This window comes from Nymphalis io, chromosome 15 (assembly GCF_905147045.1).
Source record: "Nymphalis io chromosome 15, ilAglIoxx1.1, whole genome shotgun sequence".
NCBI lineage: Eukaryota > Metazoa > Arthropoda > Insecta > Lepidoptera > Nymphalidae > Nymphalis > Nymphalis io.
In genome coordinates, this window is record NC_065902.1 from 777,230 (window position 1) to 921,408 (window position 144,179).

The 144,179-nt window shown below is 31.9% G+C and overlaps 2 protein-coding genes and 1 non-coding gene across 3 annotated transcripts in view; 1 reads left to right on the plus strand and 2 right to left on the minus strand.

The window, feature by feature from the left end:
• The window catches only part of LOC126774049 (probable ATP-dependent RNA helicase DDX52), a 6,740-nt gene extending 4,882 nt beyond the window's left edge, over positions 1 to 1,858 (minus strand). Inside the window, exons 1-3 of the mRNA XM_050495370.1 lie at positions 1,659 to 1,858; positions 932 to 1,168; positions 45 to 230 (exon numbers count right to left, since the gene is read on the minus strand). Coding sequence (XP_050351327.1) covers positions 45 to 230; positions 932 to 1,168; positions 1,659 to 1,736 — 501 coding nt within the window. The 5' untranslated portion in view covers positions 1,737 to 1,858. The remainder of the gene's footprint in view (positions 1 to 44; positions 231 to 931; positions 1,169 to 1,658) is intronic.
• Positions 1,859 to 9,339: 7,481 nt separating this feature from the next.
• LOC126774053 (broad-complex core protein) lies at positions 9,340 to 113,983 on the minus strand. Its single transcript, XM_050495379.1, has 9 exons — positions 113,920 to 113,983; positions 55,130 to 55,158; positions 28,354 to 28,400; positions 20,697 to 20,927; positions 19,545 to 19,727; positions 18,425 to 18,916; positions 17,165 to 17,333; positions 16,732 to 16,779; positions 9,340 to 9,683 (listed from the first exon to the last, which is right to left on the minus strand). Exons 4-9 carry the CDS (start codon positions 20,880 to 20,882, stop codon positions 9,340 to 9,342), a joined length of 1,422 nt encoding a protein of 473 aa, XP_050351336.1. The 5' UTR covers positions 20,883 to 20,927; positions 28,354 to 28,400; positions 55,130 to 55,158; positions 113,920 to 113,983.
• Positions 20,311 to 20,394, plus strand: Trnal-uaa (transfer RNA leucine (anticodon UAA)). The gene has a single exon. It is a non-coding gene; the product is annotated as a tRNA-Leu (tRNA).
• Positions 113,984 to 144,179: the final 30,196 nt, after the last annotated feature.

A 144,179-nucleotide genomic window follows, 5' to 3' on the forward strand; every position in this document is an offset into this window, starting at 1 on the left:
CTTAGATTTTTTATTTTAAATATAACAAATATTATGCTACTGACCTCTAATAAGCATGGTATCGCTTGACGCTGCACTGGTGTTGGTTCAGAGTAACCACACTGACTCACTGTGTCCACTAGTGATTGTGCTACTTTGTATTTGGTTACTAGCTCACTGAAGTCTGTCAATGTGTTTGGAATGTGCCGACCGACTGCTTTGATTCCATGTTCATTCCGAAATTGATTTTGCTAAAAAATTATGTGAATCAGTTAATACATTAAACAAAATAAATGTTATACACATATTACAAATAAAACAAATAATGCATGATAGATTTTGTTTTGAATATCAATTTTCATATAATTCACTTAATATATATTATGAGGTACTAAATTAAGAGAAATTTAAAAAAATATTTTTATACATTCATTCAAACATTCAACACTTAAATTTTTTTTTATTAAGGAAATGTAGTTTTTTCAATATAAAATAATAATGTTCTTTAAAATCTATTAAAATGAGTAAACTAACAAAAGACACACTATTTTTATTTCTATTGTGACAGAAAAATCTCTAAAAATATTATGTTTTCTTTTTTCTCTATTATTGAAACATTTTTTTTAATAAAAAGAGAGAAAACAAGGTTTACTTGGCTTTGTAGAAGCCTGTCAAGGTAACTCACTAACATATTCTACTGCCAAACAGAAATATTGTTGTATTGTGCTCAGTATTGTAGTGTATCGATTTGAAGTCTGTGAGCCAGTGTAACTAAAGGCAAAAGGGACGTAACATTGTTGTTTTCAAGCTTGGTGATGCATTCATATGTATGGAATGGTTAATATTTCTTACAGCGCTAATCACTATAATGATAGTGAGCATTTTCATCAGGTGCCCCATTTGCCAGTCTGCCTTCCTATTATAAGTATTAATACTTTAATTTATAACTGACCTGTTCTATTTCAAGTTTCTTTTTCAATTCTTCGGGTGTTAACTTTGATTTCTTTTTTTTGGTTTTTTTTTCTATGGTAACACCATCAATTATTTTAAGATCACCGTTCTCAACATCACCTTCTTCACTATCTATATCTGATGGAGGTTCCATATCTTCATTTTCTTGTTTTATTTCATCTTGTTCTTCATTTTTAATATCTGTTTCCTTTTTTAAAGTAGTTTTTATATTGTGCTCCTATTAAAAGATAAATTAAAGCATTGTAATCTTTTTTCTTTTTTGTTTAAAAATAATTTATTGTTTTAAGTAAAGAACAATACTATTCCATATAAATTGTTATATAACAATCTTTATAGTCCCAAATGTGAATAACATCCCACATATGTTTGTTCAATTTAGTGATTAATTGGAACATATTTATTTTGCTATTTTGAACCGTAAGATTCTTTCTAGCATAGTATTTTAAAGAGTAATTCATTTAGTAGTTAATCTGTAATTATTTTTAATTAAAATGACTTTACTAACATAAATAAACTATAGCAAAAACTTTAAAGACGTAGGTTAAAAAAGAAATCGATTTAAACTGACATAATTTATCAAAATGCTAATATTTTAAGCTTATTCTTTAATTTTTTAGGATATGTTAATATTATTTATTAATACTATTAAAGAAATATATCATTAAACTGAAATAAAAACAATGAAAGAGGTTAGAACGCGTACTCACGGCATTTTTCACACCTAAAACACGACGATTAAAAGTGAGACCCTTTGTCAGTTTTTTGAAAATATCATAGGCATCCATTTTGTTGTTCAATTTAAAAACATTGTATTTTTACATTAAACACTTAAATTACACGCGGTAATGTTGATATAAAACTCGTCTAATAACACAACCTCACAAAATAAACGCAGCTATTGACGCCACGAGCGAGACCCTGACAGTCCTGACATTGACAGTACATTTGACAGTTTGTTGTTATGGTTCGTTCATAAACATATTAATATTGTTTAATTACTTGGCTGAATATTATGTACATAAATATATTTTTAATTTAAAAAACGGTGCTGTTATGTTGTGAGGTTGTAGCATTCTACGAGTTTCATATCAATAAATTGATGGCTTTTGTTGATGTTTTAAAACATATGTCAATTATTTAAAATAAAATAAATTGTTCTCAAATGTATGTCTGTTCTTTTTATTTTTATTTATTTTTGTTTTTAAGTTATCAAACAATTTTTTAAAAACTTTCTATATATGAAAATAGAATACAGTAGCACCTCTTTAAGTCGAAAATCTCCCAAACGCAAAAAAATGTTAGGTTCCCTTCCCTTCAAGCCCCAAATCCTCTCGCTCGAAAACTGACTCCCCTATAAGTCGAAATAATTACTGAGGCCATCGACGGGCGTATTGCTATCACGCGTTGCCTGCGCTGTCAAAATTGAAAAAGGCAAATTACTTGCCATTGCAACATTGCAAACGCATAGGAAACCTGCTACCGATGCACGTGAGCAACACTTTATAGAGTAAAACGCTCGCGAAGGAATCATATCATCAAACGCGGGTGTATCTTTTTTCTTTTTGAATTTTTAACAAAATTACTTAGGCCAACGTAAGAAGTGTTGCCTCAATTGATACCATCGTAATACTGTCAGCGAGTATCCGATTAATATTCGCTGTACGTGTATGTTTGTAGCTAAACAAACACGCTGCTACGGTGCGTGTGCATCGATGTATCTGCGCGTCAGCAGCGCCTGTATATAGGTAAATAGGTTGCGATAACATCGCGTTCGTAATGCGTTCCAGTTGCGTGAAACGCGCGTCGATGGCGCCTGAAAAAGCGTGGTGTGAAAGGGCCCTTATAGTTGTAGACAATTGACTCAGCTAAATAAAAATCGCTAAAAATATAACATCAAACTTCATTAAAAGTGTTTTGTACTTCATGTTCTGTGACTTTTGAACGAGTATAAGTACCAATTGTAGTCACACAGAATACATGCGCTAATTGTAATTAGTTGATGTAAGTATCATCAATAAGTAAACTATTTAGCAAACATACAATGTATTTGATTCCATTCAAAACAATTATGCAATAGGTAATGTATATTTAAATGTACACAATTCTTTGGATAAAGGTTGTCATTTTAGATTGGAATGTTCATTTAATTATTTTTTTCATAACAACTGCTTATTTGTACGAATAAAGTTTATGTGTTTGAGGAAAGAAGGAAAGGAATATGCAGACAAAATAATCTAATTTAATTTTATTAGTAGCAAAGTGGAGAGAAATAAAAATACGCATCATCAATGGAATCACTGCGAGTTTATTAAATTTTATACTTTTATTACATCCAACTGTTATATTTTCCATGATATTTCAAAACGCAGATTTCATACAAAACATTAAGGACCGCTTATTACAACCCAATAAAAGTAATTCTGTATGTCAGATTCAAAGATACTTAGAGTACTAGGTCATCCGACTTTGATATGTCCCTACGCAGCCCGATTGATTCCTTAATCACATTTATCAACAACATCAAAACAAAGACACAACCATTTAAATGACACGAAAATCATAAAAAAAATTACTACTCTGAAAACAATAAAAAAATATTGTTTCGTTCACGTTTCAGAACGAACGTAGTGCTGTCAACAAAAGAGCGCGAAAAGTATTCACACTGTTAATTTTCTAATCAAAATAAGTCAGTGTTTACATTTTTTTAATGAGTAAGTATTTGTTTTAATAATTTATATGTAATTTTGAAGTGTAGATTTTATTACGATTTCAGTGCCAAATAAACATTCAAATTTCATCATAGTCGACTTTCATACTTTCTACAACAATAGTACTTTAAGTGTCTTGACTGAAGATGTTCCAACTTACAACAATTTCCAAGAGGATCCCTAACTTTCTATAGAACCGATTACTCCGGTCCCACACCTATTATCTTATCGAGCAATACACAATACTATGAAACATTTTTGTACATCCCGCTCCTTCCGAACTTTCCAAACATGAAAAGTATAACAAAACTCACTAACTAAATGTATTTAAAAACATATTTTTCCTCTTTGATCAACGATGGCAAACTATAACTTTTACAATAGTAACACAATATCTATTAGTTTAGGCATAGAACGATCCTAAATGTCACACACTCTCGATTGCAGCGTGCGTTTAGTAAAAAATAAAATAAATTAATAAAATGTGTATATTTCCACGATGAATCGAGGGTACGTATCACTTAGACGAGAAATTCTTAAAAAAGTAAAGTCGATACTAATAAAAACGCAGATCGTGCATATATTAAATTACGAAAAAAAAAAGAAAAAAACTCTAAACCTAAACGTGTCAGCAAAAATATAGTGCAGTTAAAATTAGAATTGCCACTTAATTAACATTGACATATAAATTGATTTCCTTAAAAAAATATTTCTGTGTATAAAATGTGTCATCCAAGCAACAAGTACAGCTGCGCAATTCCGCTAAAAAATCGAATGTTTCCTTAATATAATAAAACTTCACCGTAAACGTACGATAGAAAATATCATATTGAATAGATCGGTACGAGTGCGATAAACATTTATCAATAAATACTTGTCCCGTCCGACATGGACTACAGCTCACTAATCGATTTCTTAGCGAAATTCTACTTCTGTTTTACTCTCATCTGTAGATAAAAAGTTACTTCTAGCAATATATTGTATGTCATTAGTGAGTATATTGTAAATACTTTTATATAGTTACTGCAAAGACGGGCTATCAACGATCGTTGCTCGACAGGGGAGGCGTCGAATGAACTACATAGTATAATATACTTACTTTTATATAAAAAGACGTAAGTGCACTTTGAATTATGGAACTATAATTGTAACTATTGGTAGTTAGGGGACCAGCAGATTATATTAGGGGCGCATACGCTGTTTAGCACCTGACTAAAGTATTTCTTATTTAACATTTATAAATCTTTACCATTTTACATATAGTCCTCTATATTTATAAGATCGCTAAATATAGGAACAGTTTGTTAGAGTAGACTCACGTCGGGAATAGAGGACGCGTAAAAAAATACTGAATGGATTGTCTCATTGAGACATGAATTGACGCTTTCTTAATACGTGATTAAAACCTTTTCGGTGAAAAGAGAAATATATAAAAAAATATCTTAATAATCTGCTATCGATCTCACTTCATTACTTATGTTAAGTGTATAATTATTGAGGTACTGTGGCAGAATGGGAACTATTGCTATAACTGTATTATAATAATTATATTAAAGTGGAAGATACTGTATATATTAAAGCTATTGACTTAAGAATATAACGACTTAATTGTATAGACTCACTTTAACCACTCGACTACAGATCGAAAATACATCGACTTATATCGATTAATAAAATAACAACAAACGACCACTCCGCTTTGGAAAATCTGTATAAAAATAACTTGATTATTAAAATATCGTTTAACTGAAACAAGTGTGCGGTCGATAAATTCGAATTGTAAGTCGGTGCGATTGCATCCTAGGCTAAGTTTTAGGTGGAGTCGATCTATTCTCAATAAACGGCTTTCGCGTCCCCCGTCGAGCAAATATAATTATTTTAAATAATTAACTATTGTGATCTGGTGCTTCGACGCCCTGATACGGGAGACTAAACATCCCGGCGATCAGAGCACCGAATAATAAACTATTGCATTTTAAATATGGATATGGATAACAAAAATAATGTATGTATGGAAATAACTATGTAACAACTGTTAAAGTTCGACAATATCTATAATTATTGTATTTATAAATATAAATGATCACGTTTCATTGACTTTTCCTGGTTAAATAACGAAAACCATAGACACCTTGTGAAGCTACTTGCACCGCATGATATATAACCGTTGCCTATTTACTACCGTATACGAAGTTATTATATAATAAGTAATGCTTTGTCTCTTTCTAGCTTAATAAACGACTGTACGTTCGATAGAGACAGTGTCATAGTCATCTTTTAACATTTAAAAAATATTGGCGACGATAGTTTTAAAGAGACCAGTTTGTATAAAAGCATAACTTTTAAAAACTGATGTGGTTCAACTCAAGTAGCTTTACAAGGAATTCCTCTCGCTACATTAACATTAAAAATTAAAAGATTTATCAAAGATAATACTTAATATTATTGGAGGTAATACTTAAGATTTAAAAAGCAAGATTGTTTTTGTGAAACCGATTTGTGAACGTGAAGTTAAACGTACTTTATTTACATTAAGCCAATATGTATTCTATTATTATTAATGCCGTAAATATATTAGAATTTAAGTAAGTTTTGACGTCCAAAGTGTTTGAATACTATTACTATTGGCAGTGTAACTGGACAGGTTTTGCAAAAAAAAAAATGTAATAAACTAAATGACAATATGTATATAAAGTCGTCAGTGGTAGCTAGACCTACCTACTACAATAAATTCGAACAATCTAAAATAAAACGGCGCGTGCGCAGATCGCTACATTCCTTATATTATTTACAGCTGAATGTCGGATTTTATTTACTTATTGTCATTTACCCGTTGTATCTTATATTTACTTAATGTAGGCTATTGTAATAGTTGTACTGTTACGAAGGCATTCTGTTGTTGATTATATTTTGCATTACCTACCTTAGTAACACAGTCGGTTTATTTAAACGAATATCGTTAGTAAACTTAAAATAAATTATCTGGCGACGAAGCAAAATGATTATACATATTAATTAATTGAGACGATGAAATAATTTATAAAAAAAAAATGTTTTCTCACTTATCATCTTACTATTTAAAAATGCAGTATTTTGGTATACATTGCAAAAGAATATGTTTATTTTTATGTTTCGCTGTTTTTGAGCTATTTTTTAAGCTGCGATTTCGTGCTTAAAAGTTTTTGCCGACACATCCAAACTTAACGTATAAGACCTATGCCTAATAACAATCACCAACGGCTGTCTCCGATATATGATGTAGTTCGCAGCTGTCTACTGAGATCAATTTAGAATTACGAAAAAAAATTTTTTCACAAATATTGGTGGGAAAACAATCCAATTTTTTTTTAACAAAGCAGTCAACAACAAGCTTTCAAACGGCCGAACGTATGAAATAAATTGCACAGCGAAAACAATAAACGCAAACACTAAAAAAAAAACATTATAGAAAGACTAAGTCCTAAGTTTTACTATTAATAAATCCATTATTAGAATATATATAAAAATCCTTTCCATTAATGATTTCATCTATTCACTATTTTAGTTAATAATATCACGAGGCTTTATTCCCGAATGATGCCACGATCCTTCAATTACTGTCTAACTTATAACATATTTACAATTCAAACTACCCGCTTGCTTTTTTTTCTAAGCTCTCTAGATGATTCTATGACGATTAAATTCCCGAACCGAAAAACGTTCCTTTCGGAATCTAAGACAGCCAGTTTATTTAACATTCAAATAAAAATTAATATATAAAAAAAAAAAACAAAATATTTGAGGTATTACGAACATGGAGGTACGCGCGTTATTACCGGGGATAACGTATAATCTTCGCATGAAAACGCATCGAAAATCATTAAAAAAAGTAATTTGTCTAACAAATTAATTTAAGCTGAATATAAAAAAACTTATTTTAAAAATATATTTGGAATTATACCAAATAACATTCAATTAAAACTCATATCACAAAGTACGAATATGTAACATTCCGAAAAAGAAAATAAAAACTTACTTGTATATACTTAACCATTTACCTTAAAATTGGAAAATAATAAATGCAAAAAATAATGTAAATTAATTTAAACTATATCTGAAAATTGCATTGATAGCGGACATTGTCTTGCCCTTCTAACGGTGTAGCAGTTAAAATAACGGTTATATTTAAACCATTTTATCAAGTAGATATATCAGTAAATCCAATCAGATATGGCACAGTTCGATTTGATCATTTTTCAGAATGTTTCTGTTTATTCTACTCGAAATAAATGCGTATTGGCAAAAATTATCCCCATTTAATTTGTTTTTTCTTTGGCTTGTGAAATATCACGGCGTAGAAATACTTTTATACCAGCATATATTTATGTTAGATATTTGATTGATATGTAAGGGTTATATACTTATCTGTAAAGATGCAGAATTTATCTATGATATCAAAACGAATTCGTCGATTAAACCCTGAAGAGATATGTAAGTCGCAATTTTAGCCAAATGCGGTACCCAAGCGATTACCTATAATATAAGTAAATAATATATTTTTACATCTGCAGCCATCTTATGGTCGATCCTAAGAATTTTGAGAATATAATTAATAATAATAATAATAATCTAATAAATTTTCAATAACGAGACGTCCGCTACGTTGGTCGACATTTAAATAAGAAACCACTATACACTCATAGAGAGAAATCCGAAAAATGGATACAGATTAAATATAATTACGTTAATGAATACCCTAATTTCTAGGTTATTTATACAGACGAAATATTAATTCGTCGCGTGATTCGAAACCACGAACGTATACGATGGAACAGGTTCCTGCTTTTCGAAGACCCTCGCAGTGTTGGCTCACCGACGCTCCCACGACCCTCACAAGACCCTGTATAGGGCTGCCAGACCGACTGGCAGCAGCCTAGCGGCGTGCCAGTCCCCACAGGTCGACTGGCAGTGACTGGCGCCGTGTCAGTCCCGCTAATCGTAATCGACCGTTACATTTCGTTCGCCAACACCTTTTACATTCTTTGTCACTTCGGTAATTTTATCAAACCATTTTTTTGTATCGCATGAAGACGAACGAAGGCACGGCTACTTATACATCGATCAAAATGTTATTAATGAAGCCAAAACGCACATAGAATACACATATTCGTCGATAAGACGTAACTTTTTTGTACTCTCAAATCAGATTCTAAGTAGTCTTTATTTAATTTTTAATCAACATCAACATTTTTTTTTAAATTTTTTTATACGTTTTAATCTAAAAATTTTGGTTATTAACTCCTAAATAATCTGTATTTAAATTTAGATTTGGCGATCCGAAAAAAGTCTCTTTAAAAAATATTTTCTTTCAATATTTTAATATTTACTGTTTAAAATTTGTACGTTTCGTTTTTGTACAGTTACCGAATCTAATTTGACACTAGACATTTATCGAAAAGTGATATTAAAAATGTAATTTTCCTCTCTAGAATAGAGTTGGCATAATTTTGGCAGTACTAGATACATTAATACTTTAGTATTGCTCTGAATTACATTGTCATATTGAACACCGTCCGAGCCGGTCCTCCGGCGCACGCGCGACAATACTGTTCATGTTTACAAACTAACGTCAATATTTTCCTAGCATAATATTACACATTAACCATTAGCGGCGCGGCCGAGTGAGCTAGCCCGACAGCTGTCATTGCAGGCCGGGCGGCAGCGGCGCGCGCTCGGCGCCCAGCTCGAACAGGTGGTGCGGCGCGGGCGCCAGCGCGCCGTGTAGCGCCGACGTTTTCAGCAGCCGCTTCAGCATGCCGCTGGAGCCGCGGTGCTGCAGGCTCTTGTGCGTCGTCAGCGAGTTCTTGGTCCGGTACCTCCGGTGGCAGAACTCGCACACGTACAGCGTGTCGGACTGCTCGTGCTTGTCTTGGAAGTGTCGTTTCAAGGAATAGTAACAAGAGAATGTCCTGCGGCAGTAGGGACACTCTTGCGGCTCGTTGATGCCGCCGGCCGTCGGCGGGGGCATACGGAGGGGCGGTACGGCTGCGGACCGAAAGATTAGCGTGTGTTCATCGTTATCTGCAGAGGTGTTTTTTATGTTTCGTTCGGTTGGCTATAGTCGAACAGCTCATGAAATATAAAAAGGGTTATAGCGGTTATAGATTTGTGAGTATGTATGAGGTTATTTAAAATTAATAATAATACTAATAGTATGCACTGTACACATTGACTAACTACACAGTAATCACGAGTCTTATATATTTAAAAATTTAAGGAAATTATCTCAACCACAATGACACAGAAACACGTGATAACAAAAATGATAGAAGCATGCTCCAAGCAACACAACAACGTCAAAACTGCGAAACCCGTTGGGAGGGGGTCTTCGGCTGGGTATTAAATCAGAAATAAAAAATAATAATAAAAAATAACAAAAAATTAACGTAACTTAAAAAAAAAGGGGGACCCTTAAACCTATGTCTATCGACGTACATATCGTTAATGAATCAGCGGTCAGTAAACCCTAAGTTGTGGCTGTCTATAAACAGATTCTAACCTTTTTGGGTGATGTTAAGAACGGCGGTTGGGTGATTGGCTTCGTGTAGATTCTCTTTGCTAGATGAATTCTGCCGCACGCCGCGCCAACTCCGTCCAAGTAGTCACTAAAAAAACCGGATTTGATCCGTCTCCCCTGGCCTGGACTTGTGGTAGGTGTATATGTGGGTCATTAGGGAGTTCCTCGAGCAGTATACTCTTTCGCAAATCGTGCATCTGTACTCCTCCTGCCTCTCCGCGTGTTTGTCCGCGATATGTCGTTTCAACGACGCCTTTGAGCACAACACTTTCGAGCATAGCGTGCAGGAGAATAATTTTTTACCTGTAAACAAATCGAAAAACAAAACAAATATGGGGTCGGTCCCCGGAACCGATAAAATAAAATAACACCTTTATAAGCCTAGCTGTTATTCATTTCTATTTTGTGAATTCCTTTTTTTTATTGTGAACTAAAAACATCGGAAAAACAAGGAGTGAAAAAAGTGATTGAAAATATTAATAAAATATAATAAAAAAATAAAAAAAAAATTAAAAAGAAAAATAAATATAAATGATTGCGAAGCTACAGTGGCCGATGAAGTGTTAGAACAAACACATGCATGTGGCGGGAAAAGATACTTTAACGGGAATATGACAAGCGTTCCAAAGTAATAGTGCACTACATCCGTCTACTCTCGGAGGCTCTCATCTTCTAATGTATCGTGTGTGTGAGGATGTGAATAAAACTAGCAGCTATATTTTTTTTGTATATTTGTTTTTATTAAAAACGCCATTATCATCAATATTAGGATTTATGAAGTTCGGTTTAACGATTACAATTACATTTTATGAGTAATTATGTCAAGTTTTAAATTTAAAAGTAAGGAAAAAGAACTATCTGTAAATATAATAAGTGATGTAAAATTAATTCAATAATAAGTAAGTATAGAACTATGGTTTCGTGCAGCCCATTATATCAGGCGGTGTCCCGTGTGTACCGGATGTTCGCCAATTTATCATTTTGTAAATAACAGCGTTTCAATGGAAGACAAACTTAAATCAACAATTTTTGGCACCATTGTAACCTCAAGTAATGTAATGGGCTGCATCACATAGATGCCAATCATCAACACAACATCAAGATCCAAGGACAGTATAATAATTTAAGAAGAAAAAATATAAAATTTTCAATACAACAACCAATAAATTAATTTAGATTCCTTATAAAATAAGTAAAAATGCCAACAAGAAGTATAAGAACACATCGTATAAGGTCGCGACGCCTGCACGTGCGGTAAGAAAATATACCCTTAACACGTTAGGAAGATAAAAAAAAAACTTAAACAGGTCACAGAAACAGTCTTAAACTTGCTAAGATCCTAACTAATGTAGTTTTGACAGGGATGTGTTCTGCTCCTTAGAACACGGTGTAGTATCGCCCTTAAAACCCATAGACCGTATAGATCTCCTGAGATCCCCATAACTTAGCCACTACTAAATTAAAAATATAAAACAAAGATCCTCGAATCACAAATAATTTTGATTTAATACCGAACCGAAACGAATCACGCTTCTGACTTTTTTCTATAAAATTATCAATTTAGTAAATAATTGTACATTTTATTCTAGAAAATACGCCTAATAGTGTACAATTGAAACGCGTACTTACTCTAATCAGTCTATAGCGCTTATTAATTTTGGCATAATATTTTTGAATATTTTTTTTTCTAAATAAAATTCACAAGATCTTTCGTCTAGTGCTACGTGACATAGCCAAATAATTACTGCCACACTCAGCAGCACATCCCTGTAATCGTAAATTAAAAATGTAGATGCTATTACCGCTACGAATTCAGATAAATCTTATATCTAAATAGTCAACTAACTTAATTCCCAAACCCAAATTAACAATAAAAACTATTACTAAATTACTACACAAAAAACAACAATCCTACGACTTACGGTCAAAAATCTTGCAATTGTTTGCAAAAAAAACTTAACATTTTTTTTTTCGTGCACGGAATGTTGCGAATGTTTCGAACAAATTTAGATCCCATTTTTCATTAAACCCTTGTTATTTTCCTAATTTTTTTTCTAACACGAACATCGTTCCAATTTAGCACCAAAACACTAGTCTTCCAATTGTTTAAAAGTATCGTAATAAAGCTTATTAAATAACTAAACAAATTTTAATGGCTAAGCGTTTATGCATTTAGTAATAACAACATAATCTATAACGTATCGTATTTAAAAATTTATTTTAGGAAGCCTCATTTGCTAATAAAAATAGCGATTACCTCACAGGTAATGAGTGTTCCGAACACTACTCTAAATTTTAGTTACGCAAAATATGTCTTTTGTCCGAATAATAATAATAATAATAATAAAAAAAACAATAATGTAAAGCAGGCACTAATAATTACTTAATGTGTATATTGTTACAATAAATTATGTGTTTACATTTACACTTAGATAATATTTTTCTTATTGCTATTATAAAGAAATATAACATTGTTTTAAGCGATGTAGGTCGCTGGAAAATAGTGATGTTTATTGAACTAGATAAAGTAGATATTGAAACAAAAAAATTTATAGCCTGGAAGTCTAGATTCAGAGGGTAATTTTGGTACAACATCGAACACCTACTTACTGAATACCTAAAGGTCAATGAAGCCAGCTCTATTGATATAACTATAAATGAATTGGTGACCGAACTACGTACAATGGGTTGACTAACATACATCGATATTAGTTAGGAATAAAACGACTCGAAATAAGCGTTTCTGAATCTAGACAGCGATACAAAAAATCGTCTAAAAGTGTCTCCTAATAAAAAATATTAATAATCGTTTACGACTATTTATGGCAAGCAGAAAAATTGTAATATTAAAAAATTCACATTGTTGAAATTTAGGAACATTTAACACTGAGAATTATTAAGATTTAATAGTTATTACCTATTAAGTATTTTTAATTTTTTATCAATAACGTGGTGTTTATTTTATTTAGACTCGAACGAAACGATTAAATCGTAATTCAGTGAAAAATAATTTAAATAAAAAAAAAAAACTTTAATAAAAAGTTATTGCCGAAACGAAACGATAGATTCGAAACAACAACAAAATAATAAAACGAACACAAGATGTGATAAAACTAATGTTTCGAAAGTAACTAATATCTGACTAAACTAAGAAAAAATAATATATATTATAGCCATATTGATTTACTTAAAATGGCACCTTGCGATTCACTTCGCTCAGAAATGCTCCTGCATTGACAAAGCTTAAATATTGGAAAATAAACGAAAAGTAAAATAGACAGTAAACGAAAAAATAGTCGACTAGATAGAGTAACAGTTAAAATAAGTAAAGTAATAACATAGTCGACTTGAGTTAATCATATAAAATTTGTCGGTTTGTGATGCCATAAAGTATTTGTGGGTCCTGTTCCGGTGGCTGATTGATATCGAATGAAAGCTGTTACTGTTACCGTTGCGGTGGTGACAGTGGTGACCGTTGCGTCTGCGGGTGGCTGTTTAAAGTAATTTCTCGGTTCTATTGGTGCTATCTGTTCTGTATGTTCAGTCTTACAGTCAATCAACAAAAAACACCTAAATAAAATAATAAATTTGAAAAGCCTCATTAGCCAATTATATATTTGTGTATATAATTTTATTTATTTTTAAATAGATTTTTTAGTAATCTCGTATAAATATCTAAGTGTGAGATCATGAAGGTAAAAAGTACAGAATAAATAAAAAAAATAATAATTGCAAAACGCCGAAAAATGAACACAATGTTGAAAACAATATGCCTCTTTTGTTACTTACAACGAACACTGTTCCTTTTATAAATTTAAGCCTAATATATAATTTTACAGCACCAAGATTTTTCTCTTTTCTCAAAATATTAAATTTTCTCTTCGCCTTATTGTCACACATTAAACATAGTGTAAAATTCAGGAATACTCATACCGCAGTATTGCACTTAGCGGGCGTAAGTTAAATTCTCTAAAAAATTTCGACCCGAAACTCGCCCTCCCTCGTCGATAACATCGGAATGTCAATTTCGTAACATCGAATAACATCAGACCGCGCGAGTCCGCGACGGCCGCACAACGTCGCTACAAGTTCCAAGACACGAGTAAATAAAACGAAACCGCATCGGCACTCATGGCCGAGCGAGAAAATATAAAATCTATACGAAAGAACGAGACAGAGAATCGTAAGGTTCGCGGTCAGTTCTGTCTTAGACGTTGAACTGATCCTTGTACTTGTAGAAGTCGACGTTGTGGGGCGGATGCGGCGGGGCGATCTTGGCGTCGCCGGTGGTGAGGTTTTGCGGCTGCTGCTGCGGCGGCCCGCGCTGGCGCCGGTGGTAGATGCTCTTGTGGTTGTTGAGCGAGTTGAGCGTGCGGAACACCTTGTGGCAGAGGCTGCAGCGCGCCGAGTGTAGTGGCTGCAGGTGCTGCTGTTCCGTGTGCCGCTTGAGCGTCAGCCGCGTGGACAGCAGCTTGCCGCACACCTCGCATCGGTGACCCGCCCCCAATGGGCCCACTGCGCCACACATAACGACCAACATTAGCGCATTAGTCAACAGATACACCCCTTACCCCCAGGGAATAGAGCACACCAACACCACAGCGACCGCTCGCATCCAACGGGTCCCATCCTGATGGAACCAATTGGCACAATTCAGTGCCGCCATTTTTTACGGGTGGCAATTTTGTGAACCTGGGTTGTAGAGGCAATTCAACGTGATTCGATCTTTAAAAATTGACTAATGCGCTTTATGTAAAGGAGCGTTGGTTGTTATGCGTGTACCGATCATAGATGTTCCAATTGGTTCCAGAGAGGCGTGGCGCGTGCGAGCGACGCTCACGCAAGCGTACATTTTATTTTAGTAACGATAATTTATAGATACATAATATAATAGAGTCTGGCGATGCGCATGCAAGTACACGTAAAACTATGCTATGTACAAATGTTAGGAACATATCGCGTTACATTTTTATTAAACTTAACAGAAGTCTAAGGGCAAGACTATGGCTATGTTTTAGGTGGTTGGGATGGCAGCTTTGATTCTTCGAATGGCAACGTGTATGGCAACGGATTCGTCGGGCGTCAATTGACAGGGTAGAAAGGGCCCTGGCCGGTGGAGGGCGGTTGCTGCTTGCGGTGGTAGATCGACTTGTGGTTTCTCAGACTATTCAGGCTGGAGTAAACCCGTCGGCAAATGTTACACACGGGCTCCCTGGACGGTCGCATGTGAACGTTTTGGATATGCCGTTTGAGCCGCGTCAGGGAAGACAAGCTCTTGTTACAGGGCTCGCATCTGTACTCTTCCTGGGGGGTGCGGGCGCCACCTGGTCACAACACAAGCAGTTAGCCCCATCGAAGCTTCCGAACGCACTTTTAATGCACTCACTATCGTAGCCTCTCGTTTAACTTTCAAGCACCGCCACCCCCCTTACAGTTTGATGATAGCCATCCGACGCGTCGATATTATGCCAAGCGGTATTAGTACGCAATAAATTCTTTTCCTAATTCGACCTACGTCTTAGTTAAGCTGACCGATGATTGTGCGATGAGTAAATCAATTGTTTTCATTACGCGCCAGCGGCTGGTGCGGTTTCAAATTTCTCGAACGAAAGCATTAGTTATTCTTCAATGAAATATCTTTTAAATAAACTGACACCACGTAATCGCTACTAAATTTCCATTGTCCAATCTTGTGTGTCCCAACGATATATTTCCCGAGAGAACAACGGCTAATGGTAACCCGAGAATGTTTAGATACACGAATGATTCATGATAACGTTTTTCGATGAAGCTAACTTTCGATCAGATTTTTCCAGATTTTTCTTGAAATTTTGTAAGCTATCGTCTTCTTTTATATATATTTTTCTTCTTAACCGGCACGGTTTTAGCCAATTCAACATTTAGTGCTTTTTTGTATTTCACGATTAGGGGGTAACTGAGTGAGAATCAAAAAATAAAAGGAAGTAATCGTTTAAAAATGTAACGAAAATAAAAAAAATTAACTAAAAGGAGTAAACGGGACGAGGGATTCCTAGCGTAACTTATTAAGACACATCTAGAAAACAAGCTAGCATTTTCTTGGTATAGAATACATTAAACTATAGTAACAATACATTAACATGCACGCCAAGTTGCGTTTTGGTTCAATAATCAATTCTCATTTTGCAGATCATTCAATTCTGATAAATGAAAAGAGATACGAGCTAATACATCGAACCAAAACGCAAAAGCTAACATTAATATTGAGTACAAAACACAGCACATAATGAAGACATATACAGGTTAGGAGTATATATAATAATAATACATATATTAAAAAATATGTCACGTGATAATTGCCTCATACATTTAATTTTTTTAAATATAAAACCTAATAATGATATATATACCTAATAATGACAGAGCAGAGAGGAAGCGGTGATGGTGGCATACGACAGACAGTGCATTAAAAATATCGTTTGTTTCAATATATGTAGGTATGCATAAAATAAACTTGTTGCTAACAAGCCAACTCACCTTGTGATGTGCTCGCCATGCCGTCCGGCGCCAGCGGGCTCGGCAGACCTGGAAATTGCACGGCTCTTATTCACTCCTCCGTACCAATGCAGTTATCTACCTTCTAATACCTATCCTCTACCTCCTAATCAATAAATTAATAAGTACCACCACCGTATATTTATTGACGTAAATATTTCCGTATTTTGGTCGGACCTGAGTTTTTACGTTCCAACGGTTTTTTTTTTTCAAAAACAAAATATATCTTGACACATAACTATGTTTAAACTAAACTATATAGATTTATCACATGAATACATAAGGTAAACAAAATAAAGTATACTAATACTTTCTAGTTTTTATAGAACAATTTAGCTGTTATAATTTATTTCTAGTTTGGACGGTAAAAAAATCAAAATTAGTTACATAAATCACATCACAAAAGCATCATTACCGGCTAAAGCAGAAGGATCAGTGAGAGCCGTCATGCTGTAGTTGTAGTTGTGCTGCGGCGCGAATAGCTTGGTGTCGGCTGGCGATATGAATGGTGAGGGGGGCATCTGCGGGGGCGGGGTGCGGTCGTCCGCCTCGGCCGAGCTCGCGCGGGACGGTGGCCCGCCTCCCTGAGATAGCGGGACGTAGGCATTAAACATGAGTTCAACTTTGCTCTTGTTCTTTGACTGGATTTGGCTTATCTTGACGTACGTAATGAAAATAATGTACATATTATAGACATACCGTCTATTTATCGGGACTAGTTGGTTGTCATTATCAATAATATTCTAAAAAAAAAAATAGGTTTTATCTTTTAGATGGGTGTGTAATTATTTATCCCTTCGTAAAATTGTATTGTAATTGTACTTGTAATTTTGTGCGTAGTTTTAGTAGCTAAGATTTATATTAAATTAGACTACTTTTATATCATTTAGTATCTAATTGGAATCATAGGGTTTTAATTTAAATGGTTTTCTATATTTGTTTGTATTTATTTATCTTGAAAACAACACCATTAATCTTTGTTAAAATGTTTATATCAGCTTAACTTCCACGATATAAAAATTGGATGCATCCTAATTTAAAGAATTTGTTACGTTTTTGGCTTTTACACTGGCTATGTTTTTTTAAATGCGCTTAGATGACGATCATCATCTAATAATTTGTAAATATTTTTTTTATAAATGCGTTGGACTAAATATAATAATAAAAATAAAATAAAGTACAGATAAAAAATTAATGAAAAAGGTACGTTGCTTTTTTTTCTAATCAAACATTTTGTTTTTCGAAGGTCAGGTCGCTAAAATGTCGCGCGTTTCAATCGACGTGTCACACGACTCTCAAACGATTCCGGGTACAGGTTCTAGTTAGTGGATCTAATACTCAGTAAGTCTCAATGCCAGTGAGAACGTGAGGAAGTCACGTGTTTATATTAAAATATTGTATTACCGCTTTCATTAACAATCTTTAATTATATGTTAACTAGTTGTTAAACGTGGTTTTACTCGAGTCTGTTTAAAATTAAATGAAAAGTATTTACAAGACCTATTTTTTTTTTAATTTAAAAACATTATTTTATTTATCTGTGTCAGTGTGATTATTACATAGACGTACAGTTGTGTAGTTGTGTTGTATCGTGTAGGGTAGGGGTCTGTAAATTTTTCGTTTATTTTATATTTATTGTCGATTCTGTTACAACGGGTGATTTTTACCAACTCACAAGTGGTCTGTGATGGGAGTGAGGCGGTGTGTCATCCGTACTCCTATCGATGTCCGGGTTCGAAGGGCAGATCATGTCGAGAGGCTCGTTCTTCACCTCGTCCATCAGCCGCGGGGAGGGGGACGAGCTGGAGTTTGAGATCCCGTTTCCGTTGTTGCCTTGCTCATTGTGGGCGCGAGTGTTGTTCACCATCGAGTGGTTCTTCGTCGAGAAGTCGTGTATCTGCGGTTGGTCGTTGTTGTTGTCGTGGCGAGCGCGCTTGATGACGTCGGGCGAGTTGTCCGCGGAGCGGGACATGCGGCGCGGGGGGAGCGGGATGCGGCGCATGATCGGCGGCGGATGGAGCAGAGCCTCCTCCAGCTTCTCGGTGTAGCTGGGGGTGTGCGGGGTGTGCGGGGTGTGCGGCGCGTGCGGGGTGTGCGCGGGGTGGGGAGGGGTGTGCGGCGACGACGCGGCGGCGGCGGCTGCGCGTGCGATGCTCTGCACGAGGGGCTGTTGACGAATTTGTATCTTAGTACGTTCGATGTATCCAAACAACTTATTGACTATGTCTGTAGAATTTATCACTAATGGCGTATTAGATTGCTCCCATATTACATAAAAAAAAGTCTGTTTTGTAGTTAGAAAGTGTAGGTAACTTCAAATTTGTCGTTTGCATAATGATTTCGATAATTAATTCACGACTATGTTTTATCTAATGCGCAAGTCTAGACTGCCGATATCTATACATTGTAATTGCAGCGTTACCACTGTACAATGATTATACTTTATAATTATTTAGACACTTATATTCACAATTATTGTTTTTTTTTGTTTTTACTTTGTTATGAAAATATAAAGATTTCAAAAGATTCTATCATACGTATCAGCTCCAAAAATTCTTATAAATAATATACGTTTAGTTAACCGATCTCGTAGTAAGAAATAGTTTTCTTAACTTTAATTAATTGTGTGATTTTGATCACACAGAAAAACAACATCTTAAGGTCTTTAATAAATAACAAAATAATATTAAAGTTAGGTATCATCAAACGTTCGACTATCACATCCGGATATCATCTACTGAAACTAAGACTTTTCGTTACGCAATAGTTTAGCTATTTGTTTATATTCCACTCACCCCCTGAGCATCGTCATTTTGTGTCAAGCCGGATACGCGGAGGACCTCAGCTGTCTTGAGAAAGGATGAGAGGCTGCGCTGGTGCACGTTCACCTCGCCGTGGTAGATGAACTCTACGAGTGCGTGTAGGTCCGGGAATGCGACGTCTTGTAGCACAATTACTGGGTGCTTGCAAGGTGTTGACTGCGAGAGAGGAAAATCGTAGAATTTAATAGAGATCGTTTTAAAGATCGAAATATCGACAATTTGGACAAAGTCAGACAAAAATCTTTATTCAATAGAATAACATTTGCTTATTGATTGTCAAAAATGTACTAATTTTTTTTTCTAACAGCGTATATTTATAAATTGGTTTTCTCTAATTACAGATCCTTAAGAATCTATCAAGTTCGATGTTTCACGTCTTTTTACGAAAGAGTAATAAACAATATTAACCAAATGTGGTTATAACTATTGATTTATTAAATATTTTAATTGTTTTGGTCGTTACAGTAAATACATAATAAATGGTTTATATTATGTATAAAATAAATATCGGCAATTATTATTTTTTATTTATAGAGTATTATTATTTTTACGTAAATTTTATTTTCTTTAAGCATACCATTCGAATATATTTACTAAATATTAAGAGAATTGCAAATTATATAACAGTAAAAATAATAAATAACTAAAGTAAAATAATAAATAAATAAATAATAAATAAAAAAAAAAATAAAGATTTTAAGCAATTATACTGTATCGTATTTTAATGCGTAGATAACATGTCAGGTTGGCCGAGTGGTCTAAGGCGCCAGATTTAAGCTCTGGTTCCCGAGAGGGAGCGTGGGTTCGAACCCCACACCTGACATATCTTGCATTATATATGCATATCTTTTTTTGTAGCATTAGTTCTAAATAAATTAATAAATAATTAACAGTATAAGTAAAGTCTGTTCCTTTGTTTTCGACGTATTTTTAATGTTATGAAATTAATCTGAGTTCGATTCACAATTGTTTTGAAATTTAAATGAATATTAAACGAGCGTCTAACATAATCTACATATACAATTATATGTAATATGTATATGTGATTGGCATTTTTTGTATTATATATTAAGCGAAAAGTGTATATATATTTACATATATAGATAATATAAGTTTAATTATTACCTTGAGCAGCTCTCGGAAGTAAGGGCTGCATGCTGATAATACGACTCTGTGTGCCTTTAAACTTTTTCCATCACAGGCGAGGGTCACGTCCACAAAATCTTCATCATCTCGAAGGTTCTCGAAAGCGCTGGTAATGCTACTCTGGTAGTTGTTCCACCGGAGGCAAAAGTGCTGTGTGTCCACCATCTTGAATTTTTTTTACCGCCAATTATGGAGTCATGTGGTTGTTATCTGTGAGCGGAAAATAATATTGCTTAAAGATTTTTACAAATTACATTTTTAATGTATATTATTATTAGAAATGCTTAAAAACAATATTAACAAAAAATATAAATAATAATAGATTTGATCACAATACTTATAAAACAAGAATGATAGTTTTCTTCTTCTTGTACCAAACGTAAGTAATTATTATTTTATAAATTTAATTAAATAAAGACGCCAAGCGCGAGTTGCTTATGTAAACATCATCTCAATATAATAGAGATTTATCTTATTATTTACTGCCATCTTTAAATAGAAATGAATAATGGCATCGATAGTAATAATTGTGTAAAAAATGGGACAAATGTGCAATAATTTAAAAATGTCAACAATAAGTGCTATCTTGTGTCTTATTATCATGCGACCTGTTTTTTTTTAATCACCGCCTATAATATTATTGTATAACTCATTCTTTGATCTAGGCATTGGAGATAGCTGTGTGTGATAGGTCTGTTTTTTTTTTCTATCAAAAGATAACTGCTTATTTGCCGTATTTTAATGACTTATTTATTTAAATGTTGCCATTACGTCAATCGAGTTTTTTATTATTTATCATTTATGTAAACTTTTGAACTTTGCTTTTTAGAGAACCTGAAATGTTTTCACATTTTATTACCTTTGAAATCCTTTTTCGGCGGCAACACGTTACAGCATGTGAATTGTGAATGTCAACTATGAAATAGCTTTAGCAGTTTAGCTTAAAAAATATTTAAGCAAATCGTGAAAACAGGTTTAATTATAGCTACCATTTAAAATACGGTTTCCTTTTGTAGCATCCATGTTTCGAAAATAAAAACGTGTTTTTAGATATTGTTCGTTATAAGGCTTTGTAAAGTTTTCGTAAAACCATGAATTTAGCGCATTTTCAGAACAATAAAAGTTAGAAAGTTCAAGAATACAATTGTTATGTTTCATTGTACTGTATTGTTTCGCAAATAAACGTTTGGTCAATTAGAAAAAAAGATTTATTGGCTTTCTTAAAAAGACTAACTGAGCGTCGTAGGAAGCGAAGTTAAGTTAAAATTAATAAAAATCCTTATTTATGATTATTTAATATCGTATTAAAAATACAATTGAAACATATCCTTTTTTTATATAGAATAGGGAGCGGACGAGCATATGGGCCACCCGATGGTAAGTGGTCACCAACGCCCTTTACACGTACACTCAACAAAATGCCATTCAAATAAAAACTAATACATATACTGTTTCTTATTTCCGTCGATGCATTTTTCATAGAGATTTCTACGAAAAAAACTGTAGAACAGTTGCATTATACAATCACTTTAATCCGTATAACACAGGAATTAAGGTTTGAAATAAAAAAAAGAGATTTCAGTGCAATTTTTTAAACAATCGTAGACAATAACCCAGTGGCCGCCATTGTAACAATGACGATCATGTTACCATCGGTATGCGATACGAATTATCTCTGGTTCTTAAGATCAACAAATAGTACATTTTTTGTTTACTTAAATGATTAAATATCTAATTTCCTTGCTATATTCCTCGTGGGAGCTATTCCGTAAGATAAGAATTGAAATTTAACGTGAATTTCAACATTTAAATGTTATAAAGTAATTTGTTACATTGATTACCATACAATTATAACACTTAAGTGATACAGCTTGACAGTTTAAAAATTTGATGTATTTTTTCCTAATTCTGAAGGAATAATATTGGTTGTATACAAATGAAATATATATATTAAGTCATTAACATTTAAAGAACGCTGTGTATTTTATTTGAATCCTAACTTTACTGGCTGATTGAACAAAGCATAGAAACGAAAAACCAGCTACTTTAAATAAGAAATAAATTTTAACTATTAGTTGAAACAGGCTACAATGGGGACGAATCACACCCTGGGTCTAATATTAGCACAGATGTGCCTCCACGCTATTTGTAAATCTAAAGTAACTACAGCAGCCTCGACACCACTTTGCAAATCTGATCCATTCAACCTTTATGAAAAGGCACACTCCCTTGTTATGTGGCGTAAATTATAAGAAACATGTTAGTCATCTAGATATAATATTTTAATTTTTGTTTATTTCGAGCAACGTTTGTTTTTGTTACGCAGTGAAATGTAACGTTTATTACGCAGATTTAGTCTGTGGAGATTGTCCATTGACTTAATATTCGGTCAGTCTTACGTTACGTTACTAAGATATTCTAAGTTCTTATTTCTGAATTCATACTTTGAAGACCTTGAAGCAATTTGAACTTTGCTTTGGAAATAAATATTACATACATACAATAGAAAAAAGGTGTCGTAAGTCATCCCACTATGATACAAAATCTATTTTATAGATAAATGAATGTATAGTAGTTGTATAACACATTTGATTGATAAAACAATGAAATATAATAAGAAGAGCTCATTTACTTTATAAATGGTATCTATTTTAATGGAAAATTTCAAATCACGTCACTTGGTCCACACACCAAAACTAAAATGTCCGTTTTGTCCCATTTAAAAATATCATCTTTATAAATAAATCAATAGTGGTTTTGTGTATTTCACACCTCTACAAAGGATTTACGCGACACATTACATTATATACAATGGGGGCAGATATAAATAAGATCAGAGACAGAAAAATGCTACTTATATCCATTGAAATAAGACTCAAAATCATTCAGAAATTTATTTTTAAGTATAGTTTTATTTACTTTTCATTGTATGATACGTTTAAATAACTTAAAAATAAAGTAGTTTAGACTTTAAAATTATATTGATTTTTATGTTAAAATTTCTAATAGGTTGCGTTTTTTTATTAAATACGTAGGCGGAAGAGAAATGGCCCATCTGATGGTAAGTGGTCACCACCGCCCATGTTGGCGATATAAGAAATTTTACCATTCTTTAAATTGCCATTGGTAACTAATATGTCTCTCGTGCTTGTAGTTGAACTGGCGCACTCACTCGGAAATGGTTTAGTAATTGAACTTCTTTATTAATAAATAATTTCATAATAATAATAAAAAATACTAAATTAGAGCGAACTTTGTAAGTCCAATCAAAAAATTATTTTAGTTTTATAACCTGTCTACGAATTGATAAACTTGCATTGTACAAAAGTAATCGTAATCCCTTAGAAAATTTCACAAACGAAATTAAACTCAATATCTATTAATATAAGGTATTTGTTTAATGTTCTCATACCATACTATCTTGATAAAATTATATAATAAGTATATGCATTATCGTATGCATTATATTTGTTTCTGTATAGACAGATAACGAATTTGTTAGGGATCCGTATCGTAACTAAATATAGAAAAAATAAGCAACATATTGACCGAGCGACTCTCTATGATATTAATAATGAAATATATTTTATTTGACTTTCTTTTTCCCTCTCTTTTCTGACATGTATCTACGCTATTTGAGCGCAAAATATTCTGCCAATATTTGACAATTATCTATATAAAATATATAAATAGGCAAAGACAAAACAGCTTAGTACGTTTAGTATCATGTATTTGTCAAATTCATATCAATAATAATTAAATTCAAATTATCAATAATAATTAAAAAAATGCTTAGAATATATTAATATGTACAATAATATTGTGTTATAAATATGTCTTAAAATTATCTTTAGATTAGTAAATTAATTATGGATGCTATAATAAGAATAAGCTTAAAAATATAATATAAGATTTAACCTTCATTCTGAATGAATGATAAAGATTAAACTTCACTTCATTATCTTATCATACACCTAAATTTTAGAAACTACACCGATTAATGGCATTAGTTATACTATCACGAATGATTGATCAATCATGACCAAATTAGATTTCTCTGTACATGAAATTGCAATGATAAATCGGTTTGATATTAAATAATATGCATTATTTTGTGTTATATTGTCAATTTATTATATATGAAAACGTAAATTTTTCTCGGTATTTCTATTAAAATATTTCTATAAGTATTGTAGAATGAAAAGAATTAAGTTTATAAAGTTTCGTATAACACGTGGACTCATAGATAGCGGGTTCAAATTCGGAGCACCACGGTGTTTTCACGTGCTCAATTTGTGATATAATTCGTAATGCACACTTCCATACTGATATTATATATGCGAATGTGTATTTTGATTAAAATATTTGATCATTTTTTGTGCAGCTTCATAGAAACCAATGAGTGAATTTTGAAATGAGTAAAGAACTTTAATATTTGATTTTATTTCATGCTATGCTGAATAAGCTCTAAAAACGCTCCTCAAAACGAGAGGAAGCATGAAGCCAACATGTTATTTACATTCATCAGAAAATAATTTAAAATTTTTAATATGACATCATCAAAACATCAAAACGTTCAAAGTTCCACGATCACTAACAGACTCACGATTATATTCATAACGATATGTAATAAATTTTGTTATTAACTGAATTAGAAGTGAGACGGCGCATCACCACGGCGATAGCCGCTCGTTATCACATTTTTTTTTGTAAATTTAGCGTTTTATCAAAGACCTAGGCTACCTGATATCTTATCGGCTGTATAGTTTAGGTTTCTGAATATTTCTAGTGTTATAAAATAAATCATATGTACATTATGAATTATGATTAATATAGATGTACTCAAATATATTTTAAACCGAATTCATATCGAGAATTTAAAAATAAACTCGGAAAGTTCTAGACGACGTTTATTATTTCAGAAAATAATTAAAACACTATTCATCACTATGTCGAAATTAATATCTTATATCATATTTATTTAGCATTCCCATTTCGCTTTATAATATTTATCGAAAAATGCTCGACAAGTTTCGGTAAAACTACGAAATCGTAAGTGCTAATGTATGCGCTCTAGAAACATTACGAGTATTCCTCGACAAAAGACATAAGTGAATCTGGAATACATATTGACGGCACTTAGGGCTCAGTTAGTATTAAAATTGTACAGATAATTTAGCTTTAAATAAATATTTTTATATAAAGTATAATATTGTTTCTTTGCCGCGATTTTCACGTTTCATAAAATGTTTACTATTTAAATCACCCGCGTTGAAGTCTTTCATAGAAATCTATGTTCTAGATTCACGTAAAGCGCTATTGTTCTCCGTCTATATAATAAATATTTTTTATTATTAATTCAAAACCTGTACAAATAAAATTAAACTTGTAATGTTAAACACAAATGTATAAATGGAATGTATAAACATTGTTATAAGTAATGAAATTATAACACAAGCAAAAAAAAAAAAATACTCAGAAGGCGAAAGTGAGTAATGGCAAAATTTATGATTAAAAAAAAATAAGCTTAAGAAATCTATTCCAATTTTAATAGTTTATAAATATATGTTTAAATGTCTGAATTTTTATCAATTTTATCATCACATCCTAGTAGATTAATATTTGCTCATTTGTATAATATATCCATGCCTAAATTATAATTGCATATTCCAAGGTCCGGACAAATTGTACAGATGTTTTTGCAAGTATATTGTTTCATTTGAATATTTGTTTTTGCTATTGGTATGTGCTATTGTAAAACGGTTATGTAAAATTTACTATTATTTTTATATTCATATAGTATATATCAATTAAATTGTCCCTTGCACTAGGGACTAGGTCTAGAATTAAAATATTAAGAAGTTCATCGATTGCTTGCATGCTCATGCGTGTAATATTTAGGATCGAACGAAACGAAACGAAAGTCGAAGTATTTTTTGTGTGTTTTTACTTAATTACAATCAGATCTTTCGTTTTTTTAATATATTTCATATTGTAGTTAAGTTTTTAGGCACTACACTTTATACCCTTAACACATTATTCAATTAAGAAAATTTTAGGTTTTTAAATATATAATAACAATAAAAAATGCATAATTACTATTTACATATATATGTTTCAGACAAAACTAATTGGCATAAATTATATATAATGGTGATATTTGTGGAACAAACATACATAATTTAATATTACGTTCCTAACAAAATATGTGCAAATAAAGAATATCTATTTATCATAGAATACAATAGTTTTTGATGAACAATATGAAATTATTCATACCTATTGATAACTAATCCAGCGAAAAATGAGAAAATTATTATTTTGCTGTATAAATGTTTAGAAATATTTATTTTTTTTTCTATTAATAATCTGTTTATAAATTGATTCTTATTAATTTTGACATTTAGTGTTGGAAATGTTTCAAGGTTTTTTTTGTAAGGCTTTTGATAAGATATATCGTTAATATAATCGGAAAACAATGCAATTAATATTTTAAATAATTTACCCAGATGTATATTAAATACATTTATGCACGGTGTTTTAAATTATAAACTTAATTTTAATACGAAAACTAAAAGGTGTACCGCAGGGTCACTTTTGTATTCTTTAATTTATATAAATAGTTTCAAAATGTTGTCATCATTTTGTTTATATTTTTTAAATATTTTAAATACTATAATGAAGTGTCGTTATCTCTGAAAGAACTAAAAACTTAGGCTTTATCTAGCTTAGTGTCAGAGCTCAGACGTCGTGACCTACCTACTCGTTATCAAAAATCGACTTCATTATTATAATGTAATAAAATAGGTTTTTAAAAATATCTATTGATTGACGTTTCACAGTTCGGAAAAGATCAAACTTGTAGTTATAAGTGATAAGTATTAAATACTTGCATACTTGTAATGATGTGAAAGTCTGATGTATAAAATGTTTGATTCATTAAACGTATAAGTTAATTTTGAAATTAAAGTATTTTCTTCTAAAATTTACAATTACTTTAATTTAATTAAAGGATGAATAGAAAACTAAATTTGCGTAAAAGACATAAGGTCGTTTTTTGTTTCTTTATACTTAATAAACGAGGAAATGGAAAATAATTAAATATTATAGGAAAGCACCACTGAATTTTTTATTTGCTTAATTTGTGGTTATAATTCATCTCGTGCTTTACGGTGAAGGAAAACATCGGGAGGAAACCTGCATGTGTAATTTCACTGAAATTCTGCCACATGTGTATTCCACCAACCCGCACAGCGTGGTGGAATAAGCTCCAAACCTTCACCTCAAAAAGGGAGAGGAGGCCTTCAGCCCAGCAGTGGGACATTCACAGGCTGTTACGGTATTGGAAACTTTAAGTGTATTTCTTTATTGTTTTAACAGATGGAATGGACGAAAAATTAAAATAAATTTAATAATGTAAAAATTTAGTTAAAGTGAGTAAATAAGAAACACGTACAAGTTGCATGGATAGTTTCAGAGATTTCAAATTTAAATTCGAATGCTAAATTGTATTGGTTGAAATTTTTTGTTTTTTTTTTTTTAATTTAAAATATCGTGTACTTAAAGTATTTCCATATAGTATATATTAGTATCTAATGAATTATGTATTTATTCAGTAGTCTAATATTGAACATACCTTAGCGATAGCGACTGGCCAATCAACAGCGACCGCTTGTCTTAAATCTGTAAAACAAACATTTTAATTATTATTTCGATAAAACTTAGCAAGCAGAGGTCTTATTATAAATATACGAGTTTTATAATGCTTTATAACTTTCGATAATATATTAAAACAAATAAATATATAACCGGATTCTTTCGTTCCTTTTAATTGAACGCGAATTTAAAAGGTTTTTTATTCGTTTGTACCCGAGAGTTTTGTGTTAATTTTATTTTATTCAAAACGTCATTTACTATAAGACATATAAGTAAGAATTGAAGTATCAGTTATAGAATATAGTTCTATATCAAACATGTAATGTATAAATTTAATATAATGAAAATATAACATTTGTTTTATAGGCATTTCTAAACGATATGTAACTTTAAGTATTTGAACGTCAAGTCATTTAAAACTCGGCACCGTAGCTTCATTACGTAACAAAGGCTCTGAAAGCTCCATTCACAACGCACACGTTCAAATAGAACCTATTCACATACGTCCACACATGCCACCCGCACATAGAAACTAGACACGCTATTGGCCCACTTTCGCTTTCGCACAGAGCCTACATAGTTCGAATACCAAACGACCCGCTCTGGTTGGCTATTCAAAATTTGACCTTCATTCCGATTGGATGATTCCCGCTCATATACTACTTGTTTACGGAAATAATGTATAAAGCCTACGTGATTCCGGGCCTCAGAACCTTTGGTTGGTTACATATTTACGCCTTATGTTTGAACGTTAACGTATAATAGTTTCCTCTACCTAACTTCGGTGTTTCTTTATATGTTATTTAAATGATATTTGTTAGAATTATAATATGGTCGTTTAATATAAATAACATTATGACTTATCCCTCAATATGTTCAACAACTAAACGATGCTAATTATCTTTGCTAGAACGAAAAATAGATATAAAGAAACCTCATTAATTCTGTCATCTATACGGATATGTTCTATGAAATAATGAAAGTTCCATAGGTAACAAGAATAGAATAGAATATGTTTTATTGCACTCCAAAAGAGTTAAGAAAAGATACATTCATAACCAAAAACGAAAAAATGTTTTAAAGATTAAAATTAATAATTTCTTTGAACGCAGTCTGTCTTTTTGTTCATAATATTTAATACCTAACGAAATGAACGATATATTTCTTGGAATGTATGATAGTCATAGCAATTTCAATGAGTGTTAAGCTGCTTGCTGTAACTAGTATGTAAAATAAATCATTGCATATTTATATTAAACCATTATAATCACGGCTTGAAACATATTTTCTATATATTTTTTCATTATATAGACAAAAAAATGATCCTTCGATAGTATTATTTTATTATAACGAATTTAGTCTTAACTTAATTAGGATATTATTTTGTCAAATTTTGTCAAAATAAAGTTATTAAACAACTGTGAAGAAAAAACGTACGATGTCGTATAGAAAAGGCGGAGTACTACAAATTGCTCGGAGTACAACATCCGTAACGTAATTCTAGTAAACAAATTGTTACATTATCTCGCGACAAAGAGTCTTGTTCACATTTTTATTCCGAGTCAGTTCAAATGTTATCAATTCTAGCTTCATTAGAATGTCTCCTTTAGCTTTGCGTAAGGATTATAAAAAAACTCAATCATTATATTCAGATGATCTAATGCATGAGTCGCTGTACCTCAACGGTACAAAGGGCAATCTAGCGATGTTAAGGTCGCGGGTTTGTATACAACCCCTTGGATCTATGGCGTACTCACGCCTAAAAAACTTTACATTTTTATTAAAGGGCAGTAGAAATATTTTACAATGAATTAAAAACTCTAAACATATTATAATATATGACTTTTTTCCACCTTTTTATATATATATTCTTCGAAAAGTCGAAAATGTAATTAAAATCGATTAAATATCTTATGTCTTTATTATATAAACTCGATACATAATAGAAAATGATTTTAAGAACAATCTAAGCTCTTTTCTCAGTAATCGCAGGTACACAACGCTATGTTTACGATGTACATAACGCCCTATTACACTTATATTATGTAAAACGAATCGATAAAAGTTTATACATATACTTCCTTATTGATTTGCGTTTTTTGACCTCTAGGTACGTTGACTTGTAAGCGAATGATAATAGAGTTAGACAATTATTATTATTCTTATATATATAAGATTTGCTTTCAAATAAGTTATTTTAAAAAAAGTAGAATAAATGTTATTTTTATATGATATTTATGTCGCCTATGCGACTTCACGGCGGACAATCTCAACGGAGGCTGGTAACTTCGCAGGATATATTATAGTTCCCATTGCTGCGCGTGCTTTCAGGAGCACGGGCGTGTGAGGACTGTTAACTTTAACTAAACCAAGGTCTTTAAGGTAACTAGACCTCATTGGCACAAATACGTAGAGACTTGTAGTGTCATTTAATTTTCAAATTCATCTACCAAACCCTTTAAAAGTGTCATTCGTTTTAGCACAGCATTGTTATTCTGTAAAACTCACATCATTACTCACTCGTGAAATCCGTAACAGCCTGTGAATGTCCCACAGCCGGGCTAAAGGCCTCCTCTCCTCTTTTTTGAGGAGAAAGTTTGGAGCTTATTCCACCACGCTGCTCCAATGCGGGTTGGTAGAATTCACATGTGACAGAATTTCAGTGAAATTAGACACATGCAGGTTTCCTCACGATGTTTTCCTTCACCGTAAAGCACGAGATGAATTATAATCACAAATTAAGCACATGAAAATTCAGTGGTGCTTGCCCGGGTTTGAACCCACGATCATCGGTTAAGATTCACGCGTTCTTACCACTCTCGGCTTCTCACTCTCTCACGGCACTCGTGAAATGTTGGCAATCAATTAATAATGTTATACTATTTTGATGCGTGTATTCTTGAATTGCAATAAGCCAACCTGCAGTGATACGCTATTTTGATACGTGTGTCCTTTACATGCTATAATTATTATAGTCAATGTCGCGTATCACTTTTTGACTTTTCACGATTGTTATGCGGTTTAAAGTTCTTTTTTACAGAATAAATGTAATGTTAATTATTCCTTACTAATATTACGATGCGACAGTGAGTTTATTTGTTTGTTACGCTTTCGAGTGTTAACTATTCAACCGATAATCATGAAATTTTGCTTAACGTTGTTAGAGGTACAGAAAAGGACATAGGGCACCTAACTTCCCCCCCCCCCCCCCTCCACACGTGAGTTAGTAATAAAAAAAATTTCATCATTTAAAAAATTCTTAAATAATTTAACGATGATTGTTTTATATGTTAGTTTATTTTTAAATTATGCAAACCTGTTTGATATGGACTGATGCGTTGGTCGCGAAACATTACAATCGATTAATGTAGATGAAATACAAACATCGAGTTGAATCTAATAAAATATTCATCACTACGGACATTCGTTGAAATATCAATTGAAAATAAATTAAAAATGTAACGAACTTAGATATTAAATTTCGTGGCTAGAATCGCCTATGTTTGCTAACTAATATTTGTCGTAGTATTAAAAACGCGATAGCGTTGCATTGCGAGTAGTGCTGTGCTAATTTTAATGTTTATCGATAATTTTATTAAGCTCTATAGTGGTTTTGAGTTAATTTGTATAATGTTAATTTTAACAGTTCTAAATAAACTATATATTTCATTTTTCGTGTTTGTTAATCTTTACCTTATTATGTAATATATGTTTTCAAATAGTAATTGAGAATATTTTTAAATGGATATATATGTCAATGTCTAATAACTAACTTACTAGTTGGTATTAATTAAGAAATACTATTGGACTTATTAAAAAAATATACATAAGACGATGATATTTTTCAAATGAGATTTTGTTGTAACAAACAATACTCAGCAGCATAATTGTATTATCAATAATTGCACAAGTAGCGAATGCCACCGGTGAATATTTAATCTTATCGATGTCGATTCTTAATACGTCACAACACTAACCTAGGGCAGGGCCAGTTATCAGTTGCAGGAGATTGCGAATATGAAAATATCACAAAGATAAGGTGTGCCGAATAATATTAGATTAGAATTTGGCATAGAGAGTAGAGACTCGGCTAAATGTTATTTTTTCTATTATTGTACACACGTGTATTGATAAGGTTTTCTAGTAGGATAAAGTAACAATGCTCGTTAGAACGTTAAATGATATCATTTGGTTTTTTTTTATAGATTAGGAAGGCGGACGAGCATATGGGCCTCCTGATGGTAAATGGTCACCAACGCCCATAGACATTGGCATTGTAAGAAATGTTAACCATCGCTTACATCACCAATGCGCCACCAACCTTGGGAACTAAGATGTTATGTCCCTTGTGCCTGTAACTACACTGGCTCACTCACCCTTCGAACCGGAACACAACAATACCAAGTACTGCTGTTTTGCGGTAGAACATCTGATGAGTGGGTGGTACCTGCCCAGACGAGCTTGCACAAAGATCTACCACCAATCAAATCAAATCAAAGATTTATTTATTCAAATAAGCTCATAAGTTGTATCTTCATGTACAGTATTGAATGTAAAGCTACCAGCGGTTTAGAATGTAGATTCTACCGAGAAGAACCGGCAAGAAACTCATTTTTTACTCTTTACCATTCTTTTAATTACAGTTTCAATCAAATACATAAGTACATAACTGTATATAAGTAAAGTAATTTTTTTTTTAATTTGTATTAAACATTTAATACATTTTTTTTTCAGACTCATGTCAATACATTGATAGTTAAGACATATTTTTTTTTCTATTAAGACGCATCACACTGACCGGTGTTGTGTTTATATCGTTTCAATTAATATTGGTCATGAAAATTTTCAAGTGAAAACTTATAAAGATGTTAATTAATTTAATCGTTATGATTCTATAGATTGAAAGTTGGATGTAAATCATTCTTTTGTTCTCGGATATCGTATGACAGTTATGTATAATGTTTTTACCATTTTCATCACAGTCGAAATGAATATCGCTATTATTGCAAAAAGATTGTATATTAAAATTACGTTCCAAATTTAAAACGTCTAATCGTCGTTTATTAATGTTTTTTTTTTTAATAATCGCTTTTTTACACGTCATTCTTATATAGTTATATATCACGGAGAAACCGACGGAAAAACATGAATAATATATTAAAATAATTCTAATAAAATATAAGCTTTTATGATCTCTTGAAAAGTACAGTTACATTTGCACAAGTATATTATATAGTCTGTTTTACTATTTACATATTCTACCGCCAAACGGCAATACTTTGTATTGTTATGTTCCGGTTGGAAGGGTTAGCGCCAGTGTTACTAAATAGTCCAAGGTGCCAACCTTGGGAACATTGGCGCATTGGTGATATAAGGAATAGTTAATATTTCGAACGGCGCCAATGTCTATGGGCGTTGGTACATCACATGGCCAATCTGACCGTATCAAATATATTGTTTTGTATATATTTTTTTAAATCCTTGTAACCGAAATAGTTAAATCGTTACTGTATGTTTTGTTTACAAATACTTTTAACGGATATCCGACGTCACTCGACTAGTGAAATGTCCATCCGACCGTGATTTAGTAAACAGTTTGTGTTTTCGTTTTAGTTAACATATCTACGAATCAAATAAAATTAATATTTAGGATGCTAATTGTATCTTTGTTCATATTTATAATAGACTATCATAATTCGATTTTTCTATTTGCATCAAATCAAAGTGATTTATTTATTTATAAATACCGGTTCGGGAAAATCATCCCACCCGAGTTGAACCAGAGAAAAAAATTTACGCGTAATTTATTATTTTCGAATCTTTGTTGTTTTCAATGGAATTATTAATATTTATTATTAATATAAGATATAGTAGTACTATTGAATCCTTTAGCATTGTTGTAAATTAAATAATCATTAATATTATAATATCCTTTAGCTTTTAAAAGTAATGAGAAAGAATCTAAATGGATTTTGTTAGAATTTGAGCGAATAGGCCATCTAAATATTATGGCCGTCTTTTTCTATGTATTTTTATATTTATTAAAGAATTAAGTATTGATAAAGCCGAGATGGCCTAGTGGTTAGAACGCGTGAATCTTATCCGATGATTGTGGGTTCAAGCCCGGGCAAGCACCACTGAATTTTCATGTGCTTAATTTGTGTTTATAATTCATCTTGTGCTTGACGGTGAAGGAAAACATCGTGAGGAAACCTGCATGTGTCTAATTTCATTGAAATTCTGCCACATGTGTATTCTACCAACCCGCATTGGAGCAGCGTGTAATAAGCTCCAAACCTTCTCCCCAAAAAGAGAGAGGAGGCCTTAGAATAGCAAAACAGAGATGTACATTAAAAATACATTATATTATATATATTATTTTATTTTACATCAAATGTAAAATACTTAGTAATTCCGTTTATAAGATAATTGATTCGAAGTGTAATGAAGTTTAATGTTTATCTAAGCATTTATTTATCCTACATCAAATGCTGCTTGTACCTTAACATTCAGAACCATTGCAAAACAATGCCTTTTGTAGACACACTCATTCAGTCGAGAAAAACTCTTTCGAAACCTTACTTCCAAAAATCGCATTGCATAATGTTCATGTGTGATAATATCTCAAGCTAATTTTTATAATACTCACTATGATATAAAGTTTATTTTCGTTTAATCATAATCATTGTGAACGTGATTGATCAACGTGTTATTTAGTTCAAGGAATAATAGCCTCAAACATTATTATTAATAAAGCTGTTTTTGTTTTGATTCTTATTTGTTTTTTAGAAAATAGCGAATTATGAATTGAAATTTGCTCATTTAATTTGATGATCATAAGATGATGTCACCTCAAGAGAAAATAGTCTATAAAGTAATATGTTTAGAATTGATTGTTGCTTAAATCATTTCGTTTCCATTGTGCACTCGGCTGGTGTACAGATAGTGCGAACGCATCGTTCCGGTTAATTGATTGGTTAATTTTAACCGTTCTCGGAAATTACAGCGACCCTTTAAGTTGTTGCAAATAATAATTATAATGTTTATCTTTTCCTTAGTGTTGTAATAATTAAATATCTACCTTACAAAGATTCTTTCTATATTGTTACAAATACTACAAGTTGATATGTTTGGTTGTTCTGTAACCGAGACAAGAATAATACGTGCAATTATTCATGTATTTAAGACCATCACAATTACATTGCGCGCAGAATCAAAGTTGAGATCTCCGAAGTATGTTGCTAATACCGGTACCCGGTAACCGGTAATATCTAGTTGTAAAAAAATAACTATTTCTCTGAAGTGTTTCATTCGAATCGTCATAGACCACCGCGGGCGCACTCTTGTTACATATTTCTAAGATGCGCGGCAATGGATTGCGCAAACGTTGGAATTTCATTGTTTAAATTATCGCTTAACATGTACTTTACAACATTTTAACTTTTAAATGATTTGTCAATGATTAACGGATTACGTTTTGATTTTAACCGACGTTACAAGAAGGAAGTTTCGCTTTTAACTCCGTTGTTTCTATACATGCTATTCCTAAACAAATAATTCAGTGACTTTAAAATAATTTTTGATTTTTTTGAATACTTAATGTGTTTATTGAGTAAAAACTTTATATATATTTAAAGCGGTATTAGGTCTTTTTGATAGATTCTATGAGTATCGACCACTCGCTTATTTTATTGATCATTCTACAGCTAAACAGTAGAGATAACAGTTCACAGTAAAATGGTTTACGATTCTTCAGTGGACGCATAATATACCATTAGGTATATAACATGCGCCTTAAACTTTTCCAAATATATATATTTTTTAATAAATAAATTATAGATTTAAGCTCAGAATCGGCTATGGCTGACGTGATCATAAGTGATCATAAGGCTTGTTTTAATAAAGTATATAGTAAAAGGAATAGATCCCTTTGCAGTATTTGTTTCTAAACGTGTCATGGCTAAATAACATTAGTAATTTATATGAGTGTTATTTTTTTTTTAAATTAAATATTAATAGTTTTAATAGAATGATGTCCTGTCTGTGGTTTTGTGATGAAAGCCATTTTATGATGTATTTAAAATTGAAATGGTTTTTTGTATTTAATAATTTCATTATTTAAATACAAATGTATTGATTGCCTATTTTATTATAAATGACTTAGATAAGTATATGATGCATGTGAATAATTTATTATGATAAGGTAATAATTATCTATTAATAATTTGTATTATTATTAAAAAAAATTAATTTGTTATTATTGTAAAATCATTGGTTATGTTTTGCATTCAAGTGAAACTAACTTGCTACGTCTAATTTCACTGAAATTCTGCCACATGTGAATTCTACCAACCCGCATTGGAGCAGCGTGGTGGAATAAGCTCCAAACCTTCTCCTCAAAAAGAGGAGAGGAGGCCTTTAGCCCAGCAGTGGGACATTCACAGGCTGTTACGGAATCTAACTTAACGAAACTAACTTAAACAAAAATAACGTATTTTGTGATAACTTTAGAATATATATAAACAGACGACAAAACAAAAATATGATAATTACATGATAGTACAATCAGGATTAAAATATATTTATAATAAGATACAATACTGAACTCGTAATTTTATTTTACTATTAAGACTATTTATTCTAAATTTTATGAGGAAATTATTTTTTGTAAATGTTAACACCAGCAATTTATATGTTAATAAAATAAATAGAAATGTCATTTATTTTTGGTTCATCCGAACAAAATACTGTAATCGGTATGTTTTTTAACGTAATATCCTGTTTAGTCATGACGATGCTTCGTCTAGGCTGATAGCTACAGTAACATCGCGTTCAAGTGTGTCTACTTTGTAATTAGTCATTGAATATTATTCCTTAATACTTCGATTATACGTATTTAAATAGCTTATTTTGGTTTAATGATTTTTTTTATATAATATTTACGCATTCTATAGCTTCTTTAAGCTAATTAATATAATACTTGAATTATATTATACAAAATGATATAACTATTTGTCATTGCAATGTATCAAAGTCATGGTCTATAAGAATAAGTTTGCTACACGAAAAAGTTATAAGTATAAGTATTAAATATCTAGACTTTGTTTTTGATCAGTTTCTCTCTCACGATTAAACTAAAGAAATACGTCATGAGAGATACATGATACGATTCCATTATTCCTGTAGATATTGAAAAGTATAAAGCCATTCTGTATTCATCGTAGCTTCAACAGTCTATTCACACGCGTTACGTTCCCGACACCGCAGAGGCAAACGCGTTATAACGCGTAAGCGGACTCGAGCGCCCTTTTCACAAGTACGGTTACCGTGTAGGACGTCGCATAATTGACTTTGAACTAACCAACTGGCGCCTGAACTATCCGTAAATAAAAACTACGATTTTATTTAAATAAATTCAAATTTCGAATACTATTTCAAATTTGAATATTTATTTTTCACACTGATGGTGAATTAGCGTCATTTTATATTATAAAAAAACAATGTGCTGTTAAGCATTGGATCTTTGTCATAGATTTTTGAAATTAAAAAAGTAACCGTTTTACCTGATAATTATTTTGATTCCAAGGATAGATCTAGTAATAGTTTAAGTTAATAAATGTGATATAGTATCATATAATAATTTTTAATAAATAAATTAAGTCTACACTAACTTTATTGAAATAGTAATAAAAATATATTAACCATTTTGTAATACGACTGTACAACGGTCATTGCCATATTTTTAAGGAAAATAAATACGTTGATATAATATATTTAAATAGATTTTCCTAATAACAGATATATTTTAAACACTAATTATTCATTATAAGCACTATCGTATTCATTTGGTTAATTAAATAGCTTATTATTATATAGTTAAAAAAATATATATATTTGCAAAGTCATGAAGCTTTTATTATGAAAAAATATGAATAAACGAATAATTTTTATTTATAAATTATTTTTTTTAAGAATTGACGGTCCAACCAACTCTTCGTAACATCTTCGCTAGCAACAATAATAAAGAACATTTCTGTTTGTGAGTTTAATAATAATAATTAATATAAAACAGCCGAGATGGTCCAGTTGGAACATTTGAATCTTAATCTCACACTTCAGTTTCGAGCTCGGACAATCATAAACTAATATTCATGAGCTTAATTTGTGCTTATAATCTTGTGCTCAACGGTGACATGTAATTATATTAATCGTTGATGTATGTTAGTAATCGTATAACTTCATAGGCATACTGCCAAATGGGAAAATGACGGTAAAAATCACCGCTCAAAGAAATTTTACAGCCCTTATGCTTAATGCGCCACCAGTCTTGGGAAATGTTATGTCTCATGTGCCTGTACATTGGCTCACTTCCCTTTCAAATCGGAACAGAAAACGTATTATTGCTGTTTGGCGACAGACGAGTGGTTTGCACAAATCCACCTTGGTGGTGTTTGATAAACAATAACTCGAGCGATTAAGTTTTTTTGTCGTGATAATTTATCATATCCTGTATGTTATAGGAATAGAAAAAAATTATAATAGATAAATGTTCATGGACCAAAATAACTTCTATTCAAAATTTATGTTGGTTTAGTGAGGAAATACAAAATCTGAATCCGCAGTCTGAAGTCGAAATAATTTTATTATACTTATATTGTCGCGAGCGAATTTTAACTTTATTTGAGCGCTATATTTACTTTCAGAATATTTATTAAGCGATTTAACTTTCTACTTAAAGGTAAATAAATACAAAATCTGCACGAAATATGTATGGACATGTCAAAGCTATAAATGACCTCGTGTTTACAGGAATAAGATTCTAAAATTATTTCAGCAAATGCGTAATGAATATCTTATTGATAATAATTAATTTTGATAAACACGTTTTATATAGTGCAGACAATAACCAAAAATATAAATAATTACTGTTTGAATTATATATAAAAATAAATATACTAATTAGATATTAAATGACTGTTCGCTTGATTGTTAAAAGTACATATGTTTAAGTTTTTAATTCCCATTCCCTTAAAATTATTAATTATGTATCTTTTTGCATAGAATTTAGTAAACTTAATTCAAACTTATCATTTTATACATTTATTTTTTAATTCAGTTCTATATTTAAAATATAAACCCGTTTTTTACGGTTTGACGAGTGAGACATTTGAAAAGCGATTTGAAAAGGAACTTTTGCGTTATATATTACGTTTTTTAGTAGAGCTACTGATATTATTCGGACTGTTACATAGGTGTGTATAAATATATAATACGATTAAACGCGGACGAGATCGAGGGACAGTTAGTAACTGTATAAGAATTAAATCGTTATATGAGTCCGTAATGGTCCCTCCATCAATAATATTTAAGTAAAGCGAGATAGTTTTCCTAACTTTCGACAGTAATATGATCAAGATAAGGAACGTTCGTGTACTTTCTATCTACACGTATCCTCACTATATATAAAGGTTGTACCTACAGTACATAATATTATATACTATTGATTTTCATGCAGAATTGAAAATTATTTAATCGTATTTAAGTAACGTTTTCAATTTAGAGAATAGAGTTAGGTGGAAATGAGTAAATGTTGAGTTTCTTGTCGGTTCTTTTTTCTAGAATCTATATTCCGAACAGGTATTGGTATGGTAACTTTACATATAATTTAATACTGTAACATGATAATTCGAAAGTGCTTATAAGATTCTTCTCGATTCAATAATATTTTTATTTTGTTCGTTTTGGATAAATGGTTTCATTATTATTCGGTAATATCAGATCGAGAGCCGAGATGGGCCAGTGATTAAACCTCGTGGAAGATTGCATCTTCAAATCTGTCCAAGCAGTTTGCATTTGCTTAGTTTGTGTTTTTATTTCATTTCGTACTCGACGGTGAAACATAGTGCACGGACAACTGTATGTATAGGCAGCTTAATCTGACATACTACTTACTACTTGGTGGATTAAGCTTTTATACTACAGCAGTGTGAGATTTATGGGTTGGTGGGTTACTTTTAATTAATGATATATGTAAGATCATATATTTTTATATTCAATATGATTGTCTTACGGCTGAAATATCCAGATATATTATAATTAAAAACTATGTTTCATTAAAATTACTTTATACATCTATAGCAATAAATTAGACGTTTTTTTGTAATGTCTAACTGGAAAACTTACTACACCAATATACATAAAACTTATACCAGAAAATTGAGCACGTATTGGAAAAGGTTTTAGTATATAATATTTCTATATACGTATATTCCCGCTTTAAATTTAGATTATTAACGCGACAAGAGTGAATTTCATATTCTTGTAAATAAGTACTAGAAGTTAAATTAATTATACAATTCTAGTAAAAAGTTGTACAATTAAACGAACTATGCATTAAATACGAAAATCTATTTAATTACAGATATAATCTTTAAACATATATAATTAAGTCACTATATGAATATGATTGAAGCGCAATATAAAATTAAACTTAAATGTAATCAAGTGCACATTGAACACGTAGGTTATATAGACATATTATGTACAAAGTTTGTCAAAGTTGAATAGTTTTTCTTATATATATTAAATTATGATTATAGATTTAAAAACCGCTTTTTACTAACTATGAAATTTAATATTTGAAATGTAAATTAATGCCTTATAGTTTAAATTTTATAGGTTTCTGATAAGTTTTTTTTACTTATATTATTCATTTTATAATACAAACGGAATATTTTATGATGTAGTATAAGAAAGCTAAGGTACTATCGACAACAATATTTTTACTAGCGACTTTACTTGGTTTTTTTTAAGCTGTTCAGTTATTTTTTATTTGGAATGTTTTGTCATAAATAAGAAAATTACGTATAAAGGATATTTAAAATGCAATCTAGCACATTTAGTAGTGGTCATAAAAACAAAAGTCGTTATAAAAAAAACACGCGAGCAGAAACAACGGCGCGCGTTGTCCTAAAATGAGGTTATCCGAATCAGTCTAACTACATTTTTTGTGCAAATAATATTATCATAGTGCCACGACCTTGCTCCCAGATATCACCAAATTTTGCTAGCACTAACGTCACTACTGATAAAAGTGACTTACCGATTTTTTTTTCCGAAAAAAAAAAGAAATTGTTATAAATCCACACACAGCACTGCACTCAATTAGAAAAGTTTGTCGATCATATCAACCGCGGAAATGTGTATAATGTTCGCATCGGTTCGTGATGTACATCGCGCGCTCGCCGGCCGCTGCCGACTGGCGGCGCGCACGCAGCGGTGCCCCCCCTCCGTCGCCGAAAATATGCCGCGAAAAAATATGGCGGGAGGAAACGCGTAAAAACTGAAGGGGTGCGCTCGGAGCGCGAGGTTGTATGCTAATCCATCGTGTGCTTCGGCCCTTTTTTCCGGGGGGCGGGGATGCAATTAAAAGCCGCGCGTGCGTGGGGGCGCGATTAGAACGGCGACAGAACGAGTCTGTCAACGTTTTTTACTTTTTCCTAGTCTGCAGCTCTGTAGGATTGTTTCGTATAGATGCTACGAATCGATGATCGCTCGTCTGGACCGAGATGAAATTAGCGATCTCCTTTTAATTGAGATTCAATTTTCGAGGATGCGTTTCTTGTTCGCTTTCATTGCATCGTTCTAAGCACGAAAATGACACTCGCTTAGATGTTTACATTGACAAATAAAACTTTACTTAAATTACACAAACGATTATTATGGAAAAAATATTTACGTCCTGTCAATTATGGTGTTATTGAAATAACGTACGAATAGCAATTATAACCGTCGAATTAATTTTATACGAGTTATCTGTCAAAATCATTTAAAAATAGAAAACCTGTTACGATTTGATAGTTGTCCATCTCGAAGTATTTTATGGCACAATAGTGAAGGGGTGCGTGCAGCGATGCTGCAGGCTCGCTCCGAGCTCGTGCAGCGTGCGCGCTCGTAACGACACGCTAAAGAACCTAATTTGTGTAGCTCTTGTATGTAGGGTGCAAATTGCGAATTGTTAGACTGTGTGAGTCCGTTCCTTAACCTCTATCGCCGTTAATCTATATACGAATTTGCATATATTTTATCTAGAGAGGAATCTTATTAATTTTTTAAATAAATTAATATACTATTTGTATTGTTAATAATATAAAAAAGATATCTTTCATATATAGACTTTTTTAATTTTTACAACTTTAAGTAATTTTTTTACTACATTTAAGTTATAATTAAATTTATTTTGTAATTTCTATAAATAAAATTATTTTTATAATTAAATTAAACATTACTATAATAGACTACTTCTTAAATAAATATCACTTTTAATAAATACACATATTAACAATCATAACTTTATATGTATATTACATATAACCATATTAATATATGATAAATTTATTCTATAACGTCTCAGTTGCATCGGTTATTGCTCTTAAAGCAATTATTTATGCAAAAATGTCTAATGGCGAGGTCTGAGCGCACTTGCAGGCTAGCTTCAACCCTTGTCCGACCGTGCGTCTGTCCACCAATATTTACATCATAATAGTTCCGCTTACAAAAGAGTCGCTCTAATTGTTCGCAATAGATAAAAAAGCAACTTCGACGAGATAAACGGCTTATTTTGGTGTGAATCGTATTTTTGGACATAATAAAAATTATTACTTAATTTTGAAATGTGTGTTTGAATGGTGTAATTTGTCCGGAAACCTGTGGAGTGATGTACGGGCACTTACCTTATCAGCCGGCTCGCGGCGCGTCAAAACGTAACTCAACAAAAACAATCAACAAAACATCAACAATGCCACTGCGAGTCAATGTCCGGTGTCGGCAACGGAACAGCGAATAAACAAACTTAACCGACTGTTGACAAAATATTCACTAATTGAGACTAGGCGACGTTCGAATAGAGGAATTCGGAATTGGAAGTTTGAGTGTCCAATGAAATGAAGCGGGCGGCAGGCTGGCCAATCCGTCACGCGCCCGCCCGCTGGTCACACACGCACGTGAGAACTTTAGCCGAAGTTCTACCAAAAGTTTGCCGACACGCGTCCGAATAGTTCGGAGCCGACGCGCTATATTCGAAACTTGAAAATTTTTTGGACCGAACCCGTATTACTATTTATTATAATTGCAAATGTTTATTTTTTTTTAATAAGTATTTCTTTTTTTTTTCGGAAGCGTCCACCCGTCCGGTCGGGTCCGGCCGGTCTGCAATATTAACACGAGCCGCGTCCACCTTTTGTAATGAAACGTTCACACATGCTTCCGCATTACCGTCCCGATGCCATCAATAATGAAGCCGGGCGGGAAAAAACAAAACGGGGCACCTCTCCCGGCGAGGCGCCCGCCGACACTACAGCCTCCTCGTCAAAGATCAGAATTGCATATCTGGGTTGCGTTAATGAGCGGGGGGGTGGGCCGGTGGGGGGGTCGAAAAAGTGGCACCGCTCGCGCGCGAATATAAATTCATCGCCAAAAAATCATTACGCGGGGGGTGGTATTACGGCTCTCGCTGCGCGAGTTCGTTCGTATAGTTTTTAAATCGGGCGCTCACTCGGCGGCGCGGCGCCGCGGCGCGTGGCCGCCGTCGACTACTGCAACGAAGCCACAACTCCCGCCGGCTGCACTATGCCAACTATCACGCATGCACTTACTAGCGCCCGTCTTACACACGACCACACGTCCCCAAGGCGACCGCGGCGTCCGTCCGTCCGTACGTCACGTGCGTCGCACACAACCACGACAAACTTTAATTACCTCGTATACACCACGTAGAACTAAGTAAAGCTTTATTAGTATGTAAAAGCATAAAAAAACTTCCGCGTATGCAAATTCGTCTTTTCGGCGACGATCGCAATCAATTTGTGCGTAGGAAGCGGCATACTTCCGCACACAGCAGGGCCGTGTGTGTGATTGTGTGCGAGTCAAATTAAATCTAATACAAAATTGCGTTTTATGTTCGCGCTAGTGCGTGTAGGTGTGTGGGGGCACAATGCGAACTCGGCGAGTACACTCGACCTGATTATAACGTATTAGGCCTACTTATTTTATAATTAAAAAAAACAAATTCAAAACATGTCACAACACAAATGTAACTTATACACATTCAAAAAGCAATCATATACTCACAGTTACAAACTTATTCTAGAGCTCTATGTAAATTTCAATGTAGGGAATATACTCTAGATTCAAAAAAACAATATTAAAATTTTCCACGATACCTCCCTCAGCGCGTAGTGCATAACGTAACTGTATACTACGCACCGCGTAGGCCTCTACGAAGTGAGCTAAATATATAATTTTACTAAAACAAATGATTTATTCCTGTAATTACTTAATAAATAAATTTATCGTACCAAATAGTATACTTCGATCGCGAGATTTTTATATATAAGTACAGTTATAGAATAATTAAAAATTAATTTAAAAAATTAAAAATATATTACAACGAGATATTGTATCTCTTGATATTAATAATATTACCAGAAAAGAAATAAACAAAAAGGTATTTTTTTCTATAATATTTTAAAATATTAATAATGAGTTCCGAACACTAATTAATTAATATCAGTTAAACAAAACCAGAAAACCGACATGTAAAGAATCCATTCCACTCGCATAGACAATAACTTTTCATACATTAGCATAACGCGATCGACTGTACTTTAAAAACTCACACAAACTTAATGTTAAAAATGAATTACCAACACAGACTCCCTGCCTCCCTGCTACTCATTTTCATTTCGATGTTTTTGGGTTTTTGCGCAGAAGGGGGCTCCCTCACCCCCTCGGGGGGTGACACCCTCGCCCTATGAAAATAGGATATATTTTTATGTTTTATTTGCCCGGAAGCTCGAGTTTAGTTGCATGTTTATTAGAAGTTTTTATTAGTAGAAACAATACGGCTGATTTTGCGTTTTTTTCCAGGCCCACTATTAGGATGATTTGCGATCGGAATCATATCGGTTATGTCACGGAATGTTTGTTTTTGATTAGGCTTATAGTTCATTGTCGTGCCTCGATTGCATTTCAAATAATTCCGCTCTTTCATCCGAGATGAGAAATTTATGTTGATTGATAAAAATAATATACATGAGTAATTGTTGTTTATAATTTAATTATTTTTAATAGGATCCTATGTTGTATTTAACACTCTTATTCTTAAATACAAGCCAAGAGAAATGTTCATAAATTTTAATCCATAGGTTTCTTTCATATTCATTAATGATATTATAGTTTTATAAAGGTAAAAATAACTAATTTAAAAAAACTGACTAAATAACTAATTAAATATACTTAAATAAAAATAACTAATTTAAAATACTTGATAAATATAATGTGATATTTAAAAATCGAACTTTAATCACAAACAATTATAAACAATGCAATTAAAGGTGTATCATCTTTTATAGAAACAGACTAAGCAACGATTATTTTTATTTAGTCTATCTCGATATAAAAACAAATAGCATCCAATAAAATACAAAGTTTCATCAAGTTCTATGTTCTATGTTGCTAATAAAAAATTAGTTTTTATGATGATTTTCGAGAAAATTTATTAGAAAAAAAAATCTAAGTATGTTAATTTCATTAATTATCGTTACTGTTTAATTTTATAACTGAACGCTTAGTTATAAACTCACATTAATTATATAAGATTTCGACACTTTAATTTCTTCCATTTTAGAATGGACAATGTCAATAACTGACGCCTTTGTGGATCAAATTTATTTTTATTATTTAATTTATCTAGTTTAAGATTATAAAAACGATAAACCGTGTTTTTAGTGTTCGTTAATTTGCAATATTTATAAATAATTAAAATGATTAATTTACGAATCAATTTAAAATAGAAGCCAAGTTGCTTTTTGGTTTTGCTTAATAAGATCTTCATTCCATTGCCATAGGTTTACAAATAATTAATATAATATTATCAAATATGAATAAGTTATTATTTTATAATGTATATTTCCGTACTAATATCTGTGCCTCATTCATTATATTTCACAATTTTCCTTCAAACGAGGCGTGAAGAGGCATCTTGCGGGCCGGCAAGGGCGGTTACTGCAGAACATTCGTCCGGACTGTACTGGCCGTCGTCACGTTTGGACTCTACTACCACTTACCATCAGGTGAAGTAGAGTCATTTGTCTTCCCGGCAAATATAAAAAAAAAAAAAAATTTATATCGCGGTAAACAGTTATAAACAAGTTCTTGTTTTATGCAAACACATACATATAAATTATAGACGTCGCATTGTTGATATATTATGTAAAATATAAAAAGTCTAAAAGTATCCAATGTAGTCAAATAATTAACTTCACAGCTTTGTGGTTTTCTAAAAAAGTCTGAGTTTGCTGTATATTTGATCTAAGTTTAATATGAAACCATCATATTTCGGTGATCATTATATGTAAATAAATCGACCGTTGTGTAACCAACATAATATATAATCATTACATGATCATTCATGTATTTAATAATAAATCTTATCAAAATATATATAGATATATTCAAATACGGCTAAACTTTTTATATATTATGTAATAATTGTTATCTTCCACTTCGCTCGCCGTGAAAACTAAATCTATTCAAGCAATTTTAAATGGCCTTACAAGATGATTTAAATGTAAAGCTAATACCGGTTCAGTATTTAGATTTTTTTAAGAAGTACCGGCTAGAAACTTAGAACCCATTTTAAAATTTGAACAATCATTGTATCACGAATTAATTGTAAATATAATTTAATTATGCATCCTGCAAGATAATGAACAAATAACTTGTAACGTTTTTTTTTTAAATCACAAGTTGAAATACGAATTAATATTTTTTTTTAACGTATTTATATGTTATTTGAATAATAAAAAAGAGATTCCTTAATCTGAACCGTGATAAGATAGACTTCTAGGCCAAATTATATTAGAATCCGTAGTCGTTCAAGCGAAATTGCATCACAAGCTAAACTTCCGCATTTGAAACTTAAGTAAAATATGAAATTTTACTTTAAAATTTATTTGATAGTGAATTTAAAGTCGAAAAACAACTTACATATGGTACACTGTTGTCATTTCCTTTAATTAATTATCATAACTGTTGCCTTCATCGTTAACATGGTTTAATGAACAGCAATACTTAGTATTATCGTGTATCGGTTTGAAGGATGAGAGAGCCAGTGTAAATACAGATACAAGGGACATTACTTCTTAGTTACCAAGGTTTTTTTTTTTTATAGAATAGGAAGGTGGACGAGCATATGGGCCACCTGATGGTAAGTGGTCACCAAACGCCCTTAGACATTGGCATTGTAAGAAATGTCAACCATCGCTTATAGCCAATGCGCCACCAACCTTGGGAACTAAGATTTTATGTCCCTTGTGCCTGTAATTACACTGGCTCACTCACCCTTCAAACCGGAACACAACAATATCAAGTATTGCTGTTTTGCGGTAGAATATCTGATGAGTGGGTGGTACCTACCCAGACGAGCTTGCACAAAGCCCTACCACCAGTAAAGGTTGTAAAGGTTGATGACGCATTGACGATGTCATTGTTAATATTTCTTACAGGGCCAATGTCTATGGGTGATGGTGTTCATTTACCATCAGGTGGCTCATTTGCTCATGCGCCTTCCTGTTTTATATTGAAAAAAAAAAAACTTTGGGTTTATACGTGTAATGAAACAATAGCCCCGTGCATCTTATAAACACCTGCTTGCCTGTAGTTTGCCAAATTGGTTCACGTTGATGCTTTAAACGCCTTTAACGTAAGTCTAAATAGACTTTCTCAATAAACGAACCAATTACTGCAAAAGGAATTTAAATAAATACAATAAATATGAAAGCTTTAAACCATACAAGCTATATTTCGTTATTATATAAACTAGCTATGACTCACGGTTTCGTCCGCGACATGATGATTAGACACATAGCGTTTATCTGATTTACTAAATACAAATATTGCTTGCGATATTGTTTGTCGTGTGTAGTTCCAGCTCCGTATTAGAGTCGGAGCGAAATGGTACACAATAAGCTTAAGCGTCCTCGTGGATCGTGGCGTGATGTTTTATCCTTACTAATTTATAAATACCAAAGTTTGTTTCTTTGTTACGCTTACATGTCTTAATAATTCAACTGATCATTATTAAACCCATACATATACAAAGGTACAGAAAAGGACACAGCGTACTTAACACCTCCCCCATCACACGCGGGCGGAAACTAGTAGTCTATATCGTACTCAATAAATAGGAAATATAAAGCAAAGAATATTTTTTCAAATCGGACTTGCAGTTATTGAGATTAGCGCGTGCAAACAAACTTGTTAGCTATAATATTAGGATATATATCATTCCTAATAATAAAGATTAAATCAAAATATTGTAATTACCGTAACAGCCTGTGAATGTCCCACTGCTGGACTAAAGGCCTCCTCTCCTCACAAGATTCACATGTTCTTACCACTGGGCCATCTCGGCTCTCTTTGTAATTAGTGATTAATAATTAGTATGATTATTGTTATTCAAGTATTCATCTTAACCGATGATCGTGGATTCAAACCCGGGCAAGCACCACTGAATTTTCATGTGCTTAATTTGTGTTTATAATACATCTCGTGCTTGACGGTGAAGGAAAACATCGTGAGGAAACCTGCATGTGTCTAATTTCATTGAAATTCTGTCACATGTGTATTCTACCAACCTGAATTGGAGCAGCGTGGTGGAATAAGCTCCAAACCTTCTCCTCAAAATCGAGAGGAGGCCTTAGCCCAGCAGTGGGACATTAACAGGCTGTTAATGTTACTGTAAGTATTCATTATCAACATTTTTGAATCATGTGATAGGTTTCAGTTGAAAGTTAAGCTACAACCGATTTGTAACGTGGGATACACTGAGAAGGAACGGAAAGAAATTCAGTAGTTACTTATCTACAGGCCTAACGCAAACATAATTTAAAACATACCTATATCGATTTTAATATAAAAAAATAAGTTCTGTTGATACACAGATTATTCATTTGAATACATTATTACGTTAAAAAAACACAGACTTGAGATTCACTTACGTAAAACGCTCAACTGTTTTTTAAGATCATATTAAATGTTAGGAATTTCTGTTTTTATTATTATTCTTATCTTCTTCTCCTATTTAGTGTAAAGCTTGTGTTAGGTTAGTGGCGACGAAATAATCTCTAAGGATCAGGATCAAATCTGCGAGTTACACATCGCTAAGCCAAGCATGACGGTGAGTTTGATTATGTATAATGTAATACATTTACTTTATATTATAGTAATAGTTACTATACTTTGTTGTTTTTTTTTTTTATAGAATAGGAAGGTGGACGAGCATATGGGCAACCTGATGGTAAGTGGTCACCAAACGCCCTTAGACATTGGCATTCTAAGAAATGTCAACATCGCTTATAGCCAATGCGCCACCAACCTTGGGAACTAAGATTTTATGTCCCTTGTGCCTGTAATTACACTGGCTCACTCACCCTTCAAACCGGAACACAACAATATCAAGTATTGCTGTTTTGCGGTAGAATATCGGATGAGTGGGTGGTACCTACCCAGACGAGCTTGCACAAAGCCCTACCACCAGTGGAAAAAGTTGGTACATATTATTATATAATTTGATGATGTTTTTATTAATTTTACTTTACATTTATTTATTGTTTTTCTTCTTTAATTCTTAATATCATATTTCATAGCCGTCGTCCACTGACGGATTCATTATTTTACTACTAAATGAAAATGCCAAAATTACTATAATTTAAAAAAATATTTATAATAGGATAGTACAATTAATGGGTAATTACATTCTTAAACAATACAATTTATTGTAAATAATTGAAATTTTAAATTTTTATATTTATAAATGTAAATTTTCTAAACTATTTTTATGACATTTGTATACCATCTTATGGTTGTTTTGGCGGGATTTTAACCATTGTTACATCAAAAATGAACCTACAACTTTGCAAATAAATTATTTAAATTTCAATATGAACTGGTATTGTGCAAAATATTATTATTATATAGTCCGAATTCACTAATATTTTCTGTCCACACGTCACCGACTTAGTTGTTCAAACGCGTCTGGTACGTGATGATAGGAACACTAGTCTACGCGATTCCACGGTAAAAAATAGAAACCGTTTTATATAATAAGTAATTATCTTCAGTTATTTATTTCACATTTCCTCAATAAATTCTAATTATACATAGTTTATATACAAGTATTTCTAAAAGATAATTCATAGAAAATGCGAGTTCAAAGGTTAAATTGTATGAAAGCCTACACCCTATTTTTAGACTTTACGGCCTTTCAAGCGATTGTTCCGGGAATATCCGATGTTATCCGTCGTATATTCAATTTGTTAATGTTTTTGAACAAAAATCATTTTAATTATTTTACACATACATTTATATTTAGAAAATTTATATGATGCAAATCCCTGGAATCATTAAGTATATAGTGGGGACTGACAGCCCGAAATATCCAACTCTTGGATATATACCTGATTCACTGTTAACCGAATGCTTTGTAAGATATCACACCACGCAGTTTCACTACAAAAAGGATTTATTATATTATTATTATATAAAATATATAAAAAAAAATTAAAGTTGAGATGATCCCGCGGCCACAAAACCGGGCAACGAGAATCGGTTAATTTTTTTGTCTATAATTTATCAAGCTCTGTTAAGAAAAACATGGAATAATGTATGTGTCGTTTTTTTTTTAATAAAGTCGACGGGCAAATAGCCCACCTTATATTACAAAGACTTTGGTGCCGTAAGAAATAATAGCCGTTCTTTATGTTGTCCAAGCGCCACCAACCTCGGGTATATATTTTATATATATAACATGACGTATTATCTTATGTCCTTGTGCCTGAAGTTACACTGGCTTTCGAATTTTGACGAAATTTGTTTTTATTGTTTTTTATTAATTCAATTTTACCAAAGTAAATTTTACGTAAAGCTTATTATCTCAATTAATACATAATATTACGATTGTTGAATTTCTTGAGCGTTTTCATTATGACGTCATAAGAGAACTTATGCCGTAGCAACCATATTGCGAAACATGTTATTAAATACCTTATTATAATTCAATAAAATCATTTCCAAATGATTTCAAATAGGCTTGTTGTCGTCTTCTTATATTAAAAAATAACATTTCATTCCTTAAAATTAATTAGTAAATATATATAGCTCAAAATTTCTTAGTAACATAAACGTTTGCAGCATAAACAAGTTCTCTGGCGGTAGATCAAGCTTGTCTGGGTAGGTTCCGTGTACTTATTCTACCTCTCAACAGCTTACAAGGTTGTGGTCCTGTTTATGGGATGAATGAACCAGTGGTATTTCAGGCACAAGGGATATATAAATCCCATCGTCTACGATGTATGAAGGTGGCTCGGTATATTTGTGTAAAGAAAAATATATTTCTTTTAGTTCTAATGTCTTTAGTGGTCAAATTGCACATTAATTACAATAAAAAAGAGGATTGTTAAGGATCGAAACTATCTTGTAAAAAACACGAATGATTTGGCTAAATTATATTGGTTAGGTGGATTATCAAATAATTGGCACCATCGCCCTTGAATATTATCACTATAACAAACATTAAATATCCCTTACATCGAAAATGTGCTATCAAAATTGGGAACTAAGGTGATATGTCCCTATTGCGTGTAGTTACACTTGCTCACTCACCCTTCGAATCGGAACACAACAATAATACGTATTGCTGTTTGGCGGTATAATATGAATACCCAGACGGTGCACAAAATTCTACCACCATAGAAGTAGTTATCACATATTATGAAAATGAGAAGATGATTATGAATGATAGATAGATATGTTTAGGTTATTTTATAATTAATATATATGTGTAGTATATAGATTCAAATATCATTGGATAATATAACAAACACAAACAGTTTAACAATAATAATCTCGATCGACTTAATTATTAAAGTCTTAGTAGCTATTACTAAATAAAACGAAATTAAAGATTAAGTGTGATCAAATCAAATAAATACATTATAAAATTAGGCTTGAAGAAATTTTATAACAGTAGTCACTTTAAACTTGTAAAGAACAGCTAAAAACTCCGATATTACTCTTTTTTACTAATTTTAGGACAGTACAGTAACAGTAACAGCCTGTTAATGTCCCACTGCTGGGCTAAGGCCTCCTCTCCCTTTTGAGGAGAAGGTTTCTACCAACCCGCATTGGAGCAGCGTGGTGGAATAAGCTCCAAACCTTCTCCTCAAAAAAAAATTTTAGGACATCAAATGATAAATACCAGTGTTTGCAAATATGTACATACATACATATAAACTTATTCAACGCACAGACGCATAAATATCTCGCCTATATAGCCTAATTCGTATTTATAATTTATCTCGTGCTTGGCGGTGAAGGAAAACATCGTAAGGAAACCTGTATGTGTCTAATTTCATTGAAATTATGCCATATGTGTATTCTACCAACCCGCATTGGAGCAGCGTGGTGGAATAAGCTCCAAACCTTGTTCTCAAAAGGGAGAGGAGGCCTTAGCGCAGCAGTGGGACATTAACAGGCTGTTACTGTACTATATAACCTGGACGATAAAGTAGTTGCTCTTTATTTAATTTAATCTTGTAAAATGATTACTCGAATTATATAACAGTCTTCTCGAGTAAAGTATAAGTACTTAAAATAAACTTATTCAACGCACAGACGCATAATTATTCAGTATTATTATATATAAAAAGATTGAAATTTAAAACGCAAACAAAGCCGCGAGCGACACGTAGCGATATAATAATTAAAAATTGCTTCCTTATTGTTGTAAAAACGGTATAACCCTTTATATTCATAATGAGTATGAAAACGGGGTGGTGGGTGGGTCCACGGTGGGTATAATAAATTCATTTGCTAGTTTTTCCAATAATTCCCCCGATTGGTGGAAAAACGTTCTGCTTTTCATATTGAATTGGCCGTTCGTTGTTTTATCTCTTTTTATCCCGAGAGCTCCGAGTACATTTGACACGTCCTGTCATTTAATCTTGACATTATGCAGACGAATTATTTCGTCGATGTGAAAAAAAAATTATAGGCGTTTTTATGTACACACGGTGTAATATTTCAGTATATAAAATTATTTATTCATAAATATATTCTGTATGAAATTTTTCATAGCATCGGTTTGGAATTATTAACGAAGGTATTATTATTTTTATAATAAATCTTAATTAAAACTTGAGGTACGTTTACAAATACTGTTGCTACAGATTAAAAATATTCTTTTTTTATTATTTAATAAAATAGTTTCTGTTTTTGTAATAAAAGGAATGTCATAAACATAATATACTATATTATGTTTATACTTACCTTGAAAAGATTTCAAATAAACATAATTTGTGCTGTGAGTTGTGACAATCACTGTGAAATATAATTTAGAACATCTATGTATCCATTACGCTAGAGTATTCATTATCCAGATGATTAATCAAACTAAGAGTTAGGTAACTAATATTAATTAATAATAATAATAATAATAATAATAATAGTAAGTTAATTAGGTACGACCACTTGATTGAATTGAACTCGTTCTAAATTCAAATTATGACCCACAAATATTAATAAGCAATGAAATAAAGTAAGAGAGAAACTTTTTTATTGACATATACTAAACAAATAATGATTATTCAAATTTCACGAATAATATTATGTGCCAAAATGTGCTTCAGGAATAGAGTTTTATAAGTGATTATAATCGTGATCATCACGACCAATATAGATAATGATAGAACATTTAAAATCCGTTATATTTTTTAAAATGTGTAATATATATTGGAGTAAGACCGACTCGTGTACCGTGACGGCTGACGACAAGATGCTTTTTTATGCCGCCGTGCCTCCTCTCTGTCGCCGCGCACTCCCTCGTGTGTGCACAGATTTTATAACATAAACTTCGTTACTATACATTCATTTATTTAACAATTTATTGTTTTTTTTTATTAAATTAAACATAAATATCGATGTTTCATACCTGCGGTGCGACCTTTGACAACCGCATTTTTTAGTATAAATAAGACACTGAGAAAATTCTTAAAAATAAATTTGAACGACTTGTCTACTGAGGTGTTTCTTAAGCATTATATTTTGAGGGTTTTCAATTAACGAGTATACGGGTTCGAGCTAAACTCTCTTATGTAAACTGTTGCATGGGAGATGTTTTTAGGCAACGTTGAACATTTACATTACATTACTATATATTACATAGTATCCTTGTTTTCTCTTGTTTATCATTTGTAAAAAAAATTAGTATCTTAAGCGTATTATAAAAACCTTTATGATTTAAATGCGTTGACGTTACTAATGCTGTATATTAAAGTTGTAACTAATGTGGATCAACCTGATCCTGGCTTTTTACAGTACTAATATCATAAACATTGCTGAGGATGTATGAATAAATCCTTGTTACTCTTTCACGCAAAAACTACTCAATAGCTATAGATTAGAATTTGGAATAGAGTTAGCTTTTATGATATATAAGAAGGCTGAATAAATCTAGCTCTCTTACACTCAGGCATAGCCGCGGGCGGAAGCTAAAGTAATATTGTAAGTAGGAAAGTGATCATCTAGAAAATTTGCATAAACGCTGTCTGGGATACGGAAAAGGATATTGCGTGCTTAAAACATACCTCTGTACCGAATAGTGGAAATTATGTATTTTAAGAAAAAATGAATCAACTTACCACTTCGGAGACGCTCAGCCTCTCGAAATCTGTAAACAAAAGGAAATATAAGTAAATTAAATTAAATAACCACTACCAATTACTATTGTTAAACTTAATATCAGTTTGAAATGATATAATATAATTAATCAAGTTATTTGTAAACTGTTAATTAAATATGCATTATTCTCTCCTAGATAATACCTACACGATAATACATAATAATCATGTATAATACTAACGTTCGAATATATTAATTATGTAAACAAATTGAAGTGTTTTTATTTATTGCGACATAAACGACAAAAATTTAAACAAGTTTAATAAATACTTTGTCCAAAGTCTTTACCAGTTTCTTAAGCGTAATAGAGTAGCGATTTTTAATTCGTTAACTTTTCTATTCTTACCGATAAATATCGACTTTATAGATAAGACGTTAGGTTGTATATATCCGTAAAAGGGTTTTTTATTCACATAAATAAGACAGACGGCTAGCATTTTCATCTGGGTAGTAAGCCATGATCCCGTATGGAAATATATATATATAATCTCAAGGCATATATCCATCAACTCAGCCAATGCGGCACCGATTGACGGTGAAAATAATGGGATAATTTTTTATTCAATGTGCTCTTGAATCGAGATTATCCAGTGGCTAGATAACGTGAATGTTAACAGTAGATTGCGGGTTCGATACCGCGCAGGCATCATGGAATTTTCACAACATGTGTATCTAGCAACCTGCATTGAAGCAGCGTGATGGAATAAGATCTTAAAGGTGTTTACTGAAATGTGATACATACAGACTATTTCTCTTTGTCCACGTAATCACTTAATATCTATAGTACAACAATACAAATGATTGATATTTAAAGGCAGAAAAAAATCGTTAGTAGCTATTCTAAGATCAAACAAGGCTAGTGAAAAACTAGTAAAACATCTACCACCATTATATTTTATAAAGTGTTTCTCATACTTGCGTTTATTCGCCTCCTCTGACACTAATACAGAACCTCTTTGCTCCTGAGAACTACTCGTCCTTGAACATGAGAACTCCTTGTACTTAAAAGTATTCGCTCAACAGGCATTTTGGCTTTAGGTATTACATAGCGTTTTATGTAACTTAATTTATTTGTATAATATTTTAAAACGTCTAAAATGCTATCAGGAAATAATATTTTATATGTTTCGGAAATTATTTATTGCGTGGTAGACAAATGTGCCCAGATGTGCAAACAAACATCTTGCCTTAACGCAAAAATGGTTTAAGTTTTGGGAATAAGGTTTTTTAATTAAATTTTAAAATATTTATATGTTTAAATGAAGTATGTACTTATTATCATTTGATAATAATATACGTAATATTTGCGAAATTATTTATTACATAACGAACAGACAAACAGTAACATTCTTTTAATTATAATTATTGTTACGATAATAAATGATATAATAATATTAACATACGCTTTTGTATCGACAATGATTTTCACAAATGACAATTAATTTCAAAAACAATAAAAAATAATAATTTAATTACATTAAAAACTAATTTAACAACTGGTATATAATGCACATATTAAGACCTAAGTCAAAGCACTATCATAAAAAATGAATCTATTTTAGACCTTCGACTATAGTATGCGAATTAAAAAAAAACTATTTATTTTAATTTAAATATTAGTCTGCCTGCTTAAGTCACGTCACTTTTGTCGTCAGCTGAATTCTTATATTTATTACGAATGACAGTTATCGTTGGAAGGTTTGTTTTTTCTATGTGACGTCAACACTAAGTAAGTGCTATGTAATAGAACAGTAACAACCTGTTAATGTCCCACTGCTGGGCTAAGGCCTCCTCTCCCTTTTGTGGCGGAGGTTTGAAGCTCATTCCACCACGCTGCTCCAATGCGGGTTGGTAGAATACACATGTGGCGGAATTTAAAAAAATCAGATACACGGAGGTTTCCTCACGATGTTTTCCTTCACCGTCAAGCACGAGATGAATTATAAACACAAATTAAGCACATGAAAATTCAGTGGTGCTTGCCCGGGTTAGAACCCACGAACATCGGTTAAGATTCTAACCACTAGGCCATCTCGGTTTAAGTGCTATGTACGGTTGATAATACTTTAGTTTTATCATTCAATTGTTAAACTAGTAAATAATGAGTTAAGCCATTTTAGCGTCAGTCTAACCGAATGTCATTAGATAGTTGAAACAACTGTTTCAACGTAGACAGGAATAATTTCATTTCTGTCTGTATCAATAAAAATATAGACGAAAACTTTAGGCATTACTAATTGAACTTATATTTGTACATTTTTATCGAACGATTCTATTGTAAGGTATATAAATATATTATTTGACCTAGAAATCCTATTTAAAAACGATACGATACTTTTTTATTATTTATATAAAACCGATTACTAAACTTTTTTTATTTTTTATAAAATAGTTCATTGACGAGCATATAGTTACCTGTTGGTAAGTGCTCACCAACGCACATAGACATTGACATTGTAAGAAATGTTAACCATCGCTTACATCGCCAATGCGCCACCAACCTTGGGAACTAAGATGTCATGTCCCTTATGGCTGTAATTATACTGGCTCACTCACCCTTCTGGAACACAACAATACCAAGCACTGCTGTTTTGCGGTAGAACATTTGTTGAGTGGGTGGTACCTACCCAGACGAGCTTGCACAAAGCTCTACCACCAGTTGACTTTAATACAGGATTCATGAATCAAATTGTGTATAATTAACAAACATGTTATTTATTCTTAATAGAGACTAGCCTACGTAGGAGATCTCGTAGTCCACACGCGTGTACGTAAACACAGGCTCATTATTTTCGTCCTCACTATCATTATACGATGTGACAACTATCCGACATGACCATAAAATGCTTAGACGAAGGACCAACAGCTATAAGTGCTTTTGATGCGAATAGTAAAACGAACATTAGTTTTTTTGTTATCATCGTTTAACGAAAAAGTAAATGAAACACTCGATAGGTCGATTTTTCTCTTTTAAATTTGACTCTTAAATTAAATACACTTCTGTTTTCAAAAATAATACTTTTATAAGTATTTATTTATGTTTTTGAAATTATGTAATTATGAATTGACACACGTAAAAGATATAGATATAGATTTTTAAAAAGGAAGGTAGTGAGTAATTCCACTCGGCTCTAGATATTGTGTCATAAATATGCTCTTCAAACGTTCACAAACAGTATAGTGTAGACTTATAAAGGGTCTATTGTTAACGGATCACGGCCACATCAATCATTAACTTGTAAAATAATTGGATAATTAAATCCAGCGTTGAACTAAATTAACAGCCAATAAATATCCCACTGTTGGGGAAAGGTTTTCCTCTTCAATTGAAAAGGTTTAGAACATTTTAAATATTAATATATGAAAAGAACATTAATATTTTCGTAGCAATGTTTTCATTTACTGCTAAACACGGGAAACACAATATAAGCATATGAAAATTTAGTTGCATTTTCCGAGTTTGAACCCGCAATCCTTGATTTAGGTTTACGTGGTCCAACTACTGGACCGTCTTGGTTTACATTTACTTGGTGGTATGGTTTTGTGCTCCGTCTACCAAGACGTACCACCCACTCATCATAAGCAGCAATATTTAGTATTGTTGTGTTCCGGTTTGAAGGGTGAGTGAGCCAGAGTAACTACAGGTATATAACGTCTTCATTAGTTTTTAAGGTTGGTGACGCATTGGCGATGTCATAGATGGTTAATATTACTTACAATGTCTACGGGCGAGGGTGACCACAAGGCCCACTTGCCTTTCCAATACAATAAAATAAGAAGATATAAATGTTAAAAGAACAAAAACTTGGGCGCCACATGAGTGTCATTTATGTCTAGTAGCTAGTGCATTGATAAATAATTTTTTGTATATAAATGCTTATTTAATATTAAATTGTGTACGAGTATAAATAATAAATGTAAAAGTAAACAAAATATTATAAACGAGTCATTCGTAAAAACACCGTTAAATTTTAACGTAGATTTGGTGTAAAACATACTGAAAGACATATGAGACAATGCGAGTCTCCAACGAACGTTGAAAGTGGAATTTAAATATGTAAGGAATTAGGAAGGGGAGGGGGTCAGGAGGGCGGGGGTGGGGTGGAGTTTTTTCAAAACTAGAAAGAGATGAACACGCTTAGTATCGCGATCTGGGCCTCGTATGGGGTTTCTTACAATGAGGTAGAATTAGAAGGACACGTCTGAAGATAGTATTCAAATATATATTAATTACAAGGAAGGTAGTGAGTTATTTAGACTCATTTAGCCCAAAGGCTGTCTAGCGGTGCAGAGAGGCAATAGTGCCAGCGTCTTGGGTACAATGCCACAGAACAAAATCTTTTAGACGGCGTGTTTTTGCTATGAATTTGTAATGTGTATTTTGTTTTTTTATTTTTTTTTATTTTATATATTATAAAAATGACTGTAGATAGTTTCCATAGTTACTGATGATATAAATTACTGTGAAATATCCTTGACGAGCTGGTTGGCTTGGTTGGTAGATACTTGCCTTCCACGCCGAAGGTTGTGGGTTCGATTCCCACCCAAGACAGACATTTGTGTGCATGAACAAGTCTGTTTGTCCTGAGTCTGGGTGTAATTATCTATACAAGTATGTATTTATAAAAAAAAGTAGTATATTAGTTGTCTGGTTTCCATAGTACACGCTCTGTTTAATTTGGGATCAGACGGCCGTGTGTGAATAATGTCCCAGTATATTATTATTATTATTACTATTTATTTACGTACATATAAACTAATTACAAGTGTTTTAAGACACATTCCCAGTGTTCTCGGTGATAACTATTAAAAGTATATAATAGCAATTTAAAAAGTCAGAAAAAAATAAATATAATATATAATTAATTTACATAACTATTACAAGTTAGAAAAGAGTCATAAATATTCGAACTTGTGTATGATAGCGTTTTATTTCCATATATAATTTATACGTCAGGCAAAGGACTACTTAAAAAAAAGTATATTTTAAATTTTTGAAATATACAAACAATCGTTTTTATTTCCTGGTTAGATATCAAGAATATTAATCTGAATATTAAAAAAAAACTTTGCTGCCTTTCTAAAAAGTTTTTACATTTATACTGATAAAGTTTTCTTTATTAGAAATAAATAAAGTAATCTCGAGACATATCCCGCGACCCAGTACGCGGTGTGCGGTCCACGCACGCGCTGTAATGAGCGCGCGCGGGGGCGGGTAGTTAGACAATTTTACAACTGCGCCGCTCCGTTTTTTGGAGATTCGCGTCGCTAGGTGAGCTCGTGTACATAGATTAATTAAATGGCAGACATGAGGAATTCCTTCCTATACGACTCAACAGTGCAATTCATCAAACAGAGCATCTAATATTTATTCGAGTGTGGTTCTAAAAGAGTAAAGAAGACCCTTGAGTTATGGGTAGTAAGAGCCGAACAATGGAATTTTTGTTAAGCACATCCGTAAACCGAGAACGTCAGCTATCCGTGTGGTGGCGGGAAATTAAATCACCATGCAAAGCAACGCAAAAGCATTTCAAAGGAGGACTTAATAGATTCCTATTTCGTCTGATTTCTCTTGCTATAAAACTAATTATTTAATAATAATATTACTTTCATGGAAATCTATGACTGATACATATTTATATAAATGATTATTGTATATCTCATATCTTTTTAATGATAAAGTAAATACAATTGGTTTTTACTTTAAATATAAAACATAATATAGGATTAAAAATCCATTTAACATTTAAGAAATAATAGTAAATTTAACATTATTTCGTATAAAAATAATGATAAAGTAATTTCGTGAACTATAGTTAACTAACATCGTCACGCGTTATAACGCCACATCTGCGTTGTACGATCTATGGCAAGCTCTGTAGGTGAATACAAATTTGCATATGTCGAAATAATTTAGGGGGTAGCACACACACACAACGCGCTAATGTGTGCCGCCGCCAACTAAGAATGAGAAAATGTATAGAAAATATAGGGGTGCTTAGGGGAAGTGAGCGATCAATGAAAAAATGAAACTCGATGTAATGTAACATAAAATACGTTTTAAGATAATTTCACTCGTGATTAAAGTTAAAATTCGCGTTCTATTTTTAAAATTAAAAAAAAATCAAATCTAATTTCTGACTGTATTTTTTTAACAATTACTGTGATCCTGTGGCATGGTGCTAAAAGGGCCAACGTTGCTTGTTATAAAACATCAATATTATATATACAATATTACATATAGTATATAAATACTATATGTCTTTTTACATAATATTGTTGCTATTACTAATGTTAATTTTATACCGTTGCAGAACAACATATATATTTATTAATGATTTGGCAAATGGCAAAATGTGATTTATTAATATGTACTTAAGCCCTAGATCACAGAATTCCCTTCAAGTGTTAAGCTTGTGCTAAGAGTGTGAACGATAATAGTCCATGTAGTAAGTCAACTTGTGAATATATAAAAAAGCAACTATATTTACTCAAAGTAATTAGATGTATACATTCTTAAGAGCTATATATATATATAGCCTATATATATAAATTATATATATATATATTAAATATTTATATATATAATTTGATGACTATATTCTTTATCCTAAGAGTATTCATTAAATTTTCATTTCAAATTCATGAAAACAACAACCATAACATTCGTGAATACGATTTATTATTTCATACTTATCATCTATATTATAAAGCTCGAGAGTGTAGGCTTACGCGCTGAACTCATGAACTTACTACTTTGATTTAAATAAAATGGCCCGCTTGACATTTATAATACACTGGTGGTAGGGCTTTGTGCAAGCTCGTCTGGGTAGGTACCACCCACTCATCAGATATTCTACCGCAAAACAGCAATACTTGATATTGTTTTGTTCCGGTTTGAAGGGTGAGTGAGCCAGTGTAATTACAGGCACAAGGGACATAAAATCTTAGTTCCCAAGGTTGGTGGCGCATTGGCTTTAAGCGATGGTTGACATTTCTTACAATGCCAATGTCTAAGGGCGTTTGGTGACCACTTACCATCAGGGGGCCCATATGCTCGTCCACCTTCCTATTCCATAAAAAAAAAAAAATTATTAATTAAATGTATAATAAGATATTACTTATAATAAGTAAATTTACATTTAGAACTTATGTCAACTGTATAAATTATCTCGTTTTATATATATTTTTATTTTAGGTTTACGTGTAAATTATTCGTAATTCTAGCAGATGCATCCGCTCTAACAGTTTAACCCTAGGGTTAATAAGCTTAAAGCTCAGCTGTAAGGAGTTCTAAGCCGGCAGTTTTTCTATCTTTATAACCGGAATTACCGCACGGTTTTGTTTTAAAAATACAACTTGAAAAGAATATTTATATCAGTAACAAAAGATACATTTATTCATTTGCAATTTATTTTTTTAAGGCCGTTAATTTTCCGGTCACAAAGTTTTTATACAATTACATATATAGAAATATTATTTGATAGTCTCATCAATATATTTGTGATAATAATCAGTATTGTTGTATGTTGTGTTTATTTATTGTTGTTGCAATAGAACTTTAATATTGAAAACAGTTTTTCTTACTACATTTTATAATGATAACAGCTGTTTAGAATTCAGTTGAAAGTATTTTTGTTTTTTTTTTCGATGATATAGTAATATTATTGTATGTATATTTTGGATATATCTTAATATAATATTTTTATTACAATATAATATGTATTATATTGATGTATAAATGATTTCGTTACATTCAAAAGCACATGTAGATTTTTATAAAATATGAAATTTATATTCTTCCTTTATTATAATACTAATGTTCAGATTTTATTTTAAATTGTACTTCTATTTTAAATATTAGGACCTTGGTGCTTTGCCTACAAAATGTGTCTAAGTATCTATCATGGAAAATCTCGATGCTTCTATTCGACCATAAACGACGGGGGCTCTATCTACAAAGAAATCTTCAATGACTCAGTACTCAATACCATATTACAATGATTACGTGACGAGTGATCACAGCTTTTATGCTTTTAATCATGCATTTTTTATTTTATTAGATAGGTCTGAAATAGTTTGCATTTGTACTTTAATGAAGGCTTAGAGTTCCAATTTTATAATTTCCTATCCGCTAATGTTATTTAGAATGTAAACATTAGTGTGTTCTTACAATCTCTGATGTCTTTCGTACAACATACGAGTGTCCTTGAAAAAAATTCAAGCGTCGAAATAGATTTTAAAACGACTGGATATTTTTATTTGAGCGACACGAAAAGCGAAAGTGAGAAGAATTTGAGCACTTTTTTATGCCACGAACAAATGAATGAAAATATTTTTTAGGCCGCCACGCGTCCATTCGCAATTTTTAGAGATCGGATTCTAAAAAAAATAAAAAAAATAACACGACCCTCGTGCTTTTTTTAACTCGTATTTTTTTCCACTATTCCGTATCGAAAGTGAAAAGGGTTTGATTTGCCGTTTATATTTTTATATCGGTTCTAAATATTCGGCTATTTTTTCGTTGCTTGTAAACAAATGTGTGTCGGGAAAAATGCGCCCATTTTAGGTGTTAACTATTTGTTTTGAAATTGTATGTTCGCTGAATTCGTTTATATGAAAATACATTTAACTCTATTGGAATATCAATTGAAAATTGTTTTAATTTAAACGCTCTAACTTTTAGTACAGGAAACAACATAAGTTTTTTGTACAAAACGTAAAATTGTTTTGGTATATTTATTTAAGCATAATTATATAATTATTTTAAATAATTAATTTATGTCGTATTAATAAATATTAGTACTTTAGTGATGTTATGAATGAAATATCAATTACCTAATTTATATTTGTAATTTCGATTAAAACGCTTTTGTAATTTACAAAAAACTACAGTATTATAGTACTACTATACTTTATTTGATAAATATGCAATGAAAATGTGAATACATAGATGACAATCATTTTTAACAATAAAAAAATAAATAAATTTAAAGTTATTGTTATAAACAATAATTTTCTTAATTGGTAATTGCAAAGCCTAATTATATTAATTATCACCTAATAAATTAATTAAATATAATCATTAACAAAAGTGCCAACTAAGATACATAGCATTGTATCCCATTTTGACTACTCGAACGAGCTCATACGACAGGGCCGTAATAAAAATTATATGCTTCAATTTACGATGGTGTGGGGTGGTGGAGGCCAAAAAATGCCACCCTACCACCCTGATTGCGGGATCGAATCTCGCTAAACGAGGGAGGGTGAAAAATTTCGCGGTAGAGTGGGAGAGGGCCCGCGATACAGTTTTTTTTTCAACGTTATCCGAGCAACTATGCGGGCTTGGTTTGTGTGTAATTATTAAATTTTTATTTTCCTCTGCGCTTTTGTTACTGTTGTGTTTATCAACGGTTTTCTTCGATGCCATTATTTATATTCGCTTAGAGCGGAGATACCATTTTTTACCACGATTCGTATATAGTCGTATATAGGACACTCGTTTGAGCATTTCATTATTTTGTTAATTTAGTCATAAAATGATAAATATATAAGAAAAAGTAGATGTTATTATAAAAAATATATTTTTAAGTAATTAGATAAAAATAATAATAGAAACAAAATTGTCATTGTAACTAAAACACAATTTACAGATTTACAAATTTATGTTTTTGGTGGTGTAAAAACCAGTATTATAAATGGATCCATATTTATAAAATAATAGCTTTCAAATTAAAAAGTGTCTTCTAAATATTATGCTCAAGAAACTCCAACGCGTATTCTATTATAAATTGATCTACGTCGACTCGTAGCGTAGTACTACGTCGTAGCACGCCTACGTGAAAATAAATAATTTCGTAGCACCCCTCTAATTATGAAGCACAAAAGGCGATTCATGAAATTTCTCAAGAAAATATTTATTAAAAAATGTGCGTTTCTATAATTAGAAAGTAGTTTTTTTTTAAACTTTTGAATTGTAAGTTCGTATAAGTATTCAATTATTACATTTATCTACTGACGACAGATTAAATGAAACATATAAGAATTAATTAAATTTTTCTCTATAATGTAATATAAAGCTTATCGTTTTGTTTCTAACATAATAATAAGATTGATTAAATAATATGATTAAAATAAAAATAAATGAAAATAAAAATAAGTGTTCCTTAAATAAAATTATTATCTTTGATTTTAATTTTATTATTCTAAATGTTTTAGGCGTGCACTTTAATTTTAAAATACGAGTATTATATAAAGTATGTAAATAGAAAGATATAATTTTTATCAATTTCTATTTCATTATTTTCTTAAATACTCGATATCGAGATAAAATCTCGTCACGTCTCTACTTAACACATACAATATGGTGGTTTTCATGAATTTTTAAGAAATTTTATAACAAAGAAGATATTTTCTCTTTAAACAATGGTCGCTAATTTTTTTGTAAGGTAAAAACTAGCTTTATTTACAACTGCTCATAAGTTACATTTTTATATTATAAATTTAAATATAACATTCTTTGTTTTAAGTTTCAACGCCCTTATAATTCAGATTAATAATTAATTACGATTGAATAAGTACATCTATTCAAATGCAAGTTTTATAAATAAGTATAAATATAATAAGTTAAAGGCTCGTTGATCAAATATTTTATAATGCAGACCTCGAGGTTCTGGATTCAAATACCAAATTGGTCCTATTTCAATTCTATTGTAAAATAAAAGTGTGGGAATAGAGTGTACCTGTGTTTGCAGTTTGCACATACACGTACACTAAAATATTTCCTGCGAAGCTTACTAGTATTTAACATTTGTCATCACGATCCCAGAAATGAAAAACGTTTTTTTTAAAGTTCATTAGTATTTAGAAATTATGAAATAGTGTTATATTTACATTTAATAAAAATAATGTCCTCCATACCGATTTCGGCCACGGCGGCCAGTCTCAAGAGAGATTAGCCAACTGTAAACACAGGTGCACTCTCTACTCCCTAACTTTCATAATACGATGGGATGGCAATCCGACACAACCGGAAAGATTTTAGGTGCAGGACCAATGGCTTTGCGTGCTTTCTGAGGCACGGGTGTGTACACACTTCCAACTTTCAGACTCCGGGCTGCGGCTGAGAATTTTCTGACAGAAAAACTCAATAACTTTTTATTGCTGTAATTGAACCCAGGACTTCAGAGTTTGCGGCCTTACATATAGCACTAGACCAACGAGGCAGTCATTTATACTTAAGAAAAGTGAAGATAATTATATGATTTTTCATACACAAATAATCAAAAATGTAAATCATAATGATCGCGTCAAAGTGCTTTTCATTTTACAAGTTCTCACTTCTAAAGTGTTTTCTCTTCTGAACTAATGGTAGATTTTTATAATCAGTAAATGTTAATCACTTTACATTGAGTACAGATTTAACATCACTGTGTTTGTAGCCCATTATCGCGTGGTTTACTTGTCTTAATGTTTTTTTTTTTTAATATTTTAGATATACTTTAAAATACGTGTTCTTAATACGATATTAATAATGACGATGTCCTTCTGCCATAGCTAACTGCCTATTCACAGGTAACTGCGCAAGAGATATTATTGTGATTTAATGTGCGTAAACACAGATGTCTATTTTACTACTCTCACAATCCAATGGGATGGTAATCTGAAACCAGAGAGAGTTAAGGCGCAGAACCAATCTTAGGGGTAGGCCTCGGCCAGTACTTAGAGTCTAAGTACTCTCCGAGGCACGGAAGTGTTGATACTGCCAAACTTGGAGATAATATTGGACTGGGGTTTGTCTTTTGGAGGAGCTTGATATCTGCCGCCTTGTAAGCTAACCATTGAGGTAGTCACTTTGCTAATTTTTACTTAATAAGCGCACAGTTCCATAGATAATATTTAAAACACACGGCTTTATTTATAAACGATGCATATAACTGCTTATTTAAAAACTGATTTCGCTCTTTCTGTTCTTTCTGTCATTATTGATTTAACATTCGAAAGAAGAAGACACAGCAACCGCAGTAATAAGATGATGGTCTCATTGGTTTTGATATTAGCAGACATAACTTCGATCCGATATTTATTTTTACATTTATTCGAAGCGTTGCTGTAGCTATTTGTAATATATTCAAATTATTTGTGTTCAATTCTAATATAAAAAAAGGATGAGTCTGTTTATTTGTTAGAACGAACTAAACTCAGGAACAATGAGTCGGCTTTATCTACTCAAAAGTATATAATTTGCCGCTAGAATCGCTCATTATTAAAAAATCTTATAGGCTATGTAACTTCAAGGTACGACACGAGGGGGAAAACAGTAACGTTTAACGCGGGTAAAATCGCGCGGAGCAGCTAGGCAATTGTAAAATGGAAACTATAATACTATGTCACTTACGAATGTACGAGTAGTAACGTAATTGTAAAATTTAATTTGTATGTTTTTCTACATTCACAGCTTAATAAAAAATACATTATTAACATCATCGTATTTCAAACAACCTGTTTTTGATTTAGCCAGTATGAATTACAAAAGTAGGTAAATTGCATAATTATTGATCACATCGCATTAATTTTTTCGCATTGCATTGCAAAAATTACGTACAAGCAAAAACTAGGTATATTATACGTATAGATTAGAAACTATTCATAATAATAATACTGCATACAAAAAGAGCCTTTTTTTGAACACGGATACGACGGTCGACGAATACAAAATAGATTTAAAAAAATAACTAAGCGACGAAAATCGAACTGCACATGATACCCATAAGAAACGGTTCGTAACGTTGGGAAAAATAAATAAAAAATACGACAACGATATTAAATATTAATGAGGAAGCAAAACGCGAGAACGTACCCCTACTAGTTTATTTATAATGAAAACGAGGAAATATATGACGTGACGTTTTATTAGAAATTAGGACGGAATGTAAGTCGGTCAAGGATTTTGACATTATGACACGTTTAAAGTGGCCCAATGAAAAATTAGGAGTGAAGTTTTATACAAGATAAGTTAGCTGTGTACGTACAAAATAGATATATTTATAAAAAATCTCTTAAAGGAGTATTTCGTAGTATTATTCTTAGCACATTAATATTTGTCTTTTCGCGTATGTTTTCAAAAATATCTTTTGTTATTTGATAATTTTATATTTTAAATTTAGTTCCATTTATATTTATCAGTAATCAGTAAAGCATAAAATTATTATATAACGCGGCATTTTAAATACGCTTGTTTTGCTATAATACATATATTATATAATATATTTTTACCATTAGTAAATTTAAATAATTAAAATTAAAACCTATTCAAAATATTTTAAAATTAATCATTTTTGTTTTTCAAATGTGATGTGTCATCCTCGGATTATAAACTGAGAAAGAAATACATAATACTCATTAACATAATTCTAAACATTAATTATTCATCAATAAATAAATATAAATTATTAAAAATGTTTACTTTTTAACATCCTAAATACACAACAATTATTTCAATGGAGAATATTATAATATCAATATAATTCAGAGTTATGTATACACAAGGTATGTTTTGAATATATTTTATAAGATTGTATATTTTGATGAATAATGAAAACAATATGAAACTTTGTAACAATTGTTTCAGGTCATTGTCTCTAAGCTTCATTTTAGCATTTTTCATTGTAGTATGCGTCACTTCCGAGCCCCCTCGACCCTTTCATTGACGTCATATCGTCTATTTTCATCCTCCCGAGTACAATATTTGGCTACTATACAAATGTAAAAAACGAAAATATTTCCTAATTGAAAAAGTTTCATTATATTACGTCTTTGTTATTTATTTACTTTTGTCTTTGTGTAAAATATATTTATCCAAATTAGGTATTCTTTATTTAAATAGTAGCAAGAATTACGAGTGTTTGTTGTAAGTTGATAATTTTTACTTATATTATCCGATTGCTTAATTTTGAGATGGCAAAAAAAACATCCGATTTTCATTTAAAAAAAATCTTATCATAAAAGTCTCCGAACCAGTTTTAAATTATAAATGATGTCGTAATGAAATTTAATTATAAATAATTTGTTTTGTATATGAAATAGAGAAGTTTAAAGCAGCCGCGATGTATCCTTGTCCAAACAATCACTCATTAAATGTGATTATAAGATAATTGAAGCGTACAAAATCAATAATTGTCATCATTGCCCCACCAAAAATTCCGCTCAAAAATGCTGTCCAATCGAAGGGGTGTATGTAAAAAAGCAATGATATAATAACATCACATTTAAACATATACAGAGTATATATGTATCGGTATGTAGGCGTCACAGAGGGAGGCTGATTAAAAATCATGACATGCGCAGAGTAATTTAAAAAACTAACGGAGGCTGGGTTAATTTTTAAGTATTGATCAAAAATTGCGTGTATGTTGGGGTGGGCGGCGGGCGGCGGAGGCTTCCCTCGTGCGTGAATTAGAATTTTTTTTTTTCGTCGGAAATTTGTCATTAGAAAGTTCTTTTGTTGGACGGGTTGGTTATTTTTTTTAAATATTATATTCGTAATGAGACGCTCTGATTCGCTTTTGTGAATCCTTTTCATTAGTCGTTTTTTATCTTTTTTTGATTGAAAATTAAAATTCGTTGAATATGTTTTTACATGTAGTAGTAACATAACATAACTGTGAATAAGTAATGAGTCACGTAGTAGTTTACAATTTTAAAAGGAAAATCTTATAAAATTTTATTTCGTTAAATTCAAGTAATTAACATAAAAAGCCAGAGTATTATTCTAGTTGTTGTAAAGATGAGAAGTGGTTTATATTACTAATAAATAAAGTAATATTAATTTCAAAAATTCCAGGAACTAAATTAAGTTTGGAAGTAATATCGCTTACACTCGACTATTTCATTAAATGAAGACCATTTAGTGCAGAAAGCTAATATTACAATAAAACTAAATTTGAAATTAGTTTTTAATAATATGTTACTAAAATATAAAGACACGTGTATATGAAAATTATTTAAAAATACTAATATATGACATAATTAGATATTCCTAAATTAATTTAAATTAATATAATATCTGCCTTTAATTATTACACAATTATTATTATTATTACAAAAGATAACTATATAAATTGGTAACGTGTAAAACGAGATATCATTGTTAAAGAGTACACATTCCGACATATCACACGCACTCGTGTCCCGACAACACGAGGTTAGAGACGTCAGCGGAGTCAGTCAGTCAGGAAATAAGTCACATTGCTGACAGCACTCCTTAACAATGTTGTTATCGTTCTGACTCGCTGGATTTGATTTCGGATACGAGCCAATTTACACAAGTTTGACGATTATATAAAGTTTTAAGATAGATTTTAATTGATTTCTTTAAGGTTTTTCATTATTCAAATGATATAAGACGTCTAATTGTTATATTAAACAATAAAGTTTATAAAGGTTTCGTTATAATTTGTATCGATCATATAATTATATATAATAAGTAACGTTCATTTAAATATTATAGTTAACTCAATTTAAATATTCTAATCTCAATGATTAATATATTTTTTTTACTTTGAAATAATTATGATGTATTAAACGGTTACAATAAACGTTGAAACTCAAATTAAACTTGGAAATTAGACAATTCCATTAGTCATAATTAGCGAAAAAAAAAAATACAAAAATAAACAGCAAACAGAATTAGAAATTTCGTAACGGGAAACCGAACTAAGCATCCTGACACCCGTATGTGGGGAATAATTTAAAAATACGCAAAATACGGCCACTTCTAACCGACGGGGGTACAAAATGCCCCATACCGCCCGTTTTACGTATTTTTCGGTATGCGTGGCAGGTGGCGACCCCTCGCGGGGTGGCTTCGTTAAAAAGCACCCGAGTACGTAGTATTATAAAAGTTGCGCCTACCGCGTGTAAGTAGTGGCGTGGGGTAGGGGTCCGGGTGGCCCCCCACCTAGTTAGACAGTTAAAAGTATGCGGTATTAACGGAACGGAAATGAATATAGGAGTAGGTAGGTTTTTGGGAGGCTGTGACGCCGCGGGTTAGATTACGAGAATACTTGTGCTTTTATTTTGTTTTTTTTTTGTACTTTTTGTGTCGGCTGGAGTTTAGGGTTTGTTTAGAGATATCTGCTTCGTTATGCGTTGATACGCTTCCACGTGAACTCGAGTGCCTAGTACTTCTGGATATGATAACTGGGGGATTTTCATCATTCGTTCGTTTCTACATCATGATGTGTAACTCTTATAATTAAAATATTGATTAAATGTGAAAATTATTATTTTTTCTTTATTTTTAATAACTTAATACTGGGTTAATTCGATTATACAAAGAATTACATTGGATTTAGTAACAAAGTTATGCTGTCAATAGTATATAATTTAAAATAAAAATAAGTATATAGCTTAGTATCGCTAAGTTAAAACTATATTTATATTAATCAAAATAATTGATAGACTTGATTTAGAAATTAAGCTTTGTGTTGTTTAAAATTAAAAATACAATAAAAATAGCTCATTTTTATATTATGAAAGATTAAACACTAAATTATTATAAATTAAATACTAAGACAGCAAAAGAATAGAAAGACTTAAATCGCAACGCCTGACATTTTTATTGCCGCAACACATCCGTCGCGCATAAAGGAAATTGCTATAAGATTTTTGTAAGGCGCTCAGCGGTCAAGACATCGATTATAGCGCGATCGGCCCACTGCCCCAGGCGTTATTGGGGTGATACAGTGACTTCTTAACCGATTTATCTAAATAATATATTACACACACCCTTCTATAGGTCAAAGGATACTTCAAGAGTTGTGCAAATTTACAATTTTGTTATAAACATATTGATATAAATAATTTAAAGAGTAAAATGTAGGTAAAAACACAATTTTTGAGATAATTATCTAAATATTAAGCAAAAAGAACATTCTAGGCTAACCAATGTCAGCGGATTTAGACTTTATGAAAATATATTGCTGTTTTACTCGGAGTTTTATCTAAAGCAGGTATTTTAAACTAAACAAGAAAAAGTTTTTCTCTTTCAAATTAATTAAAATATTATAGTAAAAAATAGCCTGTTACTTCTACTTTGATTTGATATAACGTTTAGAAATAAACCTTTTTGCTATTGCATTTGTTTAATCTCAATATAATACAATATATTATAAAATAATCAAATAATTGTATTTGATGTCGACTTAATATTATATACTTTAATTTTGTTAATATTTTTAAAATAAAATTTATAATCTTATTTATATATATTATTCAGGTTTTAAATGTTTTGATAACCTTTTTCTGTTGCCCGCATTTAACAGAGTTTCACTCATTTTACGTTTAAAATTAAACATCTTTAATACATCTTTCATTTCAAAACGATCTATTAGAAATTTGATTTAAATGAAGATTAAGGAAGTAATTGATAAAGTATAACATAACAATGCTTAAATTAGATATCGCTGTGTGTCCACGATGTTAAATTCGTTGATTCGACGCCAATTTGTTCCATATAATTTCATGTATGTAATAAACAATACTTTTTTTTATAAATTTTTATATTCTCTAAATATTTGGACTTTATATAATTAGTTACTGATTTTTTTTTAATAGAATGATGGAATGAATTTCTTTTATGTATATATGTATGTGTGTATAATTGTGAGCGTTGACTACTTAAAATGACTTGTAATTTAAAGATCGAATATTATTAGCTAAAATCACAGCTAGAATATATATTTAAGTCCGACGGATGCAATAGATCGCATAGCGATATGACCCGACAGCCGTTACTGAATAATAAATGTGATATTTCCTACGCACAAACATCGGAGTAAAACAATTTATTACAAAATGTAAACAGGAAGAGCCGTATTTTCATTAAGAATACGAATCCAATAGTCACCCACCACCCCCAGGAATAGACCGAAAATACCCAGTTATGATTAATTCCGAATGCGCCGCGCATTGATCAAGGAGCCAAGGCTTTTTACTTCAAACTACCCATCTCTTAACCCCCCAGCCCCCTCGAGGGAGCGAGACTAATGCAGCGTCCGCCGTCTCTCTCTAAAACAAAGATGCTAAAACTTCTTTCGCTAGTATGAAGATTTTAATTTCATATTTTTGACGAAACGGTTCTAATTTTATGACCCTCAACGATCAATTACTAGCTCTATTCCATTATAATACGATTCAAAATGGCTCGTTTTGTACACGTACTTGTTTCCATTTTCTAATTCCGAATTAGTTTTCGAAGTGAAAAGATACAGTCCCAAGACTGTGTGCGTTGCTTCGATGACTTTAAACTTTGATTATATAAATTTAAAGTCGAATTTCGCTTAAAATTACGTACCAAGAAATAATTCTCCAGTCGTACCCCGAAATTAGTCGAATAAGGGGAAAGGGGTTCATACGATGGGTGGTTTTAAAAGAAGAAGGCAAAAAGGTGGGGATAGAAAGATGCGCAAAGACTTAGTTTGCGCGGGGGAGGGTTGGGGGGTGTTATAAAATATATAATTCTATACTTACAATACTTGTAAATACGGCACGCGGAAGTACTTCGCGTAAATATTCTTGATCGTTGAAACCTTATTAATGATTCTAAGAGTAATTACTTAAGCTTAAAATGGTTTATCTTTAAGTAATATTTGATTATAGCTATTGTATTTATTGTAAATGTGATATCATTTCCTAAAAGCGTAAATACAGTGTTCTTAATAGCGTATTACGGTTATCGACAATGCTTAATTTTAATAATAATTATTATTTGTTAAAATAACCTTCATAATTCATAGTAATGTATACATTTTATTATTTGACAAACATATAAATTAGATTTCATTTAAATTGAAATAAGTCATAATCTTAATGAAATAAAATAAAATAATTCATTTATATGTATTTTGTGTTTTTCTTGTATTTATAATTGAAAACTGTTTAAATTTTTTTTTTAACCATATTATAATTAATATTAAATCTTATTATTTTAATTAACAATCGAATTTCGATCTTCAAAACTAAAAGTCCTGAGAAGTTCAGTCCTAATCAATTTTAAACATTGATAAGACAGGTGCAACCCTGTCGATAAGTAGGTCAGAAATATATTAATAATATAATATCCTGGTGAAAACGTGCTTAAAGTCAAGCAATTTGAATTATAACTCGAATCTCAAGATGTTTCAGCCGCAGCACATTCGCTACATTCGCTGATATTTAGTCGCGAAACGGGATGTATTATAAGGCGTAGTTGTTTAAAATAAGAACGGAGGATGGCCGCGTACTCCGCGAGGGAGCGTAGGGTTGGGGTTCGATTCCGGGTGAAATATGATGGATTTTGTTAGTTAAATTAATTTTAGTCTTCGTTGAAAAACTTTGAGGAAACGTTAGTTCTTGATTATAATTAATTATTAATTAATAAAAGAGAACATTTCGTGTTACGAACGTTTCTTTTTATATTTATATTTCATACATTTAAATAATGCAATCAAATTCAAAGTATTCGAAATTTAGCTACCATTATTTAATTTACGAATTTACGAGATGGTTTTCATAATTTCATTTATATATAAACGATATAGCTAAATTACATTGTTATAAATATTTATTAATATAGACAAAATTTGTCGCTAAAAATTAATTACTTTTGACTACAAAGTAATTACTCTCGAATTAAATAATTAATTATGAAATAATATAAATATAACGAAGTAATGAATTTCATTCGACAATTTCGCGAGCTCAGTTGTACATTGGGCCTGCACTGGCTACGCTCCATTTTGCTACGCTACGCGGCGTAGGCTTAGGGCTGTCGAAAAACGTAGCATTACCTACTACTAAAATGTATTAATTAAATTTATGGATAAAATAATGAGGTTGTCGTGAGATACACGACAGAATTATAATTTAAAAAAAAACAATAAACAAATATTAGTAAAAAAAAAATAAAAAAAAAACTTAATTATGTTTTGTTAATAAAATTTATTGATGTTTCTTGGTAATATTATATAAATCAACGAAGTATATAATAAGTATATAAGGAAGTAGAGCATGACATAAAAAGAGAGCGTCACGCCGTTTACCGTCGCGGCATACGAATCGGTCTCACACAAATCTTCAATATATGTTTCTGATCAATAATATCTAGATACATGTCTATATATCGTTTGAAATCCAAAAGTCCTTGTTTAAGTCCTTGTTTAAAAGGTTATTTGATAAAATACTTTGATTCGATTTAATATTCGTTTGTACAGACAACGTGTGGAAACCACTTGACGTATTTTAATGAGACTTGGCGTAGTGTTAGCTTTTGAATGTATGCGAGCTTAGTTTACGCCATTTTTTAATTTCTAATGACATCACGTATAGACTTATCATTTGTTGACGAGGCAAAAAAACTGTTTCAGACTGACACCACACGTGGGACCTTCGTATACGTTAATATATTTTATCTGTTTGTTCAGATGATCTTTATGTGGAAGCATTTAAATACAGTCGAAGTAGTTTCCGGCCGCGGCTTCGTCCTCGAGGGGGTAAGTACGAGTTAGGTACCCTGCCCTTTTCTGCACTTCTCATAACGTGTATGCAATTTTATGATGATCGGTTGAGTTGTAAAATGTGGAAGTGCTTATTACACTATGTAAACTGACTTTCGCATTTATAACATTAGTAAGGATTATTTTAAATCTTGATTAAGCGATATATGGAAGACGTTAATAGTTTTATATGATTATATTTTTGAAATTATTCTGCTATAACTTATGTAACCAATTACGTCAAAAGTTGAAATTATCAAATTTTTTCAGTTTTTCTGAAAAATATTATACACGATATTAATTAATTATTTTTTTAAGAATAGTATATTCCTTATAATTAATACGTAATTTAATTGAAGTATGTATAGTTGTGAGTGAGAATACATATATTAATTTATAAGAATATTTAAAATTTATATAAACGTAAACGCTGAGTTAAATTGATAACCATATGATAATAATATGAAAAAATTTATATGCGTTTATAATTAATAATTTAATATATATGACAAATTGAAGTATAAATTCTTGAATATATTTTATAAAGAGGGTTTTAAAATTACAAATCACATCACCCTACCATCTTATAAGATCACCCCAAAAACTTGAAAGTTCATTACCCCAGCCCTGGCACTATCTAAGACGGGGGTGGCCCCCGGGGGGAAATATGAAGGGGCCCTCATTTATCAATATATGAAGACTGTTTCTTTAGGAATTGATTATTTTCTAAGATTCCGAGGGAGGATTAGATGGGTGTTTTCGTTTGAATGCCTTGAAGTTTATGTGGGCTTAGCGAACGAACTTCTTTGTTGGAGTTATTTCATTTTTTTTTTAAATTATATTAATAAAATGACTGTGAAATTAGACTTTTTACATTTCAATTTTACAATAACTTTTACATAAATGTAGTTATTATTAAGAATTATTTATTTAATTCTAAGATGCTTATTTTTGCTTACGTAATTTAGTTCTATTTTAAGTTTTATAACAAAGAATGTACTTTTTTATTCCTACGAATGTTAAGTTAGCCTATAAGTGAATTATGCAATTTTTTATTTAAGTTATCTACGATTGTAGTCTAGAATAAGAAACAAAATTGTATACAGCGTTGGCTTTCTATTTAATAAAATAAAAATAATTAGTTTTCCTTTTTTTTCGGTAAATTCAATTTTAAATTAGATTTTTTGTTGTAATAAAATAGTTACAAATATACCTGTCCTTTTATATATTTGTATACAATAACTTAATTTCGTACGTAAGATTTATAAGTATTTATCTTAATATTCACTGACTTTATGAGAAAGCTTAATGACTATTTAACATGTTATTGACAATACATGGAACCCAACGCACGAGACCCACATCTGCTTTACCATATTACAAGCACTTAGGAGAATCACCTAACACAAATTTCAACTAAGACCGGTTAAAAAGACTGAAGCTATTGGTTTTTTGTATATATACATATTATTTTTAAAAAATAAGTTAAAGAATTATTAAGCGTTGTATTTTGATAATGCATTTTTTTGTCATATCTAGTATTAAATATTTGATAATGCAAATATACAGTAAATAACTTAAAAGAAATAACCAGAATTGTTATTAATATTGCCGTCAGTTTAAAAAAATTGTTATATAATATAATAATAAATTAAAAGATTATTAACATATAACAATATACATAAAAATTTATAGTATATAAATAACAAATAGCACATCTAAACGAGTATTGAAACCAGTTATAAAAACAACATAATATAAAAGCTAAAAACGTTAACTTTTTACTAGCGTACAATAAATTCCAGATACAAAATTACGGAATACGGAATATATAAAACCTTACCGTAAAACTAGCGCGGCCGTCAAAGGCGTTGCCGCGCAAACGGAAAAAAATCAGGCCCTAATCTTAAAAAAGTAATGGCAGACGCTAAAACAAATCTATAAAGCGTGCCATCGGTACAATAAAACATCTGCATAGACGTCACACAGACACACAAACACCAACACAAATAAGCGATAAAGTAAGCGGTAATATAAAACTAAGAAACATCAACATCTTACCCCTCCACCCAACCCCAGGGGGTAATTTCCCCCCGAACTTACTAAAATACTAAAAACGGAGATACGGAGGGTGCCTCCCCAACATTTTCTTATGCAAGATGCTTATATTTTAACCTAAATGTTTGAGAAGATTCACCGCGCTGTTTGACTTACGCGTTTTTTTTTTTATATTCACATTTTTCGGGACCAAAGATTACGATTATTCAGCTACATTCAGTACCTATGATTTCGTTGCTCTAAGTCTAATTCAATAGGTGAGTATAATTAAATTAGTCTTAAGCATAAGTTATTTATTGTATTTTGACAGGTAACAATGTTACGAACGTACAAAGGCCACCGTTAATAAACTAAATAGAGCGCAATGTTATAAAAACTAGTTCATTCAAAAATTGAGCTGGCCGTGCGAAAATTGGCACAAAGCGGCCGCGTCACCCAATAAAAATATCAACCCACTAAAACGCGTATGAAATTAAAAAAAAAATCAATAACCCTGAAAACATCGGGTGAAAAAATTCAACCGAGTTTTTTCCAATCTTTATTTGCTTTTGCGAGAACTAGCGAAAGCGAAAGCCTGAAAAAAATACGTCACTATTTCTATCGTACGGGCCGTGGAATAAAAAAAGAAAAAAAGCCGAATGGCCATCGAGAGTGAGAGTTCTATTTTCAAATTGCCCGCGCGCCGACGTGGTTTTATTTTTTAAATGCATTTTTCGGACACATGTTTACAAAGATAAAGCCGGCAATGTTTATTGATGTACATTCTTTTATCTAAAATGCAAAGTTTAAGTAATAATTTTACCTAACTATCCTATTATAATGAACTTATACAAATTGAAAAATGAAAAGAATGCGAATATCGGTCTGATAGTCGATGTGTGCTCGATAAAGATTTTTTGCTTCCTTTCATCGGCTTGCTTCTATTTATAACATATTCCACTTTCTCGTTCTACTTTCATTGCATTTTAAAAGCGTTCATTTTTAAACGAATTAATTTTATCGTAAAAATAGTTTTTAATGATCCTAATTAGGTATTGAATGTTGGCAAATTGTGATAAAAAAGTATGACAGTGTGTAGTGATCATAACGATAACTTCATACAATTTAAAGTAAATTCGAATTATAAAATAAAGCATTTTCAATACACCTGCTTTTTGTGAACACCTTTCGTCGATCACTGCTGTATACTTTAAAAAGGTTTAGGAATTGACATATGAAAATTGACGCGATATAATCTGTATTAATCATAAAATTAAGCATAAATTTATAGAGTACTTAATTAAATGGATACTTTTTAGTAAACGCAAATAATGTGAGTTTATTTTTTATTATTAATAAGATACACATAAACCGAAAAAACTTCATCGTAACTGACCATAGATTAATTACTATTCAGCTTTCTTAACCTTTACAATTAAGCATAATTGTAAAAATAACAGAAATATAACACGTATTAATCTTATTATTTAGTAACTTAGTCTTATGTAGCCTTATATATTCATTGCATTAAGTATTTACCTATGTTTGGTTCAAAACTTTATATATATAATTGATCATTAGTACACATAATTTTTTAGTGACTGAGTAATTGTTGTTGTATATTATTATGTAATAAGTTTCATATTATTGTATATTCGCTTAAATATGCATATATTACAATTAAATAAATGGAGACATTTTCGTAAGCACTAGCATGCTTGTTTGTTTTTATATTGATAGTAAAAGACGGGTTATAATGAAAAAAATCATGGTAAGTAGCATAGGCTATTTATAAAGCTTGTTAGATGTTCTTATTAATAATTATATATGATTTCGTAACTTGTATGCGTGTGAAAGTATTTGATAGGTTTTACATAATGACGCAAATTAGTTAATGTTCATATTATTAGAATTTATTGTTATAAAATTGGGAGAACATTTTATTATGAAATTAAAATATAAGAACGATGGAACGTATTCTTAGAGTTTTCAAAAGAAAGTCAACGTTCAGCCTCCGCGGTGAACATCCGTTAGTAAAAGCGTGCGAGCTAAATTTGTTACATTTCACGTAGTCAAATTTTGTATCAGTTCCACGAGCTCGTGTTGAAATTAATGAAGTGTATGGAAATTATACACATTCATATATTAGTATATTTTTCATAAGCGCTTTGATGACTCGACACAAGACCGAAAGTAAAACGTTTCATCTTCAAACGTTACATATGTAAACGTAAATTTAACCTTGAAAATTCACTCTCATCTTGTTAATAGTTTCACTTCAAATAATATAAGTATTAAGCAAACTGATGATAGAAAATATATTAGTAATTGTTTATTATATTTGTATTGTTTGAGCCGCTTGGCGTGGTTGGTAGATACTTGCCTTTCACGCCGAAGGTTGTGGGTTCGATTCCCACCCAGGACAGACATTTGTGTGTAGGAACATGTCTGTTTGTCCTGAGTCTGGGTGTAATTATCTATATAAGTATGTATTTACAAAAGAAAAGTAGTATATGTAGTATATCAGTTGTCTGGTTTCCATAGTACAAGCTCTGTACAAGCTTAATTTGGGATCAGATGGCCGTGTGTGAAAAATGTCCCAGGATATTATTATTATTATATGTCGCATTGTGCTTGACGATCTTTTACGAATTTCAAGGCATATGATGTCAACATTTATTATATACATATATGTTATTTTTACAGTTAATTTATGTATCGAATACGAGCTCACTCAGCTAACGAGAGAATTTTGTAAATTCAAGAAGCCGTCGGTTCAATTTGAAATCACAAATACGTAGGAATTTTAATAGTATTTTAGTGTATTATTTTAACACATTATATCGTTGTTATACTGTTGTAGTAAAAATGGTATGTGTTCTTTGAAAGAGTATTCAAGATCTTGATTAAAGCAATATTAATATTTTAAGAACTTTCTGATCTTGGAATACTTATTTTTGGCATTACGGCTTTGTGAAAACCCGTCTGAGTTTATCACAAAGCTGTAACAATATATTATATTTCATCACAATATATTCTACCGCCAAATCTTAAAGCAAAATAGCAATAAATATATAATTTATTTGTAGGCGATTTCAAGAATGCGAATATTTCCTTCACGGATAACGCTTAGTATTGAAAATAAAGACTTTTCGCTTTTTAATTTCAATTCTGTGACGTAAATCATTTCAGAAAGTATTGCTCAGACAATGCCCTATTCAGCCTAAGCCTATAGATATTATAGCAGATGTTTGAGGTGTTACATGATCCTCCTTTCGAACCCTTTCTTTGCAAGTTCCCTTTACAAATATAACGCTATATCTTAATATTACATACGTTTAGTATAAAAATATTTGCATTTTAGATAACATTTTTAATGAGTGCAAACAATTGTATGTCGTAAGTCTATAATAATTGTTGATATGTAAATCGTGAATTCCTTGCGTCTTACTCGCCCTTCAGAGAGTTTTTTTCGTTACATTGACGCATAGGTAAAAAAAATTCGAAACACATAACCAACATGATTGTCCTGTCACACAAATGACAAATTTAGCTTTTAATTTGATGGTTTTAATCAATCCGAAACGAAAAAAGCATTTTAAACTTAAGCGCGGGTACATCGCCCACGAACTATGTAAATATATAATGGCCGATTTAAAATGGGCGTCGCAAAAAACATATCCGCGTACTAGTGTTGACGGACAGATTCGTTCGTGATAAATTATGTTAATTTATAATTATTTTATATATTTGTTTTTTAATTATATGTACCCAATTTAGTTCCTTAGTTAAATAATACATATGTATATATAATGATATGTTAATATTAATTCGATTTTCATTACTAATTATAAATGTTATCACAGTAAATCCATGTTACATTATATTTAGATGATTTGAACTCCCGATTTTGTTTTGAAGTTTCATTTCCATTAACAGAGCGATCTCGACGCGATATGACGTCATAACGTACGTCATTACCTTAAATAGAATAAAAACGAAACAATTGAAATTGTCAAAACATATTTACTTAAACATGGAGCTATTTAAATCTTTCTATTGTTCGCTAACATTAAATTCTTTAACGAACTTTTATTAAGTTTTTTTTCCGTTTGAAAAGTGAAGTAATGACGTAAACATTGATTTTTTTTTATGTAGGCAGAGATTTCGTAACGCTAGAAACAAGTTTTGCTAAGTTGCCACTAAAAATGAATATCATTATCATTGCTTCCTCACATTACTTTTTGATTAATTTTTAAGAGAAAATGAACACGTAGGTACTTATCATGTGACAGGCGTTGCAAACACAGTACAGTACAGTAACAGCCTGTTAATGTCCCGCTGCTGGGCTAAGGCCTCCTCTTCCTCTTTGAGAAGAAGGTTTAGAGCTTTTTCCACCAAGTAGCTCCAATGCGGATTGGTAGAATACACATGTGACATAATTTCAATGAAATTAGACACATGCAGGTTTCCTTCACCGTCAAGCACGAGATGAATAATAATCACAAATTAATCACATGAAAATTGAGTGGTGCTCGCCCGGGTTTGAACCCACGATCATCGGTTAAGATTAACCTTTCTAACCACTAGGCCACCTCGGCTTTATCGACTGCAAACACACTACCTTACGTATGTTGTGTTCAGCGGGTTATTAGTTAAGCGTTGCTGTCTTCTTCTTTCAAATATCAAATCAATAACGATGGAAAAGGCTAAGCAACATTTATAAGTAGGTCGATAATATTCACGTATTGTTTTCATCGTAAGTTGTAGCTCTGCACGAGCAAGCGTTAATCATATCAGGTAACTTAAGTTTCCTATACTCGTCCCGTAAAACATTCATATGTCTATAAGATTAAAACCATACAAAAGAAAAATATTACAGTAAAAAGTAAAAGCTTTTAAATTACCGTGGTAAAGGTTTGCTCTCTTGGGGAGATATGGAGCTCGTTTCACCACTCTGATCTGAGGACTGGTGGCGCACGAAATAACACACATTAAGCGTATGGAACCTTAGTGGTGTTTGCTTAATGTCTAAAGAAATATTTAATGTAACTACAATTATATAATTAAATACGAGCTTATAATATAATCAGAATATATACTTCACATATATGATTAATACATCAATTTCATATAACATATTTTTAATTACTTAATAAAACAACATAGTTCAATTGCAACAAACAGACTCGTGAAACGAAATTTCGATTACGTAGCGAAATGAGAGGCGCGTTATGTGAAAAGTATATAGAGATTAAAACAGTACATAGAAAAAAGTAAATAGTGATAAAAAAGCCACATTTTATTATGAGCCGATCAGATGAGAGAGAAAATTTTGTGTTCGTTTGTATTGGTATCGCTCTACAGGATGTGGCCTTTATATATTATTAATTTTATAACTTTAACAAACATTACATATAATCTGTATAAAAAAAAATGCATATGGTTTACCATTTACACTTAGTTAATCGATAAATATAAGTTATTTATGAATTATTCAAGTTCTATTTAATGTAAACGCAAGCTTATCTATGCAAGCTTACATTCAATTAAAACTTTATAGCTTCACCCCTTCGTCATATTAGATATTTGTCAAATTAAGAATTAAAAAAAAAATCGAACAGCCTATAGATGATTTGCATGTAGTGAATCCGTACATCGATTACGATGTACACATACGTGTTAATGTGTGAGCGCACACATACAGCATCGAGGTCACAGAGGCAGTCTTTGTGATGCAACACGAAAATATAAATTACCCGCCAATTTTGGAAAGTTTTTAATATCTTCATTTTTTAGGGCCATCGAGGACTTGTTGACTTTACAATGATATAATTAGGGATGACAATTTTGATTATAAGTATCCATGCTTCTTTTAATTTTAAATTTCGAAACCGATGTTCAAAAGCAAATGGAATATGGATTGATTTTTTTTTTCAATTAACTTTTTTTAATGTGGAGTGTATCCATTTAAAAAATATATTTTTTTTACATTGACATACTCGACGTGATACAACAAAAAACCTGTGAAGTGACCTTCAAAGCAGTAGGTTTTGAAGGATTTTTTAATTATCTTAATTAAAGTTACGAAAATAATTGCCAATTTTAAAAACAAAAACATTTTTTGATCATTATGTAAAATTATTTTACCTTGAATAAGATAAAAAATGTTCATCAATAGTTCATTTGGTCCATTATACATAGAGATAAAATCTAATGAATTAAAAAAAAAGTTAAGTAATAGGATTAACTTGATAACAGATGACATAAAGTACCTTTATTTTTATTCTGAAAGATTCTGAGATTCTTGTTGACAGCATTCTGTCTTGCGGACGAATATATTAATATATTTAGACATGATATTTAGATGAAAACGATTTCCAAGTATAACGAACGTAAGATTGTCTTTTTATCTTAATTTAAAGCGTCAGCGGAAAATCTGCTTTACAAATATCTAATTCCACGGTAGTCTCGAAGCTATAAAGCGCTTAGAGCGCTGTGTTGCACAAACATTCGTGTAATAGGTGTTGACGTCTTCCTGTTATTTGGGATTGGAGATACATAAGCTATATATATTTACTTTATCATTGCGTGTGTATTGCTTGTTTTATTTGGAAGATAACAATATTTTTTTCAAATTTTATATGCCATATTGGCTATTTAATGAAATAATCGACTTCTATACGAATTGTTATCATCCGTCAAGTTACATAACACACATACAAACACACAAACAAATTAATTGCTTCTATTGTGAGAATATGATATGTAGGTATTTTTGAGTTACTACGGCGTGAATTACTTGAGAATATTTAACAACAATTTTTGTAATGTTAAATATTCTCAAGTAGTTCACGCCCGCGGCTTCACCCGCGTGTCACTTAGTTCTAGATATACGTAAACAAAGAAACAAAACGTACTTTCGCATTTATTACAATTTACAATATACAAAACAAAAAACTTTCATATCTTAATTCAAAACAGTGATTGTCGTTATATGTATGTTTGTCAATTCTCGTTGTGATGTAAACAGAACCCCGAAAGTCAATCGTCTGTGTCACGCCGTCCATCTCAAGTCAATTCGTCTTGTTTAAAGCTCACAATTCATGTTTGCATGCCCCACTTAAAGGGGCACTAAAAATTTAGGTCAAAGACTTTTAAGTGTTTATTATTGACTGAGTTAGGTATAATGTGTGGTTATTGCGACTTTTCGGCGTGTTCGTTTTGTTTTTTTGGGCTTGGTGATATTTTATACGATGTTTCTTATTGATAATACGCATGCAAATGATCCACCTGAAGACCACTACTGCTTTCTATAGATAACTCAGTGCATTGGTACTTATAAATATTGTTATATATATGTTATATATATGTAGTTTATATCGTAAATGCGTCACCAACTTTGGGAACTAAGATGGTGTGTCCCGTCTGTAGTTACTTTGCCCTAACAATAAAAAAAAAACTTTTTCCCGAAATATAGTAACGATTATCTATACATAATATTTAATACATCATATATAGTATATTTTAAAAAAAAAGAAACAAAATATATTTAAAAATAAAAGTCTAACTCCATATTAGCCAGCATTAACTCTATTGCCAAAATGCAAGCCTTGTCGCGAATACGCATTAAAAATCGACAATCAATGTGCGTTTCGATGGCGCGACTACTTTCTAAACTATATATTTTTTTATAATTAATTCTTCTTAATTAAAATGTCATTTGACTAAAAAATTTGAAATAAATTTCTATATAACAGCTTTAGTAATTTAATAAAAAATAAATAAATTGATTCAAAAGTTGTCATATTATGTAAAAGATATATAAAAGATATTAACGTTGATATTTAATGATGCCATTTGCACAAGAATTTCACTGATATACAAGTAATGAATCGATATTCGTTGCATAAAATCGATTGCGACGTAAAACCTGTTCACGTCCGACCCTTGTCTTTTAAACGCCGCCGCAACGAAATTTACAAACAAAAAATATTAAATAAAAGCTCTCAATACCGAGAGGCCATGATAAAAAAATATTTAATGACATAAATTGCTTATAAATTTTGTTCTTATTGAAATTATTGAAAACATTGTTAATTTATTAATTCTTAATAAAATTATAATTATATGATTTATGACCTTAATGGTCATTTCATTTCATTTTCTTCAAACTAATATAAATGCGAGAGTGTTCGTCTGTTTGTTAGCTTTCTTTCAACCAATGATCGTGAAATTTTGCACACACATTGTCAAAAATAAAAAAGGACATAGGTTACCTAACGCCACCCCCTCCTTTTTTTATTTGCCGATTAATTATACTTTATTAAAATACAATTTTAGATACTTAGGCTGATTGTTACAATAACGTTAGATTGTATTATTCATTTGTAATACTATTTGGCTTAAGGTGACATCATCGGCATTAAGAACATTATAATTTTAATTCGTTAAAATACGCCATATAAAGACTATCCTACAGAAATTTTAACATTTAAATTATTGTAGTAATTTGTTTTTTTAAGCATTCGTATGGCAAAAGATGACGATGACATTACTTAAAAGTAACTTTAACTTAACCGGTTATTTGACATTTTGAGTCTTAATATTAGTGATTATTCTCACAAGAGGTCAAACTTCTGATCGATTCAAGTGAAAATAATTAAGTACAACTTTTGTAACTTAAGCGTAACTTTCGTGTGACTTAAGTTCATTGCTGTTGCGAATGTCAAAAAATAAAATCTTCGTTTACTCGGTCGGTAAAAAAATTGAAAAAAGAACATCAGATTCAGCGATGACGTCAGGAAAGAAGACCGATTTTTAAAAAAGGAACAACACGCATAAGTTATATTAAGTCTCCCCATTCTTAGCGACAAAAAGTAAACGTCCATCGCCCGGCGATGCGTTATTTCTGCGATTGACCCAAATACGCCACATGGCTGCGCCGCGTTAACGCACATCTCGTGTAAGACACAGGAGCCGTGCTAGTGTGTAGTGTGTCATAGTGTGCGATACAGGTTGTATTAAGTACGGTCGGCAAATATTAATGCAATTACTAAGTTTTTTTTTATAGATAATTTAGATAAAAATAATTCACATAGATATTTTAAGAATGTTTTTAAAAGCATTATTAATTAATAAGCTTTTAAAATAATGATGTTGTAATTTTTATTTAATTAATATAACGCATATGGAAATTATCAAAATTTATTGAAGTGTGAATAAAACAATTTATCGAAGTATTAAAAATTAAACATTTTCAACGTGTTAAGGGTTATTTGCTTAATAAAGAGATTGGTTGCAAGCTCTTCGAATAAAGATTTATTTATTAAATTGAAGTGACGTCGAATTTAAATTTTATATAAAGTATCTGTATATTAATATATATAATTAGTATTATAATTTTATGCGGACGTTACGTCCAATGACAAGCGATATTGAATTGTGGCTGCGTTTCTCTGTGTGTGTCATTCTTTCACACATTTTTGATCACTACATTTTTATTTGCATTCTGCATGCCTGTGTGCGATGTGTACTCGGTATGCATGTGTGCACTAATTGCGATAGCTACTTCATTTAAATTTCGAATGTCAGACGATCCGATGCGAAAACCGTGTAAGAGTAAATTTTAATTTTTATTATTTTTATTTTATTACAATAAAACAGTTAGCGTCTTTTTAGTTGAAAAGAGTTTGTAAGGTAATAATTATTTGCATAAGTATAAAATAAAGTAACCAGGTCGCGTGACGCATTGATTGACTTTTAAAACATGTTATTGTGATTTAAAACAGCGTATTATATTCAATATCCTTGGGTCAATTGCCTTTCATTGTATAAATTCGTTGCATTAGGTTTTTGGCCTCAAAGTAGTTCAAGTAAAAGCTAACTGATGATTTCCAAACTTTAGATTTCGAAACCGAATAAAATATTCCAACCGCACATAGTTTTACTCGCACAGGCGCGATTTTGTATTCCTCAAAGTTTTAGAGGTTACCAATTTACATACTTAAATCCTGCTACAATTTATCACGGAAATAAATAACTTTAAACTTATCTGCAAATCTTTATTAGTCCCTAAAGTACTAGCATCTTATTATGTCTATTTTCAGTAGCTTTCAGTGACAGTCTGTACGTGACCCACAGCTGGGCAATGACCAGTGGCAGTGACACTATTTCATGCAACACACAAGTCTACAACTAAGCCCGAGATGAATTTTAAGCATATGGAAATATGTGGTTTTCTGCAAACGCAGTCACTTCATCTCGACTCTTTTCGATTTCTCAACGATTTAACTGATAGTCCATTTGTCGCACAGCTATAATCATTATCTTTAATGAAACGAAATTTTGCATTTCTTAAAATAACTAATAAACAATAAACGTAATGTTAATTACAAATATCGAGATCGTTATCTCCGTTTCGTGAAATCGAGTTTCGAATTTCATGCGAAGCCTAAACTCCGATTGCACGTTTAATTAAACATTACAAAATTATTTTAAAACCATATCGAAAGCTTACGTTACTGTAGAATTGGGGATTCATAGCATTGTATATGTTAATGCATTCATTAAAAGGAAACTACATATACTAAACCATCGTAATAGAAAATATTTTTTGCATATTCTTCAATATATATTTGACAAATACATTTTTCATTGTGCAATTAACGCATTGAAATCTTATGATGGATTTGTTATAACATTCGACTTTTTTCTATGTAACGTTATGTACCATACATATATAAGACAATTAATATTAAGTATTCATTGATCGTATATAATGTAAACAGACTAATCGAACGTAAAACCGTTCGTTTATAATTAAATATATTATCATTTGTATTTAAAATACTCTAACTGCACTTTCATTTTCGCGTCGAACTCATAAATATGTATATTCATTTGTAATTATCAAAACATTATATAGAAGTGAAATTGTCTGGGTCAATGAACTTAAGAAATAAATTGTATGTAGAATATGGTATATTTAAAATTACAAGTATATTTTTCTTTAATATATTTTTAATGTGATTTAAATAAATATTTTTTTCGTCGTTGTCGTCGCCCACAATATTGGCGCTGTTAGTAATGTTGACCACACGTTACGTCAATGCACCACCAACCTTGGGAACTAAGATTTCATTTCCCTTGTGTCTAGTACACTGGCTCATTCACCCTTCAAACAGGAATACAATAATTCAAGTATTGCTGTTTGGCGGTAGAATGTGTGATGAAAGGGTTATCATTGAGTAAGTAATTTTTTATATATAAATGTAAAAATAATAATTTAGCTGGGGAATTAATGTGTTGTCTCTTAAGAAAAAATATTATGAGCCTATTCTATTACGAACGTGAAATGCGTGTTTCCTTGCGATATTTTTATTTCCCCATAACACATATGTATAATATGAAAATGTCATTGATATTCGAACCCGAGACCTTTCACGACCACCACGTGCTGAACGACTTGGATAAAAAACCGATAGACGGAAGTGACGGAGGTAATTCATCACGTAATTAATTACCATCATGTGTTCTGTATATTTATTTCAATGACGTGCAATGTAACATGCAAGCGCAGTCCGTTGGCTTTTGTCCTTGTTTATGACAGCTGCGGAGTTATTGGATTTAAATTGCCGAATAGAACGTCGTCCTGGACATTCTGGACAAAGAAATTGAACACCGTGAATTGTTTCCTGAAATTAGAGGGGAAATTACGAAGTTCGGTGTGATGACATGGTCTAATTATTTATATAACTTGGTTTACAGTTTTGCTGCTGTTTACAGTTCTGTGTTTTTTAAACCCATGATCAGACTTTCGACTTAAGAGGCGAGTGTTTTTTTTATCTTTTAAAACGAAATAATGAATTCCTATCAAATATAAAATTTGGAGATAATTTCGTTTAATTGATTATTTATAAATAAAATTTTATTAATTAGTAAAAAAACGAAGTTATCCCACTTCATCCAGCTGCCTGACACACGATAAACGGTCCATGCAACCGGACATTACGCCCTCATTTTTATTTGGCACATAGACAAAAACACCCTTTTTTCTTTATATAACACGCACACACAAAACATATTATATAGCGGAAAGTATGTATGACGGGTAATGTTAAAATCGTGCATACGATTATAGTTCTTTTTTAATAGGTGAAAGGTGGCACAATGGCTTGGTATGTCCACTAATTGGAACGGTTACTTTATACCGCGATGTACGGAGGCCGGACATATAGCCGCGTTCAATAATTAGCGAATGTTTTTTAAACAGAATTCGAAATTTGAAATGAAGTTTTATTCGGGGTGATTGCGATTTTTCAATTGGTAATTCCGATGAGAACGCATTTTTTTTTTGTTTCGTATTCGAGTCGGTCCCGACGTTTGCAATTAAAAATGGATTATTGCTTTTGTTTTTTTTTTATCAACGCGGTTTGTTTTTCTTCAGCCGGGATCTGTATAGCTTTAAGTAACGGCTAAATTATTGGAAATTTTTCATGTTACAGATAACTTGAACCGGCAGCTTAACGTCGGATATATTTTTCAATTAACTTGCTTTGAGATGAGTAGACATGGATCTAAGTTATATTTGATTCAAATCAGTAAAACCTCCTTCGTTGTCTGTGGTCATGAGATATTTATAATCAGTGATTCACATATTTTAACGGCCCTACAAAGATGCTTTAAATGTAATCCTTCCAACTCGAGTGGGTCTGTCTTGTAAGACGTATTATATAGAAAAAAACAATCTCTTTAACTGGTTAATGTTAACATCCAATATAATTTGATCTACCTTTCAAATGAAATAATAAATAAGAATGGGTCAAGTTGAGATGCTGTAAATTTAATACGGCTACGTATAACTAGCCCGTATTCCTTATGACGATTTTATATAACGTAGGGTATTTTTAAGTGGTTAGCATTATATGCCAAAGTAACTTGATCTTTATTACGTATGATTTTGTATAAATGAAAGGTTCTTCTAAAATAGTCGGCTTTATAAGGGGCCAAGGGCTCTTGAGTCGCCGAGCTAGCCTCGAAGGGCAGGGGGTCGAAGAAACTGGATTATCGTTATAGATGTCTATACGTGCATTGTATTCATGTGAATGATAGCAAATATATAGACAGCGCCTACTTTTTTTTCATTAACAACCTTCTTAATTATGATTTTAAGCTAGTCGCCTTATAAAAACAGATTTTGTTATATCACCTACATTAAAAACTTATTTACGAAGCTCAAATAAAACAATTACGGCATTTGAAAGTTTTTTTTTTTAAATCCATATTTTGTTTTATTAAAACTAAAACGAGGTATATTTTATTCATTCATAAAAAAACTATTTAAAACATGTGTAACGAACTGAAACAATGCATAGAATGTTACCGCGTCGTAATTCAAATATCGAATGATGTTGCTATGTGTGCGACAACACACTTACATGTACACATGTAGTGAGTTAGTGTGATATAAACATTAGGGACACCAACCACTGATATGCTTTGTAGTGTATTTACATTCCGATTAATTGTTAGTATTGATAAATAGTGAGTTTCAATAAAAAAAATTTTCAACTAAAAAGTTACTTTCCATGTAGACTATAGTTATAGCAGTAGTTTAGAAATGTTTAAAATATTATATTTTATTATGATTATTCTATAATCACTTTTCGAAAATTTAAGAATATTTTTAGCCGTTAAATTCTTACAATTAAACGAAACATTTCTTTAAATTAGTTGAATTTATTACCCATATATTTTTGCAATTTCAAATAAGTATGGGTTTTTAATTGGATACAAGATCATAAGAATTGGATCGAATTTTATTTGAATTGGTTTACTTACTTACAATTAACATTATCAGGCACGCCTTTATCTTATAATAATAATATTAAAGAATTTAATAATAAAAATAAACACGTATAAACATCTAAGTGGTTAACATTCCTAACTTGATAGCTTCCATGTGTGCGTCTATCCTTCCTTGACCTAGAGCCGCGACTATCGTCTCTAGGTCAGGACCACTACACACACTACACGGATCGGCCAATATAACTTGAGCTGCCTGCCCTCCCGCGTCATACAAAACTAGGTTAACTGCGGGGCTAACGTATTGAATTCCAGTGGTCTACGTATTGTGGACGTGTGAATAGTCGACTAGACGACTCGTAGACGGATACATACGCAATCTCGGTTGCTTGCGGTCTGAATGCTTCGTGTTCGGTTTAGATTTGAATTTGGAATGTTCGAGTTTTAATTTGAAACACCACATACGCAAATACGTGTGTGATTTATGCGCTGTTGGGGTTCTATCGCACTAATGCTTTTGATTTGCGGTTTTTAAACAACGCAGTAATACAATTTATCGTGTAGTCATGCCCGCGGTTTCGCCCGCGCTGGATTAGTTCGACGCGGCTTCCAAACGTCGTATCGACCTTGTAACAATTATTTTCGAACATATCTGAATTCTAGAAACGGATGACAGTTGTTAAAAGATTGAAGGGTCAAACCCGGCCTTTAAATTTGCATGTGCATGTCTTTGTGTTTATAATTCATCTCGTACTCGTCGGGGAAAATCGTGAGGAAAATCTATGCATGTAGATGGTGGACATCCACCGACCCGCATCGAAGCAGTATGGTTGAATAAGCTCCAAACCAAAATCAGCTGTTAGCAGAGGACTCTCTTTGAAATAATAAACAAATAATAAGTTATTTCTTTTTTTGTCTATTATAGATAATTTATAGCAACACTAATAATGACATTATAAAAAATATTTCTATTAATTGTTGTTGAGCAATAAGTTATAATTACTTAAGAAAAATGTTACGTTATATATAATAATGAATTAATCTCCATGTGATAAGCAGATCGATGTAGACAAAAAGTTTTTATTTCAATTTAAATGAACTGTAATATACATTTTTTTTAAAGTTCAGTCAAAACATAGTTATAAAGACAAAAAAAGATGAAAGAATAATAAAATATAGTGAGCATATATGCCAAAAGGTATATAACTCCTTAAAATAGGTTTTACTAAACCCCTCACTTAAACATTTTAAAATAGCCTTTGAGACATTCTTACATGCTATGTAATTAATATACGAGCACACTACACTACATACACACACAACGATTATATATACATGTATCATAATTATTTTTTAATCAACACACACTAACATAAGTTGACTAAGTAGACTTAAATTTCAATACGAAATAAAATACAAAAATATTCTAAACCAATATACAATCGTTAACACATCACTAACCAAATTGATTCATAATAAAAACGCCATTATATTTAAATCGTTAAAGACTATAATCCCGTGAATTAATACGTACACTATGTATAAATAGTACACTGCCAAAGTCAAGGGATGGGAATGCATTCGTGTGAACGACCGCCGAAACGCAACGCGCGGCAAGGTCACGCACACTAGCTCGACACACACATAGCCGGGGGCCGTGAAATTAGAAATAGTAGGGACGAGAACGGTCGATATATCGATAGTATAATGTCTTTATAAGTCATACGATAAATATTTTCGAAACGAATTTAAATAACAGCGGTTTCAGAACGACACTGTTAATAAATTCAGATACTGTGGCGAATAATACATTGTTAAGAAATATTAAATTAATATGAAAGTAAAACGAAAGCGACATTTAAAAAAATATGCTTAGGTCCAACAAAGCTTTACATTTACGGATTTTTGCAGTTACAAAAGTAAGATGTTAGCTTGTGTTATATTGTTATGTGTGAAAAAAACAATAAGCATGTAAGACATATAAACGAGGTGACAGATTTTGAATAACAATGAATGTTAAGATAACGACCTCTTTTCAACACCAAGGTCTTGGTGCTATTAAAATTTTTCATACACGATGTATAGGAAATTAAAAAAGCAATAAATATAATTCAACAGGATGTGACGATATTCTTTCATATAACAATGTTGCTTATTATAAATCGTTTGTGTCATAAGGTTACACTATGAATATTGTGAATTATTTTTATAATACTTTTGAATAACGCATTAGGTGCGTTGAACCTTCCAGGATATAATGTAAATACAGAAATTTGTGTTTTTTCGATAGTATGCACAAGCACAATCCATTGTTGAATTAGCCTTAACACTGGTTGCATTTTAATCGTGCATGTTTGGAGAATTGGAAAACGAGTTAATATGGAAATAAGTTTCCTGCGCATGCTTATATCAGTTTATGGCCGATGACCAAGATAAGACATTTATGACACGATGGCTGATTGCTAATTTCATGTTGCACATGCAGACGGTGTTGAATTAAAAAAAAAACTTATGTCAAAATAATATTTCGACGTCATCGTTTCGGATTACAAAAGATATTGTTAAGCGAATATAATAAAGCTAGACTGCGTGATAAAACTACACAGATTTACATATATTATAACTTCCTGACAGTTTTTGCTGCTTTTTCACTCAAAAAACTCCTTTAATGTTAAATATATCTCAAATAAATCGATCCGTTGCTTTATTACAGGTTAGATTGAAAACCAACCAACAAAGAGTATATACAGACACAAGAGAAATAACATCTCTGTTCACAAAATTGGTGGCGCATCAACAATTAAAGGTTTGGTTAATATTTCTTATAGTAAAAATATCTATAGGCAGTGTTGCACGCCATCAGCAGGTGGTCTTCACCTAGACCTTCCTATTTTAAATAAAATACCTAAATTCATTTGTGGCGAAAGCGACTTCAACAATGACTTTTTCATCAACACTAATTCGATACTTCAAAGGTCAGTAAATAGGAAACAGGTGATTATTAAACGCCAAATGTGTTGCCATTTTATATATAAGAAAATGCAATAACATTATAAATGTGATTATCATACCTCCAGCCTTACTCGCAAGGCCGACCGGCTTAATTGTTGGTCGATTCACATCAAATTCTAGTACGCTTTGCTTTAAAAAGGTTTTTAAAGGTGAATATATAAACATGAAACTATTTTTAGCGGCATTGAATGTGTTTCATAAATAATAAAAGAATGTAATATATAAAGGTGTAACTTCATGTAATTTTAATAAAATATGTAAATAAAATGAGTATTGTGGCTGTTTATAGAATTAAAAAATTGAATGCGCGTGCTATTCTGTACACGTGACAAAAGTTAAACTCCTTTTTTCGTCATACATGTAGAACCTTACGTTAAGGTTAATTATAATATAATAATATCCTGGGACATTATTCACACAAGGCCATCCGTGGCCATAGTATAAGCAAAGCTTGTACTATGGAAACCAGACAACTGATATACTACATATACTACTTTTCTTTTGTAAATGCATACTTATATAGATAATTACACCGAAACTCAGGACAAACAGACATGTTCATGCACACAAATGTCTGTCCTGGATGGGAATCGAATCCATAACCTCGGCGTGAAATGCAAGTATCTACCAATCACGCCAACCGGCCCGTCAATAATCATTTAATTATTATGAAATTAATTCTCAAAATAAAAAACATTACTAAAAATTAACTTATAAAACATCGATAAAAAGTTATCGTGAAATGTATCGATTAAATCGACATCACTAATCGAGTCGTTGCACCATACGAGCTACTAAATTCAGTCCTAGTGGCTGTTCGCTGTTTGCTTTGAAACGTTTTGGTTTATTTTAGTAATGTTAGGCTCGAACACACTGCTGGTTTATAATAAGCTTGACAGCTCCACGTTAATGCACACACGATAATAATAATGTTTAAAGCCTAATATATCGATATACTATTAATAAGACAGCAATTAGATCTGACATTCGCTTTTTTTTTTTTTGTCAAAGGTAATAATTTATTTGTTCTGATTTTTTATAGATAAACATTAACAAAGAAAATAATATACAATCGCAATAATAAAATATTTTTTAAATGTATACAATCTCTTTAAAGTTTTCCTTTAAAGAAACACAATGAAATAAATTATACCAGGATTATTACTAACAAATTCTCATAGAAAAAACATTCCGATCGATGTTTAATTTTTTTTTTGGGTCCTATGATTCATGAACGTAACAGGTTCTTGAATCATATACTGCCTAGGCAGCTACTTATTAGTAGCCTAGGTCAAGCTCAGTCTATGACGCGAGTTATATTAAGTAACACTATAAATTTTCTTCGTCTGTCTGACAGTCGTGAGTTTGATTCTTGCTCGAACAGATGATCTATAACTATTTATAGTATTTATTTTAATTAATAAATCTGGACTTTCTAACGTTTTCTACGTTGCACTTTTTCATTTTACTTTTAAAATGAAGTCGAAACTAACAATTTACAATATTTTTGTGCATTCTATTTTTGAAATTTTTGTATTGTTTGTTTAAGCCCAATTAATATTATTTAAAGATGGCTACTCTTTTATAAAAAAGCGATTTCAAAAAATATCTATTTTATTGTTATAATGAAATCGAAATAAGGCTATATTGAAGTGACCTCAGCTGAACATTAGAGAAATATAAATGTGGACAAAAACAAACGGATTTAAAATACCAACTGGTTCTATTATTCTTTTGAATCCTTAAATATATATATTAATTTTATTAAGTGATAAATATATAAGTAGTAAATAATAATATCATAATATATAAAAATATTTAATTTACATACATCTATGACTATTACTATGTAAATATTTTAATAACTATTAATTGAACTAATGGACGAGCCATTATATACTTTAAATTTCGTCTATATATCATTGAGTCGAAAACACGATTGTATATAATACATGACACGATTGTATATAATACTGATTAATAAACATTTATGGATCCCATTTGAAGAGATATTTATTAAATAAGACGTAACACACTTATCGATATTTTAAAATAATTGCTTTTAAAAACCGCAGACGCGTAGAAAACTCGGAATGCTTTTATAACAACGCAAAACCAACGCTCAAATTGCTATCTCGTTACCGCACTCTAATTATGTCGAAATAATGCATAAACGCCCATTGTTTGTCCCAAAAAAAACTTTTTGTACAAACCTCAAAAATTCAGATGGCGCAATTAAAAGAGTCTTCCCGCGAAAAATGACGACAAGATGGCCGTCCTATTTAGATCCTGCCTTCTATTGGCGCGCTAGCTTTAAATTTAAAAATGGAATGCACTGTCCTTGGCGGGCGAGGTTCGTTGACCTTCCGATGCATTTTGGCGGTTTCGAACTAATAACCAAAGGTTCTAACTGCGATGTTCTGCAGTTAATGCGTTTTAGACCATTCTTGCTTTGTTTATAGTACATTTTTGCGCAGAAGGCCTACTCGGTGCATTTAAATCATACATATTTTCTTGTCGTATGATTTTTAACTCTACCTGTTAATACTAAGGTCGATTTTTGTTTGAATATTTTTTTTGGATTATGCATTATCATTTAGCAAGTTTAATTCATATTCCAAGGCGATAAGATATAAATTCGGCTGTTCTTGTCTTGTAAATGGCGGCCGAAGTCTTATCATGCTCGTTGAAGGTGAGCTAGACAGGGAACTTTTTCATTTTGGAAACGTTTTAGTACTTGCAAAGTTTTCAAAGGCTTAAAATTTATAATGATAATAAATTACACGTATTTTAAACATTTGGCATTGAATGGTTGTTTTTATCGATATCGGAACCTCGTTATTGGTGATCGATTGTTTTTCCTCACTATTGAGGCAGAGATTGAACATTTTTGTTCCCATAATACGTTGTTTCTTTTAATTTATTTTATTGTTGTCTGTGACGTCACTTATGCAGTCTTTCATTTATATTATATATTTCCTGTCTACTACTGTACAAGTTCTATAACTCGTAATAATAAAATAGAAAATGAGATTATTTTCACCAGACACATGCAGGTTCCTCACGTCACGTGTTCTTTCGCCTCTATCACGAGATTACTTATAAATGCAAATTAAGAACATGAAAATACAGAGATAATTGCAAGTGTTTGAAATCTATAAAAAATAATGAATAAATATTTTATATTATAATACTCATGAATAAAAAACAACGTACATAATCTCGTTTCAAATCATCAAATTATTATTTTTTATGAATATAAATTTACCGTCGTATATTATGTTTTCTTTTGGCAGAATAAATTAAAGCTGTTGATTTATTAATATTTTTTAACATTATGGCAAAAACTATAATACGTTATATGTTTAATTATTTTAATAGTTACATTGTTTTGGCGAAACATAAATTATAACAATGCTGTTATATTATTTACACTGTTGATATTTAAAATGTATATCTTAAAATAAAAAAATACAGCTCTTTTTTATTTAAATTGCGGTAAGTACATATGTACTAGTTGTGGACAGACGAATTACACGTAAACTAATGATTGAATTTTAATAAAACCTCCTTGGGTCAGTGTATAGATATTTTATACAGGTCAGTTATTTGCACTTAATACAAAGTGATCTTTTTGTTTGTCGTTTTATAGTTTTTATATTTGCTCTATGGACAACGCTAACGGAAACGCCAATATCAAGTTTTAAGAAATAATTTAAGTATGCTTATACTAGCTTATCGTCCCGGCTTCGCACGGGTAAAAGGAAAAATGTATTTTGAATATGATTTGCATAAAATCTCTTTCTTAGTGAGTCTACGTTGGGGAAGAAGTAACTGTGACAAATTTCAAATCAATCGAACGGATAGTTTAGGGGGTCTCGTGATACGTGGTTGGTAGATAATGACCTAGATGATACGTGCGGTATCACACGGTAAATGCTCCGCCCTTATCGCGTGACGTCATTGTATCTATAACCTATAAAGAAATAGACTATCAAATGCTAATTGTTTTTTTTTAATCGAACTGGAAACTAGTAATATTGCATTCAAAGAAACAAATCCTTATAAATTTTTATTTATAGTGGTTTTATATATTTATTATTATAAATGTGAAACTCTGTATGTATGTTACGCTTTCATGGCTAAGCCACTGAAACGATTTTAATGAAATTTGGTAAATTGGTAGATTGGTATGAGGCCAGCTTGAGCCTCAAGGATATCTAACCCCTACCAACCTCATTATACGAAGGCGAAAACTAGTTCACTATAATATCAATATTTCTGTTTCGTTGATTGATCAACTTTTATAGTTTAAGTTATACGTTGTAAATCTTGAATCTATCCATTATAAATATATACAATAAATAATAATTAATTATTGAAAGTCTTTTTCAAGTGGATAAAATAAAGAAATCATCATATTATTAATAGTTTATAGGTAATTATATTAAATATCAAAGATATTAGTATGTATATAATAATAAGGAGAAGGTTTTTGTAATGCCTAACTAAAAGAAATATATATAAATCCTTATAAATCAGTATAGATACGAATCATAAGTTCTTATAATCAAAATGATTTATAGATATGTTATTAAAACAATAAATATATATTTATTAAACAATAACAATTAGAGATAAAATACAAGTTTCTTGTTCAAATAAAAAAATAATTCAATGTTAATAACAAATGTTATTGAATTGAAATTATTCCGACACATCGTGAATTTAAAATCTAATTGTTTTATTTAGTAAACCCAAAAACCGTCGCCCGTGATCTGGTTTCCAATTATTCAGAGCACGGATCAATGCTAATCGTTTCATGGAAGTCTGTAGCAATAAACATGTATGGAGCCATTGAGCGTGTCCGTCTGTCGGCTTCGTGACCTTTGGATATCATCTCCATAAATCAGGAGGCTTTGTAAAAGCTATCACCAGTTATTCTATCAGAAAACGTCAATATTGTCTGTTATCGTTATGCTGTAATAGAACATCTTAAGTTATGTGGTAGCGAATCATTATTGAAGGGAAATTTAGGACATATTATTGAACGTAATGTAAATCATAGTCAAATCAGGCAGGCCATTTTACAGGCAATTTTGAATCGTAATTATACAAGATTTAAGTTAAAGTAACAACTGATTTGAAATGTAGATTCTATATAAAATAACTGACAGTTAAATCAATGCCATTTTCCAAAAAAAAATGCGTACAGGAAATCGATGTCTCAGACACAACTTTTGGTAAATGAAGTTTTTCATGGCAACGGGTAAGTGCAGTAGTAGTTGTATAATTAATTAATTCATACAATGTCATACTCTCTAACCCTCAATAGAAGGTGTAATTAAAACAATAAAAAAAGTTCTTTTACTTTATATACAGTAAAACAACACAGATATAACGACATTAACTTTAGATTTTTCTAGAAGCAAAAGTCAATTATCATCAACCGAAATCGACAACAGATAAATTAAAAATAACGTCTACAATTACGAATTCAAAAATGTCCAAAATGTACGAATTACGATACGTGCACACGATAAATCTATCACGGCGAGTCTGTACATTTGATGTTTTCTGAGAAGATTTATCGCGGTGTGCATTATAATCGATACAGAAGAAAAAACATTTAAATATAGAACGGCTTTATCAGTGTCAAAAATATTACAATTTAAAGGATACTATTGAAGTCAGTTTTCAAGAGATTACTCCTATATTCTTCAATTACACGTAAAGTTTAGGGGTACCGTTGAGCTGTAAAGGCTTTATATCAAAATCATAAGTTACATATTTATATTATTATCCTACTGGGGAAGTCTTGTATGATTAAGGATTTTACACTTCTTCCACGTTACTTAATTGCGTATTTGCATCCCAGAGTTAATGGTCTGTAACTCTATAAGTGGAGAAAACAGATATTTTAATGTTATTAATAACACAACAATTAATTATATTAACTTAACGAAATATACAGTCTGCCTAGGTGTGTTTTTTTTTCTTTTTTAATCGGCACGGTAGTATGCGAAAGCGATCGTGTGACGTCCCGTGACAAGACGGGGTAACGCTGGTTTTAAGTGGGTATTCCGGTGATTTCTGCGCCGGCGAGTCCCACATACATATGTGGAGGAAACACGTAAATGTGTTTTTCCAGCTAGAAAAAAAGCTGTCTTTTAGTAACTACCGTTATTGCGATTTGTGTAGAATGAAAACAGATAACATTCGAAATTCCATACAGATGTCAGTTAACGTGAACGCTATCAATTAAATAAAAAAAAAATCGCACTAGTCATACAGATCAAAATATCAAAGCTACTGCACGATTAACCGCGTACTAGAAGCCGCGTGCTAGCAATTCCCCATTGAATCGTAATTCCGATTCTCTGGACGAAAAGTATATAAGCTCGTCTATGGTCACTTGCAATAAGATATGTTTGGTTTTCGACTTTTATTTACGTTATTACTGCAAATATCACACAAATTAATATTAATAAAACACCTTCACCTATTACATAATTTACTTTTTATTCAGTAACCATGTAAACCTATGTAAAAACGTATTTATTTAGAATTCCATTTTCACCAACTAATGATTACATAAGTAAATTTCACACGATATCTTGTGCAACGTTATATACAAATGAATTAGAAAGTTACGTTGTCTATACACGTATAGATGGAGCCTCTGATACATTTCTATTAGTTTCATTAACAACCAAATAAATCAAAAGGCATCAGAAGCAATGCACCGTTCAAAATAGTGATTATTTGTGACCCTTTTAACTAAGATGTTATGTCCCTTGTGCCTGTAATAACACTGGCTCACTCACCCTTCAAACCGGAACACAACAATATCAAGTACTGCTGTTTTGCGGTAGAATATCTGATGAGTGGGTGGTCAATCTATAAGCAGACAATGTATATTACTAGTTTCGAAATATATAGTTTTCGCCCGCGACTTCTCCCGTGCATTCGATAGGAAGGCGGCAGGTGTTAGTTTTAAAAAAATAGCCTAGTTCTTCTTTTCATCAAAATCGATTCAGTTGTAGCCATGAAAATGTTTCAAGTATTACAGAGTTACTTTCACATTCATAATATTAGTACAAAGATAAAAAAAATATATTCGAAAGTACTTTAGCAGTAGATTCGAAGATTAGCGAATGATGGCTTTATATCAATCACGTGACTTATTTCTATATGAAATTTAACAATTCAATCGTCAATTTATGACGCTGATTTATTTCGATATCTGTATACGTTAATGATAAATATACTTAATTATTTAAGGCTTTCTTCAAAACCCGATGAGGTTTATAATTCATCTCGTGCTCGGCGGTGAAGGAAAACATCGTGAGGAAACCTGCATGTATCTAATTTAACTGAAATTCTGTCACATGTTTATTCCATCAATCCGCATTGGAGTAGCGTGGTGAAATAAGCTCCAAATCCTTCTCCCGAAAAGAGGAGAAGAGGCCTTAGCCCGGCTGTGGGACATTCACAGTCTGCTACTAATAATAATAATATATTTCTAATCGTTAAACCAGATGCAAGAACTAGTATTGTAAATAGCAACTTACTTATTTACAATGGATTGTTTTTCAATATATATTATATACATATATTATATAAGTAGTTAAATGATAACATAGCAAAATAAGCTTTTTATATTTCCAGGTTATATTTATTCGAAGTGTAAAAAAATTCCAGTAGAAAAAAACTAGCTTTATTTTATAAAAAGAGCAGAAACAGCGCTTAAGCCAGATTAATTTGTGCCCTTGATATAACTCTTTCCACTAACATACGCAAACATCCTATTACAGTGTAATTTTTTTGCTATATAACAAAACACGTGAGCTTATGTGAATGGCGCTTTCGAGCGCACGTTTCATTCACATAGGCTTAGGCAATGTGTTGAACGTAGCACTTTTTACGCTGAAATGTACTACCGAATTAAAAAAAAGGACTTTTAATCTATCTTTAAATGTAAGTAGATAATGTTATCTTTATCATTAAATTTACTATAAAAACCGTAAAATACCGCTTGTGTTGTACTTAAGTAGAATTATATAATATCTAGATAAGAAGAAATACTTAAAATATAATAAATTAAAATTTAATTTCATATTTTCACAATATTCTCGGTTCGCTTCCTACACACTAGGGTCGCGGGGCTGTGACGTACGCGTGACGTCAAGGGACGTGACGTCAGAGCACGTGGTCGAACGTGTGCGAGCCGTGTAATAGTACTCTTTGTTAGACCTAAATTACGGGACTTTATCGTGCTCCATGTACTATTTCCCTTCTACGTCACCTACATTTACTGGTATTGTATAGCTATTCAAAATATATTTTCCACAGATAATAATAATGCGTACATAAGTTATAATATACATACAGTACAGTAACAGCCTGTTAATGTCCCACTCCTGGGCTAAGGCCTCCTCTCCCTTTTGAGGAGAAGGTTTGGAGCTTATTCCACCACGCTGCTCCAATGCGGGTTGGTAGAATACACATGTGGCAGAATTTCAATGAAATTAGACACATGCAGGTTTCCTCACGATGTTTTCCTTCACCGTTAAGCACGAGATGAATTATAAACACAAATTAAGCACATGAAAATTCAGTGGTGCTTGCCCGGGTTTGAACCCACGATCATCGGTTAAGATTCACGCGTTCTTACCACTAGGCCATCTCGGCTTAATATACATATTTCCTATATATAATCTGATTGTCTGCCTCGTTGGTCTAGTGACTATAAGGTCGATTCGAGGTCCAGGGTTCAAACCGCAACTTGGGCATTAAAAAAATATTGGATGTTTTTGATGACCAGCCCGTTGAGCAGCTCTGAGTCTGGAAGTTGGAAGTGTGTACATTTCCGTGCCTCGTAAAGCACGTAAGACAGTTGACCCAGCGCCTAAACTCTTTCCGCTCGTGTGGGATTGCCGTCGCATCGAATTATGATGTGGAAAAATAGAGAGTGCATATACGTTTGCGCAAACACTTGGGTAATCTGTCTTGTGTCCGGTATTTTTTTCGAAAAAAAACTGTCAAAATGTCAATATAATTGTTCATATAAGATTTAACTATTATTGGCTACTGAAAACTCACCCGTATCAGCTATCATAAAGATATGATTATGAAACGGTAACATTACATTATATGTATAGTAACTCTTGAATAAAAAATATTTTTATACTATATAAATTATTTAAAGAAAAAAAACGAATTTGTGATGTCTATTGAAAAGTTATATTTTTGTCATAAGGCATAATAACCACCATCCCGTGATGGAGCAGTGTGGCGGAATCGGCACAAACGGTTCCATTAAATAAAGAAAAGAAAATACATGTGACGTAGTTATCAGTCTTATAATCCATTTTTTTAAATTATAAACGATAATTTTGTAATATATTATTTACACCCTTCTAAAAAACCACCCATGCATTTTTTCACGATGACGGTAAATAAGGGTGAGGCTCATTTAAAATGTATAATTAATTTAATTACCGCGATCGCGTTGCGTAAATGGTAATTAGAGTGATTAAAAATAATTGCTAATACATCCATGTATGTTCCGCATAATAATAGCAGAGCAGGATTTTAGTTCCAAGACCTTTGCCATAATCTAGGGAAAAACATACTAATTGTGTAATACTAGGGATAAAAAAATAATTATTTTGTAAACTTTGTGTTTCAATAAATTACATCACTTAACAATTGAGATGTACACATACACTACAAACAAATTGTCACTTTCTAAAAACATACGATTTATATTTATAAAAAAAACAATAACAATACAATAATAGTTAATATTAATATATCTGCAATATATTATATTATAATCATACAGTTGTTTTACGAAAAATACAAAAACATCTTAAAATTATTAAAAACAATACGCCTACGATTCGCATTTCAAGATTTACAATAAAAGCATAACCAACGGAAACATGTCGTGTGTAGCGCATGCTTTGAATTCTCGCACATTTTGCGTCTGTGATCCAGTAGCTTACTCGAATTCCTTTTTCAATTTGTTATTGATAAATGTATAATATATTATCATATTAACACGACAATACTTTTTGCCCGCGTGGTAGGGATAAGGGGGGCAAATATTAACTTCTTCCTCCTGAGGTTCAAGCTTGCTTCATAAATTTCATCAAAATCCGTTCAGTGGCGTAGCCGTAAGCGTAACCGACAGATTTCTTTCAGACTTTCGCATTTAAAATATTAGTCTATATAAAAAAATATATATTAAAATAATCAATATGTCGTTGTTAATGAATTCATAAATGCAAAGAAATCAGTCGTTGGATAGTTAGAAATTTTGTCTAATTTTTTGATGTTTTTGATGGGAAGTCAAATCGAGGCGGCCGGTGTTGGATAACAAATGTATATCGTAAATATATGTCCCAGATTAAACATCTAATATATTAATATCTTATCTCGTTTCATCTTCGGATAAGCAGTGAGCATCGTGGAAAATTGCATTTGACAAAGACAGACGATATTATAGGGTTTTTAAAATATATATTTTTATCTTATAAAAATAATAGCCATAAAAATATATTTTTTATTGACCAATACATGTGCAATCGATAAAACTGATTCATTATTCCAGCAATTTGTTATAAGAAGAATGATCTAGACATCTCTGAAGGAGGCGATCGTTACTAAACTAAAAAAAAGTGCAATAATAATGCATGCGCAGGCGCAGATCGAGGTCAAGGTGACGCGCGACTTTCGAATCCCCACCAGACTATTTGCACACTCAATGATGCATTCCCCCCTTACAATAACTACATAGCTAATCCCTCCCAAGGAGATCTACTATAGACCTATAAAACTAAACCCTCTGTCCCTTCTCTGATTACACACACACACACAGTAACTATGAACAGATTTATTTATGCATTAACTTGGGATGTATTTTAACTGTACTTATATAAAGAAAACTACAAAATAACTCTATACGCTTTATATGTTATACCTTACCTACCTTATATATTAAAATATTTATGTAGTCTTATAGTTTAATTTTATGATATAAATGATAATGCATGTCGACGACATTATTCATATTTAATTTTTCTCTTTTTACCAGATTACGCAGCCAAGGAGGATTATGTATTGGTTATGTATATTATTTGCATGTATGTATTATGTAACGACTTGAATTCATCAATGTCATAACATGACAAATTCAAAAAATTTATAACCATTTTGGACATAACTGATATTTACCTAATATTAAGATAATAGGAATATAATCAATTGATCAATTATACTTTATTCAAGAATTTCACAGAATAATATTAACTATAAAGCTACCCAACTCGGAATGTAGATTCTACGAGAAGAACCGGCAAGAAACTCAGTTGTTACTTTGTAATTTTTATTCGACTTTTAATTTTACTGGTGGTAGGGCTTTGTGCAAGCTCGTCTAGATAGGTACTACCCACTTATCAGATATTCTACCGCAAAACAGCAGTACTTGGTATTGTTTGAAGGGTGAGTGAGCCAGAGTAATTACAAGCACAAGGGACATAACATCTTAGTTCTCAAGGTTGGTGGTGCATTGGCGAATTAAGCGATGGTTATATATATATGAATTGTTGAATGTTTGAAAAGATATTGACAGGTTTTTTTTTCATTATAATAGGTTTCGGTATCATATTCATATTGATGTCATGTGTAATTTTACCGGCGTTGAGAGAAACTGCCCTTCCCCCGGGGATCGCTGTGACGTTATATAAGTCTGTTAAATTTATCAATAATTTCATTGTCAATTCGTACTGGTAGATTGCCTATAAAAATATAACATACCTCCACAGGCCGCAGACCTCCGGGTCTGCGGCCTTACATCAAGCTACTAGACCAACGAGGCAGTCATTGTCAAACCATTGTAGATATTAAGGCATAATTCAATTGTGTCTATATAGATTAAGCTAACAGATAAAAACAAAACGTGTTGGTTATTCTGTAATTTGCAAGTCGGCATCTGATAAATGAGATCAGGTCGATGTACTCTTACAATAGTTAGACTGAAGTGTGTCTGGATATCTAGATAGAAATGAACCATTGTCAATACTATTATGAGTTTTCTTTATAAATCTGACATGCGCCGCTGTGAATAACTTATCAATTACAGAAATATGTTTGATAAATATTATAATCTTTAAGGTTATTCTGTCTTGTTAAGAACAAACTCGAAACTCACCGCAGAAAACGTTCGTGTCCGCAGAAAAAGTGACATGCGACATTGACCATAATAATTATAACATTTTAAGAACCACCAGGACAACCAGGAAAACATCGTAAGGAAACGTCTAATTTCACTGAAATTCTGCCACATGTGTATTCCACCAACCCGCATTGGAGCAGCGTGGTGGAATAAGCTCCAAACCTTCTCCTCAAAAAGAGGAGAGGAGGCCTTTAGCCCAGCAGTGGGACATTCACAGGCTGTTACGGAAGAATACAAGTATCAAAATGGTATATCGCCATAAGTCGATTGTCAATATTTTATGGATGAGTAATGCAATGCTAATGCTAATCAGAAAATTTTGAATTCTTTCTTAGAATACTATTATAATATAGCCAATTGAAATTCATCCTTATTCCAAAGTGTTACATTTGATTATCGATTCTTGTTCTAAAAGAAATATTAGCGAAACAAAATCAGCATTGCCTGTTTTCCAGTGTACTACAAATTATTTTTTTCTTACCTCAAGTTAAGCTTAAAGCTTGAAGTGAAGGCAGATATCATGATAAAATCGAAAAGTCGTATGTTAATCTACTAACCCGCATTGGAGTAGTAGGGTAAAATAAGCTCCCTCCCCTCAAAAGGATATAAGGCCTTAGCCTAGCAGCGGGATATGTCCCAGGCCATTACTTACATTTATTTTCAGATCGCACGTAATATTAGTTCGATTCAATAACGGAATAAAAACAAAGAAAGCGTTGTAAATTATCACTTTATTAAAACAAAGTAACATTATAGAATTGTTTGAATTCGATTCATATAAGCGTTAATCTTAGTACATATAATTGCGCACGCGCACCCGATGCAAATAACATTTTCTACCTGTCAGCCTTGGACGGTTGTATTTTTTTTTTCATCTATTCAGGAAAATAAAACTCGTAAGCCTATTACTTACGTTTGAATATATGACCTTTAGCGCCTTAAGTACAAGTTTTATACTTTAAAGTTATGAGACGTTGCTTTTGTTTATTTGTCATTATTTGCAAATAGTAAATATAATCGAATATTATTCAATTGACAGATAATTTTATATAGTTAGTATGTTAATGTCCGTACTGATAAATAACGGGCTGTTTTTTTTTTGTAAAATTAAACTATTTTATTTATATTAATACAATAGGTAGGCGAACTAGCGTATGGCCACGTGATAATTGGTCACCAACGACCATAGACATTGGCACTGTAAGAAATTTTAAGCATCGCTTACATCACCAATGCACCAGGAACCTTGGGAACTAAGATGTTACGTCCCATGTGGTTGTAACTGATAAAACTACTAAACCGATACACATTATCCTTAAACCAGATCCAGTGCGTTTTTGTTAAGGTTTTTATTATAGAAGCGGGTGTGTTTCGCGGTTTCACTCGCTTTGAAGTTGGACAATTGACGTAATAAACACGAATTTCATTTTATAAGCGAATATATAATACCACTCATCACGAGATCTCCTAAACAATCCGCCCGATTGACTTGAAATTTGTCACAATTATTTCTTCCCCGACGTAGGCGCTCACTAAGAACGGATTTTACGCAAATCATATCCAAAATACATTTTCTTCTTATATACCTGCGAAGAGATTGGCTAGTTATATACATGTTTTACAAAGCCGAGATGGCCTAATGGTTAGAACGCGTGAATCTTAACTGACTATCGTGGGTTCAAACCCGGCCAAGCACCACTGAATTTTCATGTGCTTAATTTGTGATTATAATTCATCTCGTGCTTGACGGTGAAGGAAAACATCGTGAGGAAACCTGCATGTGTCTAATTTCATTGAAATTATGCCACATGTGTATTCTACCAACCCACATTGGAGCAGCGTGGTGGAATAAGCTCCAAACCTTCTCCTCAAAAGGGAGAGGAGGCCTTAGCCTAGCAGTGGGACATTATCAGGCTGTTACTTACTGTTACTGATACATGTTTAGCCGAGATGTCCAGTGGCTTGCCGAGAATTGCGGGGAACCAGATATTAGCACTAAGTTTTGTTCTGTGTCTGATATGTGTTGATTAATTCATCGTGTGCTCGGCGAAGGACCACATCGTGAGGAAACTGGAAATCTGCTTGAGTCTTGGAAAATGAGGCCTTAGCCCAGCTATGGGCCTTATACAGGCTGTTATTTTTTATTTACAATAGCGTTCACATATTAATATCCCGAATATTCAATGACAAGCAAAAACTAAGCTTTGGAATACAATAATGACACTTCGCGCCCTTTTTCATAGTACCTCGTCATTTTACTGAAACTATGTATGTGGTCTTTATAGCTAATTCATAAGAACCATTTTGCTTTGACAAACGATTAATAAGCATTTTGATCGAACAATTCATTTTATAACCTTTATAGCGTTCTGATAAGAGCGATATTGCTACAATCCTATTCGCATTATAAAATGTATGAAAATATTATAAAGTTCTTATATCTAAAGCCATAAGAATTATTTTGCAGTAACAAGTCGGCTAGAAGTAGATTTAAATTGAATCTTATATCTTGGGTTTAAGGGTCATATTCCTTATACAAAATAACATGTGATCTCAAGGTTGTCTACATGAATAAGATGGACTGCACTTTTCCTTGTCCCTATGTCTTACTTATTATATATGATATTATAAAGAATGTGAGTCTGTTCTTTTGTTATCAAACAATGTAAAAATAAAGTAAATAAATTCCAAACATACTAACAATATAGTATGTTTAATTTGTAACATTATAAGAAATTCAATTGAAATATTATGATAAATTAAAACCCAATTGTCAAATAGATAGATATAGATAGAAAGATTGCAGAAGCTTTTCGTTGTTTAAAAAATAAGAGTTTCATTCAGCTAGTAAACAAATCAAACCAAAAACTACAGTGCTATTCTATAAGACCTCACTTCATTGCTCACCCGTGACTTATGGTGATGTACTATTTTGATGCGTGTATTCTTGAAATGTTATAATTATTATGGTCAATGTCGCATATCACTTTCTGACATTTCACGATCGTTTTCTGCGGTGAGTTTCGAGTTCGTTACAGAATAGCTCTACTGGAACGAAAAAAATGTATTTATTATACAATTACAGCTTTTGTTTTATACCAGCTGTTTTCCCAATGATACGCACGTGATAAACTGGTCCAAGCTAGTTATTGTGTGTGATCACACCCTTACTTTATAAAGGCTTAAAAATATAATATGAAAAAGAATAATTTATTTATTCGCATAACACATTATTGTAAATAACTTAATTATAGCAATGATTTTTTATATATTTTCTGTATAATTTTATCATTTAATGTATGAATTTACTAATAAAATCTTAAAGTAGGAAATAAACGCTCCGCTAAGTATTTCAATAAAACAAAAAAAAAAACCACCCATTATTTAAAACGACAGACGACTTTGCACTTTGTCCCGTTGATATAAGTCTTAAATTAATTAAAATTTAAAACAAAACATTCGAAAAGATCTATATCTATCGTATTCATTGCAGCATGTTTTCCAACAACACATAAAATTGGACACTGTGTTCAAATTACAAAGCGAGTTGTGTTCTTTTTTTGACACGGAATTTTATAAGGTGTGAGTGTTATCGAGTGAGACAGGGAGAACGATGTTCATGTTGAGGCAAGGTTTCTTGTATGTTATGAGATTTAATAGTTTTGACGGTCAATAGGCAGCGTTAAGGCACAAACCACGCCTTATAAAATGTTACCGGATTCGATTTCCGGGCAAAAACTCGTTTTTTTTTCTCTTTTAAATGCTGTTTTAATTACAATGTAATGTGATACCGAATAATTAAAACAAAGAGGATATTGATTTATTTCTATAGGAAAGTAATATTATGTATTATATGACTGGCCCGTTGGCCCACAAACCGGGGTTGCTGGTTCGATCCTCGCCATAATTCCGGGTGTGTTATGTATTTATACATTTAAAATTATATATGTATATAAGTATATCAGTCAGATGTTATATATAACATAGTTGCCTGCTTTAGGAAAAGACAGCCGTGTGTTTTTAAATAAATAAATATATATATATATATATATATATATATATACAACCTTAATGAATAATACTTATATCCTTATTCCCTGTGTATGTATGTTCAAATTAGCTGTATTCCCTTACTCTCATAATCCGATAGGACCCGAGATTGTACAGACGCAGGATCAAAGCCTTTACGTGTTTTCTGAGACATTGAAGTTGAACACTACCAACTTCTAAACATAAGCTGCTACTGAAAACACCTCGACGAAAAAACTCCCTTAATGTATATTGGTCCAATCAGGTTTTGTCTATGACCTTGGGATTGTTGAGCTTGGGCAGTTTAACGCTTCTTCATATATTATTATTATTGCAGTAAATTTTATATATAAATTATCTTGTCGATTCGTCAAAATTGACATCCTTTATTGTATATATATTTAAGAAAACCCAAATCACATTATCGAAGCACGAATAATTTACTAGAACACATATATATGATCTTAAAAATGTACAAAACGACCTGATGAAGACGACATTTTGAGGTATATTCTTATATGAAATCTCTTTTATTCAAACAAAAAAACAAATCCCCTATTATTTATTCCAGTTGATACGGGCATACCACGAAATATAAGTCTCTTTATACATCAATCCGCCACCAACCATGTCATGTCCCTTGTACAATTACACTAGCTCACTCACCATTCAAATCCAAACATGATCGCAGAGTATTGCTGTTTGACGGCAAAATAATGTTGGATAAATTTTACTAATGTTTTAAACCACACCATCCAAAGTATTCCAATTGTATTTGTAATATATGTATGCGCAGCGTATATTATATATTTGACTATTGTATATCAGTTAGCTGTGTAATATATATAAATTGATATAAATTAAAGAGTAACTAATAACTTTTTAACAGAGAGAGAGTAACATTTTCGGTTAAGAAGTTTTTAAACACACAAACAAACATTGAAAACGTCGCGTGCATGAACTAGTCGAATTCTCGTTAGTAATCAAAGTTAAATTGATCTTCAAAACTGCCCTGTACCAATAGTTACAAGATGTCCGCTATTTATTAGGCAAAGGATTCGCGTCCAGGAAGACCTCTATTCGGCAGTGAGAAGCTAACAACGAGAGAGTTCCCATTACTATACAGACTGACGTATGATAGAACAGGTCGGATATTTGTCTGTCTCGATAGAAAAAAATATCATGTAATATTCATAGTACCGATTATGGTGATACTTTAAATGTTTTATAGGTTATAACCTTATGTATTTCGTATCGATTATTATATTTATGTTATAGTATTTATTATTCTATGCTGTTAGAGTTAAAGATTTATATGCATGCTGTGTTTGCATACAGTGTAGGTTACGATTTTTTTTATTTTTTGTTTTCCACACCTATTCCATTCCAGTTTTGCGTATGAAATAAATAGACAAATATATCGCTGAGATTGCCCAGTGGCTAGAACGAGTAATTCCCAATTGAAAATTGCGAACTTGGGTTTATTATTTAACTCGGCTCGTGCTTGGCGATGAAGGCAAAATCGCTAGGAAACCTGCATGTGTCGGATAAAATTCTGCCACATATATAATATATACATATTATATATTTAGTGTATATATCGCATTAGAGAATGGTGTCCAGCTGTAGGAGATTTAACAGCTGTAACAGCAAAGTATTTTAATATATTTACGAGCCTCATATCTTTTATTTGTCAAAATAGTGACTGTAACTCTTATAAAATGGTTCAACAGTATTCTGTTATGAATTATCGACAGAAAAAATCGATGCGCGTGCGCAATCACAAACCGAACGAGTAACTTACATAATTTAAGCCTTAAATTAAATTTATGACGTATTGTGAACGTCTTATTCATTGAATTGATAATTAAAAATTATAATAAATATAAACAACAATACATTTTATTGTATTTTATATATATTAATATATTTATGAACTATGTTTTAATGTGACCGTATTAAATAGCTCAAGCCAAACTATAGAATAGGCAGCGTAATCTTCAATTTAATTGAATAATCGATTACTTCTTATATCGTTCGGCAAATTAAATAAATATCTTCAGATTTCTTCCTAAGAATAAGTCATTTAAGCGAACATAGCATGCATTGATGACCCATTTTTACAAATCACTAAAAAATAATAAAAGAACGTAACAAACGCTGCTACCACGCATGCGCAATGGCGCCACATATATTTTTAGTCTATGCTTCGAAAAGTGCATTTATTATCTGTGCGTACGCATGGTGGAATATATTTAGATTTTTTTTACAAATAATTACTATTGTAATAGAGGGCGTAATATATACATACTTATATATACTTATAACTATTTTCTTTTCTTTTTTTAATGTAAAACTTATTTTTAACATTCATATATGACCTTTTCACAATACATACCGTTTTTATTTTATTACATCTAGAGATTTGAATATTAATATTCTTGAATTCATATTAATATTAAATGCTGAGAAAATTAAATTTAAAAATAATTTAATTTATATCAATATCCTTATGCCAAACGAAATTTATTTTCAATGTTTTTTCTTTGTTTTAATGTAAGCTGCAATAAATAAATATACTTAATAAGAGAAATAAAATTTATTACTAATATAAATAATAGACATATGAGCTAGTTATTTGTACAATTAAAAATAATTAATTATTTTTTTCGAATTTCGAATGTGCAACAACATGGCGGTCTTGCGCCCGCGCACTTTGTAGGCTTCGTAAAAAAACAGAACCAAGATGGCGGACTTTCTCGGCAGTGCCTAGTGACGCTGACGTCACTGGACGACGTGTCCTTGTATCTAGTGTCTAGCCCACTTTTTATTAAAAATAAATTATTAGAGAAAATTCGAGTTTTCTTTTCTAAAATACGTGTTATATTCTTTCACATTTTTACAAAGCTTTCTGAAGTGACGCCAACAATTTAGCTTTATTAATAGTCATTTTAAAAGATATTCTTATTCAATAAATAATATTGGCACTAATAAACCAAATTGGAAATAAATGTAAAAAAAAAAACAAAACAATAAATAATAATATAAAATATAAACAAGTGTATAAACCAAAAAGTTTACTTACCAAATAAAACGAACCAAAAAACACAAGAGTCCAAACAAAATAGAATAAATAATTCATAAAATAATTCACAACACGACACTAGACACTGCTGCAGTCTTTTGTTTGATTGAAAAGAAAAAAATCTTGAATTCGTAAATAAAATAATTTATGCCATTATCGGGTACGTCTGGAAAAAATATGGCAGAATTAAATACTGCGCCCGCGACAGGGTACAGGAGAAAACGACCGTTGGAAACGTAGTATTGCAATGCGTTTAAAATAATTTCGTCTAACAAAATAATAAAGTTTTCTAATAAGAATCCGACTAGAGTTGCCGACGCGCGTGTCGAGTATATTATTCAAAAAATCGCGACGTACTGGCTGGCACTAATAATGCAGCCAGGACGACTCTTCCTAGTGGTGCGAATATAAAATACTTTAAAAAATCTCCAACGAGCGTTTTGAGCCAAAAAATCTAACCTAACCTAACCCTGTCGGACGGGCGACTGGCGGGCGCGTAGGGGCCGCATTGCCAAATATTTTTTTTGCATCTCGGCCGAATTATGCACTTGTATGCGACTTACGTCGTCCCTTCATTGTAGTGGTGCGTCATGTACCGATTGGGCATTTTTATGTCTTCTTCGTGTGTGTGCCACTCACACATGCGAGACAGACGAAATTTTTATCTGTGTGCGTCCGGCGTGGCCCTTTGGCGTGGAGTTTCTTTAAAATTTCGGCGTGTTATGTAAACATGCTGATTTTTTTTCGGCATTAAAATATTTAGGTGTTGCCCTGAGGGGTCGACGGCCGTATTTTTCGGGAACTCTGACTAATTTCGGTAAAAGGATTCCGCTTTGACGTGCTCGCCTCGGCACCAGAAGCCCGTGTTTGGTTTACTCTCGTTCCCCGGTTGTTTGGTCGGCGCGGGCGCATTTAAAAACGCTAAACATTGTTTTTGGAAAAATTTCCCCGCCATTATTGTAAACTTCCTTGTGCAGTTGATAGCCTTCGGTTTATTTATATATCGGTAATGTTTTAAATCACTGCATTCGATCGGGCACCGCGTTGCATGCTGCTAACATCAGCACCAAATGATTGAGAGCTTTCCACGATAACGTATCGTTTTTTGTTGAAATTGCTTGAATATAACTCATCAAAATCGTACACTCACCTATACGATTATTAGATATATGAATATACATACACAATTAATATCAATTACACCAGTAGTGATGTTCCTCTGCGTATTATTATATACGGTTAATGAAACATTTCACCTTACGCGTGGAATTTTGATAATTATCATATATCATAATTAACCAGGACGAGCGGCCCTTAACCGAATGCAATCTCTCTAAAGGACTATTTTGTAGTTGAAAATACTTTAGACGTATTTTATTTTCTGCTAATACATATTCATTTTGATAAAACATAAATTGTATTTAATAAAATTTGTTCAAAATTTTTGACAATATCTCCGCTACGGTGTAAAAATCGATTATTTATACCCGGAAACATGCTTATATATTTAAATATATATACTAAAATGCGATCTTATACAATTTCACGTGATAACGACTAAACTTGTACGATAATTGTTTTTTAATTTTTAAGTTTTAAATATATATAATTATTAGTATAATTCCAAAAATATTTACTTACATTAAACTACTACTGTCGCCAATATATAAATCGCGTATTTTTTATGCACGGTCAATAGTCTATGCTCCAATAGGCCGAAACAAACTAATTAAGGTTACTAATAAAAATCCCTTAAATAAATTGGAGCGAAAAACTTAGTAAAGGTCGAGCTGACTTCACAGGTACCTTAAAATAGGATTCGCCCTTGGGAACTATCCGTCCCTCATAGGATAAACTACTATACATGCCGATATTTTTAACACGTTTAAAAATTAACTTATAATTTTAATCTTTGTAATAATTTAATTATATATTTTTTAGATCTATTATTAAGACCTTTTTAATTGTGAAAAAAATATTGGAAGATTGTGTGAAAATGTCGGCTAATTGGAATCTTGTTAGATTTCTGGCGTATTTATCGAAGTGACATATTTCTTTCGTAAAATTTAAATCTGTCACGTGTATTGATTTTCACGTAATTTCCTTTTTTTGACTGATCTTTATTTTATTATATTTAATAATTTTCACACTTTTTAAATTTACTTGTTTCTACTCGCAGTAGCACGTCCTTGTGACGGGGGAGGGGGGATGCAAACGTTTGCTACCCTACATCCTTTTCTGTAAAACCCTTGCAAAACTTCATAATGATCGGTTGAATAGTTACAAACGAACTCAGTCTTACATTTATTACAGAAAAAAACTTAGTTAGGTGTAACCGTAACAGCCAGTGAATGTCCCACTGCTGGGCTAAAGGCCTCCTCTCCCTTTTTGAGGAGAAGATTTAGAGCTTATTCCACCACGCTGCTCCAGTGCGGGTTGGTGGAATACACATGTGGCAGAATTTGAATGAAATTATACACATGCAGGTTTCCTCACGAGGTTTTCCTTAACCGTAAAGCACGAGATGAATTATAATCACAAATTAAGCACATGAAAATTCAGTGGTGCTTGCGCGGGTTTGAACCCACGATCATCGGATAAGATTCAAGCGTTCTTACCACTGGTGTATTAAAAAATAAATATCAATAGAATTCGTTGATAAATTCGTACAGATAATCCGGATCGTGAAATATAAATAAGGAAACCGCATCGACCTCTTTAATCACGCTAAATGGCAGTCTAATGTTAAATCGGCTGTCAGACTGTCTGTCAATTATAGTTGAACGTGTCAACTGTTACGGTGGCTTTGTATTTTTACCTTTATCGCAGCTCAGTACCCTCTGTTCGACGTCACATTATCAACGATTGTTGAAAATTAAAACATACGTTGTTCATTTGTTACTTAAAATCTCATTATAAATAGCTATTTTGACTCCATCCTTATATAGATCTCAGGCTCTCAGTTTAGTCGTGATGAGGTAACAAATAGACAGACACTCTTCCATTGATAATATTAGCCTGATAAAACTTTGAACGAGTCGTAATTGAGTTTTGTAATCCAAAGAAACTCTTTATCCAATACGTTTACCACCGAAACCCCTGGAAACAAGATAGGTATCTTAGGGTATATTAACCCGTAAGGGTAAAATGAGATACACCGTCATTTTATAACAAAATTCGTACTAATAATACTAAAAACGATAGATATATCGTGATATAATTTCTCTTATAATAAAGACGAAAATTTATAAAATATTTTCAAAACGTTTTACGTTTTGGGAATTTAAAAGAACAATAGACGGACTTAAATACATGCAAACACATGCATATATACATAATATTATCAATTATAACAGCCTGTAATGCAGCTATACAAACGAGTATAGTGTGCGCGCGCGCATTAGATCGATAGCGCAGGGTTGTCGGCCGTGCGCCCTTGTTAGAAAAAGGACGTTTTATATAACTACATAAACTGTGTGATGATAGAAGCAAGGAGATGTGCTACTCGATCTTTTGATGGAGGCTTTACATTTTATCGATTAACAAGTTACTTATTAGATTCTACTTTAATAAGTTGAATATTTGATGTTATTTTATAACTTATAAGATATATGACGTCATCAGAAACTGTCATTTTAAAAATATTTTATGAGTAAAATACTTAAATATAGTTGAATTCGGTGAACAATGCTCAATTATATTTTCGAATAATAAATCATTATTTAATATAATTAAACTTTAATTATTGAAAATTTGTTATGAAATGGTATGCTATATTCATGGATAAACGATATGTCAATTGCAATCATACAAACAATTAAATACGGTTAAAAAACCAAGCTGTATTCATTACAGTTTTATATAAATCGCGACAAAAACAGACCCATTATTTAAAAGACGATAACAAAAGAAGATCAAATAACTTTTGGAAAGTCATCATAGTGTTTTAATAACTACAAAATGTTCAATATAATAAAAATGGTACGTCTTCATTAAATACTCTTTGCATATTCGCATGACACTCACACATGGACGCGGTGCGCGGGCGCAGGTTCGTAGACACCTTTTGTTTTGGAACACTTGGCCATGGATTAGGCCTTTTTATGCTCTTACGTTTTAATTTAGGAATGCCCTGAATATATTCGCTTTTGTTTAGCATTTTTTCGCAACGATCTCTCGGCGGGGACGCATCTTTTTGCAAAAATTATATATATGTATGATAGATAATAAAATAAATACATCCTTTAAAACTAAAACTCGCAATATTACTGGAGTATATTAACGGAGTTGTCAGTGTATCGTGTATTAAATAAAGTATAAAAGATTAGGATCTTCACTCGTGTTTACTTTTTTTTTAATTTTGAATGTCACTTTGAAACCTTACCTCAAGTTGTGTGTCACTAAACTATGTTTACCGAACTGTAAAAACTTTAAATCGAATTATTACGTTTTATTATTCTAATGTAAAATTAACTTTTAATATTTAAATCGTGCAATAAATTGCCACTCAATCAGTTAAATGCAGATAACATTTTTAATGCGCATATAGAGCTAATGGCTAGTCAATTAGGGAAGTGTACTCGTGGGACGTCGGTTCGCATCCCCAGTAGGGACGAGATAAAACTGCATTCGAAATTAGGTTCTAAAATATTAAAAACTTATACCATTTTGCTTAATGCTTTTGTTAAACCTTTTTTTACGTTTTAGTTAAACTTGAATTCTTTAATTGCAGCTAGTCTTGTAAGTGACTGATAATGTGAACATTAAGAATATCATCTCGGGATATTTGAAAAAAAGAAAAAGTAGCCACTGATCCATATAAGGTATAAATTCTAAAGAAAACTAATTGATTTCCCAAAACATTTTATTATATACCGTACATAAAGTTAATACAGCTGTATTAACTAAACATTTATAAAAGAAATTATACATATATTTTAACAATTGTATAATTGCAAATTAATATTTAAATTTTATATATATGTATATATGACTGGCTGGAGTCAGTCACTCCAGCCAGGTGGACCGACGACCTTAAGAAGGTGGCGGGCACCAACTGGATGCGGAAGGCGGAGGACAGGGAGCTTTGGCGCACCTTGGAAGAGGCCTATGTTCAGCAGTGGACAACGATTGGCTGTTGATTGATTGATTGATTGATTGTATATATGACCGGTTGGTATTTGTTTTAATAAATATCATATGCTTGTAATTGTAGCGTAGTTTTAATTATTGTCGTACAGCAGGCTGCCACGCGGGCATCGCATATATCAAAATATATTGTGCAATATTATTTTTAATATATACAGATCCTTTCTATTTTTTCAGCGATAAATAGTTGCCCTACGTAATTTACTACCAAACACTCGCTCGAATTTATATTATATTCAAGCTCAATTTGCGTGACATATCGTGCAAGTATCATTCAAAATTGATCCCCCGTTAATAAGGATACACTTGAAATACGAGCTCATCTTATATTTGTTGTATTAACTTGAAGAATGTGGCTTTGTTATTATATCTCCGGCTCCTGTTATCATAGCAAAATAAAATAATTGACATTTTTTTCAATTCAATCAAAAGCTTTTAAAAACAAGAAGTTTCATGAAAATCGATCCAGTAGTTTTTGCGTGATGAAAAAATAGACATAACAGTTTTATAATATTATATTTACATAATAAAGATATATTGTAGAATTTTAAATAAGAAAAATGTATAAATATATTATAAAAATTACTATGAAAAAAGTCTATAAAAGATCTCGTTCATTATGTGCGGAGATATATATATCTACCACTAATTTAGTCTTAATATATATAACCTATATAAATATTTACTTTCTTAAATAAATACATATATATATATATATATATATATATATATATACATAACAAATTTCGAGGTAGCTAATGTACAAATTATTATTACATTTGATTTAATAACAATCAACAGCAAATAACGTATCATTATAAAGACTTCAACAGTTCAATGGCCTATGACATAGTCAATCAAAAGTTCAAACCTGGTTGTAATCACTCTTGACTGATAAGTTTTGCTCATTTGGATGAGTAGTTATGATATTGTCTTAAAACAAACATAGTAACATCTTGTACTATTCCTTAATCAAAAGGGACACCAGCCAACAGCGCAGAATATACTACATATCAGAAGTGCACTCTCATAATCCGATGGGATGTTCAACTCTTATTGCTGGAGAAACCAAATTCTGAAAACCTCATACAAATAAAAATTGTAATAATTTTTTTTAATAAAAAAATTATCATAAGCAAATTGACTCGATGTTCAAAGATTATAAGCACAGTAAGATGGAAACACACTCGTTACGTCGGACCACGTGTCTGACGCGAGTTCACTCACCAGGTTCGAGACCAGTGAGCCAACGAGTATTAACTTCCTTTGTGATTATAATTCATCCAAACATTCTCAACAAACACTCCAAGTATTGATAGGTAAGTTTGAAATTACGAAATTATACACATAACCAGATAGATTTAAATATAAAATATCTTAATTTTTTTTATTAAATTATAACATGTTCTTAATACATTTGAAAAAAAAACATATTTAATGTATAGTTTTGTTAAAATCGTAACAGACATATAAGTTATACGATTAAGAGCTCCTCATAATTAAGGAGTATAGCATTAATTATACAATTGTACCAAGTCGTACACGATATTTATTGACTCCTTTCTATGCCTCCCCGCTATAGAAGTCTGATCGTATTCATCTCCACGTATGATTCCTTGGCCAAACGAAAAAATTGTATTAGTAATGTCGCCAATAGCCCATTGGTGATCTCTAATGCACCACAAACCTTGAGAACTAAGATATTATGTCTTGTTACAGATACACTGGCTCACTCACCCTTCAAACCAGAACACAACAATACTAAATATTGCTGTTTGGCTGTAGAATATCTCCTCCTCTCCACTACTACCTACTGAATCAACATTGACTATCCCATTCCGTTTCTGACATAAGATGTTTTTGAACGTATAGGAACCAGTAATAGTGAATTCATTTCATCTCTATTCAACTGTTGTGTCTACAAATGTGACTGGCATTGTAACAGAAACCAGATATTTTCGATGACATACATATCTCCTTCTCCTCAAAGGGAGAGGAGGCCTTTGCCCAGCAGTGGGACATTAACAGGCTGTTACTGTTACTGTACATATCTCCTCAGTGGTATGTAATTATATTTATTCGTTTCCTAATAGACTAAAAATGTTTTTATTGTTGACGCATAGATAACATAATGATCAAACAAAAAACCCAGACTATGTAGTTATTATATAGTAAGCGTTTATGTGTTTATTATCATTTTTTTATATTTCCGATAGGGCAAATGACTCTACTCCACCTGATGGTAAGTAGTAGAGTCGAAACGTGACGACGGCCAGTACAGTCGGGAAGAATGTTCTGCACTAGCAGACCCCGCCTTGCCGGCCCGCAAGATGCCTCTTCACGCCTCGTTTGAAGGATCCCGAGTTGTAAGAGGAGGGGAACACGTGAGTTAGTGAACATGTAGCTTCTAAACTTTGCTAGTAAAGCATGGGAGCGCAGTAATCAATTTAATAATGCTCTATATTTATGGACGAAAATGAAAAAAAATCACAAAACATTGGTATAGCTGTAGAATGTACTAAATTTGAATGTATGATGGATGAGGCAATTGAAATGGCAATAATAAAAATATACAATAATCCTTTTCTTATTTACGTTCTTGATATTATAAAAAACAATGAAAACAGAAATATTATCCTATTTTCTATTCCCGTTTATTTACTGTTACAATACATTTATAATGGTCACTGGGTGTTTTATACATCAATAACAGTAACAGCCTGTTAATGTCCCACTGCTAGGCTAAGGCCTCCTCTCCCTTTTGAGGAGAAGGTTTGGAGCTTATTCCACCACGCTGCTCCAATATGGCTGGTAGAATACACTTGTGGCAGAATTTCAATAAAATTAGACAAATGCAGGTTTATTCATGATGTTTTCCTTCACCGTCAAGCAGGAGATGAATTATAAGCCTAAATTAAGCACATGAAAATTCAGTGGTGCTACCCGGGTTTGAACCCACGATCATAACTAAGATTCACGCGTTCTTACCACTAGGCCATCACGGCTATGTTTTATACATAATACATATATAATTAGATAACATTGAAAATGATATCCGTAACCTCTAATAAGAGAATATAACCTAGACATTCAAAGCGAAGTAACAAATGTATTTCTAACACAAATAGCTCCTCATATATAACACATGTGTATGCTACCTAATTTTTTTGTGCGTCTCGCCTAGACAAAGTCGCAGAGGTCAAATTGGACAATTTCGTTTGTGTGTTATCATTGGCTTGTCATTGGAGCTAGCAAGGTGAATTATATTTGGTTTGGCGGGTCTATTAACGATTTAAATGCGGCTGACGTCATCCTAGATTCGTCATGATATTTGTATTATTAATTATTTAATAAAATGTTATCATGTATCTAATTATGATATTCTTTGAATCCTTACATATTTCTTAACATACATATTTCGTTTAATATAAAACTCTTTTAAAACATTACCGAAAGTAATAGATCAGCTATATATGTCAAATTTATGTAATTTTCAAAACTTTTTATTGATATAAAAACAATCACAAACACCAAAAATTGGCATTTTCACAAAACAAACAATAAAAAATTACGATAATAGTAGGCTGTGTGTGTAGTACAGTGTGATCCAACATTACATTTACGTGTTTACTCTATAATATTTATATTTTTTAAATACTTATTATTCATTTTATAATATCACACAATTGTCAATAAAAGTTTTGAAAATGACAAAAAAAAAAAGAAATTTAATATAATCTTGTTAAATTATTCATAGAGCCGTCTCGCAATATGCAATATATAGAAAACATATTTATATAAAAGGCATTTTTAACTGTATATATAGGCAGAGCTTAAATTTTAATATACATATATTTTAAATTGAAAGGATACATTTTTTAAAAATAAAGTAAAGCCGTGATGGCCCAGTGGTAAGAACCCGTGAATCTTAATCGATGATCGTGGGTTCAAACCCGGGTAAGCACTACTGAATTTTCATGTGCTTAATTTGTGTTTATAATTCATCTCGTGCTTTACGGTGAACGAAAACATCGAGAGGAAACCTGCATGTGTCTAATTTCACTGAAATTCTGCCACATGTGTATTCCACCAACCCGCACTGGAGCAGCGTGGTGGAATAAGCTCCAAACTATCTCCTCAAAAAAGGGAGAGGAGGCCTTTAGCCCAGCAGTGGGACATTTACAGGCTGTTACGGTTACGGTATAAAAGTAATATTTACAAATAAAAAAATAAAAAAAAACTAATATAAGGTAAAGAGCTAACACTACTACAGTAATTGATTATAAACTTTTTTCGTAAATCGAATCCAAGACACATATAACATATAACATATATATAAATGAAAACAAACGAAAATAAATGACTAAGAAAATACATATGCAATTATATTTAATAGCAATATCCTGTGTTTCACCTGTCTTCCTTCCCTGGTACCGAATGTAACGGTTTTCTGGGTACAAAAATGTTTCTATAATATATACAATTGATTTTCAAATAGTTGCTAACATGCATAATAGATGTGATGGCGGGCGCAGTGAGGAGTCGAATGAGTCAAGGTGAGGATATGACCGCGTTCAGTGTCATTCCTTCGGCTTTTAACTTAAATCTTACTCATCCACACGTACATCTTCATATTCAGCCTTGTATTAGAAAATACTTAACGATTTCGTATTCAATTTACACTAGAAACAGTTTTGTTATATATAATTCAGTCGAGATGGACTAATGGTTAGAACGCGTGAATCTTAACCGATGATCGTGGGTTCAAGCCTGGGCAGGCACCACTGAATTTTTATGTGCTTAATTTGTGTTAATAATTCGTCTAGTGCTTGACGGTGAAGGAAAATATCGTGAGGAAACCAGCGTGTGTCTAATTTCATTGAAAATCTGCCACATGTGTATCCTACCAACCCGCATTTTAGCAGCGTGGTGGAATAAGCTCTAAATCTTCTCCCAGCAGCCCAGCAGTGGGACATTAAGAGGCGATTACTGTTATATATAAATCAAACTTTATCAATATATGCTTAGCAAAAAAGTAATCAAGTCTACTTGATTTGTAGGTATTATAGGAACATATTTAGTTATGATTATTCTTATATAGCTGTCAGTAACCCGAGCGAATCCGGGAATACGTAAAAACGTACTAGCTAACCGTCCGGGCTTCGCTCGAGTTCAATAAAGTTCTACATAAAACGTTTATTTATATCGTAATATCTAATATAATCGTGTTTAGACTCTTTTTATAGCATAGGAAGGCGGACGAGCATATGGGCCACCTGATGGTAAGTGGTCACGAACGCCCATAGACATTGGCATTGTAAGAAATGTGAACCATCGCTTACATCACCGATGCGCCACCAACCTTGGGAACTAAGATGTTATGTCCCTTGTGCCTGTAATTACACTGGCTCACTCACCCTTCAAACCGGAACACAATAATACCAAGTACTGCTGTTTTGCGGTAGAATATCTGATGAGTGGGTGGTACCTACCCAGACGAGCTTGCACAAAGCTCTACTACCATTTACCATCAAGTGGAGTAGAGTCATTGGCCTTTCCGACAAATATAAAAAATATATATAATATAACTCTATTGGATTACAGGGCACACGTCAGTGAAGCTCCAGTGTGCGTGATTTTTTTTCCAAAATCTTCAACAATCAGCGTCATAACTCAGTTAATTTACACAAAATTTTAATTAATTATACATCTAAACCTTCCTTATAAATTTCTCCGTTCGTTGATCAAAACTGCATGCGAATTCGGTAGTTTCTGAGGTTATCGCGTTCAGACAGACAGACGGGCGAGTGGACTTTGTATCATATTTAATGACTTGTACATATTATTTTTTAAATATTTTTTTATTAAAATCTGTCCTAACATGAATGCAATTTAGAATTGTTTGTTTTATCACCAGCAGCAATACTTCCAAAAGTGTGTCCGAAATTTCAGTACTTTCATTTGAATCAGAAAATATAATGTAATAATAATAATATCCTGGGACATTATTCACACACGGCCATCTGATCCCAAACTAAGCAGAGCTTGTACTATGGAAACCAGACAACTGATATACATATACTATTTTTCTGTTGTAAATACATACTTATAAGAATAATTACACCTAGACTCAGGACAAACAGACATGTTCATGCACACAAATGTCTGTCCTGGGTGGAAATCGAACCCAAAACCTTCGGCGTGAAATTCAAGTCTACCAACCACGCCAAACGGCCCGTCAAATTAATTTTAAATCAATATCGTGCTTAACACAGTACATTGTATAAAATGACTTATCTTCCTTATTGTTTTCGTGATACCATAGGTATCTTCTGTGATGAACAAACATAATAAATGAAATTATGAGCACACGTGTTGTGTGGCTGACTAAATTATTTAGTTAAAATTTAATTACTAGTTTATATACTCAATACATTATCTATGCATATAGGTCTACTCGTATATCGAGATGACGCAATTGTATTAAAATAAGAACTACGCGACTTTCTCAACCGTTTTTTCTCACTGGGTTTCTTTCCGAAATGTCGATTGAGTTAAAATATTGATTCAAAAACGCTTTATTGTAAAGTTTATTTAAATAAAATACATTTGATTTCAATGGAACTGGTTTAATATTCAGTATACCAGTTATTATCAGGGTCGTCAAATACCTACCCTCGTACTGAAGTCAAATAAAAGATTTTTAAAAGCTATTTGAAACAAAATCGCTTTGAAATCCTTCACGTATCAGTATGTTTAACCATGTAAAGAGAAGTAAAATAAAACCTAATACCAAATATTATGTACATCCTTACAAATATTATATATGCGAAAGTGAGTTTGTTTGTTTGTTACGTATTAACTACTTAACCGATCACAGAGTGAAATTTTACATACACGTTGTTATGGGTACATAAAAAGACCAATATCATCTTGTTCTTTTCATGCGGGCGAAGCCGCGCGCGGAATTAGTTAATAATAAAAATAAACAAAAACATTATGAGCTAATCTTCTATGAAACTATATATTTTTTATCTATGATTTTATATTCCTAGAATTGTATAGAACACATTGTAAAATATATCCACGTGTGTAAAAAGTGTGTGTTTTCTATGTCTGCACCGTTACAACTACATGCGTGAAAAATAATATTAGATCAAGAAATCATGTGTTATTTATGACTGTGTGCAATTAAACACAACGATACTATCTGTTTGCGTTGTAAAAACATATTATATCTATTAAAAAATAAAAAACGCTTAGCCGTATCGGATTGAATTTGATTACAATATATTAATATTAATATCGTGAAATTTAATGAAATCCTCAAAAAAATATATGTCAAAACATTGCTAGCAGATATCGTATAAACCACGACCTACCACAACTAGTAGTATAATAGTTGGTTTGTTAGTGTGTAAACCTACCACAACGTCCGAAGTTGACCTTCAGCTAGCGGTCGCTGACACCCGAATACAAACGGAATTCTAACTATAAATCTTCATGTGCGGCTGACTAATGTATGTTGATATATTCCCGCCTTTTATCAGCGTTTTAAAAATGAGCTTAGCTATAATGTATTCGTTTATGTTTTTATTTGATTTTATTTTCTAATAATAAATAAAGTATGATTTGCAATATAAATGAGTTTATTAAATAGATTTTATTTTAGCTCCTCATATCCTCTAGCTTCTTTTACAAAACTTGTTTCCCAAAGGTTTTCTATAATGATGCAATGAGACCGCCTTTTCGCGCCATTTTTTATTTCACAATTTTTCGTTTATATCTGTGATCTTTTCTTAACATGCCGTGCCATAAAGTATAGATAAAAAAATATTAAAATATTTTCTCTAATGTTATTGCTTCATAAAACGAAATCAGTTACAGCTAAATCAACAATATTTGCATTGTCGTAAGCGAGTCAACGTCCTCGCCAAGGTCACAGCGGACGCTCTAGACCTAACAATGGTCTAGGTCATGTCCGTCTGACTAGCTCGAATGAATTAGACGTGTTTTGTTTTTATTATAAATTTAACGACTAATAGAATTATCGCTTTAGTTTCGTTTTTGTATGTTTGTTTTATATACATGTACTTCACTGGTGGTAGGGCTCTGTGTATGCTCGGCTGGGTAGGTACCACATCTTAGTTCCTAAGTTTGGTGGTGCATTGGTGATGTAAGCGATGGTTAACATTTCTTACAATGCCAATGTCTATGGGCGCTGGTGACCACTTCCCATTTAGTGGCCCATATGCTCGTCCGCCTACCTATTCTATAAAAAAATGTAGATATATATACACTATGTTAATTTCCTTTTTTCAATTCAAAAAGATATTAATTTTTAGCTATCAAGGTCTTTCTCCGGATTGCTGTACTGGTGATTAACCTTTGAAATTATCCGTGATGGCCTTAAATCAATCAAGAAGATGATTATCTTAAATCATTTAGTTACAGATTCGATTAGGGACCCTCCATTTTAGTGGAATATTTATTGTGCTATGGCCAAAACCAGATACTTGACTGTATCGAAATATAAGAAGTTTTTACCTAGACGGTGCTCTCCGCGTCCGAAACAATTTTTAAAAGCAATATAATTTAATTTCCTAGTGGGTATCGTATAAGCGACCATTGTCATTGGTGACAGCTGTCTTGCCATTGCCAATAAAACACCTTTTAATATGTCGTAGCAAATTTAATTTAAGACAATCTCCGTAATCATAATTTACCAAAATTTTCGATTTTTTTTTATCCGACTCAATGCCATTGAAAATATTTTCAATATACCGTTTTTGGTATATGAGGTTATAATGGAAATAAAGATAAAAAATAAACTCGTAATCAATATTACTGTTAACAGTTCAAAGAACAGCTGCTAGTCGAGGTCAGTCAGATATAAATATGACTAGATCTAATTTAGAACTAGAATTCATAAAGTTACAGCCTGTGAGCTTGCACTGATGGCCAAGACTTCCACCTACGAGGGGAAGGATTTGGAGTACTTTCTACCACGCTGCTCCATTGCGAGTTGATGGAATTAATAAATGAAATGCAGCATGGTAATTTTTTTGATACCATTTCAACCTAACTCCCTGTTCATAGACATAACTGTATATTTAGGTGCACTGCGAGTGTAGATAAAAAGAACATTGCACTAAATTATCTAATAATTTAACATAACCTGTTTAGTTAAACTCTGTATAGTTAAAATGTAAATATCTAGAACATCAGTTGACGTATATCATTAAGCTAATATATAAAATTATATATGAAAATTAATTGTTGGAAAACAGAAAATATTGTATCCCTTTCCGGTTGTTCTTGGTAGAATCTATATATTCCGAATAACTGTTAATTTTAAATCTAATTTAATGTTGTAATAATGAGTCAACTGCTTTAAGCGCCTTTTGAATATATGTCAATTTCGATTTTGTTGTTTTTTTTTGTAAAATGGAATGATCTAGAAAAAATAACTTGAACGTTGCGTCATCAGTATAAATACCTGACTCGTTTTAGTGACTAGCTTATGAGGCTGCAGATCTTGAAATACGAGGTTCAAATACTCAATCAATAAAAACTCATTCAAATTTCTATTTGAATAAGTTATCTATTTCTTAATATAATAATACTCAGGATAAATCCGATGTCTTAGAAATAAAGTAAATCCTTTCGTTAAAAATCTCCGCTCGGGTTGGATTGCCATCCCATCAGATTCTCTCTTCGCTGTTTATGAAATTTCAGTTTTAGAAATATAACTAATTTTCTCACAACCAATGTAAAATTTCAAGGTCGAAGCGTGTGCAAAGTAAGCATATAAAACGTTTTAAAACGAAACGTGTCGCTTAAATTTTTAACTTATAAATTTCTTACTCAAATAAATTTTATTTTAAAACTAGTTTAGAAAAATTCAATCCATATTGATATTCTAAGTCTCTCTCTTTCTATTTAATGAAGTAGTTACATTATGAAATCGCAAGAACGATTGTCTATCCCTCTCTAATATTCCAAGAATTATTTTAGTATCTTAGGTCAAGTCCACATACCTGTTTTACCGAATCGAGTTTATATCACCCAAAGAAAACAGACTTGTGATCTAACTGAGCCGGTTTTAAGCTATTCGTTATGTATATACCATGTTATATTAAATTGATTGCCAAGTATCCAACTCATTGCCATATATGCACAACAGGTCGCCGGTTTGATTCACGTTCAAAGGGATAATACCCGATTAATATATTACTAATGTAATATGTAATAAATACATGTGAAAAAAAATAAGCAGAGGTGGCCTAGTGGTTAGAACGCGTTAATCTTAAACGATAAGCGTGGATTCAAACCTGGGCAAGCACCAGTCTAATTTCACTGAAATTCTGCTACATGTTTATTCCACCAACCCGCATTGGAGCGGCGTGGTGAAATAAGCTCCAAGCCTTCTCCGCAAAAAAGGAGAGGAGGCCTTAGCCCAGCTGTGGGACATTCACAGGCTGTTACTTTACAAGTAAAATTAACTATTGATCATGTACTAAAACACATTTACGTGTTTCCCCCATATGAGGTGGGGGATAAGTAGGACTGGCCGGCGCTGAAGACGCCAGAATACCCACTAAAAACTAGCGGTACTCACTCAGTCTTGTCGGGGGACGTCATGGGATCGCTTGCGCATACTACCGTGCCGTCCCGAAGGTTGGCCCACCCGGTCTAAATCCTAGGGGGTTCTCGGGTTCTCCCCTAGCCCCAGCGACACTCACGGCGGGAAGAGAAGATGCGCATAGCGTCTTCTCCCCGGTCTTCTTCGGCGAAGCGGGTAGCACAGCAAAGGCACTCCCCTCACGCTCCCGCTCCTCGACCTCCTTCTGTGACGTGACATTTCAAAACCTCTGTCAATACAGTATTATAATATATTTTATTAAATAGCTTAACAAGTTTACTTGCAATGATTTCGACAGATTTACGTTTCTTTTTTAAATAGTGTTCTTATTTATTTTCTTATTAAATTCGTTTTATAACTTAAAAGCGATAGTCTTACGCTATTTTATTTCACAAGCTGTTAGTCTAGCCTAACTAACTAGGTCCATAATAGATCATAGACTTTGAGCTACATAAGAAACGTTCAACGGACGACAATAATCTGAAGAGCAATTTTGCTGGTTACCATTACGTTTTGTTATTGTAACTTTTTATTGGATAACAAGTTAGGAACAGATCTATTACTAAATGGGGCCGCTCTATTATTATTAGAAATATTATTTATTTATATAAATATTCATGTGCTTAATTTGTGTTTATAATTCAACTTGTGCTTGACGGTGAATGAAAACATCGTTAGGAAACTTACGTATGTGTCTAATTTCATTGAAATTCTGCCACATGTGTATTCTACCAACCCGCATTGGAGCAGCCTGGTGGAATAAGCTCCAAACCTTCTCCTCAAAATGGAGAGATTATGCAACTTCATGTTGCATAAAACCTCGGTTTAGTAGTTAAGAGGAGTAAGGATTGTTTTATATTTTATCTTTATTTATTAGTGTCTATGGGTGAAAGTCGCTGGTCACAACTGGTAGCAAATTTGCTCATCAGCCATAAAAACATTGCAATTTAGGCTTTATAATACAAACTAGTAGGATTACACTATGTTTAAATTAGGCCGACAACTGAGTTATTTATTAAAGTTATGTTACGTAGGCTGAGTATGTACATGGAGACCACATTTCACAATACTGACTTTAATATAATATTATCATGGATCACCAGCCTACACGAAGTCAGTCATTATCTAATATAGAAAATAATATGAAATAAAACTTTTAAAAACTATTATTTTATATAGATTTGTTTAACTTAAATAGTTTATTGTCCAGTTTACGACGAAACATGAGATTTTTTTTTTTAATTAGAAGTAAATATCATAAATATTTATGAGAAATATGAAAAGGAAGAAATAAATAAAACCGAAGTATCACACTCAACGTTTTAACTAAAGTTTACACAAAATACAAACAGGCCACGGATATTTAGTTGTGAGAAACGGTTCAAGGCGAGTTCATACACACCACCAAGGCCTACGACGGACGAGGAAATAACAACACTCGGACCATCTTTCACAGTACATGCAGCGCTATCAAGCGCTATAACGACATTTAAGCTTAATATCGCATTACTCATAGACGATATAGTCAAATATTTACAGGGAGTTAATTATGAAAAGGATAAATAAATAGTTTTAACAATTATGTACACACACAGTGAGTGTATGGATTTTATAAACATTTAAACATAATAAATAAAGGATAGGGCTCGTATTAAACTCGTATTAAATTATTCATATGCAATTATTGTATTGTATATAATTCCCACTTTTATAAGAAAAAAATGTATTATATTTATTATAAATACATAATACATTAATACACATCACATATTGCTCTATATATAAGATTTTATATATGATAAAAAGCGTGTAGTTAGTTTTCGTTGAGTTTCATGCACGATATACAGTTTTAATTGTAGCTGACAATTATGTAATTTAATAAAGTAACTGCTAAGTTTTTTGGCAGTTTTGACAGTGGAATACATACAATTTTGTGCAGATGGAAGATTTGATTATTCCAAATAGCTTGTAAGAGTATAACAATGATAACATAAATATATATTTTAACACGGGGTCGTCTGTTCCTAAGTTAGGCAATGTAATGCCTGCGTTATAAAGCTAATGGTTATTTTACAATTAATAAATTTATGGATGATAGCACACCTTGGGAATGATACGATCGCCACATGGTTATTTCTATCTCTTTGTTTGTAAAGGAAACATGACACATGTAAAAAAAAACCCGCTGAGTTTCTTTCGCCGGTTCTTCTCGGGGCTGGATGTTTCTTTTTCGAACCGGTGATAGTTTCTGGTCTGACTATCAATAAGCAAGTGTAATGCTTCAATATTGTATAAATCATTTAGATTTTGATAGGTAACAATAATATTTTTATTTATATACATTTATAATATATACTTTTACACATAATACTCAGATTCGAAACCCCGCGCGGAAGTCAGGTCAACTCCGCTAAGCTTCATACCTTAATATTTTTATTTTGATATCTGACTTCTCTGTCTGTGCATCTGTATGTTGGATGGATATTTTACTACATATTAATTATGTGTAATGATGTGTATTCGGTTATAGTTTGAGGAAGGCAATTACAGACAGACGGACCAAAATCTAAAATATTAAGGTTGGCGGGTAAGGAATGATTAATGCTTGTGACATATATTTGCGTGGTTGTGATTATCCACTTACCAATCTGTTTTCCTAAAAAAATAAACTCGCGTACAAAAATAATAACATACTTCATTAAAGGAGGTAGTTTTAAATGGAGGTTTTATTAAATAAAATCAAATTTAAAGTTACCATCAGTTCGGAATTTAGATTCTACCGAGATTGAATTATTATTTATCGCGCATGGATATACACACTTTTTTATGATATATGTACAAATGAATACGTCACGTGAAAGCCGTCTTCCGAGCATTTTTGAGTAATATTCGCGTCTTATAGATTAACTTTAATTTAATATTTTTCGAATGTACTCGAGAAATTTAAATACACTTTAGTATCGCTTTGTATAGTTGTATCTGTGAAAACACATCCTAATATTGATTATAACAATAAATTTACTTTACAAGGAATAGTAATGTTCGAATATATATTTTTTAATTTTATCTAAATTACTATGATGAGAAAACTGAAGGTGTCATTTGAATTGCTTCTAGAAAAACGTATATGGACAAGAGCAAATAATTTGCAAACTTTAGCATTTTACTATGACGTCATTTTGAAGGTTGTTGGTGTGTTTTGATGTTATACATTAACTACTATATCTGTGTATGTAAACACGTAGAAATAATTGGATTAAAATAAAGTAAGCACAGTGATGGCTTAGAATTATTAGGTATTTTAAATAGCTTAAGCGTTAATAGCATAACGGTGTACGTACCCACTAGCGATGTGAAAAGTCGCAAGTTCGATCCTGTACCCTTAGGCTGTGGTCGTCTCCACTCCTAATACAACCTTTACACTCAACTGGAAGGGTAAATAGGAATATTGCTAATTTCCCTAATAAACATTGCCCGTATTAAAAAATACAGATATCGAATATTCGATTAAAAATAATTTCGATTTATATCTGTCTTAACCTTCATTAAAACTTTTTTTGAAAGTTCAAGGGACGTTAAATTAAATATTATTTACAATATTTTAAAAAGGACACTAAACTAGACACAATGTCTAAGTAATTATTATGACGACTATAGGCGTTTACTGTCCCAGAAAGTGTTTTTGACGGGTAGATGTTTATATTATAAACTATTATCTTTATCACATATCAAAATGAATTATATTTATTATATTTAAATAAATTCACTCAAATATACATTAAGGATTCCGTTGTAAGGAATGCGGGGGAGAAATTTCTATCTACTACGTCCCGTGAAACATTTATTTTAATTTTGTCAAACTTGCATGCAAAAATAAATATTAATAATCTTTTTCTATGTTGCAAACTTCTTCTAACAGTCCAAATGTTACATTTCATATACCATAACGATTTATTGCGCGATAGAAATTAACAAAATGAAAATTAACCGCTGTGTCTTGGAGTATTTATTAAATATTATAATTAAAGGACGTATTTTATCATTTTTTGTTTAGATTTTAAGTGTAATATTATCCGCACTGGAGCAGCGTGGTGGAATAAGTTCCAAACCTTCTCCTCAAAAAAGGGAGAGGAGGCCTTTAGCCCAGCAGTGGGACATTCACAGGCTGTTACGGTGTTAAGTATAAAAACTCCTATGTCCATCCTAGGGGTTCAACTTTGCTTCATAGCAAATTTCATCAATCAGATTACTTGAAAGAATAACAGGCAGATAGGTACATAGAGTTAATTTCGCATTTATAATATTAGTATATACGAATATAAATATACTGGACTGTACATTTTTAAAAAACTCGTTTTCTTTTTTTTATTAAAAAAAATAATTATTAAAAAAAAATTGGGTTCGTAAAATAGGCAGAATCAACTTTGAACTTTTTTCTAATTAATAAATTTTAAGCTTATGTTAAAAATGATTCACAAATAGGTCATAATAATTAATAGAATATTATATAGAAATGGAAAAATCCGGACACGTTTAATTATTTTAAAGCAAGATAAATGATTTGTATTTTATTAACATACCTTCGCTATTTAATTTATAAAAAAAACTAACTACTTCGTTTCTTATCGGTTTTTCTCGGTATAATCTTCGTTTCGAAACAGTGTTAGCTTTATATTTAAAATAATGTAAAAAGACGATTCAACCGTCACACGCTACTGGAATACAGTATATACTTTATTTTAAACAAAATACCATCAGAATAATCAATAAAGTATAACAAAAAGCGTTTTTTATGTATAAACGTAAATATGGGAAGTAAATACGAAAGGTCTAGAACGAAAATTAGACATTCCATTTAGCTCGACGGCTCAAGGTTTAGTGGTTCACGGCCGAGCGGTCGTTCGCTCTTCTAAGATACATTCAAATAGAGAACAAATTGAGTTAGGTAATGTTCAAACTGGAATTTTCCTCGACCAATAACATCATTTCATTTAAATATCGAAATAAGACACGAATTAATTTAAAAGTTTTGATACTTTTTTAAATAATCAATTGTATTATGACGTAGGTGTAATTTTATAAGTTTTTTTTTTTTTAATTGTAGTTTTATTTATAGCAGAACCATACCGTCACTGGATGGTGAGCAGTCATCTTAGGTGGGGGATCTAGTATGTATCGCGTGCTTATATTATCCTGGCTTAGTCACCTTTCGCACCGGAACAAAGCAATATAAAACATTAGCGTTTGGATGTAAAATAGCCAGTGAGTGGGTGCCAACTCCCCAGACGTATCATTAATGGTGCTGGTACTACCAAACCCTATCTTTTAATATTTTTTTTAAATAGGTCTCCTGACAGTAAGTGGTCACCACCGCCCATAGATATTGGCACTGTATGAAATATGACACCGTTCTTACACCGCCAATGCGCCACAATCCTTGGGGACCTAAGATGTTACGTCCTTTGTGGCTTCAAGCCGGAACAAAAAGATAATAAGTATTGCTGCGTGGTATCTGATGAGTGGGTATCAGACATGATTTCACAAAACCACACAGGTATAGCATTATCTGCGTAAACCCATTATGATCACTTTTAAATCGTCATGTTATGTTATAGAATTTAAATAAATGCAAAGCTACAACTTTGAAATGCAGATTCTACCGAGAAAAACCGACAAGAATCCCACTAGTTACTTATTTAACAAATAAAATACATAACTACAAATAAAAACATTTATATGTCCTGCATTGAAATCAATGGATACGAACTCCACGATTTCCAGCACACATATGTTATTGTATTATATAAAAATGTCCTCCAGACCGATTTCGGCCACGGCGGCCAATCTCAAGAGAGATTAGCCAACTACGCAGGAGATATAATAGTGCACAAGTGTGTGCGCAAGCACAGGTGCACTCTCTTTTCCTTAACTCTCATAATCCGATGGGACGGCAATCCGACACGACCGGAAAGAGTTCAGGCGCAGGACCAACGGCTTTACGTGCTTTCCGAGGCACGGGAGTGTTCACACTTCCAACTTCCAGACTCCGGGCTGCTACTGAGAATTTTCTGACAGAAAAACCCAATAACTTTCATTGGCCCGACCTGGGAATTGAACCCGTCCTGGGTTGCGGCCTTATATCAAGCCACTAGACCAACGAGGCAGTCAAATTTTTTTAAAATTTAATTTTTTAATTATATAATAAACTATCTACTTAAAACTTTTTACTTAAACCAAAACTAATACGCTGTTTTGTACTGAATTTGCATTAATATTGTAATTCGAGTATATTTGACTAAGCTTAAAGTAACTTCGATTGAGGCCATGTAACGGTAAGCTAAAAATAATGAATGTTTCGCAAATAATAGATTATTTTTTCAGATATACTTTCAATGGAGCCATCGTGTTGTTATCTCATTGTTACGATACAACTGGCGTATGGAAATCGGCGATTAGCATATTTTCTTTCTTCGACCTTTACAGAAAAGCGAAGAGCATTAACCTGGACCTCTGAGTTTTGTATTCACATTTTTATTTTTGTTCGTAACCAAACAAAATATGCATCCCAACGTTATATATGTTTTTTTATAGAATAGGTAGGCTAGGAGTATATGGGCCACCTGATGGTAAGTGGTCATAGACATTATAGTGAGTGGTCATAGCATTGTAAGAAATGTTAACCATCGCTTACATCGCCAATGCGCCACCAACCTTGGGAACTAAGATGTCATGTCCCTTGTGCCTAAAATTACACTTATCAAAATAGCGTATCACCGTAAGTCGATTACTATTTGACAAGTTATGTACGAAGTTAATTCATACCACTACCGCACTACTGGTGGTAGGGCTTTGTCCAAGCCCGTTTGGTTTGGCACCACCCATTCACCCACACCACAGCAATACATGGTATTGTTGTGTTTCGGTTTCAAGGGTGAGTGAGCCAGTGTAACTACAAGCACAAGGGACATGACAACTCCATTCCCAAGGTTGGTGGCGTGTTGGCGATGTCACTTACATATTATATTTCTTACATCACCAATGTCTACGGGCGGTGGTGACCACTTAATATTAAGCGGCCCAATAATAGCGTATGAGATTTTTGAACAATATTGGTAAATAATAGGCCTATTATACTTTAAAAAAAATACAATATATTTAATTTTTATTAATCAAAGAGTGAATGAATAATAATATAATTTAATGTTTAAATTTACGAAATCAGGATCCGTCGGATGAGATAGCGTATTGCATTCCTAGGTCACATTTAGTGGTCATGGACGCTATGCCAATGTTACACTGATTACACTAGGTTTCCGTAGTGGAACTGTTATCTTTTATTAACTGTTTACAAATATATAATAAATAAATATGAAAATTGAATACAGACGAATTGAGAACTCAATTAGACGACCAAACTAAACGCTTTGGAAGTTTAAACTTTATTAAAGTATTGAGATAATTAAGGAGGATATCAATTACTGATTGATTTATCAATAAACATACCCTGGGACATTGTTCACACAAGGCCATCGGATCCAAAACTAAGCAGAGCTCGTACTATGGAAACCAGACAACTGATATACTACATATACTATTTTTCTTTTGTAAATACATACTCAGATAATTACACCCAGACAAACAGACATATTTATAGACTCTAGTAATAGACAATTGAATGAACTATATATTACTATTTATTTTTCTAGTCTTTATATATTAAACTTTAACAACAAATCGCAGCTTACTTTTTTCAATTTATTGAAAAACAAATTTTATAAACTAATGTATTATATGTACATTGAAAAATCCACAAAGGTTTTACCTTAGTCTATTAATAAATCAAATGTACATATAATTATTAAGAAATACAATAAAGCTAATATGAAATAAATTGAAATAAAAATAAAATAATTAATATAGCTTGGCCGGGAAATATTTTTCCAGCTTTTGCTTAATACTGATGCGCGGTACCGTAACCGACAAATCGGAAAAGAGTTAGTTAATTAAAATAATTAAAAATTACTTGCGCAAAGTTAATGAAAAAAAAGCATTATTATTTGTATTAACTTTTTTTAATAGGTAGGCAGACTGAAGAAATGGCCGCCTAATGGATCACTATGGTAAATGCGCTGTCAAATTAGAAACTAAGATGTTATGTCTCTTATATAGTTACTACCTCAGTCACCCTTCAAACCGGCATATAAAACAATACTAAATATTGCTGTTTGACGATAATATACGTAAGCGTAGATAAAAAGAACATTGCACTAATTTATCTAATGATTTAACATAACCTGTTCTCTGTATAGTTAAAATGGTGTGATAAAGGTGTGGAACAATTGCTCATTTACTATACTAAGTAAAAATATTTAAAATCAAATCAAATGTATCTTATTCAAGTAAGCTTTACAATGAAGCGGGAAGGCTTCGGGAAGCCTCTAGCGAGAAGAAATGGTTGAAAAATTCGACGCTTTTAAAATAAATAAATTTATAATGTGATTAGAATTCACGAATATTGTTGCTGTTATTTTGATTGATCTTTCATATTCCAAGGTTATCCTTACATATACATACATAAATGTTTCATTATGTATTATTTATATACCATTCACCCGAATATCTTGATTCTGGTATAGTACCATCAAGGTATCGCACGAGTTATATCGAATAATTGCTTACAAACGAAATTAAAGAGGCAACGCAACGATTGCCGGTTAGACTTTGTATATTATATCCTTTTTACATCCAGCAATGGTGATGGATTAACAGCATAAAGACAGCTCTGAGCCATATACATAGGCTTTTCATCCAGAAATTCGTAAACAAAGTCGCTGGTAAGTGTAAAAAAATATTGGTAATTTGTTGACACAAATCTCCCAAATGTTTACACAAATGTTGGCTTCGATGTTGGATCGAGTGCTGTGACTGAGACCGTATGATTGCTTAGAATGTATATTATATGGTAGCCATATATATATAAAGTAAATGAGTTCAATCATTAATGAATATCTATTTGTTAAAATTATATATATATATAAAAATAATATTTCTAATATATATATTATAAAAACAAATATTCAAAATTTACACTTTAATTTTTAAATACCTATGTTTATATTATATTGAATGACTTTGTAATGTTTGATTTTAACAAAAAATCTAAAATTAATAACGTGTTTTTTTTCAATTGTAAATCGAAATTTCCACAGAAACAACATCTTTCATCACACGGGTATATATATATATATATTACATGATTACAAAGAGAGGTAAATAATTTGATATTTTTATTATTAAAATATTTTCTAAAAAATATCTCGATAAACATAGAGCATTGCTTATTAAATTATTATCAATAGTTAAAGAGGCTGTAATAAAAAAAACATGTGAAGTTGCTGAATTTGCGTGCAATCTTTTTTATGATCTATTTTTAAAACGATATTTCTATTTTATTACAATAAAGTTTTCATAACTTTAACTAAACAATAAAATTTCAGTGCTTAATCAAAACAAAAGAAATATTTGCATACAAATAACCTCTTTTCATTTCATATAATTACAAAATTACTATTTTAATAAGAGTAAAAAACCGTAAATTACTGAATTAATGGTAACGACATTCGGCACTGGCCTACCACCAGGTCATTATCCGACGCATCACCCTCGAAAATATAAGCACTATAAAATCTAGATGATACACACATGTGCACGCTTCTGTGTGCGAGGCTCCTGAACCGCATCTCTACGGAGCTTCGCACTTTGTACATCTAAGTGCAAATAAATAATACACCCAAAAAATACATATTGAGTTTAATGATTAATTACATTATCTTGTTTTTCTTACCTTCGTATTAAATTAAATATTTGCTACATGAAATTAAAATTATATTTATTTATTTTAAATTGAAATACACAATAATCTGAATGTAATGGAAAAAATGACGTGCGCATTTAGATAGATTTTCGAGCTGATAATCAACATATAAAACAAAAAACATACAAAGTGACTACTAATCAATGGTATGGACACATAGTGCAATAAAATGACGCATCCAATTATCTAGCACGCAAGTGTAAAGTGCATTGCACTGAACATTTGCCAAATATTTTTTTCTAAATATGTAACGTCGGTCGTTAACCCGGCGGCCATTATCAGCCGGACGAGTGTTTTAGATCGGCGCCCGCGCAGCTCTGTACGTTAATGTCTTCTGACTCAATGATTTAACAGATTTTTGTATGTATATTTGAATTCGTTAGTTCATTCACCTATACGTTATTTCAATGTACCAAAATAAACGTTGTCTAAAAATTCTTATAATTATTACTTTAAAGTATGTTTTTTATTCATATTTACTGAACCGAAAGGTTTTTGACTTATGACGAAGGATGTTATTATGCTTTATTAAAATCATTTGAAAACGAATTTGTTCGTCACGCTTTATTAAGTTTCGTGTTTTATATTTAAAAAAAAAAATATTTTAAAAATTTGGTTTACAATATTTGTAATTAATTTATCCGTAAAAAACGTGTTCCATACCCAGCGGTGGGAAATTTACATTCTGTTATTGTAAATAGGAAATCAGTCAAAACCCATATCCGCACACATTCCATAAGATCCAGTCAGCTTTATTCTAAATTACGCCGTAAAAAAACAATAGGAAAAACAATGTACTTTACTAGATATTATTATTATTATATTTTTTTTTTATTCGCCGGGATGGCAAATGACTCTACGTCACCTGATGGTAAGTGGTAGTAGAGTCCAAACGCGACGACGGAATTATTATAATATAATATTATTTAGTAATGCAATGTTTACTTAAAATTCAAAGCCGATATGTTTTGGATTACAAACATATTTGTAGATTTAAACGTCATATGTTAAGTGCTACGGTCATATGAAATGTGTCTTTGTTTCGTTAATAATAAGTACGAAAGTCATAAATACATACATAGATAGTTTTGATGGTAAATCTGATAATAAAACCTACACTTATGTTACACTTATGTTACACTTATGACTTCTTCAAATCAGTCGGATTTGAAGAAGTCGTTTTGCATTTGATTCTCGAAGATCATTATAAGACATTTCGCTATGGCCCACGGAAGCGAAGCAAGATCGTTTAACGCCAGTGTATTCCAGAAAACATTGTTGGTAATGATTGAATGATTCTCGTTTTTTTAGTAAAGGGATCAATGAACTACCTATTAGATGTCAAAAGTGCATAGATAACAACGGTGCATACTTTGATTAATTAAATATATTTTACAAAAAAAAGTAGATATACAATTTCATATGTAAGGACCTAATATTTATTGTTTAATATTTAGCTTATAAAATCCTAACTAATAATATAAATGCGACGTTTTCAGACTTGCGTGAACCTGTGAGCGAAGACTACTTGTAACTCTCTGGTTTACAATAAAATATATTAATTAATCATAAGATATTACCATTTTTTACTATTTTCTTACCAATATAGTAGACATTATGGAAAACGCCATAAATTACACACATTCAAACATATGTACATTAACGGCCTTACTTTTAAATGTTGATAAGTGACTGTTTAGTTAAACACTGATTTTTCTCTTTCTGTCATTATTCATTTGACATTCGAAAGAAGAGGACACGGCATTGTGTATTTAATCACCCGCAAAACAAATCAAGCCACTCCCTTTATGTTGCAAGTGTCCATGGGCAACGGTGTCCATTTACCATCATTCACTTGTCATCTTAAAATATAAAAAAAATTGCAGTATCGAAAAAAATGCGGTATCCTTTAACATTTTTAGATACTTTTCTTCTATTTAATAACTTAAAATAAATACATATTTCCGTAACAGCTTGTGAATGTCCCACTGCTGGGCTAAAGGCCTCCTCTCCTCTTTTTGAGGAGAAGGTTTGGAGCTTATTCCACCACGCTGCTCCAATGCGGGTTGGTGGAATACACATGTGGCAGAATTTCAGTGAAATTAGACACATGCAGGTTTCCTCACGATGTTTTCCTTCACCGTAAAGCACGAGATGAATTATAATCACAAATTAAGCACATGAAAATTCAGTGGTGCTTGCCCGGGTTTGAACCCACGATCATCGGTTAAGATTCACGCGTTCTTACCACTGGGCCATCTCGGCTCATTCTTTATATAAATACATATTTATATAAAGAATATTACATTCCATAACTATATCACAGCTGTGGAAATAATTTCGTTAAGGGATGTTCCCTTCAATAAGTAGGTGAAGTATACAAGGAGCCATGTGACCCCGTTTCACCCCACACCCTAACTATCTTGTCCAGACGATAGTTAGGCCAAGGGTAGATGACCGTGCGCTCAGGGTCAAGGGATCTTCACCCCATATTCTCTGATATTATTAGATTCGACTTATGGTCTATTTTAAGATTATTCGTTAACATTTTATCTCCTCAACCTTTTGTTCTGATAATAGAGGTATATTTATAATCGTTATATAATTTGTATTAATTATGATAAGATTAATCATTTTGTTGCAAGTATTTTTTATGAAAAGAATATTATGTAGAAAAAATTCTTTGTGAGATATAAGAGACATATTTGTGCTTAAACACAGATGCACTATCTATATTTTCACTCTCATAATATGGACGGAAATCCGGCCTAGATCTTCTGACTAGCTAGGGAAATTCTGTAAGAGCAAACTCGAGAGTCACCGCAGAAATCGGTGGTGAAATCAGAAAGTGATATGTGATACCATAATAATTATAACATTTTAAAAATACACGCGTCCAAATATTATATCAACATAAATCGATTGTCAACATATCACGGGCGAGTCATGAAGTTCCTATAGAATAGCACTATTGACCGCAGAGACTGTTTGATTGGTGGTAGGGCTTTGTGCAAGCTCGTCTGGGTAGGTATCACCCACTCATCAGATATTCTACCGCAAAACAGCAGTACTTGGTATTGTTGTGTTCCGGTTTGAAGGGTGAGTGAGCCAGTGTAATTACAGGCACAAGGGACATAACATCTTACTTCCCAAGGTTGGTGGCGCATTGGTGATGTAAGCGATGGTTAACATTTCTTACAATGCTAATGTCTATGGGCGTTGGTGACCATCAGGTGACCCATATGCTCGTCCACCTTCCTATTCTATAAAAAAAAGTGTTCAAGTGCAGGATCAACGGCGTTTTCGTGTGTCCTCGTACTTTTGGAAGCATGAGAGTGATAACTGACAATTATTGAGAGAAAACTCAATAACTTCCTATTAGATCGACTCAGGTATTAAATCTAAGAGACATTTCTTTATATTTATAATAGTCACGATACGCAAACGATTCTATTCTGATCCAACTTCGACCGAAACGCAACTAGATCTTTGGGTTTAGTACTCGTAGAATAGGAAAAAGGGTTAAACGGCAACGACAACATTTCAATCTGATTGCAATTAAGTTATAATTTGTTAGTAAAATGTGCTCCCAGGACTCTACAAAGGTAGCCATTAGACAACGAGACAATCAACTTCTGTTAAATACAGACGAGCAGAATTTGCTTTAGCAAATGCATCATTTCAAATATAGCCAATATCCGTGCAAGCAACACACACAAATAAATAATTTACTCAAGACGAAGCTATGACAGCTGCGTTTAAATATCCAATTCATTTTTACTAGGGGTTCCAAATTCACGTAAAATCAAGAGATAATAAGAACAAATACTTTGTTTACAAATAGAAATAGGGCAAACCCACAGAAGCTAATAATATCAATGGGCTTTATTCCCATGAACCTGAAACTACCCGGTCAACTAGTGACCCTTCTTGACCTTCCGGGTCGACAGGGAGGGGTGAAGGGGGTTCGGATTGTGTTTGTATTTCAGTAGTTTGATATGGGTTAGCGTGACCTTTGAGTTTATTTGTTCGACTTGTTTGAATGTTATACGCGTTGATATACTTTTTACAAAAAAAAAAAAACTGTATTACTTTTATTATCTGTGCTTGTCACTTTGCATATGTCTACTTGGAACGAAAAAAATATACATATTTATGCCATAATTATATAATAACTGTGTAATTTCGTATGGATGGTATTATTGTGCTTTGGTAATTTCATTGGATTTTTTTAAGATAACAAACCGTATAAAAAATACAAGGAAGTATAAATAAATGAAGAGGTAATATATTCTTCTAGATCTGAGCTGAGAGATGTGATCTGTCCATCGCCCACCATACTGATCGTTGCTTCAAATCCAGGCAATTAATCTATAAACTGTGCTCGGATGAGTTTTCCTATATATCCACCAACCCACACAGGAGGAACGAGGCGATATAAGCTCCAAGTCAAAGACAGCCAAAAGACATGTTAGCTGTAGGACAATCACGAGCAGCTGTTTTTGTTTTGTTTTTCATATTTTTACAATCTAATTAAAACAAATTAATGACCAAACATCTAATATTGTAATGCCCAACTGAAAAAGGCGTAAC

Coding starts and splice junctions, on each gene's coding strand:
- LOC126774053 (XM_050495379.1), bottom strand. CDS start 20,882: ATGGTGGACACACAGCACTTTTGCCTCCGGTGGAACAACTACCAGAGT. Junction 18,917..19,544: donor AAAATGACGATGCTCAGGGG/GTGAGTGGAATA, acceptor ATTCGTCAACAG/CCCCTCGTGCAGAGCATCGC. Junction 9,684..16,731: donor CATGGCGAGCACATCACAAG/GTGAGTTGGCTT, acceptor TTCGGTCCGCAG/CCGTACCGCCCCTCCGTATG.